The sequence below is a fragment of the Strix aluco genome, chromosome 26 (assembly GCF_031877795.1).
Source record: "Strix aluco isolate bStrAlu1 chromosome 26, bStrAlu1.hap1, whole genome shotgun sequence".
NCBI lineage: Eukaryota > Metazoa > Chordata > Aves > Strigiformes > Strigidae > Strix > Strix aluco.
Genome location: NC_133956.1, coordinates 8,457,685 through 8,597,851, shown reverse-complemented (window position 1 = coordinate 8,597,851; position 140,167 = coordinate 8,457,685). Strand labels below are relative to the sequence as shown.

The 140,167-nt window shown below is 53.3% G+C and overlaps 5 protein-coding genes across 5 annotated transcripts; 4 read left to right on the top strand and 1 right to left on the bottom strand.

Moving 5' to 3' along the window:
- Positions 1-76,870: 76,870 nt before the first annotated feature.
- Positions 76,871-81,256, top strand: LOC141935001 (uncharacterized). Its single transcript, XM_074850875.1, is given in 5 exon segments — positions 76,871-77,225; positions 77,228-77,606; positions 77,846-78,527; positions 78,724-78,900; positions 79,945-81,256. Coding segments are annotated over 5 exon segments (2,706 nt in total). The 3' UTR covers positions 81,058-81,256.
- A 6,444-nt stretch (positions 81,257-87,700) lies between these two features.
- On the bottom strand, positions 87,701-95,213 carry LOC141934899 (uncharacterized). Its single transcript, XM_074850722.1, has 13 exons — positions 95,100-95,213; positions 93,950-94,052; positions 93,332-93,745; positions 92,744-92,805; positions 92,139-92,292; positions 91,629-91,885; positions 91,147-91,232; positions 90,440-90,736; positions 89,931-90,054; positions 89,373-89,501; positions 88,921-89,060; positions 88,508-88,633; positions 87,701-87,967 (listed from the first exon to the last, which is right to left on the bottom strand). Coding segments are annotated over exons 3-13 (1,455 nt in total). The 5' UTR covers positions 93,411-93,745; positions 93,950-94,052; positions 95,100-95,213; the 3' UTR covers positions 87,701-87,966.
- A 5,228-nt stretch (positions 95,214-100,441) lies between these two features.
- Positions 100,442-103,766, top strand: LOC141935000 (uncharacterized). Its single transcript, XM_074850874.1, has 5 exons — positions 100,442-100,503; positions 100,604-100,662; positions 101,637-101,953; positions 102,615-103,156; positions 103,757-103,766. Exons 1-5 carry the CDS (start codon positions 100,442-100,444, stop codon positions 103,764-103,766), a joined length of 990 nt encoding a protein of 329 aa, XP_074706975.1.
- Positions 103,767-106,338: 2,572 nt separating this feature from the next.
- Positions 106,339-112,735, top strand: LOC141934894 (uncharacterized). Its single transcript, XM_074850716.1, has 12 exons — positions 106,339-106,597; positions 106,802-107,215; positions 107,742-107,803; positions 108,255-108,408; positions 108,662-108,918; positions 109,315-109,400; positions 109,811-110,107; positions 110,493-110,616; positions 111,046-111,174; positions 111,487-111,626; positions 111,914-112,039; positions 112,580-112,735. Coding segments are annotated over exons 2-12 (1,455 nt in total). The 5' UTR covers positions 106,339-106,597; positions 106,802-107,136; the 3' UTR covers positions 112,581-112,735.
- Positions 112,736-128,519: 15,784 nt separating this feature from the next.
- On the top strand, positions 128,520-135,995 carry LOC141934885 (uncharacterized). The gene is made up of 13 exons (XM_074850696.1): positions 128,520-128,673; positions 129,755-129,857; positions 130,062-130,475; positions 131,002-131,063; positions 131,515-131,668; positions 131,922-132,178; positions 132,575-132,660; positions 133,071-133,367; positions 133,753-133,876; positions 134,306-134,434; positions 134,747-134,886; positions 135,174-135,299; positions 135,840-135,995. Coding segments are annotated over exons 3-13 (1,455 nt in total). The 5' UTR covers positions 128,520-128,673; positions 129,755-129,857; positions 130,062-130,396; the 3' UTR covers positions 135,841-135,995.
- Positions 135,996-140,167: the final 4,172 nt, after the last annotated feature.

Genomic DNA, 140,167 nt, shown 5'->3' with positions numbered 1-140,167 from the left:
GCCAGGGGAAGAGATTCTCTCGGTTTTTGAGAGTTTCAGCTACCCCTGGAGCACCCAGGCCACTGTGCTTGCGGCACAGTGCTTTCTGAATGTCTGCCAGATGTTGTTTTGGGCCATGCGGTATTTCTCCAACAATAGCACCACACGGAAACCTGCCCCGAGGGCAGATAGTTATAAATGGCAAGGTGTGCAGGAAAAGATGGGCAAGTGCCTGAGTCAGTGGTCATCCCCAATGCTTTGGGATTTCACTCCCGAACAAGTGCAGAGTCCTGATAAACTGGTGGAGCATTTGGAAAAGGTGTGCTGCCAATCTGACAAACCCCAGGAGACATAACTCGCTGCAATGTGCTGGGGGCTTGCCCGTGCTTACCGCATCGCCCTTAACACTGATCACTGCCCTCAAGGGGGAGAAAGGCTGCAGGATCTGAGAATGAACTTACTGGTACAGCAGCTGGGCCAGAGGGACAGGCAGTGCCAGTACCAGTCTCCTCCACCAGCACAGCAACTGGGCCAGAGGGACAAGCAGTGCCAGTATCAGTCGCCCCGATATGGAAAACCAAATATACCAAAAAATCCCCTCACAGTGTACAGGGTGATAATGAACGAGGCCCATCACGAGAGCAGGAGGAAGAGCCGGAGGTAACCATCTGATCTCTATCCCTGAGTGAATTGTGAGATATGCGGAAGGATTTCAGTCGCCTTCCAGGCGAGCAAATTTGCACCTGGCTGCTCCGATGCTGGGATAGTGGAGCTGGTGGTTTTGAATTGGAGGGGAGAGAGGGCAAGCAGCTTGGACCTTTAGACAAGCAGGCTGGTATTGACAAGGCAATAGGGAAACAGGCTCAAACCCTCAGCCTTTGGAGGCGACTCCTGCTTGGTGTGAGGGAGAGGTACCCCTACAAGGATGATGCTCTGTGTTGGTTAGGCAAGTGGACCGATGTCGCGGGAGGATATTGGACCTGCACAACTCTATGAGAGTTATAACAAGCAAAGCCGTTTATTCTTCCAATAGTACATACTTATGCTCTCGTCAAAGCTCTTACTTCATAATTAGCAAATCAGCAATTAGACAGTGTTATAGACTATCTTTGCCAAAATGATGCAAGTTAGGACAAATTAAATTTCAATTATTTATTTTAGCAAGCGGCAATAAGCAAAACAGCGCTGGGCGGCCGGGGAGTCCCTGCTCCACCAACGGCACGCGCTCTCTTCCCGAGGGTCCGTCTTTTTTATATCCTCCGCCTTCCGGTATCGGGTCTCTCTGAGAGGTGTACCCTGCGTCTGCGCACTTTGCAGTTAGGGGGTCGCTCCATCCGGGTCTTCCTCACGTCACCAGCTCCTCGTATTTCCTGCTTTCCTGAGAGTGGCTCACAAAGCTTTTGTTTATATCTTACAGAATATAGACACTACCCCCTTTTTTTTTTTTTTTCTTCTTCTTCTCCCCTTTGTCTTTCTCCCCTTTGTCCTTCTCCCCTTTGTCCTTCTTCCCTTTCTCCCTCTTTTCAGTCTTTTGCATAGTAGGAGTCCTTGCTTCAGCATTTCAACTTAGATAAGCACTTACAGTCAGTTAGTCGTTACACAGTGTAATAGTTAAGATTAAGCTTAGGCCTACATAGTTTATGGAATAACATGTCACGAGCTCCCAGTATCTTCAATGGAATTTGATGAACAAACAGTTTACTGTCTATCACAATCCCCCCTTTTTCTTTTTATCATTTTGTTCATCAGATCGTTGCAATTCTTGTTGACTTAACAGGAGAGTTTTTTTCAATTTAAAGTCATCATCTAATTGGTTGTTTTTGGCTTTAATGAGTATTGGACGGGTGACGGATATCAGATATGTTACCCGTTGCATCATTCTCCAAGTTATGACATAATATTATTGACAAAGTCAAACTGATTAAGATTAATATCAAGAGAACCACAATGGGGTGACACAACTTGTTCAAGATGCCTGTAGCAGTAGGTGACCATCCAAAAAGGGTGTCCCACGAATTATGTTCTGCATTCTTTTTTGCTCTTTCCAAGACTCGGTGTATTTCTTCCACATTGTGATGAACAGTTATTAGAGTTTTCTGTCCGTTTTCTCTAACTTTCTCTAAAATTCTAACTAAGTCTTTGTGTTGAAGTAACTGCCTAACCAAAGTGAGATTCATTCCAATGGGTGTAGGTTGTAGATTATGTATTAATGTATAATTGGATTGCAGGAGTTGGTAAGACATGACCGGGGCTAAATAGGAAAAGTCACATCCGATTATCTTTGTGAAATTACAAACACAGAGATTTGAATAATTTTTAGTCTCTACTATGACCTTGTCTACGGTTAAGAATTCACAAACTGTCCTCAAACATACACAACCTTTGCCAATATATATAAGTACTGTTTTAGGATTTTCATTGGGATGGACCTCAAAGTGACAAATATTTTGTTCGGTATCTAAACAAATATCTTGTGCCTCAATTGCATTGCCTTCACAAATGAATCCTTGTTGTTCCCGTACAATGCAAGAGTCTAGATTGACAGTTTGCCATTTTTCGTTTACCTTTCGGGCCCATACTCTATGCTCAGAAGGATAGAGTATGGTCCCGTTGTGATTCAGCCCTAATGCAATGACAGGATAAATTTGGTATATGGTGGCATTGTAAATAGTGAGTATAAAGGTAGTAGCTGTGTTTGTGATGGGGTCATAGGTAAAGTTTACCAGGTTCCACCAGGATTGGAGTTTCTTTTCAAAATTAGTAGCACTGTCCCAAATTATTCTCCGAATTTCAGTAGGAAGAATACCTTCTTCACCTTCTCTTATAATTGAGGCAGCTATCGACTGCATCCATATTTGAGCCTGGATGCAGCTGAGAGCTAAAGAGAGGTTATTTTGGAGCACACTGAGTGCATCTGTAATCAATTCATGATCCTTTATATTTACCTTTTCCCCTTTTGGTAATATATTCGACAACAGCCACTGGTTAGCCCCCAAAGCCAATAAGGAAGATCGCAAAGGCCTTTGTATATTAGTTAAATCACTAATTGAGGTAGCCAATTTGTTCATTATCACCTCCGAATCAATACTATTTAAAACTCCCAATCCTGTTCCCAAAGCACCGGTTAAGTCTCTCTGCGTTCTTTTTGTGTGAGGAGTTTGTTTTTGCAGCCAGGTTGTCCATCCCTCGTAAGAAGTCTTTAGGAAAGGTGAACAGGCTGGTTGAATATTTGAAACATTATTTTGCATCAGCAATTCAACTTGTTTGAGAGACCACGCCGGGTTAAACAGCATTTGTTGTTGACCTGTATTTCTAATTGCATATGGTCCAATTTCAAAAATTCTTGGGCTAAGCACGACTGTTGGTTGTGTTGGAACAGTATGAGTAGTCTGAGTAGTCTCTTTGGGAGCGTGGGTTGTGGTTGTTGTAGTTTCCTCCTGTATGTTCAATGGAAATCGGAAAGATATAGCTTGATCTCCTGACCTGGTCCCTCCCAAACAAACTATGGACACTGGTTGGGTTGCAGTAAATGCATACCAACAGGCCTCTGACTCACAACGGGTTTGAGCTATTTTAGATTCCGTTTTGTCTCTGATAACGATTTGAGTAAAAGGGGGCTGACAGACGGTTTGAATTAAAGGGTGCTGACTTATTATCACATTTACATTGAATACTCTGCAGCCTATCTGTATCTCATCTCCTTTTTTAGCTGTCCAGGTATGGGATGAATTCTCCCATTTATATGTTTGGAGTGTTAGGTTATTGCTTAGTATGGCGGTTGCTAACTCTGTCCCATACAAATCTGCATCCATACTTCCTGTATGTCCATAATAAGCATCTGTCCAAGGCCATATAATTTGGTTTGTTAGGGTATGTTCAAAAGGTTGGTGGGATTGGTTAGTTGTTCTAGCCCATCTTGGTAGTGTATTCATTGTAGCTAGTACACCTAGCCAGACTATCCAATAGCTCCAACAGAAGGCTGGCGGGATTCTATAGATTTGCATATTTTTTCTTAGTCTCTTTTGTATCAGGGTGTTTGGCACTCTCGTCTGGCCCTTCTCCCTCAGAGGCCCTTTTTTCTTCAGAGTAGGGCAGTAAAGTTTTCCCCACTTTGGTACGTCTCTGCCTCCTCTGCCTACTCTGTTGCTTAGAGCAGCAGGGTGTTCCATCTTCTCGGCAGCAGCCGTATTCTTCAGGGGTACGTTTGCCTCTACTCTGGGACACATAGGTCTCCCAGTTTTTTATCTTTGACCTCGGGTTCACGACAGGGGACCCAGGGGATCTGCTTTCTACAGATCACCCTTAGGATCTGAGGGTGTTATTCAGTAGGCCAATTAGAGTGAGTGCACTCTCTTTCAGGATTTATCCCTTTAGTAAGTATTTTCCATCAAGTTTTAGAATCTTCAATTATTTTCCTGTTTTTACTCCAATTTTTAAGGCCTGATTAGTTAATCTCCGTTCTCGTTAATAACACTGATTACAACTAGACCGGAGATTTATTCCATGTGCATTATGAATCCCCCAGCCTTCTTTACATACATTATACTTCATGCATATAAAAGGAAAACAAATACAAGTTTCAATTGGACAAAATATCAGGGTCTCACTCATCGAGTCCTTTGTAGGTTCTTATCTCACAATGTGTAGAGAGCTCTTTCAGGTTTTCCGAAGGGTGACTCGTAGATCCCCAGGAGGGCTGGTCACTTTCCAGGCCGAATCCTGTATAGGTCCCTTTACTCGGCTTGCGCGTGTCCACCCCTTCTCAGCAGTCCGAACAGCAGTTTCTGTAGTGATAAGAGCAACATAGGGTCCTTCCCAACGGGGGGTCAAAGAAGATTCTTTCCATGATTTGATTAGTACTTTATCTCCTGGTTGGATTTGATGCATGGCCACATCCAATGGAGGCCTTTGTACTACCATCCCCTGGGCCTGTAGTTGCTTTCTCCTTGCCATTAGCTGTATCAGGTAGGATTTTATCTTTAATTCTTCAAGTTGGGGGTGATCCGGTGGCATTTCTAAATCATAAGGCATCCCATATAGCATTTCAAAGGGAGAAATGCCTACATCAGTTCGGGGCTGAGTTCTGATATTTAACAAGGCTAAAGGGAGACACTTTACCCATGACATTTTAGTTTCTAACATTAGTTTGGTAAGTTGTTTTTTTATTTCTCCGTTCATACATTCAACTTTCCCTGAGCTCTGCGGGTGCCACGGAGTGTGGTATTGCCACTGTGTACCCAGGGCAGCCAAAGTCTCTTTGGCTACTTTGGATACAAAGTGTGGACCCCTATCTGAGTCTATTGCTTCTATTGCTCCATACCGAGGTATAATTTCTTCAAGTAATATCCTTGTTACTGTGTGAGCTGTGGCTCGGGCTGTGGGAAAGGCTTCTACGAATTGAGTTAAATGATCTATAATTACTAATAAGTATTTATACCTCCCCACCTTTGGTAATTCAGTAAAGTCTATTTGTATTCTTGCAAAAGGTCTATGAGCCAATTCTCACCCCCCATATACTCGTTTTCTTATTTGATGTTTATTTACTTTTTGACAAACGAGACATTCTCCTATCACTCGTTTGGCTATATCATATATCCCAATGCACATGTATTTAGTTGCAAATTGATCCACTAATGCCTGAGTTCCCCAATGAGTGTTTTTATGGAATTGCTGCATTATTTTGGTAGCTATGGGTTTTGGGAGAACTTCTCGGCCGTCCGGGATTTCCCATTTTCCATTAGCTTTCTGTTTAATCCCCATTTGATTTAATTTTGCTTGTTCTTGAACAGTAAACTTCTTGATATGGTGGAGATGCTGTTGGGTGTTCATATATATCAGTATATAGATGATATATTGGTGGGTGGAAATATTAAAGAACAGGTAGGACAAATGGCTGAGATTATTTGGGACCTGTTAACTAAAAATGGGTTAGATATTCCATCTTTTAAGTGTCAAGGTCCTGGACAAGAAATTAAATTTTTAGGAGCTTGGTGGGTGGCTGGAGCAATTGTAGTACCTGATGATATTTTATCAGTTACTGAGAAGGGACAGATACCAGGTAATAAGGTAGAACTGCAGCAACTGTTGGGTTATTGGAGGAAGCATATACCAGGGTCTTCAGTAATTGCCTGCCCTTTATATGATTTGCTGTGGAAAAATAAGAGCATGGGACTGGACGTTACAGTATACAGAGGCCCTGAATGTTTTAAAGGATGAACTTAAAACTTATCAGAAGTTGGGGCCCTTACATCTACAGGATTCATTGAGAGTGGAGTGGGGATTTGCAGAACACGCCTCTTATTGTGGTGTGTTCCAGAAGGGACCACAAGGACCGGTTAGACCTTTGTTATCTTCTCTCACTTCATTTAAGGAGGCTGAACGGCGGTATACAGAGTGGGTAAAGGGCCATGTAAGAGATGGAACCCCTGCTGCAAAACGGAATCAACAAGTAGATCATTTGGCCCAAATTAGGGTAGTTAATAGTGACAAAGGAGATTGGGATCGGCTGGTTGTGTGGCTACATATTAAGCGAGGTCACTCAGGGAAAATAGATCTCTGTTATGGGTGTCGGTCCTGGGGATGGCCTGTGCCAATGAAGATGTGTGAAGCAATTCTTATTGGCTTGTCCACAATGTCAAGTGAGGTTTAAGATTAACCATCCAAATCAAGCACCAGCCCAACATATTAAAGAATGTAAGGCACTTTGGAGCACCTGGCAAGTTGATTATGTTGGTCCTTTAAAGCCATCTCATGGAATAAGGTACATCTTGGTGGGAGTAGAGGTGGTATTGGGACTAACTATGGCTACAGCTGTTAATGTAGCTACTGGAGGCCAAACAGTCCAAGTTTTAAAAGGATGGTTTGGCATTTTGCCCATTTCTGAATGTATTCAGAGTGATAATGGGTCACATTTTACAGCTGCAGTGGTGCAAGACTGGGCACGAGGGGAAGGTATTGAGTGGGTGTTTTATACACCATATTACCCTCAAGCCAATGGCATGGTTGAGCGATATGTATGCCAGCCTGTCATGGTGAAGTTGCTCTTAGTTGGCATTGTGCCTATGGTCCTGGTAAAATCTAGGGGTTTATATGCCTGGGAGGCTTTAGATAAAGGTGAGGAAACCCACCGAATTAGTGTCCAATGGATAATCCCTGATTTTTAACTCGATGCCCGGGTTTTGATCCGAGGCCTAGTTTTGTTTTTTTTTATTAGGACCTCGGAGGAATGGATGATGTTGACATCTTGCCTGGCTGTGGGGATCCATATGGACAATCAAGATCCTGATGACAACGGGGTGGTGAAGGAGTCTTGTGAAATTGACAGCCCTCAGAAGAATATGATTGGACTTGGTGTTGTTATATTGGGCATTGATTGTTTGTTTTGTTAGAATGGTTAATCAGCCTTTTCAATTTTGACTGTATAATTACCTAGGGATGACAATCCATAATGAGCATGGAGACTCACCGGACCGCACTCCCTTTTAACCTTGGAGGCAAGAGGTGACTGCGCCACCACTCCAAGGAAACCAGCCGAATCATGACTGTAGTCACGGGGTGGATTGTGGCAGGTGCATCCGCCCAGTGAAAACAGAGCTTCCTGGTTGTTGAAACGTGGCAGCTTTTGGCTGTCTTTGTTTTCAAGGTCTCGCGGTAGTTGAGACCTTTGACCAATGGGAGCCACTATTGACTACAGGTCAGATTCGGTCTGGGTATAAACGGAGTCCCTTGGGGGAGCCATTTTGAGCTCGTCCCCTGGAGCTGTATGCTGCGGTCAGGACTCTCCCCTTGGGTCAGGACACTGCCCAAGGAAACTCCTCGAGGTACTTTGGGTCGGGACGCTGCCCTGAGCAGGTCCTCGAGGTTGAGAGCCCTCACTTTCTAGGTGAGTGATAGAGTGTTTTGGGTTGTCGTTAAACCCTAGGTAGTGAAGTTTTGTTTTCGTTTGGGGCTGTCGTTAAACCCCTAGGCTGTGAAGCTTTGTTTTATGTTTTGGGTTCTCGTTAAACCCCAGGAAGTGAAGTTTTCGTTTGGGGTTGTCGTTAAACCCCTGGGGTGTGAGGCTTTGTTTTACATTTCGGGTTCCCGTTAAACCCCAGGAAGTGAAGTTTTCGTCTGGGGTTGTCGTTAAACCCCCGGGGAGTGAGGCTTTGTAAAGTATTTCAGGTTATTGTTAAACCCCAGAAAGTTATTCTGTTCTCCTCTTGTGGACATCCAGATCTGTAATCTACGGAGAGCTGACTTTTGGTTTTATGAAAAAAATAAATCTATTTATTTTTTTAAATTGGTGGTGGGTTGCTTATTTGGAAGCCTCCGTAACAGGCTGACTTCTAGAAGTGGTATTAGGAAACTGGAAAAAGGGCTTTTGGGTGTTTCTTGGGATAACTGCTGGGAGAGGAAAACATCCTGTCAAGTGACGGGTTAGTAGAAGCTGTTAGTAGAAGCTGTAAGACAGCTTCTAGCCTACTGCAGCAATAGTTTAATAAACATTAAACAATCTAATTGTGAAATATTAATTTTTAAACTCCAGTTTTCCACCTCAGCCATTTAGATCTGAGCAGTGAAGCAAACTGAGATATGGACTCAAAAGTGAGCCTGTCTCTAAACCTCCAGCCCCTCCGGTAACACCTCCGCTGCCTGTTCTCTCTCACTGCTCCAGACAGCGCTGCCAAACTGAGGGCAAACCTCTCACGGAGGTCGCTTTCTTTAGTGCCAAAGGCATCTATAACCTCACAGTCTGGCCTAGGAAGCCTGGTTTGCAGCATCATCACGCTCTCCTCATTAGTTCAAAACATAAACAGAAAACACGACGCATACTGCCATGCCTCCCAGACTTTGCTTTGGCATCTCGTGCATCGCTGCTGTTTCTCCATCCATGAATTGTCGAGCGTATTTTCCCACCACATAGCAATACAGCAAAGATTAGGGAGATAAGATCACACCTGAAGTAAAAATAAAGGGCTAAAATTCACTTTCCCTGGGGTAACCTGACAGATAAACCCCGCAGACACAACAGACCCTTACAGACAGCAAAAACCCTACCAAGTTCAAGGTAAAAGGACAAGCACAGTCACACATCAGAGCGTCTGAACAGCCTGAACTGTGACAACAAACCTTCTTTTGAAAAAAAATTCAGAACCATGAAACAGTTTGGGTTTTTAGACCAAAGCTTTCCCCCTCCCCGGCGATCCCACCACCCCCTTCAGGGAAATCGGCCCCAGCCCCTGCGCTCACCCACTGCTAGGCCGGGGCCACCACCACTAGTGCTGGGGCTGGGTCTGGGGCTGGTGCCACCTTTGCAGGAGAAAAATTCATTCAGCCATCCAGAACAAAGCGAGTGTTTGAAAAGGAGGAATTCCCACTTGCTGGGTGAACCAAATCTCTGCCTGGAACATCCCTCAGTGCAGACCACAGAGAGCTGGAGGACCTGCTGCCTAGGCCGCCTCACTGCAGACCATAGAGCCCTGGCAGACTGTCGGCAGGAAGTAGGCCCTGTGGGGGCCAGGGGTACCCCCACAGGGGCTCCAGCACGTTGTCCCCCCCCAGCACCTGCCCACACTCCTGCCTGTGCCGTGAGGGGGGATTGGGGACCTGGGGGGATTCTTGGGGGGGTCTTACTGGGGTTCTGTGGGAGTTGTGGGGGTTATTGGGGTCCGGGGGGGGGGGGGTGTATTTGGGTCCTAGAGGGAGTGTAATGGAGTCAGGGGGGGTGGGGGGGTCCTGGAGGGGTTTGGGAGGTTTATTGGGGTCCTTGAGGGGGGTCTTGAGGGAGATATTGGTGTCTGAGGTGGGGTTATTGGGGACATCCTGGAGAGGGTTCTGGGGGAGATATTGGGGTCTGGGGGAGGGTCTTGGTGCTGGGGGGTGTTACTGGAGTCATGGGGGAGTTGAGGGGGTTATTTGTGTCCGGGGGAGGGTCTAATGGTCTCCTGGGGGAGGTTTCTGGGGGAGATATACTGGTATCCTGGGGGATAGTAATGGGGTGCAAGAAGGGTCTGGTGGGGGCTAGTGGGGTCCTGGGGGGGATCTTGTGGGGAAAAATGAAGTTCTGGGTGTCTCCTGTGGGGGCTAAGGGGCTTAGGGGAGTCCTGGGGGTGGGCTGGTAGGGTCCCGGGGAGATATTTGGGCTCTTGAGAGGTAAAATGGAGAACTGGGGGGCAAGTAGGATCTGGGGGGGCACTAATGAGGTTGGGGGATAGAGGGGTGCTGAGGGTGTTTTGGAGGGACCTGAGGGTGGCAAATGCTGTTTGGGTGGGTTGCCGGGGGGAGTTAGGATTCCTGGGGGTCCCAGGGGTACCTGTCCCCCACCCCCCAGCGGGTGCTGCTGCCTCAGGTGTAGCCTGAGAACATCAGCCCCGACTATCTCCGGTACCAGTGCTGGGACGCCCTGCAGGTGCTACTGGGAGCACTGGGAGGGACTGGGACAGGGCTGGGGGTCACCAGGAAGGGTACTGTGTGGGGGCTTGGGGGGATTTGGAGGTGTTGGGAGGGAGTGGGGGGGTCTGGGAGGTAACTGGGAGGGAGGCATGGGGTACTGGGAGGTAACGGGATGGCAACTGGGAATACTGGGATGGGTTGGGGGTTACTAGGAGGTAATTGGGAGGCAGCTGAGGGCTACTGGGAGGGAACTCAGGGGCACTGGGATGACCTGGGAGCACCAGCAGAGGACTGCAGACACTGGAAGGTGGTTGGGGGCCACTGGGAAGAGCCATGGCAGTGCTGGGAGAGACTGGGAGGTAACTGGGAGGGAGGTGGTGTAGGTGGGGGTAACTGGGTGGTAACTGGGAGCACTGGGATGGGCTGGGGGTCACTGGTAATTGAATGTGGTGGGGGACTACTGGGAGGTGTCTGGGGCTTAAGGAGAAGGACTGGGAAGTAGCTGGGAAGGAGGTGGAGCAGGTGGGGGTAACTGGGAGGTAACTGGGGGTGACTGGGAGCACTGGGCAGGCGCTGTGCAGACCCTGATGGGCGCCCTGGCCACCCAGGTGGTCCTCCAGGCCGTGGGGGTGGGGGACGGCTCGGCCACTGTCACCGGGGCCACCCTCACCTGGGTGCTGTGGGGTGAGACTCCCAAACCCCCTTTTCACCCCAAAATCATCCATGGCCCCAGGATCCATGTTTCACCATCAAATCCCCCAATTTTGCCACAAAATTTCCACGTTTGACCCCCAAATCTCCCTTTTTTGACTCCCAAATCTCCCACTTTTGATCCCAGCATTTCCCAGCTTGACACCAAATCAGCCTCAGCATCCCCAAAAATCCTATTTTTCATCCCAAAGTCTATCTTGAATCTCAAAATTCCACAGTTTTACCCCAAAATGTGCACCAGCACCCCCAAAAGCCCCCCACTTTTACCCCAAAATTCTCTTTGGACCCCAGAATCCCCCAGCTGGACCCCAGAATGTTCTAGCAACTAACCAGTGCCCAGTCAGAACCAGCCCAGCTCCCCAGTACAAGAGAGGATTTTGGTGCTGGGACAAATGGGGACGTGCCAGCTTGGCGCACGGGTGCCTTTTTGTGCCCTGAGGTGTCTCGGGAGGGGCAGGATGGGCTAAAGCTTCCCTCCTCCTCCTCCTCTCCGGGCTGGGACCGGGTGTGCGGTCCTGGGGGCAGCGACAGAGGCCGGGGGGGACCCTGCTCAGCACACTCAGGGTGGTCCCCGTGGGAAGGACACTATGGAGTCCCAGTGGCTTGTGGCTCCAGCTTTATTTAAAAAAAAAAATTATTCAAGTACAGCCTTTTTCCAGAGAATTTCATCTCTGGGAGGCTCAGAAGGGCCAGCAGCACAGCGACCGCAGGCTCCATCTTGATATCAGCCTCTGCTCTGTTGTCAGGATGGAGACAGTCTCGTCTGCCAGGGACCTGACGGACAGTTCAGTGTCTTTCCTCAAGGGCAGGAGCGCTGCGAGAGAAGGGAGCAGAGCAGACGTGAACCCCCACTGCCCGCAGGGACCCCCAGGACCCCCCTCCAGCCCATGCCAGCCCCATCCATCTCCTTTCCTGGCCAGGAGGAGCCGGTGAGACAACCAGAGAGGCTGAAGCGGCTGCTCGGGAATGACCCATGTGCCCCCGACACACAAAGGAGCTCAGGACTGGGCCAGGCCACAGAGTCATTTTTTCGTTTGCCGTATGAGCTACTCTAGAGTTGTGTGTGCCCTCAACGAGCCCGTGTATTGATCTGAGCATCACAATGTGGAGTCTGGACATCATCAGCCTCCTGGCAAGGGGCAGGACAGAGACGGATGTTCTTTCCCCACAAATTCCCTTCCTTTTTTGGTGAGAAAACAAAATTCCTCCCATTTCAAGACCTTACTAAAGAGATATGCTAACCTATGTGTTAGGACACAAACAACTTGTGAAACTGCTCTTGAAAAAAACCTTCTGAAACTGCTCGTCTGCCCCCAGAGTGTTTTCCTGGAGCGGGGCCGGGCAAGGCAGCACCTGCCCGGGCTCTGTCCCCTACTCACCGTTGCAGATCTGCCACAGCCTCTCCTGGCTGAGGATCCTCCGGCGCCTCACAGCAAGCCCTGGGGCACAGAGCTAATGTCAGAGCTCTGCTCGCCCTCAGCAGGGCTGTCCCCCAGCAAGGACAGCTCCCGAGGGTGCTGGGAACCACCAAGACCCCCAGCGAGCCCCACCAGTGGGGACTGGGGCTGGGTGGCCAGAAATGGGTCCCCGGAGACTCACCGATGAACCTGACGGCTGCTTCTCGCACGGTGGCCTGAGGGTTCTCCAGGTAGGGCAGGCTCTGGAGCAGATATTCATCCACCCTGCTCCTGTTGTGCGTTATCTGAGGGAGCACAAGGGCACAGGGCTGGTACGGACCCTCCGCAGCCGTCCGGACCAGTCCTTCCTGCCAGCACCCCCGCTCCCTCCCAGTGACTCCCACCTCCCAGCCAGGAGCCCCGTGGGGCTGAAGGCCAGAGAGAGCTTCAGGCAGAGGGGGCTGGGGGTGCTGAGACCCCTCCGTCCCGCTGCCAGGGCCCAAATGGGCCGGGGTCTCCTGGAGAAGAGCCCTTGGGGCTGCGTGCTGGAGGGCAGGGAAGGGGGATGCAGCTGGAGCAGTGGGGTTGGAGCAGGGCAGCGATGCAGAGCGGCACAGCCCCCTCCACGGCACGGCTGCAGCCCCCGTCCAGCCCGGCCCTGGGGTTTGGGGGTTGTCCTCACCAAGCACTCTCCAATCAGGTGTGTCTGCCATGTCTTGGCCACGGAGCTGAGCCTCCTCCAGCCCAGGAACTCTGCACAGGCGCTGAGGGTGTCCTGGGAAGCCTGTGGAGAAGCAGAGGCTGGGAGATGGCACCAGAACCGAGGGAAGGACACCTGGCGTCCTCCTCCTCTGGGCCTGGCTTTGAGCTGGAGGGATGGGGTGATCCCAGGATTGGATCCCCCTTCATTCCTGGGGCCATCCCGCATTCTGAGAGCTGGCCCTGACTGAGCAGGGAAGTGTCTGTGCCAGGTTCTCTGGCCCTGCTCATGCTGGGGCTGCAGGGACCCTTCCTGTGGGCTGAGTGGGACCCCACCTCCCCATTCAGCTCTGCAGCTGGTGGGACCAGTGCAGCGGGACCCTGCGGTGACACGCAATCCCATTGTCCCTCACACCCAGCCCACCCCCGTGGTGTCAGCACGCCCTTCCCCGCGACACCAATCGCTGGTCACTGCACCTTGGCCACGCTCTCGATCTGGTCGCTCATATGGAAGAACAGTGGGAGCAGGACACTCTGCACTGTTTTCACCATTTTTTTCTTGTTTCTCCCCACCGCAGTCTTCATCACATCTTTGAAGAGGCGGATGGAGACCTCCCGCAGCTGTCTGGACTCCTGGCAGGGAGGAGGACAGAGGGAGCTCAGCACCCTGCCCACGGGGAGCAGGGGGGTTAGCGTGGCTGATGGGAGAGGAGCTGCTCCGGGGTTGGATCCTGAACACAGGAGCTGCCAGCCAGACCTTCAGCTCCGGCTCAACGGCCCCAGAGACCTGAAAGACCCCGGAAGAGGAGCGGGGACGGGAAGAGCCCCAAAAGGCTATGCAAGAGGAGCAAGGGGGGGACCCCTGCCCAAATGCTTCCCGCATGGCCACACTGAAGGGCAGCCATCTTGCACCCATCGCCTCGGCTCAGGCTCCCATGGCAGCCTTACATCATCAAAGAGGGGCAGGATCTTCTCCGCCAGCCTCAGGGAGAAGAGGTTGGCCTCTTCCCTCTTCATGTGACCCATCACGTTGATGAACAACACCAAAGCCTTCGTCTTGACATCAGCATTGGCATCTGTCAGGGTCTCCAGTATGTCAGGCAGCAGCACCGGCATTTTTCTGGCCTGTACGAAACACACCGTTGCCTTTTTGTGAAGCGGTGAAAGAACCCCCACCGCCCCAGCCCCCGGCTGCCGATGTGGCTCCCCTTGCCAACCCCCCGCTCACCGTTTCAGGTGTTTTCGAGAGCGTGATGAGGCCCGTGAGCACCATCGAGAGCATCACTGGGCTGGGACGCCTCAGGTATCTCTGGGCTTTGTACAGGGAAGCAAACTCCTCCGTGTCAATGTCGGCGCAGACCAGGAGCTAAAATGGAGACAGTGGTGAGAGACGAGCAGAGCTGCGGGGCTCCCTCCCCACCACCAGCACGGTCCATGGCAAGTGTCTCCTCTCCCCCTGAAGTCAACTCAGAGTCCCCACATCTCTGACCCAGGACCAGCAACTGCCTTGACTCTGGTTTCTTCCCCTTCCCGGGGTCTCCAGGTTGCAGAGCTGGGCAGGGGGATGCAGGCAGGGGGGAGGGCAAAGTGCTGCCTGTGCTGGGACAGGCTTGGTGGGGCCATACCAGCATGGGGTGGGCCCAAGCATGTGGCACAGGGGTCTGGCTGGTGCTGAGCAGGGGAAGGAGGAGGAAGAGGAGGAAGGCAGAGCGCTGGGGCTGAGCGTGTGTCACTCACAGCCAAGGGGTAGATGCAGGCGTCCTCCGTGGCAGAGCTGAACACCCTGCGCAGCCGCCAGTCCTGCAGCACGCTGAGCAGCTCTGACAAGACGCTCCACAAATCCCAGGGCGTGGAGATCATCACCTCCCACATGGCCATGGCAGCGCTGCGGAGCCAGAGCAAACTCGGTCAGTCGGGCTGCCTCGGCTCCTCCGCACCCCGGCCCTGCCCACCCCCCTCATTTCGGGGTGCCCGGGGAGGCAGAGGGGGGGTGAGGTTCTGTTCCCATGGGCAGGGGCTCCACTTTGGCCAGCTCTGGCTGATGGGGGAAGCATGGTGGGATGGAGAGCCCTGCTCCTTGGGGATATCCCGCAGTTTTCCGTGGGTCTGGCAGCCAGAGAGTCTTTGGGCCACTCTCCCCGTGGGGAACGAGCCCTCAAGGCTGTCAGCGACGGTACCTGTCACACGTTGGAGAGATCCTCAGAAGGCTCCTGACCACCTCCCTGGGGCTCCACCTGGTCAGCAGCAGCAGCAGTGAGTCCAGGCTGCGCCGGGCTGGCTCCGTGCAGATGTGCTCCACATTGTTGTGGATGTGTCTCATAATTTTTGGCACCTGGAGGGGACATGGGTAAAGATGGTGCTGCTGTTCCCACCCTTCCCTGCTGCCTTGAAGTGGTTTCGGGTGCCTGAGAGAGCCGGGTTAGGGCAGGAGGGAAGAACAAGACTTGACACGTCTTGGCGCAGGAGGACAATCCAGCCACGGGGCACTTACATCCATCAGCCAGGACGCTGGCTCTCTCACGGCCATGTCCACGACATCGCTGCCCATCTGCCTGTCGAGGACATCGTCTGCCGTCAAGGCCTCGATGGCCACAAGGAGAATGTCCATCCTCTGAGAAGGCCGCAGGTATTCGCCAAACACCTACGGGAGGAGACATGGCGGGGGAAGGCGTGTCACTCCGAGCATGCCGACGGTGCTGCACGGCTGAGCAGCTCCACCCTCCCTGGGACCCTTTGCTCGCACAAGCTGATGCCAACGGACAAGGGGTCCCTGCGAGGGGGGAGCTCATTACCATTGTCATGTTGCTGCTGTCAAGCGAAGAAAGCAACCAGGTGCTCTCAGAATCCTGTCTTGGTTGGAGCTCTGGGTGCTCGGGATTCTCCTCCAGCAGTGTCTCACCTACATGGAAACATGGAAGAGTCGGTAGGACACACCATCTTCGCCAGCAAGCCTCCCGGACAGCAGAAGGAGCTTTAAATGGCACCATGCTGAGGAAACGGGGTCCCGGCATCGAGCCAGCCCCGGGGAGCCCTCTACTCACTGATCTGCAGCAGCTGGACCGTGGACACCTCACAGGGCTCTGGTGGAGAGCTGCTCTCCTGGGGAGCATCCACCTCCTCCCAAACCATCCTGGGGCAGCTGGGGGGTCTCTCTGCCATCCTCAAAAACGGAGGAAAGTGGTTGAGGGACAGTGGGTGGGTTCAGCTTAAGGGAAATGACGGGGGCGGTGGGAAAGACGGGGGCTGTGCTCAGGAATCTCCTCGCTGCGCTCCTGCCCTGTCCCTTCCCCGTCTTGTCAGACACTGCGGGGCTGCGCTGCTTAGATACGGTGCCATGGGGTGACACGGAGGCGTGTCACAAAGGGGGGTCACATTGTGACCCGTCACCCAGGCCGGGTGGGGCAGGGGTTCCGCTGTGGGGGGTAGGGACCCAGATCGCCATTGGGCCATGGCTCCTCTCGGGGTGCCCCCAGGCCCCCATCATGTCCCCTCAGGACCTTCCTGTACCCCCCGGCTTGTCCCAGAGGGTTCACACACCCCAGCACGGCCCCCGGACCTTCTGCTTTGATCCCAACAGAAACACTCCAGACTGCCCCGTCTCTACTTTGCGGTCACCTGAAGCGTTTGCTCGCCTGTGTCCAGTTCTTTCCCACACTCACAGAGTATGTTTAATCTGCTACAACAGTGTCCTGGTTTCAGCTGGGATAGAGTTAATTTTCTTGAGCTGGGAGGGGGTACAGCCGGAGTGCCAGGCCCAGACTGACCACTGGAGTGTTCCATATCCCGTGACGTTATGCTCAGGATATAAAGCAGGTGCGTTCTCTCTTGCTTCCAGTTTTGCAATGGCGGGATTTCCGTTCTGTCGGGATCGCTGGCCGGGAGCGGGCTGGGTATCGGTCGGTGGGTGGTGAACAGTCGCCTTGTGCATTACCCGTTTGTACTTTCTATTGTTGTTATTGCTTTATTTTATTACAATCACTAAACTGGTGGTTTTTTATCTCAACCTACGAGTTTTCCTGGTGTCCCTCCACTCTCTTCCCCCATTCCCCCGACGGGGGGAGGGTGAGCGACCGGTTGCGTGCTGTTTGGCTCCGACCAAGTTCAAACCATGACAGTCCTTTTTGGCGCCCAGCGTGGGGTGCGAAGGGTTGAGATAACGGCAGATCTGGTCAGTGTGTCATAACAATTTGTTAGCAGCATTCATTATATTGGGTTATCAATTGCTGGTCATAATGTCAATCACTTGGCTCCTTAAAATTTCATCATCTCATTTGCTGTATATAGTCCCCGTGCTGCTGCTCACCACCCGTGGGAGCTGGATTATGTTGTTTGTTTTGCCGTACTATGTAACACTGATTTATGGCACGATGAAGTTGTTGGTCCTGAGGCTACTTACAACTGCGTTTGAGAATTTGGGGAATTTTGAATATCCTCGGAGTGCTGAGACTAACATTGTCGTCTTACCACTGGGAGCCAGCATGTTCCTGCATGGGTTCAGGCTTTGTTCAGGGTTAAGCAACTATTTAAGAGTATCACCCAGATATCTACCCCAGGGTTGGAGAATTATGAGTGGCTGGGGGCGTGGGACAGCATGGGCAAGTACCCAGGACAGTGGGCACCTCTGGTGTATTGGAACTTCACTCCCAAACAGGTGCAGAATCCCGAAAAACTAGTAAAATATTTGGAAAACATATGGTGTCACCCGGGTAATTCCAGAGAGACACAGCTCACTGCAACGTGCTGGGGCCTGGCCTGTGCCTACCGAGTCAGTGTGCAGAGGTGAAAGCCATCCAGCTGGCCTCGGCTATCGCCGAGCGAGAAAGGTGGCCAGTGCTCTGTCTCTGCACTGACTCATGGGTGGTGGCAAATGCGCCATGGGGGTGGTTACAGCAGTGAAACGGAGCCACTGGCAGCGCAGAGGCAAACCCGTCTGGGCTGCTGAATGATGGTGAGAGATTGCTGCTGGGGTAGGGAACCTGGCTGTGAAAGTACGTCCTGTAGATGCTCACGTACCCAGAGAGTTGGGCCACTGACAAACATCAGAACAACCAACAGGTGGATTAAGACTAAGGTGGCTCGAGTGGATCTGGACTGGCAGCATAAGGGTGAACAATTTATGGCTCGTTGGGCCCTTGACTCCTCGGGCCATCAGGGAAGAGATGGAACATATAGATGGGCTCATGACCGAGGGGTGGCCTTAACCATGGCTGCTATTGCACAGGTGATCCATGAATGTGAGACATGTGCTGCAATCAAGCAACCAAACGGTTAAAGCCCATTTGGTATGGAGGATGATGGTCAAAGTATAAATATGGGGAGGCCTGGCAGATTGATTATATCATGCTCCCACGAACTCGGCATGGCAAACACTGTGTGCTTACAGTGGTGGAAGCAGCCACTGGGTGGTTGGAAACTCATGCCGTGTCCCATGCCACTGCCCAGAACACCATTTTAGGCCTTGAGGAGAAAGTCCTGTGGCGGCATGGCACGCCAGAAAGGATTGAGTCAGATAATGGGACACATTTCCGAAACAACCTCATAGATGCCTGGGCCAAAGAGCATGGCACTGAGGGGGTGTATCACAGCCCCGATCCCACACCAGCCTCTGGGAAAATTGAGCGATACAATGGGTTGCTAAAAACTACACTGAGAGCAATGGGGGGTGGAACTTTCAAACACTGGGACGTGCATTTAGCAAAAGCCACCTGGTTAGTCAGTACCAGAGGATCTGCCAGAGCAGAAAAACCTGGACATACACACATGCACGAGTACAGCCCACGCTCTTGCCCAGACTTTGCTGACAGGAGTCATTTACTCACTAGTAAATTTTGCCCTAAGCATTCTTTTCAGATGAGGTGTTTGGGCTTTTTTGTTATTATTTTCTCAAGGTTGCGAATCTCCCTGCCTTGACTATCCAGACAGTTTGTTTAGTAGAACCAGTAACCCAAAGACCTGGCAGAGTGAACAATTACATGAAGCATAAATTAGAAGGTAAACAGAGTAATATGAATCCAGGCACCAGCAAAAGGAAAAGATGGGAAGCAAAAAGTTTGACTAGGGAGATATTTTCAAACTCTAAGCACAGGTAAGAAATCAAGAAAGAAATTCAGGGCGCCATGCCTGTGCAGCGCAACAAAAGCCCCGGTGATAACCCTTTTCAAACAAAACTTCATAGAAATGCACAGCTGGACCTTGATGTTCAAGGGAGGAGCCTGTGGAGAGGCAAGCCTGCTTGGCAATACAACGCTGCGAAACAACCGTTCCCCTGTCTTGTTCAGGGGGATGCTTTTTTTATAATTATTATCTTTTAAGACTGCATCCACTTTAGGGATTCTCTCTTCTGCCTACAGCTGAGACAGCCCACCCCTGCCCCCACCCCCTAAGAATTAAAAGCACAAGATCTTTGCTCTGTTTGTCACTGTATATAAAGCTCATCGACTATAAAATTACCATGCCACAGCTTCAAGAAATCACCCAGCAATAATCAGGCCTTACAAAATTGATGTAGAGACAGATGTTTAATAGTTACAATTGCCTGACTCCTCATGGTTTTACACAGACCACCGCTGTCAGGGTTAAAAATAAATTCTATGCAAACATCTTAATGATTATTCAAAAATTTGCTCCACTGCAATAAAAAAAATAAATAAATCTGCCAACACTAATATAAGATTTGAAGCAATGTTATTGCCCAATGGGATTTTTTGACACTATATCCAAGTCATTTCATAAATTGCTTTCTGGAAGAAAAAGCTAATGCACACAGTGCCTCAAAGATCAACTTTTTGAAAGTGGGAAAGGAATTCTGATGACCAACTACCAGCAACCTCTTTGCCCCATGAAAAACTGCAGCCAAACTGGAAGTAAGCCAGAAAGCTGTCTTGCTGCACATCCCAACTGTGTGCTAAAAGAACTGGGAGAGCAACAGATACAGTTTAAGTACTCTAAATATTTAATTTTAAATAACTAAGATAGCTATTTCCAAGGAAGCAAGTGTGTGTCAGGGCAGGCCAGTGGTTTCTTCATGAAAGGAGAAACAACCGAAGGGCAAATAGAACTCAAACACTGAAATTCCATGTACAAGACACCGGTGCAGCTAAAGCTACCTGATAAATGCAAAATCCAACAGCTTGCTTCTTATTTACTGCTTGTTGAGCACACAGGCCACATACAGCAAGCTAAGGTGGTACCCACGGCCAACAGCCGTATCCCAGGATAAAATACTACCTGAAGTAATCTAAATGTGCACAGCCGACCTTAACGAAAGGTCAAAAAACACAGCTCAACTCTACAGACTAAGAATTCCTTTCGAGAGTAAAAGCTCTAGGATTTTATTGTGGCTTAAGGCCACAAAATGCACCTATACACTCAGCATAATTACCTGAGTCTTTCATCATTTTGACTAGAATTAGGTAAATCACTAGAAATTGGCCACAAACGGGCCCCCAGACAACCCCTTAATCCACACAGCTCCCCCTTCTCCAAGAGCACAGCTAAAAAGAGGCAGGTGAAGCTTGGGAGTAAACAGCAAAGCATCTCGAAGTGTTAAATAATCCTATCAATCTACCAGAGCTGGAAGTACACAGCCACAATCCATCAGCTGTTTGCATTTTAGGAATATTTCCGTATTTGTCACCAGCTCTCATACAGAATGCGTTATTTGTCACTAGTGCTGCCAGCACAGACCAAACAGGAGGTTCTACACATCCTGGCAAACCAGGATGTGACCCGAGTTATTCAAACTCTGCTGCTTTCCAACCTGAGCCACAGCAACGTCATGAACTGGCACATTGTCTGCTGGGCTTAAGGGGTCCCAGCACTGGGGGCTCCTGCACGAGGCCTCTTCACGGAAGGCAACGGCACATGCCAACGTTAGCCTGGAATAGAAACTTAGGGGAAATTTAAAGCAAATTAGGGTTTTTTTTCTGAAGTAACTGAATAAAAGGTTAATATAATTCTGAATGTGCAAAGATTAAAAGGGTTTATATAGATTTTCCCACAGTTAGAGAAAATTACACTTAAGACTTATTTTTCATTTTCTACTTCAGTTTTTAAGTGATGAATACCACCACGGTATCTGAGCTCCTTTTTTTAACCACCTCAAGGATCAAGGAGAAGAGTAGTAAGGAGTTAAGAGTATCTGAAAGAAAATACGCTTTTTTTGTTGGAGGGTTTTCATGCTTTTGAGTTCTGTTCAGCAGTTTGTATCTTCTGTTCACGCAGAAGCTGCTTAAGTCACCCCATAAATTTATTGTTACCAAGACGACAAGAAGCAGTTTTAAGCAAAGCAATAAATGGTTTTCCACAGCTTCTCTTGATAGTGTTTCTTCTGCAGGGGAATTAATCAACAATTCAGTATGAAGGCTACGCAGGTTTGATCCCAGAAGGAGAGCAAAGTGGAGCAGTCAATGATAATGCAGACAACCTGGTCTCAAAAAAACACATAAATCAGCTTTCAGGAACATCAAAATCTCAGACTGATTCTCCAGTAGTAGGCCCAAAGCTATTGGTGGTCAAACTACTGGCAAAATCTCTACTAAACATAAATTCCCAAATTTCAGCAGAAACAGGCTCCATGTCCAGCAGCACAGCCTTATGCTGCCAGAGAGGAAACACTCCTCCAGCCCCAGTTACCAAGCGATTCAAAGAAACTTAAAAACACCCAAAACATCATTATAGACATGTTTCATCAGACCCCCAAGAAAGAAAGTTGCAAGGCTTGCTTTTTAAAAAAACAAACAAAAAACCCCCAAGATGTCAAAGCCTCTTGAACGAACTAGTTTTGTAACAACCTTAAAGTACTGAGTGAAGAAACTGGATCTGATGTCAGAGGTTGGTTTTCAAGACAGAGTCTAACCAGGGCAATAGCTGGAACTTGAGCCTTGTTTACAGTAAACCATGTGGATACCCAACCTTAATGATTCACTGCGTCAGAGCTCTGGCCCTTTAACAATCAAGGAAGACCAGAATAACGCAGCACTGCACAGAAACCTCACAAACCATTCAAGCTATTAGTCAACCCTGCATTTTTATAGTGTTTGCTGCCTACTTGAATAAGCAAATTATTTAAGAAAAGTTACACTCGCTTTGGTCAAGTCAAAAGCTTTGCAGTTCTGTGTAAGGCTGACTTACTTACCACTAGAAGTGGTATTAGGAAACTGGAAAAAGGGCTTTTGGGTGTTTCTTGGGATAACTGCTGGGAGAGGAAAACATCCTGTCAAGTGACGGGTTAGTAGAAGCTGTTAGTAGAAGCTGTAAGACAGCTTCTAGCCTACTGCAGCAATAGTTTAATAAACATTAAACAATCTAATTGTGAAATATTAATTTTTAAACTCCAGTTTTCCACCTCAGCCATTTAGATCTGAGCAGTGAAGCAAACTGAGATATGGACTCAAAAGTGAGCCTGTCTCTAAACCTCCAGCCCCTCCGGTAACACCTCCGCTGCCTGTTCTCTCTCATTGCTCCAGACAGCGCTGCCAAACTGAGGGCAAACCTCTCACGGAGGTCGCTTTCTTTAGTGCCAAAGGCATCTATAACCTCACAGTCTGGCCTAGGAAGCCTGGTTTGCAGCATCATCACGCTCTCCTCATTAGTTCAAAACATAAACAGAAAACACGACGCATACTGCCATGCCTCCCAGACTTTGCTTTGGCATCTCGTGCATCGCTGCTGTTTCTCCATCCATGAATTGTCGAGCGTATTTTCCCACCACATAGCAATACAGCAAAGATTAGGGAGATAAGATCACACCTGAAGTAAAAATAAAGGGCTAAAATTCACTTTCCCTGGGGTAACCTGACAGATAAACCCCGCAGACACAACAGACCCTTACAGACAGCAAAAACCCTACCAAGTTCAAGGTAAAAGGACAAGCACAGTCACACATCAGAGCGTCTGAACAGCCTGAACTGTGACAACAAACCTTCTTTTGAAAAAAAATTCAGAACCATGAAACAGTTTGGGTTTTTAGACCAAAGCTTTCCCCCTCCCCGGCGATCCCACCACCCCCTTCAGGGAAATCGGCCCCAGCCCCTGCGCTCACCCACTGCTAGGCCGGGGCCACCACCACTAGTGCTGGGGCTGGGTCTGGGGCTGGTGCCACCTTTGCAGGAGAAAAATTCATTCAGCCATCCAGAACAAAGCGAGTGTTTGAAAAGGAGGAATTCCCACTTGCTGGGTGAACCAAATCTCTGCCTGGAACATCCCTCAGTGCAGACCACAGAGAGCTGGAGGACCTGCTGCCTAGGCCGCCTCACTGCAGACCATAGAGCCCTGGCAGACTGTCGGCAGGAAGTAGGCCCTGTGGGGGCCAGGGGTACCCCCACAGGGGCTCCAGCACGTTGTCCCCCCCCAGCACCTGCCCACACTCCTGCCTGTGCCGTGAGGGGGGATTGGGGACCTGGGGGGATTCTTGGGGGGGTCTTACTGGGGTTCTGTGGGAGTTGTGGGGGTTATTGGGGTCCGGGGGGGGGGGGTGTATTTGGGTCCTAGAGGGAGTGTAATGGAGTCAGGGGGGGTGGGGGGGTCCTGGAGGGGTTTGGGAGGTTTATTGGGGTCCTTGAGGGGGGTCTTGAGGGAGATATTGGTGTCTGAGGTGGGGTTATTGGGGACATCCTGGAGAGGGTTCTGGGGGAGATATTGGGGTCTGGGGGAGGGTCTTGGTGCTGGGGGGTGTTACTGGGGTCATGGGGGAGTTGAGGGGGTTATTTGTGTCCGGGGGAGGGTCTAATGGTCTCCTGGGGGAGGTTTCTGGGGGAGATATACTGGTATCCTGGGGGATAGTAATGGGGTGCAAGAAGGGTCTGGTGGGGGCTAGTGGGGTCCTGGGGGGGATCTTGTGGGGAAAAATGAAGTTCTGGGTGTCTCCTGTGGGGGCTAAGGGGCTTAGGGGAGTCCTGGGGGTGGGCTGGTAGGGTCCCGGGGAGATATTTGGGCTCTTGAGAGGTAAAATGGAGAACTGGGGGGCAAGTAGGATCTGGGGGGGCACTAATGAGGTTGGGGGATAGAGGGGTGCTGAGGGTGTTTTGGAGGGACCTGAGGGTGGCAAATGCTGTTTGGGTGGGTTGCCGGGGGGAGTTAGGATTCCTGGGGGTCCCAGGGGTACCTGTCCCCCACCCCCCAGCGGGTGCTGCTGCCTCAGGTGTAGCCTGAGAACATCAGCCCCGACTATCTCCGGTACCAGTGCTGGGACGCCCTGCAGGTGCTACTGGGAGCACTGGGAGGGACTGGGACAGGGCTGGGGGTCACCAGGAAGGGTACTGTGTGGGGGCTTGGGGGGATTTGGAGGTGTTGGGAGGGAGTGGGGGGGTCTGGGAGGTAACTGGGAGGGAGGCATGGGGTACTGGGAGGTAACGGGATGGCAACTGGGAATACTGGGATGGGTTGGGGGTTACTAGGAGGTAATTGGGAGGCAGCTGAGGGCTACTGGGAGGGAACTCAGGGGCACTGGGATGACCTGGGAGCACCAGCAGAGGACTGCAGACACTGGAAGGTGGTTGGGGGCCACTGGGAAGAGCCATGGCAGTGCTGGGAGAGACTGGGAGGTAACTGGGAGGGAGGTGGTGTAGGTGGGGGTAACTGGGTGGTAACTGGGAGCACTGGGATGGGCTGGGGGTCACTGGCAATTGAATGTGGTGGGGGACTACTGGGAGGTGTCTGGGGCTTAAGGAGAAGGACTGGGAAGTAGCTGGGAAGGAGGTGGAGCAGGTGGGGGTAACTGGGAGGTAACTGGGGGTGACTGGGAGCACTGGGCAGGCGCTGTGCAGACCCTGATGGGCGCCCTGGCCACCCAGGTGGTCCTCCAGGCCGTGGGGGTGGGGGACGGCTCGGCCACTGTCACCGGGGCCACCCTCACCTGGGTGCTGTGGGGTGAGACTCCCAAACCCCCTTTTCACCCCAAAATCATCCATGGCCCCAGGATCCATGTTTCACCATCAAATCCCCCAATTTTGCCACAAAATTTCCACGTTTGACCCCCAAATCTCCCTTTTTTGACTCCCAAATCTCCCACTTTTGATCCCAGCATTTCCCAGCTTGACACCAAATCAGCCTCAGCATCCCCAAAAATCCTATTTTTCATCCCAAAGTCTATCTTGAATCTCAAAATTCCACAGTTTTACCCCAAAATGTGCACCAGCACCCCCAAAAGCCCCCCACTTTTACCCCAAAATTCTCTTTGGACCCCAGAATCCCCCAGCTGGACCCCAGAATGTTCTAGCAACTAACCAGTGCCCAGTCAGAACCAGCCCAGCTCCCCAGTACAAGAGAGGATTTTGGTGCTGGGACAAATGGGGACGTGCCAGCTTGGCGCACGGGTGCCTTTTTGTGCCCTGAGGTGTCTCGGGAGGGGCAGGATGGGCTAAAGCTTCCCTCCTCCTCCTCCTCTCCGGGCTGGGACCGGGTGTGCGGTCCTGGGGGCAGCGACAGAGGCCGGGGGGGACCCTGCTCAGCACACTCAGGGTGGTCCCCGTGGGAAGGACACTATGGAGTCCCAGTGGCTTGTGGCTCCAGCTTTATTTAAAAAAAAAAATTATTCAAGTACAGCCTTTTTCCAGAGAATTTCATCTCTGGGAGGCTCAGAAGGGCCAGCAGCACAGCGACCGCAGGCTCCATCTTGATATCAGCCTCTGCTCTGTTGTCAGGATGGAGACAGTCTCGGCTGCCAGGGACCTGACGGACAGTTCAGTGTCTTTCCTCAAGGGCAGGAGCGCTGCGAGAGAAGGGAGCAGAGCAGACGTGAACCCCCACTGCCCGCAGGGACCCCCAGGACCCCCCTCCAGCCCATGCCAGCCCCATCCATCTCCTTTCCTGGCCAGGAGGAGCCGGTGAGACAACCAGAGAGGCTGAAGCGGCTGCTCGGGAATGACCCATGTGCCCCCGACACACAAAGGAGCTCAGGACTGGGCCAGGCCACAGAGTCATTTTTTCGTTTGCCGTATGAGCTACTCTAGAGTTGTGTGTGCCCTCAACGAGCCTGTGTATTGATCTGAGCATCACAATGTGGAGTCTGGACATCATCAGCCTCCTGGCAAGGGGCAGGACAGAGACGGATGTTCTTTCCCCACAAATTCCCTTCCTTTTTTGGTGAGAAAACAAAATTCCTCCCATTTCAAGACCTTACTAAAGAGATATGCTAACCTATGTGTTAGGACACAAACAACTTGTGAAACTGCTCTTGAAAAAAACCTTCTGAAACTGCTCGTCTGCCCCCAGAGTGTTTTCCTGGAGCGGGGCCGGGCAAGGCAGCACCTGCCCGGGCTCTGTCCCCTACTCACCGTTGCAGATCTGCCACAGCCTCTCCTGGCTGAGGATCCTCCGGCGCCTCACAGCAAGCCCTGGGGCACAGAGCTAATGTCAGAGCTCTGCTCGCCCTCAGCAGGGCTGTCCCCCAGCAAGGACAGCTCCCGAGGGTGCTGGGAACCACCAAGACCCCCAGCGAGCCCCACCAGTGGGGACTGGGGCTGGGTGGCCAGAAATGGGTCCCCGGAGACTCACCGATGAACCTGACGGCTGCTTCTCGCACGGTGGCCTGAGGGTTCTCCAGGTAGGGCAGGCTCTGGAGCAGATATTCATCCACCCTGCTCCTGTTGTGCGTTATCTGAGGGAGCACAAGGGCACAGGGCTGGTACGGACCCTCCGCAGCCGTCCGGACCAGTCCTTCCTGCCAGCACCCCCGCTCCCTCCCAGTGACTCCCACCTCCCAGCCAGGAGCCCCGTGGGGCTGAAGGCCAGAGAGAGCTTCAGGCAGAGGGGGCTGGGGGTGCTGAGACCCCTCCGTCCCGCTGCCAGGGCCCAAATGGGCCGGGGTCTCCTGGAGAAGAGCCCTTGGGGCTGCGTGCTGGAGGGCAGGGAAGGGGGATGCAGCTGGAGCAGTGGGGTTGGAGCAGGGCAGCGATGCAGAGCGGCACAGCCCCCTCCACGGCACGGCTGCAGCCCCCGTCCAGCCCGGCCCTGGGGTTTGGGGGTTGTCCTCACCAAGCACTCTCCAATCAGGTGTGTCTGCCATGTCTTGGCCACGGAGCTGAGCCTCCTCCAGCCCAGGAACTCTGCACAGGCGCTGAGGGTGTCCTGGGAAGCCTGTGGAGAAGCAGAGGCTGGGAGATGGCACCAGAACCGAGGGAAGGACACCTGGCGTCCTCCTCCTCTGGGCCTGGCTTTGAGCTGGAGGGATGGGGTGATCCCAGGATTGGATCCCCCTTCATTCCTGGGGCCATCCCGCATTCTGAGAGCTGGCCCTGACTGAGCAGGGAAGTGTCTGTGCCAGGTTCTCTGGCCCTGCTCATGCTGGGGCTGCAGGGACCCTTCCTGTGGGCTGAGTGGGACCCCACCTCCCCATTCAGCTCTGCAGCTGGTGGGACCAGTGCAGCGGGACCCTGCGGTGACACGCAATCCCATTGTCCCTCACACCCAGCCCACCCCCGTGGTGTCAGCACGCCCTTCCCCGCGACACCAATCGCTGGTCACTGCACCTTGGCCACGCTCTCGATCTGGTCGCTCATATGGAAGAACAGTGGGAGCAGGACACTCTGCACTGTTTTCACCATTTTTTTCTTGTTTCTCCCCACCGCAGTCTTCATCACATCTTTGAAGAGGCGGATGGAGACCTCCCGCAGCTGTCTGGACTCCTGGCAGGGAGGAGGACAGAGGGAGCTCAGCACCCTGCCCACGGGGAGCAGGGGGGTTAGCGTGGCTGATGGGAGAGGAGCTGCTCCGGGGTTGGATCCTGAACACAGGAGCTGCCAGCCAGACCTTCAGCTCCGGCTCAACGGCCCCAGAGACCTGAAAGACCCCGGAAGAGGAGTGGGGACGGGAAGAGCCCCAAAAGGCTATGCAAGAGGAGCAAGGGGGGGACCCCTGCCCAAATGCTTCCCGCATGGCCACACTGAAGGGCAGCCATCTTGCACCCATCGCCTCGGCTCAGGCTCCCATGGCAGCCTTACATCATCAAAGAGGGGCAGGATCTTCTCCGCCAGCCTCAGGGAGAAGAGGTTGGCCTCTTCCCTCTTCATGTGACCCATCACGTTGATGAACAACACCAAAGCCTTCGTCTTGACATCAGCATTGGCATCTGTCAGGGTCTCCAGTATGTCAGGCAGCAGCACCGGCATTTTTCTGGCCTGTACGAAACACACCGTTGCCTTTTTGTGAAGCGGTGAAAGAACCCCCACCGCCCCAGCCCCCGGCTGCCGATGTGGCTCCCCTTGCCAACCCCCCGCTCACCGTTTCAGGTGTTTTCGAGAGCGTGATGAGGCCCGTGAGCACCATCGAGAGCATCACTGGGCTGGGACGCCTCAGGTATCTCTGGGCTTTGTACAGGGAAGCAAACTCCTCCGTGTCAATGTCGGCGCAGACCAGGAGCTAAAATGGAGACAGTGGTGAGAGACGAGCAGAGCTGCGGGGCTCCCTCCCCACCACCAGCACGGTCCATGGCAAGTGTCTCCTCTCCCCCTGAAGTCAACTCAGAGTCCCCACATCTCTGACCCAGGACCAGCAACTGCCTTGACTCTGGTTTCTTCCCCTTCCCGGGGTCTCCAGGTTGCAGAGCTGGGCAGGGGGATGCAGGCAGGGGGGAGGGCAAAGTGCTGCCTGTGCTGGGACAGGCTTGGTGGGGCCATACCAGCATGGGGTGGGCCCAAGCATGTGGCACAGGGGTCTGGCTGGTGCTGAGCAGGGGAAGGAGGAGGAAGAGGAGGAAGGCAGAGCGCTGGGGCTGAGCGTGTGTCACTCACAGCCAAGGGGTAGATGCAGGCGTCCTCCGTGGCAGAGCTGAACACCCTGCGCAGCCGCCAGTCCTGCAGCACGCTGAGCAGCTCTGACAAGACGCTCCACAAATCCCAGGGCGTGGAGATCATCACCTCCCACATGGCCATGGCAGCGCTGCGGAGCCAGAGCAAACTCGGTCAGTCGGGCTGCCTCGGCTCCTCCGCACCCCGGCCCTGCCCACCCCCCTCATTTCGGGGTGCCCGGGGAGGCAGAGGGGGGGTGAGGTTCTGTTCCCATGGGCAGGGGCTCCACTTTGGCCAGCTCTGGCTGATGGGGGAAGCATGGTGGGATGGAGAGCCCTGCTCCTTGGGGATATCCCGCAGTTTTCCGTGGGTCTGGCAGCCAGAGAGTCTTTGGGCCACTCTCCCCGTGGGGAACGAGCCCTCAAGGCTGTCAGAGAGTCTTTGGGCCACTCTCCCCGTGGGGAACGAGCCCTCAAGGCTGTCAGCGACGGTACCTGTCACACATTGGAGAGATCCTCAGAAGGCTCCTGACCACCTCCCTGGGGCTCCACCTGGTCAGCAGCAGCAGCAGTGAGTCCAGGCTGCGCCGGGCTGGCTCCGTGCAGATGTGCTCCACATTGTTGTGGATGTGTCTCATAATTTTTGGCACCTGGAGGGGACATGGGTAAAGATGGTGCTGCTGTTCCCACCCTTCCCTGCTGCCTTGAAGTGGTTTCGGGTGCCTGAGAGAGCCGGGTTAGGGCAGGAGGGAAGAACAAGACTTGACACGTCTTGGCGCAGGAGGACAATCCAGCCACGGGGCACTTACATCCATCAGCCAGGACGCTGGCTCTCTCACGGCCATGTCCACGACATCGCTGCCCATCTGCCTGTCGAGGACATCGTCTGCCGTCAAGGCCTCGATGGCCACAAGGAGAATGTCCATCCTCTGAGAAGGCCGCAGGTATTCGCCAAACACCTACGGGAGGAGACATGGCGGGGGAAGGCGTGTCACTCCGAGCATGCCGACGGTGCTGCACGGCTGAGCAGCTCCACCCTCCCTGGGACCCTTTGCTCGCACAAGCTGATGCCAACGGACAAGGGGTCCCTGCGAGGGGGGAGCTCATTACCATTGTCATGTTGCTGCTGTCAAGCGAAGAAAGCAACCAGGTGCTCTCAGAATCCTGTCTTGGTTGGAGCTCTGGGTGCTCGGGATTCTCCTCCAGCAGTGTCTCACCTACATGGAAACATGGAAGAGTCGGTAGGACACACCATCTTCGCCAGCAAGCCTCCCGGACAGCAGAAGGAGCTTTAAATGGCACCATGCTGAGGAAACGGGGTCCCGGCATCGAGCCAGCCCCGGGGAGCCCTCTACTCACTGATCTGCAGCAGCTGGACCGTGGACACCTCACAGGGCTCTGGTGGAGAGCTGCTCTCCTGGGGAGCATCCACCTCCTCCCAAACCATCCTGGGGCAGCTGGGGGGTCTCTCTGCCATCCTCAAAAACGGAGGAAAGTGGTTGAGGGACAGTGGGTGGGTTCAGCTTAAGGGAAATGACGGGGGCGGTGGGAAAGACGGGGGCTGTGCTCAGGAATCTCCTCGCTGCGCTCCTGCCCTGTCCCTTCCCCGTCTTGTCAGACACTGCGGGGCTGCGCTGCTTAGATACGGTGCCATGGGGTGACACGGAGGCGTGTCACAAAGGGGGGTCACATTGTGACCCGTCACCCAGGCCGGGTGGGGCAGGGGTTCCGCTGTGGGGGGTAGGGACCCAGATCGCCATTGGGCCATGGCTCCTCTCGGGGTGCCCCCAGGCCCCCATCATGTCCCCTCAGGACCTTCCTGTACCCCCCGGCTTGTCCCAGAGGGTTCACACACCCCAGCACGGCCCCCGGACCTTCTGCTTTGATCCCAACAGAAACACTCCAGACTGCCCCGTCTCTACTTTGCGGTCACCTGAAGCGTTTGCTCGCCTGTGTCCAGTTCTTTCCCACACTCACAGAGTATGTTTAATCTGCTACAACAGTGTCCTGGTTTCAGCTGGGATAGAGTTAATTTTCTTGAGCTGGGAGGGGGTACAGCCGGAGTGCCAGGCCCAGACTGACCACTGGAGTGTTCCATATCCCGTGACGTTATGCTCAGGATATAAAGCAGGTGCGTTCTCTCTTGCTTCCAGTTTTGCAATGGCGGGATTTCCGTTCTGTCGGGATCACTGGCCGGGAGCGGGCTGGGTATCGGTCGGTGGGTGGTGAACAGTCGCCTTGTGCATTACCCGTTTGTACTTTCTATTGTTGTTATTGCTTTATTTTATTACAATCACTAAACTGGTGGTTTTTTATCTCAACCTACGAGTTTTCCTGGTGTCCCTCCACTCTCTTCCCCCATTCCCCCGACGGGGGGAGGGTGAGCGACCGGTTGCGTGCTGTTTGGCTCCGACCAAGTTCAAACCATGACAGTCCTTTTTGGCGCCCAGCGTGGGGTGCGAAGGGTTGAGATAACGGCAGATCTGGTCAGTGTGTCATAACAATTTGTTAGCAGCATTCATTATATTGGGTTATCAATTGCTGGTCATAATGTCAATCACTTGGCTCCTTAAAATTTCATCATCTCATTTGCTGTATATAGTCCCCATGCTGCTGCTCACCACCCGTGGGAGCTGGATTATGTTGTTTGTTTTGCCGTACTATGTAACACTGATTTATGGCACGATGAAGTTGTTGGTCCTGAGGCTACTTACAACTGCGTTTGAGAATTTGGGGAATTTTGAATATCCTCGGAGTGCTGAGACTAACATTGTCGTCTTACCACTGGGAGCCAGCATGTTCCTGCATGGGTTCAGGCTTTGTTCAGGGTTAAGCAACTATTTAAGAGTATCACCCAGATATCTACCCCAGGGTTGGAGAATTATGAGTGGCTGGGGGCGTGGGACAGCATGGGCAAGTACCCAGGACAGTGGGCACCTCTGGTGTATTGGAACTTCACTCCCAAACAGGTGCAGAATCCCGAAAAACTAGTAAAATATTTGGAAAACATATGGTGTCACCCGGGTAATTCCAGAGAGACACAGCTCACTGCAACGTGCTGGGGCCTGGCCTGTGCCTACCGAGTCAGTGTGCAGAGGTGAAAGCCATCCAGCTGGCCTCGGCTATCGCCGAGCGAGAAAGGTGGCCAGTGCTCTGTCTCTGCACTGACTCATGGGTGGTGGCAAATGAGCCATGGGGGTGGTTACAGCAGTGAAACGGAGCCACTGGCAGCGCAGAGGCAAACCCGTCTGGGCTGCTGAATGATGGTGAGAGATTGCTGCTGGGGTAGGGAACCTGGCTGTGAAAGTACGTCCTGTAGATGCTCACGTACCCAGAGAGTTGGGCCACTGACAAACATCAGAACAACCAACAGGTGGATTAAGACTAAGGTGGCTCGAGTGGATCTGGACTGGCAGCATAAGGGTGAACAATTTATGGCTCGTTGGGCCCTTGACTCCTCGGGCCATCAGGGAAGAGATGGAACATATAGATGGGCTCATGACCGAGGGGTGGCCTTAACCATGGCTGCTATTGCACAGGTGATCCATGAATGTGAGACATGTGCTGCAATCAAGCAACCAAACGGTTAAAGCCCATTTGGTATGGAGGATGATGGTCAAAGTATAAATATGGGGAGGCCTGGCAGATTGATTATATCATGCTCCCACGAACTCGGCATGGCAAACACTGTGTGCTTACAGTGGTGGAAGCAGCCACTGGGTGGTTGGAAACTCATGCCGTGTCCCATGCCACTGCCCAGAACACCATTTTAGGCCTTGAGGAGAAAGTCCTGTGGCGGCATGGCACGCCAGAAAGGATTGAGTCAGATAATGGGACACATTTCCGAAACAACCTCATAGATGCCTGGGCCAAAGAGCATGGCACTGAGGGGGTGTATCACAGCCCCGATCCCACACCAGCCTCTGGGAAAATTGAGCGATACAATGGGTTGCTAAAAACTACACTGAGAGCAATGGGGGGTGGAACTTTCAAACACTGGGACGTGCATTTAGCAAAAGCCACCTGGTTAGTCAGTACCAGAGGATCTGCCAGAGCAGAAAAACCTGGACATACACACATGCACGAGTACAGCCCACGCTCTTGCCCAGACTTTGCTGACAGGAGTCATTTACTCACTAGTAAATTTTGCCCTAAGCATTCTTTTCAGATGAGGTGTTTGGGCTTTTTTGTTATTATTTTCTCAAGGTTGCGAATCTCCCTGCCTTGACTATCCAGACAGTTTGTTTAGTAGAACCAGTAACCCAAAGACCTGGCAGAGTGAACAATTACATGAAGCATAAATTAGAAGGTAAACAGAGTAATATGAATCCAGGCACCAGCAAAAGGAAAAGATGGGAAGCAAAAAGTTTGACTAGGGAGATATTTTCAAACTCTAAGCACAGGTAAGAAATCAAGAAAGAAATTCAGGGCGCCATGCCTGTGCAGCGCAACAAAAGCCCCGGTGATAACCCTTTTCAAACAAAACTTCATAGAAATGCACAGCTGGACCTTGATGTTCAAGGGAGGAGCCTGTGGAGAGGCAAGCCTGCTTGGCAATACAACGCTGCGAAACAACCGTTCCCCTGTCTTGTTCAGGGGGATGCTTTTTTTATAATTATTATCTTTTAAGACTGCATCCACTTTAGGGATTCTCTCTTCTGCCTACAGCTGAGACAGCCCACCCCTGCCCCCACCCCCTAAGAATTAAAAGCACAAGATCTTTGCTCTGTTTGTCACTGTATATAAAGCTCATCGACTATAAAATTACCATGCCACAGCTTCAAGAAATCACCCAGCAATAATCAGGCCTTACAAAATTGATGTAGAGACAGATGTTTAATAGTTACAATTGCCTGACTCCTCATGGTTTTACACAGACCACCGCTGTCAGGGTTAAAAATAAATTCTATGCAAACATCTTAATGATTATTCAAAAATTTGCTCCACTGCAATAAAAAAAATAAATAAATCTGCCAACACTAATATAAGATTTGAAGCAATGTTATTGCCCAATGGGATTTTTTGACACTATATCCAAGTCATTTCATAAATTGCTTTCTGGAAGAAAAAGCTAATGCACACAGTGCCTCAAAGATCAACTTTTTGAAAGTGGGAAAGGAATTCTGATGACCAACTACCAGCAACCTCTTTGCCCCATGAAAAACTGCAGCCAAACTGGAAGTAAGCCAGAAAGCTGTCTTGCTGCACATCCCAACTGTGTGCTAAAAGAACTGGGAGAGCAACAGATACAGTTTAAGTACTCTAAATATTTAATTTTAAATAACTAAGATAGCTATTTCCAAGGAAGCAAGTGTGTGTCAGGGCAGGCCAGTGGTTTCTTCATGAAAGGAGAAACAACCGAAGGGCAAATAGAACTCAAACACTGAAATTCCATGTACAAGACACCGGTGCAGCTAAAGCTACCTGATAAATGCAAAATCCAACAGCTTGCTTCTTATTTACTGCTTGTTGAGCACACAGGCCACATACAGCAAGCTAAGGTGGTACCCACGGCCAACAGCCGTATCCCAGGATAAAATACTACCTGAAGTAATCTAAATGTGCACAGCCGACCTTAACGAAAGGTCAAAAAACACAGCTCAACTCTACAGACTAAGAATTCCTTTCGAGAGTAAAAGCTCTAGGATTTTATTGTGGCTTAAGGCCACAAAATGCACCTATACACTCAGCATAATTACCTGAGTCTTTCATCATTTTGACTAGAATTAGGTAAATCACTAGAAATTGGCCACAAACGGGCCCCCAGACAACCCCTTAATCCACACAGCTCCCCCTTCTCCAAGAGCACAGCTAAAAAGAGGCAGGTGAAGCTTGGGAGTAAACAGCAAAGCATCTCGAAGTGTTAAATAATCCTATCAATCTACCAGAGCTGGAAGTACACAGCCACAATCCATCAGCTGTTTGCATTTTAGGAATATTTCCGTATTTGTCACCAGCTCTCATACAGAATGCGTTATTTGTCACTAGTGCTGCCAGCACAGACCAAACAGGAGGTTCTACACATCCTGGCAAACCAGGATGTGACCCGAGTTATTCAAACTCTGCTGCTTTCCAACCTGAGCCACAGCAACGTCATGAACTGGCACATTGTCTGCTGGGCTTAAGGGGTCCCAGCACTGGGGGCTCCTGCACGAGGCCTCTTCACGGAAGGCAACGGCACATGCCAACGTTAGCCTGGAATAGAAACTTAGGGGAAATTTAAAGCAAATTAGGGTTTTTTTTCTGAAGTAACTGAATAAAAGGTTAATATAATTCTGAATGTGCAAAGATTAAAAGGGTTTATATAGATTTTCCCACAGTTAGAGAAAATTACACTTAAGACTTATTTTTCATTTTCTACTTCAGTTTTTAAGTGATGAATACCACCACGGTATCTGAGCTCCTTTTTTTAACCACCTCAAGGATCAAGGAGAAGAGTAGTAAGGAGTTAAGAGTATCTGAAAGAAAATACGCTTTTTTTGTTGGAGGGTTTTCATGCTTTTGAGTTCTGTTCAGCAGTTTGTATCTTCTGTTCACGCAGAAGCTGCTTAAGTCACCCCATAAATTTATTGTTACCAAGACGACAAGAAGCAGTTTTAAGCAAAGCAATAAATGGTTTTCCACAGCTTCTCTTGATAGTGTTTCTTCTGCAGGGGAATTAATCAACAATTCAGTATGAAGGCTACGCAGGTTTGATCCCAGAAGGAGAGCAAAGTGGAGCAGTCAATGATAATGCAGACAACCTGGTCTCAAAAAAACACATAAATCAGCTTTCAGGAACATCAAAATCTCAGACTGATTCTCCAGTAGTAGGCCCAAAGCTATTGGTGGTCAAACTACTGGCAAAATCTCTACTAAACATAAATTCCCAAATTTCAGCAGAAACAGGCTCCATGTCCAGCAGCACAGCCTTATGCTGCCAGAGAGGAAACACTCCTCCAGCCCCAGTTACCAAGCGATTCAAAGAAACTTAAAAACACCCAAAACATCATTATAGACATGTTTCATCAGACCCCCAAGAAAGAAAGTTGCAAGGCTTGCTTTTTAAAAAAACAAACAAAAAACCCCCAAGATGTCAAAGCCTCTTGAACGAACTAGTTTTGTAACAACCTTAAAGTACTGAGTGAAGAAACTGGATCTGATGTCAGAGGTTGGTTTTCAAGACAGAGTCTAACCAGGGCAATAGCTGGAACTTGAGCCTTGTTTACAGTAAACCATGTGGATACCCAACCTTAATGATTCACTGCGTCAGAGCTCTGGCCCTTTAACAATCAAGGAAGACCAGAATAACGCAGCACTGCACAGAAACCTCACAAACCATTCAAGCTATTAGTCAACCCTGCATTTTTATAGTGTTTGCTGCCTACTTGAATTAGCAAATTATTTAAGAAAAGTTACACTCGCTTTGGTCAAGTCAAAAGCTTTGCAGTTCTGTGTAAGGCTGACTTACTTACCACTAGAAGTGGTATTAGGAAACTGGAAAAAGGGCTTTTGGGTGTTTCTTGGGATAACTGCTGGGAGAGGAAAACATCCTGTCAAGTGACGGGTTAGTAGAAGCTGTTAGTAGAAGCTGTAAGACAGCTTCTAGCCTACTGCAGCAATAGTTTAATAAACATTAAACAATCTAATTGTGAAATATTAATTTTTAAACTCCAGTTTTCCACCTCAGCCATTTAGATCTGAGCAGTGAAGCAAACTGAGATATGGACTCAAAAGTGAGCCTGTCTCTAAACCTCCAGCCCCTCCGGTAACACCTCCGCTGCCTGTTCTCTCTCACTGCTCCAGACAGCGCTGCCAAACTGAGGGCAAACCTCTCACGGAGGTCGCTTTCTTTAGTGCCAAAGGCATCTATAACCTCACAGTCTGGCCTAGGAAGCCTGGTTTGCAGCATCATCACGCTCTCCTCATTAGTTCAAAACATAAACAGAAAACACGACGCATACTGCCATGCCTCCCAGACTTTGCTTTGGCATCTCGTGCATCGCTGCTGTTTCTCCATCCATGAATTGTCGAGCGTATTTTCCCACCACATAGCAATACAGCAAAGATTAGGGAGATAAGATCACACCTGAAGTAAAAATAAAGGGCTAAAATTCACTTTCCCTGGGGTAACCTGACAGATAAACCCCGCAGACACAACAGACCCTTACAGACAGCAAAAACCCTACCAAGTTCAAGGTAAAAGGACAAGCACAGTCACACATCAGAGCGTCTGAACAGCCTGAACTGTGACAACAAACCTTCTTTTGAAAAAAAATTCAGAACCATGAAACAGTTTGGGTTTTTAGACCAAAGCTTTCCCCCTCCCCGGCGATCCCACCACCCCCTTCAGGGAAATCGGCCCCAGCCCCTGCGCTCACCCACTGCTAGGCCGGGGCCACCACCACTAGTGCTGGGGCTGGGTCTGGGGCTGGTGCCACCTTTGCAGGAGAAAAATTCATTCAGCCATCCAGAACAAAGCGAGTGTTTGAAAAGGAGGAATTCCCACTTGCTGGGTGAACCAAATCTCTGCCTGGAACATCCCTCAGTGCAGACCACAGAGAGCTGGAGGACCTGCTGCCTAGGCCGCCTCACTGCAGACCATAGAGCCCTGGCAGACTGTCGGCAGGAAGTAGGCCCTGTGGGGGCCAGGGGTACCCCCACAGGGGCTCCAGCACGTTGTCCCCCCCCAGCACCTGCCCACACTCCTGCCTGTGCCGTGAGGGGGGATTGGGGACCTGGGGGGATTCTTGGGGGGGTCTTACTGGGGTTCTGTGGGAGTTGTGGGGGTTATTGGGGTCCGGGGGGGGGGGGGTGTATTTGGGTCCTAGAGGGAGTGTAATGGAGTCAGGGGGGGTGGGGGGGTCCTGGAGGGGTTTGGGAGGTTTATTGGGGTCCTTGAGGGGGGTCTTGAGGGAGATATTGGTGTCTGAGGTGGGGTTATTGGGGACATCCTGGAGAGGGTTCTGGGGGAGATATTGGGGTCTGGGGGAGGGTCTTGGTGCTGGGGGGTGTTACTGGAGTCATGGGGGAGTTGAGGGGGTTATTTGTGTCCGGGGGAGGGTCTAATGGTCTCCTGGGGGAGGTTTCTGGGGGAGATATACTGGTATCCTGGGGGATAGTAATGGGGTGCAAGAAGGGTCTGGTGGGGGCTAGTGGGGTCCTGGGGGGGATCTTGTGGGGAAAAATGAAGTTCTGGGTGTCTCCTGTGGGGGCTAAGGGGCTTAGGGGAGTCCTGGGGGTGGGCTGGTAGGGTCCCGGGGAGATATTTGGGCTCTTGAGAGGTAAAATGGAGAACTGGGGGGCAAGTAGGATCTGGGGGGGCACTAATGAGGTTGGGGGATAGAGGGGTGCTGAGGGTGTTTTGGAGGGACCTGAGGGTGGCAAATGCTGTTTGGGTGGGTTGCCGGGGGGAGTTAGGATTCCTGGGGGTCCCAGGGGTACCTGTCCCCCACCCCCCAGCGGGTGCTGCTGCCTCAGGTGTAGCCTGAGAACATCAGCCCCGACTATCTCCGGTACCAGTGCTGGGACGCCCTGCAGGTGCTACTGGGAGCACTGGGAGGGACTGGGACAGGGCTGGGGGTCACCAGGAAGGGTACTGTGTGGGGGCTTGGGGGGATTTGGAGGTGTTGGGAGGGAGTGGGGGGGTCTGGGAGGTAACTGGGAGGGAGGCATGGGGTACTGGGAGGTAACGGGATGGCAACTGGGAATACTGGGATGGGTTGGGGGTTACTAGGAGGTAATTGGGAGGCAGCTGAGGGCTACTGGGAGGGAACTCAGGGGCACTGGGATGACCTGGGAGCACCAGCAGAGGACTGCAGACACTGGAAGGTGGTTGGGGGCCACTGGGAAGAGCCATGGCAGTGCTGGGAGAGACTGGGAGGTAACTGGGAGGGAGGTGGTGTAGGTGGGGGTAACTGGGTGGTAACTGGGAGCACTGGGATGGGCTGGGGGTCACTGGTAATTGAATGTGGTGGGGGACTACTGGGAGGTGTCTGGGGCTTAAGGAGAAGGACTGGGAAGTAGCTGGGAAGGAGGTGGAGCAGGTGGGGGTAACTGGGAGGTAACTGGGGGTGACTGGGAGCACTGGGCAGGCGCTGTGCAGACCCTGATGGGCGCCCTGGCCACCCAGGTGGTCCTCCAGGCCGTGGGGGTGGGGGACGGCTCGGCCACTGTCACCGGGGCCACCCTCACCTGGGTGCTGTGGGGTGAGACTCCCAAACCCCCTTTTCACCCCAAAATCATCCATGGCCCCAGGATCCATGTTTCACCATCAAATCCCCCAATTTTGCCACAAAATTTCCACGTTTGACCCCCAAATCTCCCTTTTTTGACTCCCAAATCTCCCACTTTTGATCCCAGCATTTCCCAGCTTGACACCAAATCAGCCTCAGCATCCCCAAAAATCCTATTTTTCATCCCAAAGTCTATCTTGAATCTCAAAATTCCACAGTTTTACCCCAAAATGTGCACCAGCACCCCCAAAAGCCCCCCACTTTTACCCCAAAATTCTCTTTGGACCCCAGAATCCCCCAGCTGGACCCCAGAATGTTCTAGCAACTAACCAGTGCCCAGTCAGAACCAGCCCAGCTCCCCAGTACAAGAGAGGATTTTGGTGCTGGGACAAATGGGGACGTGCCAGCTTGGCGCACGGGTGCCTTTTTGTGCCCTGAGGTGTCTCGGGAGGGGCAGGATGGGCTAAAGCTTCCCTCCTCCTCCTCCTCTCCGGGCTGGGACCGGGTGTGCGGTCCTGGGGGCAGCGGCAGAGGCCGGGGGGGACCCTGCTCAGCACACTCAGGGTGGTCCCCGTGGGAAGGACACTATGGAGTCCCAGTGGCTTGTGGCTCCAGCTTTATTTAAAAAAAAAAATTATTCAAGTACAGCCTTTTTCCAGAGAATTTCATCTCTGGGAGGCTCAGAAGGGCCAGCAGCACAGCGACCGCAGGCTCCATCTTGATATCAGCCTCTGCTCTGTTGTCAGGATGGAGACAGTCTCGGCTGCCAGGGACCTGACGGACAGTTCAGTGTCTTTCCTCAAGGGCAGGAGCGCTGCGAGAGAAGGGAGCAGAGCAGACGTGAACCCCCACTGCCCGCAGGGACCCCCAGGACCCCCCTCCAGCCCATGCCAGCCCCATCCATCTCCTTTCCTGGCCAGGAGGAGCCGGTGAGACAACCAGAGAGGCTGAAGCGGCTGCTCGGGAATGACCCATGTGCCCCCGACACACAAAGGAGCTCAGGACTGGGCCAGGCCACAGAGTCATTTTTTCGTTTGCCGTATGAGCTACTCTAGAGTTGTGTGTGCCCTCAACGAGCCCGTGTATTGATCTGAGCATCACAATGTGGAGTCTGGACATCATCAGCCTCCTGGCAAGGGGCAGGACAGAGACGGATGTTCTTTCCCCACAAATTCCCTTCCTTTTTTGGTGAGAAAACAAAATTCCTCCCATTTCAAGACCTTACTAAAGAGATATGCTAACCTATGTGTTAGGACACAAACAACTTGTGAAACTGCTCTTGAAAAAAACCTTCTGAAACTGCTCGTCTGCCCCCAGAGTGTTTTCCTGGAGCGGGGCCGGGCAAGGCAGCACCTGCCCGGGCTCTGTCCCCTACTCACCGTTGCAGATCTGCCACAGCCTCTCCTGGCTGAGGATCCTCCGGCGCCTCACAGCAAGCCCTGGGGCACAGAGCTAATGTCAGAGCTCTGCTCGCCCTCAGCAGGGCTGTCCCCCAGCAAGGACAGCTCCCGAGGGTGCTGGGAACCACCAAGACCCCCAGCGAGCCCCACCAGTGGGGACTGGGGCTGGGTGGCCAGAAATGGGTCCCCGGAGACTCACCGATGAACCTGACGGCTGCTTCTCGCACGGTGGCCTGAGGGTTCTCCAGGTAGGGCAGGCTCTGGAGCAGATATTCATCCACCCTGCTCCTGTTGTGCGTTATCTGAGGGAGCACAAGGGCACAGGGCTGGTACGGACCCTCCGCAGCCGTCCGGACCAGTCCTTCCTGCCAGCACCCCCGCTCCCTCCCAGTGACTCCCACCTCCCAGCCAGGAGCCCCGTGGGGCTGAAGGCCAGAGAGAGCTGCAGGCAGAGGGGGCTGGGGGTGCTGAGACCCCTCCGTCCCGCTGCCAGGGCCCAAATGGGCCGGGGTCTCCTGGAGAAGAGCCCTTGGGGCTGCGTGCTGGAGGGCAGGGAAGGGGGATGCAGCTGGAGCAGTGGGGTTGGAGCAGGGCAGCGATGCAGAGCGGCACAGCCCCCTCCACGGCACGGCTGCAGCCCCCGTCCAGCCCGGCCCTGGGGTTTGGGGGTTGTCCTCACCAAGCACTCTCCAATCAGGTGTGTCTGCCATGTCTTGGCCACGGAGCTGAGCCTCCTCCAGCCCAGGAACTCTGCACAGGCGCTGAGGGTGTCCTGGGAAGCCTGTGGAGAAGCAGAGGCTGGGAGATGGCACCAGAACCGAGGGAAGGACACCTGGCGTCCTCCTCCTCTGGGCCTGGCTTTGAGCTGGAGGGATGGGGTGATCCCAGGATTGGATCCCCCTTCATTCCTGGGGCCATCCCGCATTCTGAGAGCTGGCCCTGACTGAGCAGGGAAGTGTCTGTGCCAGGTTCTCTGGCCCTGCTCATGCTGGGGCTGCAGGGACCCTTCCTGTGGGCTGAGTGGGACCCCACCTCCCCATTCAGCTCTGCAGCTGGTGGGACCAGTGCAGCGGGACCCTGCGGTGACACGCAATCCCATTGTCCCTCACACCCAGCCCACCCCCGTGGTGTCAGCACGCCCTTCCCCGCGACACCAATCGCTGGTCACTGCACCTTGGCCACGCTCTCGATCTGGTCGCTCATATGGAAGAACAGTGGGAGCAGGACACTCTGCACTGTTTTCACCATTTTTTTCTTGTTTCTCCCCACCGCAGTCTTCATCACATCTTTGAAGAGGCGGATGGAGACCTCCCGCAGCTGTCTGGACTCCTGGCAGGGAGGAGGACAGAGGGAGCTCAGCACCCTGCCCACGGGGAGCAGGGGGGTTAGCGTGGCTGATGGGAGAGGAGCTGCTCCGGGGTTGGATCCTGAACACAGGAGCTGCCAGCCAGACCTTCAGCTCCGGCTCAACGGCCCCAGAGACCTGAAAGACCCCGGAAGAGGAGCGGGGACGGGAAGAGCCCCAAAAGGCTATGCAAGAGGAGCAAGGGGGGGACCCCTGCCCAAATGCTTCCCGCATGGCCACACTGAAGGGCAGCCATCTTGCACCCATCGCCTCGGCTCAGGCTCCCATGGCAGCCTTACATCATCAAAGAGGGGCAGGATCTTCTCCGCCAGCCTCAGGGAGAAGAGGTTGGCCTCTTCCCTCTTCATGTGACCCATCACGTTGATGAACAACACCAAAGCCTTCGTCTTGACATCAGCATTGGCATCTGTCAGGGTCTCCAGTATGTCAGGCAGCAGCACCGGCATTTTTCTGGCCTGTACGAAACACACCGTTGCCTTTTTGTGAAGCGGTGAAAGAACCCCCACCGCCCCAGCCCCCGGCTGCCGATGTGGCTCCCCTTGCCAACCCCCCGCTCACCGTTTCAGGTGTTTTCGAGAGCGTGATGAGGCCCGTGAGCACCATCGAGAGCATCACTGGGCTGGGACGCCTCAGGTATCTCTGGGCTTTGTACAGGGAAGCAAACTCCTCCGTGTCAATGTCGGCACAGACCAGGAGCTAAAATGGAGACAGTGGTGAGAGACGAGCAGAGCTGCGGGGCTCCCTCCCCACCACCAGCACGGTCCATGGCAAGTGTCTCCTCTCCCCCTGAAGTCAACTCAGAGTCCCCACATCTCTGACCCAGGACCAGCAACTGCCTTGACTCTGGTTTCTTCCCCTTCCCGGGGTCTCCAGGTTGCAGAGCTGGGCAGGGGGATGCAGGCAGGGGGGAGGGCAAAGTGCTGCCTGTGCTGGGACAGGCTTGGTGGGGCCATACCAGCATGGGGTGGGCCCAAGCATGTGGCACAGGGGTCTGGCTGGTGCTGAGCAGGGGAAGGAGGAGGAAGAGGAGGAAGGCAGAGCGCTGGGGCTGAGCGTGTGTCACTCACAGCCAAGGGGTAGATGCAGGCGTCCTCCGTGGCAGAGCTGAACACCCTGCGCAGCCGCCAGTCCTGCAGCACACTGAGCAGCTCTGACAAGACGCTCCACAAATCCCAGGGCGTGGAGATCATCACCTCCCACATGGCCATGGCAGCGCTGCGGAGCCAGAGCAAACTCGGTCAGTCGGGCTGCCTCGGCTCCTCCGCACCCCGGCCCTGCCCACCCCCCTCATTTCGGGGTGCCCGGGGAGGCAGAGGGGGGGTGAGGTTCTGTTCCCATGGGCAGGGGCTCCACTTTGGCCAGCTCTGGCTGATGGGGGAAGCATGGTGGGATGGAGAGCCCTGCTCCTTGGGGATATCCCGCAGTTTTCCGTGGGTCTGGCAGCCAGAGAGTCTTTGGGCCACTCTCCCCGTGGGGAACGAGCCCTCAAGGCTGTCAGAGAGTCTTTGGGCCACTCTCCCCGTGGGGAACGAGCCCTCAAGGCTGTCAGCGACGGTACCTGTCACACGTTGGAGAGATCCTCAGAAGGCTCCTGACCACCTCCCTGGGGCTCCACCTGGTCAGCAGCAGCAGCAGTGAGTCCAGGCTGCGCCGGGCTGGCTCCGTGCAGATGTGCTCCACATTGTTGTGGATGTGTCTCATAATTTTTGGCACCTGGAGGGGACATGGGTAAAGATGGTGCTGCTGTTCCCACCCTTCCCTGCTGCCTTGAATTGGTTTCGGGTGCCTGAGAGAGCCGGGTTAGGGCAGGAGGGAAGAACAAGACTTGACACATCTTGGCGCAGGAGGACAATCCAGCCACGGGGCACTTACATCCATCAGCCAGGACGCTGGCTCTCTCACGGCCATGTCCACGACATCGCTGCCCATCTGCCTGTCGAGGACATCGTCTGCCGTCAAGGCCTCGATGGCCACAAGGAGAATGTCCATCCTCTGAGAAGGCCGCAGGTATTCGCCAAACACCTACGGGAGGAGACATGGCGGGGGAAGGCGTGTCACTCCGAGCATGCCGACGGTGCTGCACGGCTGAGCAGCTCCACCCTCCCTGGGACCCTTTGCTCGCACAAGCTGATGCCAACGGACAAGGGGTCCCTGCGAGGGGGGAGCTCATTACCATTGTCATGTTGCTGCTGTCAAGCGAAGAAAGCAACCAGGTGCTCTCAGAATCCTGTCTTGGTTGGAGCTCTGGGTGCTCGGGATTCTCCTCCAGCAGTGTCTCACCTACATGGAAACATGGAAGAGTCGGTAGGACACACCATCTTCGCCAGCAAGCCTCCCGGACAGCAGAAGGAGCTTTAAATGGCACCATGCTGAGGAAACGGGGTCCCGGCATCGAGCCAGCCCCGGGGAGCCCTCTACTCACTGATCTGCAGCAGCTGGACCGTGGACACCTCACAGGGCTCTGGTGGAGAGCTGCTCTCCTGGGGAGCATCCACCTCCTCCCAAACCATCCTGGGGCAGCTGGGGGGTCTCTCTGCCATCCTCAAAAACGGAGGAAAGTGGTTGAGGGACAGTGGGTGGGTTCAGCTTAAGGGAAATGACGGGGGCAGTGGGAAAGACGGGGGCTGTGCTCAGGAGTCTCCTCGCTGCGCTCCTGCCCTGTCCCTTCCCCGTCTTGTCAGACACTGCGGGGCTGCGCTGCTTAGATACGGTGCCATGGGGTGACACGGAGGCGTGTCACAAAGGGGGGTCACATTGTGACCCGTCACCCAGGCCGGGTGGGGCAGGGGTTCCGCTGTGGGGGGTAGGGACCCAGATCGCCATTGGGCCATGGCTCCTCTCGGGGTGCCCCCAGGCCCCCATCATGTCCCCTCAGGACCTTCCTGTACCCCCCGGCTTGTCCCAGAGGGTTCACACACCCCAGCACGGCCCCCGGACCTTCTGCTTTGATCCCAACAGAAACACTCCAGACTGCCCCGTCTCTACTTTGCGGTCACCTGAAGCGTTTGCTCGCCTGTGTCCAGTTCTTTCCCACACTCACAGAGTATGTTTAATCTGCTACAACAGTGTCCTGGTTTCAGCTGGGATAGAGTTAATTTTCTTGAGCTGGGAGGGGGTACAGCCGGAGTGCCAGGCCCAGACTGACCACTGGAGTGTTCCATATCCCGTGACGTTATGCTCAGGATATAAAGCAGGTGCGTTCTCTCTTGCTTCCAGTTTTGCAATGGCGGGATTTCCGTTCTGTCGGGATCGCTGGCCGGGAGCGGGCTGGGTATCGGTCGGTGGGTGGTGAACAGTCGCCTTGTGCATTACCCGTTTGTACTTTCTATTGTTGTTATTGCTTTATTTTATTACAATCACTAAACTGGTGGTTTTTTATCTCAACCTACGAGTTTTCCTGGTGTCCCTCCACTCTCTTCCCCCATTCCCCCGACGGGGGGAGGGTGAGCGACCGGTTGCGTGCTGTTTGGCTCCGACCAAGTTCAAACCATGACAGTCCTTTTTGGCGCCCAGCGTGGGGTGCGAAGGGTTGAGATAACGGCAGATCTGGTCAGTGTGTCATAACAATTTGTTAGCAGCATTCATTATATTGGGTTATCAATTGCTGGTCATAATGTCAATCACTTGGCTCCTTAAAATTTCATCATCTCATTTGCTGTATATAGTCCCCGTGCTGCTGCTCACCACCCGTGGGAGCTGGATTATGTTGTTTGTTTTGCCGTACTATGTAACACTGATTTATGGCACGATGAAGTTGTTGGTCCTGAGGCTACTTACAACTGCGTTTGAGAATTTGGGGAATTTTGAATATCCTCGGAGTGCTGAGACTAACATTGTCGTCTTACCACTGGGAGCCAGCATGTTCCTGCATGGGTTCAGGCTTTGTTCAGGGTTAAGCAACTATTTAAGAGTATCACCCAGATATCTACCCCAGGGTTGGAGAATTATGAGTGGCTGGGGGCGTGGGACAGCATGGGCAAGTACCCAGGACAGTGGGCACCTCTGGTGTATTGGAACTTCACTCCCAAACAGGTGCAGAATCCCGAAAAACTAGTAAAATATTTGGAAAACATATGGTGTCACCCGGGTAATTCCAGAGAGACACAGCTCACTGCAACGTGCTGGGGCCTGGCCTGTGCCTACCGAGTCAGTGTGCAGAGGTGAAAGCCATCCAGCTGGCCTCGGCTATCGCCGAGCGAGAAAGGTGGCCAGTGCTCTGTCTCTGCACTGACTCATGGGTGGTGGCAAATGCGCCATGGGGGTGGTTACAGCAGTGAAACGGAGCCACTGGCAGCGCAGAGGCAAACCCGTCTGGGCTGCTGAATGATGGTGAGAGATTGCTGCTGGGGTAGGGAACCTGGCTGTGAAAGTACGTCCTGTAGATGCTCACGTACCCAGAGAGTTGGGCCACTGACAAACATCAGAACAACCAACAGGTGGATTAAGACTAAGGTGGCTCGAGTGGATCTGGACTGGCAGCATAAGGGTGAACAATTTATGGCTCGTTGGGCCCTTGACTCCTCGGGCCATCAGGGAAGAGATGGAACATATAGATGGGCTCATGACCGAGGGGTGGCCTTAACCATGGCTGCTATTGCACAGGTGATCCATGAATGTGAGACATGTGCTGCAATCAAGCAACCAAACGGTTAAAGCCCATTTGGTATGGAGGATGATGGTCAAAGTATAAATATGGGGAGGCCTGGCAGATTGATTATATCATGCTCCCACGAACTCGGCATGGCAAACACTGTGTGCTTACAGTGGTGGAAGCAGCCACTGGGTGGTTGGAAACTCATGCCGTGTCCCATGCCACTGCCCAGAACACCATTTTAGGCCTTGAGGAGAAAGTCCTGTGGCGGCATGGCACGCCAGAAAGGATTGAGTCAGATAATGGGACACATTTCCGAAACAACCTCATAGATGCCTGGGCCAAAGAGCATGGCACTGAGGGGGTGTATCACAGCCCCGATCCCACACCAGCCTCTGGGAAAATTGAGCGATACAATGGGTTGCTAAAAACTACACTGAGAGCAATGGGGGGTGGAACTTTCAAACACTGGGACGTGCATTTAGCAAAAGCCACCTGGTTAGTCAGTACCAGAGGATCTGCCAGAGCAGAAAAACCTGGACATACACACATGCACGAGTACAGCCCACGCTCTTGCCCAGACTTTGCTGACAGGAGTCATTTACTCACTAGTAAATTTTGCCCTAAGCATTCTTTTCAGATGAGGTGTTTGGGCTTTTTTGTTATTATTTTCTCAAGGTTGCGAATCTCCCTGCCTTGACTATCCAGACAGTTTGTTTAGTAGAACCAGTAACCCAAAGACCTGGCAGAGTGAACAATTACATGAAGCATAAATTAGAAGGTAAACAGAGTAATATGAATCCAGGCACCAGCAAAAGGAAAAGATGGGAAGCAAAAAGTTTGACTAGGGAGATATTTTCAAACTCTAAGCACAGGTAAGAAATCAAGAAAGAAATTCAGGGCGCCATGCCTGTGCAGCGCAACAAAAGCCCCGGTGATAACCCTTTTCAAACAAAACTTCATAGAAATGCACAGCTGGACCTTGATGTTCAAGGGAGGAGCCTGTGGAGAGGCAAGCCTGCTTGGCAATACAACGCTGCGAAACAACCGTTCCCCTGTCTTGTTCAGGGGGATGCTTTTTTTATAATTATTATCTTTTAAGACTGCATCCACTTTAGGGATTCTCTCTTCTGCCTACAGCTGAGACAGCCCACCCCTGCCCCCACCCCCTAAGAATTAAAAGCACAAGATCTTTGCTCTGTTTGTCACTGTATATAAAGCTCATCGACTATAAAATTACCATGCCACAGCTTCAAGAAATCACCCAGCAATAATCAGGCCTTACAAAATTGATGTAGAGACAGATGTTTAATAGTTACAATTGCCTGACTCCTCATGGTTTTACACAGACCACCGCTGTCAGGGTTAAAAATAAATTCTATGCAAACATCTTAATGATTATTCAAAAATTTGCTCCACTGCAATAAAAAAAATAAATAAATCTGCCAACACTAATATAAGATTTGAAGCAATGTTATTGCCCAATGGGATTTTTTGACACTATATCCAAGTCATTTCATAAATTGCTTTCTGGAAGAAAAAGCTAATGCACACAGTGCCTCAAAGATCAACTTTTTGAAAGTGGGAAAGGAATTCTGATGACCAACTACCAGCAACCTCTTTGCCCCATGAAAAACTGCAGCCAAACTGGAAGTAAGCCAGAAAGCTGTCTTGCTGCACATCCCAACTGTGTGCTAAAAGAACTGGGAGAGCAACAGATACAGTTTAAGTACTCTAAATATTTAATTTTAAATAACTAAGATAGCTATTTCCAAGGAAGCAAGTGTGTGTCAGGGCAGGCCAGTGGTTTCTTCATGAAAGGAGAAACAACCGAAGGGCAAATAGAACTCAAACACTGAAATTCCATGTACAAGACACCGGTGCAGCTAAAGCTACCTGATAAATGCAAAATCCAACAGCTTGCTTCTTATTTACTGCTTGTTGAGCACACAGGCCACATACAGCAAGCTAAGGTGGTACCCACGGCCAACAGCCGTATCCCAGGATAAAACACTACCTGAAGTAATCTAAATGTGCACAGCCGACCTTAACGAAAGGTCAAAAAACACAGCTCAACTCTACAGACTAAGAATTCCTTTCGAGAGTAAAAGCTCTAGGATTTTATTGTGGCTTAAGGCCACAAAATGCACCTATACACTCAGCATAATTACCTGAGTCTTTCATCATTTTGACTAGAATTAGGTAAATCACTAGAAATTGGCCACAAACGGGCCCCCAGACAACCCCTTAATCCACACAGCTCCCCCTTCTCCAAGAGCACAGCTAAAAAGAGGCAGGTGAAGCTTGGGAGTAAACAGCAAAGCATCTCGAAGTGTTAAATAATCCTATCAATCTACCAGAGCTGGAAGTACACAGCCACAATCCATCAGCTGTTTGCATTTTAGGAATATTTCCGTATTTGTCACCAGCTCTCATACAGAATGCGTTATTTGTCACTAGTGCTGCCAGCACAGACCAAACAGGAGGTTCTACACATCCTGGCAAACCAGGATGTGACCCGAGTTATTCAAACTCTGCTGCTTTCCAACCTGAGCCACAGCAACGTCATGAACTGGCACATTGTCTGCTGGGCTTAAGGGGTCCCAGCACTGGGGGCTCCTGCACGAGGCCTCTTCACGGAAGGCAACGGCACATGCCAACGTTAGCCTGGAATAGAAACTTAGGGGAAATTTAAAGCAAATTAGGGTTTTTTTTCTGAAGTAACTGAATAAAAGGTTAATATAATTCTGAATGTGCAAAGATTAAAAGGGTTTATATAGATTTTCCCACAGTTAGAGAAAATTACACTTAAGACTTATTTTTCATTTTCTACTTCAGTTTTTAAGTGATGAATACCACCACGGTATCTGAGCTCCTTTTTTTAACCACCTCAAGGATCAAGGAGAAGAGTAGTAAGGAGTTAAGAGTATCTGAAAGAAAATACGCTTTTTTTGTTGGAGGGTTTTCATGCTTTTGAGTTCTGTTCAGCAGTTTGTATCTTCTGTTCACGCAGAAGCTGCTTAAGTCACCCCATAAATTTATTGTTACCAAGACGACAAGAAGCAGTTTTAAGCAAAGCAATAAATGGTTTTCCACAGCTTCTCTTGATAGTGTTTCTTCTGCAGGGGAATTAATCAACAATTCAGTATGAAGGCTACGCAGGTTTGATCCCAGAAGGAGAGCAAAGTGGAGCAGTCAATGATAATGCAGACAACCTGGTCTCAAAAAAACACATAAATCAGCTTTCAGGAACATCAAAATCTCAGACTGATTCTCCAGTAGTAGGCCCAAAGCTATTGGTGGTCAAACTACTGGCAAAATCTCTACTAAACATAAATTCCCAAATTTCAGCAGAAACAGGCTCCATGTCCAGCAGCACAGCCTTATGCTGCCAGAGAGGAAACACTCCTCCAGCCCCAGTTACCAAGCGATTCAAAGAAACTTAAAAACACCCAAAACATCATTATAGACATGTTTCATCAGACCCCCAAGAAAGAAAGTTGCAAGGCTTGCTTTTTAAAAAAACAAACAAAAAACCCCCAAGATGTCAAAGCCTCTTGAACGAACTAGTTTTGTAACAACCTTAAAGTACTGAGTGAAGAAACTGGATCTGATGTCAGAGGTTGGTTTTCAAGACAGAGTCTAACCAGGGCAATAGCTGGAACTTGAGCCTTGTTTACAGTAAACCATGTGGATACCCAACCTTAATGATTCACTGCGTCAGAGCTCTGGCCCTTTAACAATCAAGGAAGACCAGAATAACGCAGCACTGCACAGAAACCTCACAAACCATTCAAGCTATTAGTCAACCCTGCATTTTTATAGTGTTTGCTGCCTACTTGAATAAGCAAATTATTTAAGAAAAGTTACACTCGCTTTGGTCAAGTCAAAAGCTTTGCAGTTCTGTGTAAGGCTGACTTACTTACCACTAGAAGTGGTATTAGGAAACTGGAAAAAGGGCTTTTGGGTGTTTCTTGGGATAACTGCTGGGAGAGGAAAACATCCTGTCAAGTGACGGGTTAGTAGAAGCTGTTAGTAGAAGCTGTAAGACAGCTTCTAGCCTACTGCAGCAATAGTTTAATAAACATTAAACAATCTAATTGTGAAATATTAATTTTTAAACTCCAGTTTTCCACCTCAGCCATTTAGATCTGAGCAGTGAAGCAAACTGAGATATGGACTCAAAAGTGAGCCTGTCTCTAAACCTCCAGCCCCTCCGGTAACACCTCCGCTGCCTGTTCTCTCTCACTGCTCCAGACAGCGCTGCCAAACTGAGGGCAAACCTCTCACGGAGGTCGCTTTCTTTAGTGCCAAAGGCATCTATAACCTCACAGTCTGGCCTAGGAAGCCTGGTTTGCAGCATCATCACGCTCTCCTCATTAGTTCAAAACATAAACAGAAAACACGACGCATACTGCCATGCCTCCAGACTTTGCTTTGGCATCACGTGCATCGCTGCTGTTTCTCCATCCATGAATTGTCGAGCGTATTTTCCCACCACATAGCAATACAGCAAAGATTAGGGAGATAAGATCACACCTGAAGTAAAAATAAAGGGCTAAAATTCACTTTCCCTGGGGTAACCTGACAGATAAACCCCGCAGACACAACAGACCCTTACAGACAGCAAAAACCCTACCAAGTTCAAGGTAAAAGGACAAGCACAGTCACACATCAGAGCGTCTGAACAGCCTGAACTGTGACAACAAACCTTCTTTTGAAAAAAAATTCAGAACCATGAAACAGTTTGGGTTTTTAGACCAAAGCTTTCCCCCTCCCCGGCGATCCCACCACCCCCTTCAGGGAAATCGGCCCCAGCCCCTGCGCTCACCCACTGCTAGGCCGGGGCCACCACCACTAGTGCTGGGGCTGGGTCTGGGGCTGGTGCCACCTTTGCAGGAGAAAAATTCATTCAGCCATCCAGAACAAAGCGAGTGTTTGAAAAGGAGGAATTCCCACTTGCTGGGTGAACCAAATCTCTGCCTGGAACATCCCTCAGTGCAGACCACAGAGAGCTGGAGGACCTGCTGCCTAGGCCGCCTCACTGCAGACCATAGAGCCCTGGCAGACTGTCGGCAGGAAGTAGGCCCTGTGGGGGCCAGGGGTACCCCCACAGGGGCTCCAGCACGTTGTCCCCCCCCAGCACCTGCCCACACTCCTGCCTGTGCCGTGAGGGGGGATTGGGGACCTGGGGGGATTCTTGGGGGGGTCTTACTGGGGTTCTGTGGGAGTTGTGGGGGTTATTGGGGTCCGGGGGGGGGGGGGTGTATTTGGGTCCTAGAGGGAGTGTAATGGAGTCAGGGGGGGTGGGGGGGTCCTGGAGGGGTTTGGGAGGTTTATTGGGGTCCTTGAGGGGGGTCTTGAGGGAGATATTGGTGTCTGAGGTGGGGTTATTGGGGACATCCTGGAGAGGGTTCTGGGGGAGATATTGGGGTCTGGGGGAGGGTCTTGGTGCTGGGGGGTGTTACTGGAGTCATGGGGGAGTTGAGGGGGTTATTTGTGTCCGGGGGAGGGTCTAATGGTCTCCTGGGGGAGGTTTCTGGGGGAGATATACTGGTATCCTGGGGGATAGTAATGGGGTGCAAGAAGGGTCTGGTGGGGGCTAGTGGGGTCCTGGGGGGGATCTTGTGGGGAAAAATGAAGTTCTGGGTGTCTCCTGTGGGGGCTAAGGGGCTTAGGGGAGTCCTGGGGGTGGGCTGGTAGGGTCCCGGGGAGATATTTGGGCTCTTGAGAGGTAAAATGGAGAACTGGGGGGCAAGTAGGATCTGGGGGGGCACTAATGAGGTTGGGGGATAGAGGGGTGCTGAGGGTGTTTTGGAGGGACCTGAGGGTGGCAAATGCTGTTTGGGTGGGTTGCCGGGGGGAGTTAGGATTCCTGGGGGTCCCAGGGGTACCTGTCCCCCACCCCCCAGCGGGTGCTGCTGCCTCAGGTGTAGCCTGAGAACATCAGCCCCGACTATCTCCGGTACCAGTGCTGGGACGCCCTGCAGGTGCTACTGGGAGCACTGGGAGGGACTGGGACAGGGCTGGGGGTCACCAGGAAGGGTACTGTGTGGGGGCTTGGGGGGATTTGGAGGTGTTGGGAGGGAGTGGGGGGGTCTGGGAGGTAACTGGGAGGGAGGCATGGGGTACTGGGAGGTAACGGGATGGCAACTGGGAATACTGGGATGGGTTGGGGGTTACTAGGAGGTAATTGGGAGGCAGCTGAGGGCTACTGGGAGGGAACTCAGGGGCACTGGGATGACCTGGGAGCACCAGCAGAGGACTGCAGACACTGGAAGGTGGTTGGGGGCCACTGGGAAGAGCCATGGCAGTGCTGGGAGAGACTGGGAGGTAACTGGGAGGGAGGTGGTGTAGGTGGGGGTAACTGGGTGGTAACTGGGAGCACTGGGATGGGCTGGGGGTCACTGGTAATTGAATGTGGTGGGGGACTACTGGGAGGTGTCTGGGGCTTAAGGAGAAGGACTGGGAAGTAGCTGGGAAGGAGGTGGAGCAGGTGGGGGTAACTGGGAGGTAACTGGGGGTGACTGGGAGCACTGGGCAGGCGCTGTGCAGACCCTGATGGGCGCCCTGGCCACCCAGGTGGTCCTCCAGGCCGTGGGGGTGGGGGACGGCTCGGCCACTGTCACCGGGGCCACCCTCACCTGGGTGCTGTGGGGTGAGACTCCCAAACCCCCTTTTCACCCCAAAATCATCCATGGCCCCAGGATCCATGTTTCACCATCAAATCCCCCAATTTTGCCACAAAATTTCCACGTTTGACCCCCAAATCTCCCTTTTTTGACTCCCAAATCTCCCACTTTTGATCCCAGCATTTCCCAGCTTGACACCAAATCAGCCTCAGCATCCCCAAAAATCCTATTTTTCATCCCAAAGTCTATCTTGAATCTCAAAATTCCACAGTTTTACCCCAAAATGTGCACCAGCACCCCCAAAAGCCCCCCACTTTTACCCCAAAATTCTCTTTGGACCCCAGAATCCCCCAGCTGGACCCCAGAATGTTCTAGCAACTAACCAGTGCCCAGTCAGAACCAGCCCAGCTCCCCAGTACAAGAGAGGATTTTGGTGCTGGGACAAATGGGGATGTGCCAGCTTGGCGCACGGGTGCCTTTTTGTGCCCTGAGGTGTCTCGGGAGGGGCAGGATGGGCTAAAGCTTCCCTCCTCCTCCTCCTCTCCGGGCTGGGACCGGGTGTGCGGTCCTGGGGGCAGCGGCAGAGGCCGGGGGGGACCCTGCTCAGCACACTCAGGGTGGTCCCCGTGGGAAGGACACTATGGAGTCCCAGTGGCTTGTGGCTCCAGCTTTATTTAAAAAAAAAAATTATTCAAGTACAGCCTTTTTCCAGAGAATTTCATCTCTGGGAGGCTCAGAAGGGCCAGCAGCACAGCGACCGCAGGCTCCATCTTGATATCAGCCTCTGCTCTGTTGTCAGGATGGAGACAGTCTCGGCTGCCAGGGACCTGACGGACAGTTCAGTGTCTTTCCTCAAGGGCAGGAGCGCTGCGAGAGAAGGGAGCAGAGCAGACGTGAACCCCCACTGCCCGCAGGGACCCCCAGGACCCCCCTCCAGCCCATGCCAGCCCCATCCATCTCCTTTCCTGGCCAGGAGGAGCCGGTGAGACAACCAGAGAGGCTGAAGCGGCTGCTCGGGAATGACCCATGTGCCCCCGACACACAAAGGAGCTCAGGACTGGGCCAGGCCACAGAGTCATTTTTTCGTTTGCCGTATGAGCTACTCTAGAGTTGTGTGTGCCCTCAACGAGCCCGTGTATTGATCTGAGCATCACAATGTGGAGTCTGGACATCATCAGCCTCCTGGCAAGGGGCAGGACAGAGACGGATGTTCTTTCCCCACAAATTCCCTTCCTTTTTTGGTGAGAAAACAAAATTCCTCCCATTTCAAGACCTTACTAAAGAGATATGCTAACCTATGTGTTAGGACACAAACAACTTGTGAAACTGCTCTTGAAAAAAACCTTCTGAAACTGCTCGTCTGCCCCCAGAGTGTTTTCCTGGAGCGGGGCCGGGCAAGGCAGCACCTGCCCGGGCTCTGTCCCCTACTCACCGTTGCAGATCTGCCACAGCCTCTCCTGGCTGAGGATCCTCCGGCGCCTCACAGCAAGCCCTGGGGCACAGAGCTAATGTCAGAGCTCTGCTCGCCCTCAGCAGGGCTGTCCCCCAGCAAGGACAGCTCCCGAGGGTGCTGGGAACCACCAAGACCCCCAGCGAGCCCCACCAGTGGGGACTGGGGCTGGGTGGCCAGAAATGGGTCCCCGGAGACTCACCGATGAACCTGACGGCTGCTTCTCGCACGGTGGCCTGAGGGTTCTCCAGGTAGGGCAGGCTCTGGAGCAGATATTCATCCACCCTGCTCCTGTTGTGCGTTATCTGAGGGAGCACAAGGGCACAGGGCTGGTACGGACCCTCCGCAGCCGTCCGGACCAGTCCTTCCTGCCAGCACCCCCGCTCCCTCCCAGTGACTCCCACCTCCCAGCCAGGAGCCCCGTGGGGCTGAAGGCCAGAGAGAGCTGCAGGCAGAGGGGGCTGGGGGTGCTGAGACCCCTCCGTCCCGCTGCCAGGGCCCAAATGGGCCGGGGTCTCCTGGAGAAGAGCCCTTGGGGCTGCGTGCTGGAGGGCAGGGAAGGGGGATGCAGCTGGAGCAGTGGGGTTGGAGCAGGGCAGCGATGCAGAGCGGCACAGCCCCCTCCACGGCACGGCTGCAGCCCCCGTCCAGCCCGGCCCTGGGGTTTGGGGGTTGTCCTCACCAAGCACTCTCCAATCAGGTGTGTCTGCCATGTCTTGGCCACGGAGCTGAGCCTCCTCCAGCCCAGGAACTCTGCACAGGCGCTGAGGGTGTCCTGGGAAGCCTGTGGAGAAGCAGAGGCTGGGAGATGGCACCAGAACCGAGGGAAGGACACCTGGCGTCCTCCTCCTCTGGGCCTGGCTTTGAGCTGGAGGGATGGGGTGATCCCAGGATTGGATCCCCCTTCATTCCTGGGGCCATCCCGCATTCTGAGAGCTGGCCCTGACTGAGCAGGGAAGTGTCTGTGCCAGGTTCTCTGGCCCTGCTCATGCTGGGGCTGCAGGGACCCTTCCTGTGGGCTGAGTGGGACCCCACCTCCCCATTCAGCTCTGCAGCTGGTGGGACCAGTGCAGCGGGACCCTGCGGTGACACGCAATCCCATTGTCCCTCACACCCAGCCCACCCCCGTGGTGTCAGCACGCCCTTCCCCGCGACACCAATCGCTGGTCACTGCACCTTGGCCACGCTCTCGATCTGGTCGCTCATATGGAAGAACAGTGGGAGCAGGACACTCTGCACTGTTTTCACCATTTTTTTCTTGTTTCTCCCCACCGCAGTCTTCATCACATCTTTGAAGAGGCGGATGGAGACCTCCCGCAGCTGTCTGGACTCCTGGCAGGGAGGAGGACAGAGGGAGCTCAGCACCCTGCCCACGGGGAGCAGGGGGGTTAGCGTGGCTGATGGGAGAGGAGCTGCTCCGGGGTTGGATCCTGAACACAGGAGCTGCCAGCCAGACCTTCAGCTCCGGCTCAACGGCCCCAGAGACCTGAAAGACCCCGGAAGAGGAGCGGGGACGGGAAGAGCCCCAAAAGGCTATGCAAGAGGAGCAAGGGGGGGACCCCTGCCCAAATGCTTCCCGCATGGCCACACTGAAGGGCAGCCATCTTGCACCCATCGCCTCGGCTCAGGCTCCCATGGCAGCCTTACATCATCAAAGAGGGGCAGGATCTTCTCCGCCAGCCTCAGGGAGAAGAGGTTGGCCTCTTCCCTCTTCATGTGACCCATCACGTTGATGAACAACACCAAAGCCTTCGTCTTGACATCAGCATTGGCATCTGTCAGGGTCTCCAGTATGTCAGGCAGCAGCACCGGCATTTTTCTGGCCTGTACGAAACACACCGTTGCCTTTTTGTGAAGCGGTGAAAGAACCCCCACCGCCCCAGCCCCCGGCTGCCGATGTGGCTCCCCTTGCCAACCCCCCGCTCACCGTTTCAGGTGTTTTCGAGAGCGTGATGAGGCCCGTGAGCACCATCGAGAGCATCACTGGGCTGGGACGCCTCAGGTATCTCTGGGCTTTGTACAGGGAAGCAAACTCCTCCGTGTCAATGTCGGCGCAGACCAGGAGCTAAAATGGAGACAGTGGTGAGAGACGAGCAGAGCTGCGGGGCTCCCTCCCCACCACCAGCACGGTCCATGGCAAGTGTCTCCTCTCCCCCTGAAGTCAACTCAGAGTCCCCACATCTCTGACCCAGGACCAGCAACTGCCTTGACTCTGGTTTCTTCCCCTTCCCGGGGTCTCCAGGTTGCAGAGCTGGGCAGGGGGATGCAGGCAGGGGGGAGGGCAAAGTGCTGCCTGTGCTGGGACAGGCTTGGTGGGGCCATACCAGCATGGGGTGGGCCCAAGCATGTGGCACAGGGGTCTGGCTGGTGCTGAGCAGGGGAAGGAGGAGGAAGAGGAGGAAGGCAGAGCGCTGGGGCTGAGCGTGTGTCACTCACAGCCAAGGGGTAGATGCAGGCGTCCTCCGTGGCAGAGCTGAACACCCTGCGCAGCCGCCAGTCCTGCAGCACGCTGAGCAGCTCTGACAAGACGCTCCACAAATCCCAGGGCGTGGAGATCATCACCTCCCACATGGCCATGGCAGCGCTGCGGAGCCAGAGCAAACTCGGTCAGTCGGGCTGCCTCGGCTCCTCCGCACCCCGGCCCTGCCCACCCCCCTCATTTCGGGGTGCCCGGGGAGGCAGAGGGGGGGTGAGGTTCTGTTCCCATGGGCAGGGGCTCCACTTTGGCCAGCTCTGGCTGATGGGGGAAGCATGGTGGGATGGAGAGCCCTGCTCCTTGGGGATATCCCGCAGTTTTCCGTGGGTCTGGCAGCCAGAGAGTCTTTGGGCCACTCTCCCCGTGGGGAACGAGCCCTCAAGGCTGTCAGCGACGGTACCTGTCACACGTTGGAGAGATCCTCAGAAGGCTCCTGACCACCTCCCTGGGGCTCCACCTGGTCAGCAGCAGCAGCAGTGAGTCCAGGCTGCGCCGGGCTGGCTCCGTGCAGATGTGCTCCACATTGTTGTGGATGTGTCTCATAATTTTTGGCACCTGGAGGGGACATGGGTAAAGATGGTGCTGCTGTTCCCACCCTTCCCTGCTGCCTTGAAGTGGTTTCGGGTGCCTGAGAGAGCCGGGTTAGGGCAGGAGGGAAGAACAAGACTTGACACGTCTTGGCGCAGGAGGACAATCCAGCCACGGGGCACTTACATCCATCAGCCAGGACGCTGGCTCTCTCACGGCCATGTCCACGACATCGCTGCCCATCTGCCTGTCGAGGACATCGTCTGCCGTCAAGGCCTCGATGGCCACAAGGAGAATGTCCATCCTCTGAGAAGGCCGCAGGTATTCGCCAAACACCTACGGGAGGAGACATGGCGGGGGAAGGCGTGTCACTCCGAGCATGCCGACGGTGCTGCACGGCTGAGCAGCTCCACCCTCCCTGGGACCCTTTGCTCGCACAAGCTGATGCCAACGGACAAGGGGTCCCTGCGAGGGGGGAGCTCATTACCATTGTCATGTTGCTGCTGTCAAGCGAAGAAAGCAACCAGGTGCTCTCAGAATCCTGTCTTGGTTGGAGCTCTGGGTGCTCGGGATTCTCCTCCAGCAGTGTCTCACCTACATGGAAACATGGAAGAGTCGGTAGGACACACCATCTTCGCCAGCAAGCCTCCCGGACAGCAGAAGGAGCTTTAAATGGCACCATGCTGAGGAAACGGGGTCCCGGCATCGAGCCAGCCCCGGGGAGCCCTCTACTCACTGATCTGCAGCAGCTGGACCGTGGACACCTCACAGGGCTCTGGTGGAGAGCTGCTCTCCTGGGGAGCATCCACCTCCTCCCAAACCATCCTGGGGCAGCTGGGGGGTCTCTCTGCCATCCTCAAAAACGGAGGAAAGTGGTTGAGGGACAGTGGGTGGGTTCAGCTTAAGGGAAATGACGGGGGCAGTGGGAAAGACGGGGGCTGTGCTCAGGAGTCTCCTCGCTGCGCTCCTGCCCTGTCCCTTCCCCGTCTTGTCAGACACTGCGGGGCTGCGCTGCTTAGATACGGTGCCATGGGGTGACACGGAGGCGTGTCACAAAGGGGGGTCACATTGTGACCCGTCACCCAGGCCGGGTGGGGCAGGGGTTCCGCTGTGGGGGGTAGGGACCCAGATCGCCATTGGGCCATGGCTCCTCTCGGGGTGCCCCCAGGCCCCCATCATGTCCCCTCAGGACCTTCCTGTACCCCCCGGCTTGTCCCAGAGGGTTCACACACCCCAGCACGGCCCCCGGACCTTCTGCTTTGATCCCAACAGAAACACTCCAGACTGCCCCGTCTCTACTTTGCGGTCACCTGAAGCGTTTGCTCGCCTGTGTCCAGTTCTTTCCCACACTCACAGAGTATGTTTAATCTGCTACAACAGTGTCCTGGTTTCAGCTGGGATAGAGTTAATTTTCTTGAGCTGGGAGGGGGTACAGCCGGAGTGCCAGGCCCAGACTGACCACTGGAGTGTTCCATATCCCGTGACGTTATGCTCAGGATATAAAGCAGGTGCGTTCTCTCTTGCTTCCAGTTTTGCAATGGCGGGATTTCCGTTCTGTCGGGATCGCTGGTCGGGAGCGGGCTGGGTATCGGTTGGTGGGTGGTGAACAGTCGCCTTGTGCATTACCCGTTTGTACTTTCTATTGTTGTTATTGCTTTATTTTATTACAATCACTAAACTGGTGGTTTTTTATCTCAACCTACGAGTTTTCCTGGTGTCCCTCCACTCTCTTCCCCCATTCCCCCGACGGGGGGAGGGTGAGCGACCGGTTGCGTGCTGTTTGGCTCCGACCAAGTTCAAACCATGACAGTCCTTTTTGGCGCCCAGCGTGGGGTGCGAAGGGTTGAGATAACGGCAGATCTGGTCAGTGTGTCATAACAATTTGTTAGCAGCATTCATTATATTGGGTTATCAATTGCTGGTCATAATGTCAATCACTTGGCTCCTTAAAATTTCATCATCTCATTTGCTGTATATAGTCCCCGTGCTGCTGCTCACCACCCGTGGGAGCTGGATTATGTTGTTTGTTTTGCCGTACTATGTAACACTGATTTATGGCACGATGAAGTTGTTGGTCCTGAGGCTACTTACAACTGCGTTTGAGAATTTGGGGAATTTTGAATATCCTCGGAGTGCTGAGACTAACATTGTCGTCTTACCACTGGGAGCCAGCATGTTCCTGCATGGGTTCAGGCTTTGTTCAGGGTTAAGCAACTATTTAAGAGTATCACCCAGATATCTACCCCAGGGTTGGAGAATTATGAGTGGCTGGGGGCGTGGGACAGCATGGGCAAGTACCCAGGACAGTGGGCACCTCTGGTGTATTGGAACTTCACTCCCAAACAGGTGCAGAATCCCGAAAAACTAGTAAAATATTTGGAAAACATATGGTGTCACCCGGGTAATTCCAGAGAGACACAGCTCACTGCAACGTGCTGGGGCCTGGCCTGTGCCTACCGAGTCAGTGTGCAGAGGTGAAAGCCATCCAGCTGGCCTCGGCTATCGCCGAGCGAGAAAGGTGGCCAGTGCTCTGTCTCTGCACTGACTCATGGGTGGTGGCAAATGCGCCATGGGGGTGGTTACAGCAGTGAAACGGAGCCACTGGCAGCGCAGAGGCAAACCCGTCTGGGCTGCTGAATGATGGTGAGAGATTGCTGCTGGGGTAGGGAACCTGGCTGTGAAAGTACGTCCTGTAGATGCTCACGTACCCAGAGAGTTGGGCCACTGACAAACATCAGAACAACCAACAGGTGGATTAAGACTAAGGTGGCTCGAGTGGATCTGGACTGGCAGCATAAGGGTGAACAATTTATGGCTCGTTGGGCCCTTGACTCCTCGGGCCATCAGGGAAGAGATGGAACATATAGATGGGCTCATGACCGAGGGGTGGCCTTAACCATGGCTGCTATTGCACAGGTGATCCATGAATGTGAGACATGTGCTGCAATCAAGCAACCAAACGGTTAAAGCCCATTTGGTATGGAGGATGATGGTCAAAGTATAAATATGGGGAGGCCTGGCAGATTGATTATATCATGCTCCCACGAACTCGGCATGGCAAACACTGTGTGCTTACAGTGGTGGAAGCAGCCACTGGGTGGTTGGAAACTCATGCCGTGTCCCATGCCACTGCCCAGAACACCATTTTAGGCCTTGAGGAGAAAGTCCTGTGGCGGCATGGCACGCCAGAAAGGATTGAGTCAGATAATGGGACACATTTCCGAAACAACCTCATAGATGCCTGGGCCAAAGAGCATGGCACTGAGGGGGTGTATCACAGCCCCGATCCCACACCAGCCTCTGGGAAAATTGAGCGATACAATGGGTTGCTAAAAACTACACTGAGAGCAATGGGGGGTGGAACTTTCAAACACTGGGACGTGCATTTAGCAAAAGCCACCTGGTTAGTCAGTACCAGAGGATCTGCCAGAGCAGAAAAACCTGGACATACACACATGCACGAGTACAGCCCACGCTCTTGCCCAGACTTTGCTGACAGGAGTCATTTACTCACTAGTAAATTTTGCCCTAAGCATTCTTTTCAGATGAGGTGTTTGGGCTTTTTTGTTATTATTTTCTCAAGGTTGCGAATCTCCCTGCCTTGACTATCCAGACAGTTTGTTTAGTAGAACCAGTAACCCAAAGACCTGGCAGAGTGAACAATTACATGAAGCATAAATTAGAAGGTAAACAGAGTAATATGAATCCAGGCACCAGCAAAAGGAAAAGATGGGAAGCAAAAAGTTTGACTAGGGAGATATTTTCAAACTCTAAGCACAGGTAAGAAATCAAGAAAGAAATTCAGGGCGCCATGCCTGTGCAGCGCAACAAAAGCCCCGGTGATAACCCTTTTCAAACAAAACTTCATAGAAATGCACAGCTGGACCTTGATGTTCAAGGGAGGAGCCTGTGGAGAGGCAAGCCTGCTTGGCAATACAACGCTGCGAAACAACCGTTCCCCTGTCTTGTTCAGGGGGATGCTTTTTTTATAATTATTATCTTTTAAGACTGCATCCACTTTAGGGATTCTCTCTTCTGCCTACAGCTGAGACAGCCCACCCCTGCCCCCACCCCCTAAGAATTAAAAGCACAAGATCTTTGCTCTGTTTGTCACTGTATATAAAGCTCATCGACTATAAAATTACCATGCCACAGCTTCAAGAAATCACCCAGCAATAATCAGGCCTTACAAAATTGATGTAGAGACAGATGTTTAATAGTTACAATTGCCTGACTCCTCATGGTTTTACACAGACCACCGCTGTCAGGGTTAAAAATAAATTCTATGCAAACATCTTAATGATTATTCAAAAATTTGCTCCACTGCAATAAAAAAAATAAATAAATCTGCCAACACTAATATAAGATTTGAAGCAATGTTATTGCCCAATGGGATTTTTTGACACTATATCCAAGTCATTTCATAAATTGCTTTCTGGAAGAAAAAGCTAATGCACACAGTGCCTCAAAGATCAACTTTTTGAAAGTGGGAAAGGAATTCTGATGACCAACTACCAGCAACCTCTTTGCCCCATGAAAAACTGCAGCCAAACTGGAAGTAAGCCAGAAAGCTGTCTTGCTGCACATCCCAACTGTGTGCTAAAAGAACTGGGAGAGCAACAGATACAGTTTAAGTACTCTAAATATTTAATTTTAAATAACTAAGATAGCTATTTCCAAGGAAGCAAGTGTGTGTCAGGGCAGGCCAGTGGTTTCTTCATGAAAGGAGAAACAACCGAAGGGCAAATAGAACTCAAACACTGAAATTCCATGTACAAGACACCGGTGCAGCTAAAGCTACCTGATAAATGCAAAATCCAACAGCTTGCTTCTTATTTACTGCTTGTTGAGCACACAGGCCACATACAGCAAGCTAAGGTGGTACCCACGGCCAACAGCCGTATCCCAGGATAAAACACTACCTGAAGTAATCTAAATGTGCACAGCCGACCTTAACGAAAGGTCAAAAAACACAGCTCAACTCTACAGACTAAGAATTCCTTTCGAGAGTAAAAGCTCTAGGATTTTATTGTGGCTTAAGGCCACAAAATGCACCTATACACTCAGCATAATTACCTGAGTCTTTCATCATTTTGACTAGAATTAGGTAAATCACTAGAAATTGGCCACAAACGGGCCCCCAGACAACCCCTTAATCCACACAGCTCCCCCTTCTCCAAGAGCACAGCTAAAAAGAGGCAGGTGAAGCTTGGGAGTAAACAGCAAAGCATCTCGAAGTGTTAAATAATCCTATCAATCTACCAGAGCTGGAAGTACACAGCCACAATCCATCAGCTGTTTGCATTTTAGGAATATTTCCGTATTTGTCACCAGCTCTCATACAGAATGCGTTATTTGTCACTAGTGCTGCCAGCACAGACCAAACAGGAGGTTCTACACATCCTGGCAAACCAGGATGTGACCCGAGTTATTCAAACTCTGCTGCTTTCCAACCTGAGCCACAGCAACGTCATGAACTGGCACATTGTCTGCTGGGCTTAAGGGGTCCCAGCACTGGGGGCTCCTGCACGAGGCCTCTTCACGGAAGGCAACGGCACATGCCAACGTTAGCCTGGAATAGAAACTTAGGGGAAATTTAAAGCAAATTAGGGTTTTTTTTCTGAAGTAACTGAATAAAAGGTTAATATAATTCTGAATGTGCAAAGATTAAAAGGGTTTATATAGATTTTCCCACAGTTAGAGAAAATTACACTTAAGACTTATTTTTCATTTTCTACTTCAGTTTTTAAGTGATGAATACCACCACGGTATCTGAGCTCCTTTTTTTAACCACCTCAAGGATCAAGGAGAAGAGTAGTAAGGAGTTAAGAGTATCTGAAAGAAAATACGCTTTTTTTGTTGGAGGGTTTTCATGCTTTTGAGTTCTGTTCAGCAGTTTGTATCTTCTGTTCACGCAGAAGCTGCTTAAGTCACCCCATAAATTTATTGTTACCAAGACGACAAGAAGCAGTTTTAAGCAAAGCAATAAATGGTTTTCCACAGCTTCTCTTGATAGTGTTTCTTCTGCAGGGGAATTAATCAACAATTCAGTATGAAGGCTACGCAGGTTTGATCCCAGAAGGAGAGCAAAGTGGAGCAGTCAATGATAATGCAGACAACCTGGTCTCAAAAAAACACATAAATCAGCTTTCAGGAACATCAAAATCTCAGACTGATTCTCCAGTAGTAGGCCCAAAGCTATTGGTGGTCAAACTACTGGCAAAATCTCTACTAAACATAAATTCCCAAATTTCAGCAGAAACAGGCTCCATGTCCAGCAGCACAGCCTTATGCTGCCAGAGAGGAAACACTCCTCCAGCCCCAGTTACCAAGCGATTCAAAGAAACTTAAAAACACCCAAAACATCATTATAGACATGTTTCATCAGACCCCCAAGAAAGAAAGTTGCAAGGCTTGCTTTTTAAAAAAACAAACAAAAAACCCCCAAGATGTCAAAGCCTCTTGAACGAACTAGTTTTGTAACAACCTTAAAGTACTGAGTGAAGAAACTGGATCTGATGTCAGAGGTTGGTTTTCAAGACAGAGTCTAACCAGGGCAATAGCTGGAACTTGAGCCTTGTTTACAGTAAACCATGTGGATACCCAACCTTAATGATTCACTGCGTCAGAGCTCTGGCCCTTTAACAATCAAGGAAGACCAGAATAACGCAGCACTGCACAGAAACCTCACAAACCATTCAAGCTATTAGTCAACCCTGCATTTTTATAGTGTTTGCTGCCTACTTGAATAAGCAAATTATTTAAGAAAAGTTACACTCGCTTTGGTCAAGTCAAAAGCTTTGCAGTTCTGTGTAAGGCTGACTTACTTACCACTAGAAGTGGTATTAGGAAACTGGAAAAAGGGCTTTTGGGTGTTTCTTGGGATAACTGCTGGGAGAGGAAAACATCCTGTCAAGTGACGGGTTAGTAGAAGCTGTTAGTAGAAGCTGTAAGACAGCTTCTAGCCTACTGCAGCAATAGTTTAATAAACATTAAACAATCTAATTGTGAAATATTAATTTTTAAACTCCAGTTTTCCACCTCAGCCATTTAGATCTGAGCAGTGAAGCAAACTGAGATATGGACTCAAAAGTGAGCCTGTCTCTAAACCTCCAGCCCCTCCGGTAACACCTCCGCTGCCTGTTCTCTCTCACTGCTCCAGACAGCGCTGCCAAACTGAGGGCAAACCTCTCACGGAGGTCGCTTTCTTTAGTGCCAAAGGCATCTATAACCTCACAGTCTGGCCTAGGAAGCCTGGTTTGCAGCATCATCACGCTCTCCTCATTAGTTCAAAACATAAACAGAAAACACGACGCATACTGCCATGCCTCCCAGACTTTGCTTTGGCATCTCGTGCATCGCTGCTGTTTCTCCATCCATGAATTGTCGAGCGTATTTTCCCACCACATAGCAATACAGCAAAGATTAGGGAGATAAGATCACACCTGAAGTAAAAATAAAGGGCTAAAATTCACTTTCCCTGGGGTAACCTGACAGATAAACCCCGCAGACACAACAGACCCTTACAGACAGCAAAAACCCTACCAAGTTCAAGGTAAAAGGACAAGCACAGTCACACATCAGAGCGTCTGAACAGCCTGAACTGTGACAACAAACCTTCTTTTGAAAAAAAATTCAGAACCATGAAACAGTTTGGGTTTTTAGACCAAAGCTTTCCCCCTCCCCGGCGATCCCACCACCCCCTTCAGGGAAATCGGCCCCAGCCCCTGCGCTCACCCACTGCTAGGCCGGGGCCACCACCACTAGTGCTGGGGCTGGGTCTGGGGCTGGTGCCACCTTTGCAGGAGAAAAATTCATTCAGCCATCCAGAACAAAGCGAGTGTTTGAAAAGGAGGAATTCCCACTTGCTGGGTGAACCAAATCTCTGCCTGGAACATCCCTCAGTGCAGACCACAGAGAGCTGGAGGACCTGCTGCCTAGGCCGCCTCACTGCAGACCATAGAGCCCTGGCAGACTGTCGGCAGGAAGTAGGCCCTGTGGGGGCCAGGGGTACCCCCACAGGGGCTCCAGCACGTTGTCCCCCCCCAGCACCTGCCCACACTCCTGCCTGTGCCGTGAGGGGGGATTGGGGACCTGGGGGGATTCTTGGGGGGGTCTTACTGGGGTTCTGTGGGAGTTGTGGGGGTTATTGGGGTCCGGGGGGGGGGGGTGTATTTGGGTCCTAGAGGGAGTGTAATGGAGTCAGGGGGGGTGGGGGGGTCCTGGAGGGGTTTGGGAGGTTTATTGGGGTCCTTGAGGGGGGTCTTGAGGGAGATATTGGTGTCTGAGGTGGGGTTATTGGGGACATCCTGGAGAGGGTTCTGGGGGAGATATTGGGGTCTGGGGGAGGGTCTTGGTGCTGGGGGGTGTTATTGGAGTCATGGGGGAGTTGAGGGGGTTATTTGTGTCCGGGGGAGGGTCTAATGGTCTCCTGGGGGAGGTTTCTGGGGGAGATATATTGGTGTCCTGGGGGATAGTAATGGGGTGCAAGAAGGGTCTGGTGGGGGCTAGTGGGGTCCTGGGGGGGATCTTGTGGGGAAAAATGAAGTCCTGGGTGTCTCCTGTGGGGGCTAAGGGGCTTAGGGGAGTCCTGGGGGTGGGCTGGTAGGGTCCCGGGGAGATATTTGGGCTCTTGAGAGGTAAAATGGAGAACTGGGGGGCAAGTAGGATCTGGGGGGGCACTAATGAGATTGGGGGGTAGAGGGTGGCTGAGGGTGTTTTGGAGGGACCTGAGGGTGGCAAATGCTGTTTGGGTGGGTTGCAGGGGGGAGTTGGGATTCCTGGGGGTCCCAGGGGTACCTGTCCCCCACCCCCCAGCGGGTGCTGCTGCCCCAGGCGTAGCCTGAGAGCATCAGCCCCGACTATCTCCGGTACCAGTGCTGGGACGCCCTGCAGGTGCTACTGGGAGCACTGGGAGGGACTGGGACAGGGCTGGGGGTCACCAGGAAGGGTACTGTGTGGGGGCTTGGGGGGATTTGGAGGTGTTGGGAGGGAGTGGGGGGGTCTGGGAGGTAACTGGGAGGGAGGCATGGGGTACTGGGAGGTAACAGGATGGCAACTGAGAATACTGGGATGGGTTGGGGGCTACTGGGAGATAATTGAGAGGCAGCTGAGAGCTACTGGGAGGGTACTGAGAGGCACTGGGATAGACTGGGGGGCACCAGGAGGGGACTGGAGACACTGGGAGGTAGTTGGGGGCTACTGGATAGGGCTGGTGTTTTACTGGGAGAGACTGGGACGTAGCTGGGAGGGAGTCCGGGTGGGCGGCGTTAACTGGGTGGTAACTGGGAGGTAACTGGGGGTGACTGGGAGCACTGGGCAGACATGGTGCAAACCCTGACAGGCGCCCTGTCCACCCACGGACTGCTGCGGGGTGAGTCCCCTGACCCCAATCCCCCCCTTTTCACCCCAAAATTGCCCTTGGTCCCCAGATCAATGTTTGACCACCAAATCACCCAGTTTTATCCCAAAAAATTCCCCATTTCACCCCCAAATCAGCCTCAGCACACCCCAAAACTCCTATGTTTCACTCCAAAAATCTATCTTGAAACTCAAAATCCCACCGTTTTACTCCAAAATCTGCTCCAGCAACCCCAAAAGCCTCCCAGTTTGACTCCAAAATCCTCCTTGGACTCGAGAATCCCCCTGTTTTACCCCAAAATGTTCTAGTTTGGCTGCCAAATCTCCCGTGCTCACCCCAAAATCTCTCTTGGATCCATAAGAATCCCCCAGTTTGACCCCAGAAATTGCTCCAGTACCCCCAAAACCCTCCAGTTTCATCCCAAATTCCCCCATTTCACCCCAAATCCCCCCATAGCCACAATAATAGGCCCTGAAACAAAGTTGACCTCTAGATGAGCCTCACAACCAAACATTATCCATTATTATTATCTGCTAATTAGTAAAATCTGCATTACCATTAGCATTAATTATTAGTATCTGATCATTAATGAAATATGAATGCTCACTAGTGACAGATGCAGCTTGGACAGAATATAATCAGCAGTGAGGATGAAATGTCGTGAGAATGTACCCAGCTTCCCTCGTTCAGCTTGTTCAAGGCTGAGAACCCAAGTGTTTGCTTTGTTAGAAACTCCCTTGGTTCTCTCCCGAGCCCTGGCCAGGCTTTGGGTGGAATCCAACAGGAGCATGAAACCAGATGTTTCTGCTCAAAGAAAAGTGCAAGTCTTTCTGACTTGCTGATTTTTGGTCCCTAAGGCCAGACCCACTCACAGCGACTCTGGGTGCCTCAGCTACGGGTGGACGCCCCGCGTAGGATTTCCCACTCGCTGGGAAAGGCTCAACAAATCCTCGCTGCACCTGGGGCTGCCCAGCGCCTGCGGGGGTGGATGGTGGGAACGGGTGCGAGTGGGGATGGATCTTAATCACTATTCTCCCCGTCGTGTAGTAATGATTAGGTGCATTACCTTGCTTATTCTTATTTTTCTATAATTAACTGTATGGAGTAATTATTAAGTGTACTACTCTGTATTTTTCTTATTGCTTATTTTCTGTATTCCTTGCTTACCTCTTTTAATTATTAACAGTAAAATAAGCCTACTCTTTTTCCTCTGGTGTCTGAATTTAATTGGCATCCTCAATCAGCAGAGAAATTCTTAGCTAGCAATTTATAATAGCATGCAAATATTGTATTGCAAATTGCTAAAAAATATAAAGGAAGCATAAATGAGTAACTTCTGAAGTAAGTAACTTGGGTTTCTATAGCTTTTTGTGTTATCAGTTGTCCTTGGACTATTGAGGGAAAAAAAAGAATATCCCTTTGCTGTAGTAAAAATCTCTGCTATGTGAAAAAGACATGTCTTATTCATGAGGGTATTTAAAAGTTCAGGCTTTATTTTTTTTTATTTTAGCCTTCAGTGAATGTGGCTCTTTATAGGGATTGCTTTTTGCTTTGGTGGTGATCGTGGGTTTTTTCTTCAAATAAGGAAGTGATACAGAGTGAAAAATGGAAAGACAAAGATTTCTGCTGTGTTATTTTTATACTTCCTGTTTAGGATGATGAAGGGAGTTTTGTCAAAATTAAAGGAATTGCATAACAACAATCATCTTATGCCTTTTTTCAGGATTTACAGACTTGACAAATCAGCAGGTGGTAACTGACCTCATTTCTTGGGGTGCACAAGTGGTCACCTGGTTCTGTGGACCCAGTCTCCTTCCAGAGGGTGTAGGTGAGCCTGAACTGTGACCCGTTTGTGACCAGAAGACTCTCCAGTGAGTGATTCCGATGAACACGTGCTCAGCCCTGTTTCTGTACATGTTTCATCGATAACAAGTCGTGTTGGTTCAGCTGCAGCGTGTGTTGAAATTCTGTTCGTGAAACTGAGACTAGTCTGTTTGTTCAAACAGTGTAGAATAATGCAAGCAGTTTCTTTCCTGGATGTTTTTTAGAAAGAACAGTATGCCTCTGACTTCAGGGAGTTGCTTGTGTCCACAGCTTGAAAGACTTGTAATTTCAAACATATTACTATTAAACAAGAAATACTGTAATGCTTGTTTTTACAGTAAAAGCATTACCTACATGTTTTGAACTTTTTATTTATTGCTTGAGGAAGAAATACACCTTGGACAAACTTCTTTATTTGGATAGATTAGAAATTCAATTGCCAGCCTTAATTGTCTTACAAATGCTGATGTGACATGTTTAAAAACCATTCCCTTTGAGAATTGTTGGGATTTTTTTATAGCGACCTTCAGTTTACACTACATATTCTGAGTGCTACATCAACTTGACATGGCACTTGAGACAAGAAGGAATTGAGTCTTGTGTCTTACATCTCTTTTAGCAAAGGCAGAAACAGGACTGGCTTCTTTCAAAGTTGGAGTCTTGCCTGTGCTTGAGGCTCAGCTTGTACGATCTTCTGTCTTTTTAGTCCACAATTTCAGTTTAAAACTGTGATGTTACTTCTTTACCTTGCTTTTACTTTATTGCCGGTAGATGATGACATGCATTTGTCTAGACCTTTCTACAATTATCCTCTGATTCAGAGCTGCTATACTGGTCATCGACAGAAGCTTGAGCATTTATCAAGGTAAGCTAGAACACTTCCACTGCAAATTCAGGAGCCCTCACTTTGTTTCACTGAGCCTTGTTCAGAAATAAAACATACCAAAAGTTTAGTGTCAATGAGTCAAAGAAAACCATCCCTCTCCTCAAAAGCCCGCCCAAGCAGCAAATGATGCTGAATTGCGTTGCTCTTGTTGTTGCCCCCAGGACTGTTCACAGCTGGGGTATGAACAGAGGTTGCCAGGAAAGGACAGGTTAGTGCTGCTGGGTGAGCACAGCACACGGGGCGCTGCCAGCCTCCGTTACAGAGGTGTCCTAGAAGAAAGAAACAAAGTGTATGAGTTTTATTTTTGTTGTAAAATCCCTCATTTTCTTTGCATGGTGAAAACCTCTCAATGGGGATTTCTTAATGTCACTTCCCTAGAACCCTGCAGATAAATAATAGCATCTGCCAGTAGAAACAACGAATAATTTCAACAAAACAAGACTTCTCTTATCCTTTGAAGTTTCTGAAGAAGCACCTCTCCCTCCTTTCCTATCCCTTGCAGCCGAGCTGTGGCCTTTTCTTTCTTTTATCTCCCCGTAGTGGCCCCTGTGCTCAGCTCAGGACCGGAGGAGTCAAACCTGGTCTCCATGACCGTGGTGCCCACGTCATTGAGGTGCCTACAGACAGCTCTCAGATCACAGGGAGGGGGATGTGGCAGAGAGAAGCTCCTGGTTTCTGGACCAAGGTGGCTTTGGAAGTCCTCTCAGAACCGCCGAGGTGAGCCTGTGCTTGTTCTGCAGCGTGGCAATGGACTTCACAGCTAGAGCGCAGCAGGGCGTTAGCCAGCTGGGTTACAAGGTGCCCCATTTCTCACTGCTGGGGCAGCTCACCAGGGTGTGTGAGCAATGCAGAGTTAAGATTTTTGACCCCAAATCCTACTATAAACACTCGAGCCCTTTTTAAACCTGGAAAGCATTTCCTATCGGGAGACTTGAGAATCAGAATCTCCTTTTCCTTTTTTAACGGAAACTGAAAGCTGTAGACTGCATGGTCTGCATTAGGCAGGCTGAAAAATAAACCTCTGGGCACTTATGTCAAGCAGCTGGGTGTACAGAAGCTTGATGTATATGTCAACTGTGAAATAACACATGAAAAGGTGACAGTGAGTGAGCCTGTCATTCATTCTGTCTGATCTTGGCATAGAAATAAACATAAATTGTAGAAGACCCTTGCTGTATGAGACCAACACACTATTTTTTTTTTTATTTAAGAGGGACCGAGCGTGGGAGGAGAGGCCACAGCTCAGACATGACCTGGGGAAAAAAAATTGGTTTAGGGAACCTGGAGGTTTTTCTTCAGTCAACCACTTTCTCCCTCTTGTTGCTTGACAACAGGACTCCTGAGCCCCTGATGTTGCTTCCCTGTCAAACAGCAGATGATTCCAGAGTTCCTGGGTAAATTCATTCCTTGCTCTTGCAGACCTGCTCGGGGCTGCACATTGAGCAGGACTTTGCACATTTGACTTCTCCCTTGTGCTGCCCTGAGGTTGGGGGCATGTGTTGGATCTCCAGACTCTTTCTGGCCCCTGGAGAGAGGTGGTGGGTGCAGGCACTCACAGGGCCCTCAGCCTGCCGCGGGGGTCTGCCTGCTGTGGCACTAGTTGGCAGAGGTGGGAGAAGAGCTCTGAGACCGACTACCCAGCCTGACTTGCCGGTGGTTAACATCATGGCTCAAGTCACCAGCTGTAGTTGTCTGATTGCAGGGCAGCCTTCAGCGCTGTTTTATGCATTAGAAGATGTGAGTCAGTTTTGGCCAGTGTGTATCTGCTAGGCTATGCCTAGTTTTAAATTGAATGAAAGTGCCTCTGCTCTTTTTCTTGAGAGGTTTTTTTTTCCTCCCCATTGATCTTTGCTGCACTCTCTCTCCTCTATCACTCATAACAGTGCTGAGTGATAAAATGCCTCTTGCCTTTGAAGTCAGGTCTAATAACACCAATTTTTAAAGCAGTTTGAACTCTTTAGTGGAAGAAGATAGGACAATGATATGGCAATCATTAGTTTCTTGTTTGCCCCTAATCTGGTAGAATGTGTCTTGTGGCCTTTGATAACTGTAAGCACAGCAGCAAATAGTGATGGGTGTATTGCACTAGGATCTGCCATCTCAGTGATCATATTCTGCTTCCAGACGCCTTACAGGTCACAAAGTAATTTAACATCCAACGGCGATACATCAGGATGGTGCAGAAAATTCCCTCCTCCCTTTCAGAGAGATGATCCAGGCTGTTTGGAACCTTGGAGCAGGAGCTGACTTTTCCAAAGTCCAGCAGTATCCCAACCTGACCGTTACTGAGCAGGCTGCTGTGTAAAGGTCAATGAACTTGTCTGCCTGGATTAGTTGGAGGGGCCGTACAGGGACCAGCAGGGGGAATGAAATTCAATCTATACCAGCAGAAGAGTGGGAAAGTGACTGAAGGGGACGGGGTGTATTGGAGCTTTGGTAATAGGGCACTCCCTGTTGTGGGGTGGAGGTTTTCTTAATCCAAAAGCCTTTTAAATTTAAATATGTTTCTATTAGTTATATTTGTTTGCTGCTGGTTTGCATTCCACACTCTGGCATAGGAGCTAAACAGCACGGGGTGGCTTTTGGAGAGTAGTTAGGGGGCGGGCAGAGACATGAGTGTAACACTAATGTGCCCTGGAATCAGAGGGAGGCGTGCTGGTGCAAGAGGTCTGGGGTGAGTGTAAAGCAGGTGTGATTACGGAGGAAGTTAAAATGTCCAGCTCTTGTTCCCAAAACCTTGTAGGAAAGACTGAAAACAGCAGCAGAAGTGGTGCACTGGATGTGGTGGAGAACAGCTGTACCTTATACGAAGAACAATCGATCCTTCTTTGGAGGGTTGCTTAAATTACTTTTGGCCTCTCTGAAATGAGGAAGGTAAATGTGTCCAGTTGAATTTCCCCTTTGCTGTGTGCATAAACAAATTTAGAAAAGTGAATTTTTGCCCAGCCACAGGATGTCCTGAGATGAGTATGAGAGCAAGTGGGATAGATCGCTTCTGAGGAGCGCCTGCTATTTCCTACAGAAGTTAAAAAGACATGTCAACTTTTACATGTCTAAAGTCAGAAGAGATCTCAGTCTTTGGGGAGAGTTTGTAAAGCATTTAAGAGGATGAAACAGAGGAGTGGTTAAACTGATCGGTTGAGTTACCTCCTTAAATTGCATGTGGGTGTGTTGTTACATCTCTCGGGCACTTCAGAAAATAACCCCCTTTTCAAGAGGTCCTAAGCTGGTACCCTTCTAGACTGTGATTGCACGTAAGGATGTAATACTTCCAAGGAGAAATAGAATTTTGTTTTACATTATTTAACAAATTTGCCTGTGGCCTATCTACTACTCCCTGTTTTTTTGAACAGTTCACAAATGTGCCAGTTCTGTAGTTACGGGAATATATATAAAAAGTAAACTGTGCACACAGATACATTAGAAGAAACCAAAAACATTACACTTGAATATGAAAAGCTGCATCTTGGGATGTAGCATCTGAGCACACAACAACACAGATATGACTGAAGAGAAATACCCATGAGATCGGTTATTTACTGGAGTGTAGAGTCTGGGCCACGCTGGAGGGAAGTTAGTGCAGGCAGAAGAATGCAAGGACGAAGACAAGGCCAGCAAAATAAGGCTGGCAAAAACACACAAGATAGCAGATAAGTGAGAAACACCTGTGGTCAGCAAAAGCACACAAGTCTGAGCAAAACAGGGTATGAGATAAGGGAGTTTTTGCAAGTTTTGGGCTTTACGTGCTAATTGCTATTAACCAATGCAAATGCTTGTAGAGGCGCATGAACAGCGCGTGCAGATAACCTGTAGCCTATTAGAAGATAGATGAGCGCATGTACGGAACTTAGTAGAGTATAAATGTAACCAGGATTGGGAAATAAAGGTGGACGATCTGATCATCACATTGATGTTGTGTCGTTCCTGTTCCCGCACAGAGAAATAAGGACCCGGGCTAATGGTGACCCCGACAAATGGTGACCCCAACGTGCCAACGTGCTGATGTGCCAACGTGCCAACATGCCGACGTGACCTGCTATCAACATGAGTGATCTGCTACCGACGTGATCAGGAGAACTGTCCTTTTGGAGCCGATGTGATTTACTATCGACGTGATTTATGACGTGATAGAATCGTCGCTGATTCGGATAGAATCGTCTGAACAGAAGCCGGAGGAAGGCGGGGCTGTCGGCTGGCATTACTGGAGGTAAGCCAGGCTGCCCAAGAGAGGCAGGAGCGGATCCGCGCTAAGCCGGGAAAGTAGGGGCTTAGATACCGACAGCATGGGGCTCGCTGCATCAGCGACAGAAAAGGCTGCAGTTCGAAGTTTGATGCAGCTCGCAGAGGAGAGAGGTGGATCTCAAGGAAGGGGATTTAGCCACGCTGCTTCTCTAGTGTAAACGTAGGACATTAATCACTAATACTGATCAGTTGTATGATGAAGAAGTTTGGAAATCTGTTGGGACTGATTTGTGGGAATCGATTCAAGCAGGGAACAAGGAAGCGAGAAAATTAGCACCTACTTATCGAAGCGTGCGAGTGATATTGGAAGCAATGAAAGGTCGGGCTTGTGTTGCTGCTGCCGCTGCTCACGCAATTGCTGCCGCTGAGTGGAAGGAGAGTGACAAGGAGGAGAAAGAGAAGGAGGAAAAGAACTTGTTATTTGATGGTGTGCCTGCGTCCTCTAAAGTTGTGTGTCCTGTGTCAGAAAGGGAATTTTGGGCAAGTCCTAGGATTGAGATAGAACCCTGGGTGCCGCCAACAATGCCCTCTGCCCCACCTTTGCCTGGTTCATCTCCTCCTGATACTTTGTCGAATTCCATAGACCCAGTTAAAGTGCCGCTCCCTACGGATGTGGATGATGAGTCGTCTCGGGCAATCTATCCTAAACCTCATTCTGAACGCCTTGCTAGTCTGTTAAAAGAACAAGAGAAAGCAATGTCTGACCTTTTGGATGAAATGCAACGGCTAGATCGTGGGTCAGCCAAACAAGCTATTCGTGAGGCGTATAGAAAGGCTCATGAAGCCATAAGGGATGGTTTGAAAGCAGTCGAAGAGAGCATCTGTGGGCTAGAAGCTAGGGGTGTGCCCGGTGGGCAAAATAATTCTGAGAGACCCCCACAAGAGACTCAGATTACTGAGGAGAAATTGAGAGAGAAGGAAAAAAGAGCCAGAGCTTGGGTAATGCAGTTGTTAGAGGATGGAGAGATGACTCCAGAAGAGGCGGATAATTATCTGAGAGGTAAATTTGGAAATGGGCTTACATCAAAGGAACGGCGAGCATACGCAAAGTATAAAGAGTTAGAGAAGGGAGGAGGGGAAGTTAGTTCAAGGACTCCATTAAAATGGGTTGCTGGATGGCTGCAGGGTAAAGACGAAAGAAAAGGACATGAAAACAATGCCGCTTCTTCGGCATCCAGTCCTCCTGTGCCTGATCCGCCCTCCCCCCAGCACCCTAATTATACTGTCGGGCAGAGATGGAAGGGGGTGATTGAACATGCAGTCATAGAAGGGCAGATGCTGCCACCTAGTGTCACTGCAATGCCAGTTGTCGTGCAAGGGAACCAGCGGGTGTGGCATCCATTTGACTGCAAGACTGTGAATCAGTTACAAAGAAGAGTCATGGACTTTGGGTATGATAATAAACAAGTTATGACCGTGATACAATCTTTTTTTCGCAATCAAGATTTAGTGCCAACTGATATCAGAGCACTTTTGGAGATTATTCTTCCCCCTACTGCTTTTATGATGTTTAAAGATAGATGGCAGGAAAAATGTGAGATTTCAATGGTAAACAACCTCCATCAGTTGGATGGACATGATCCTTTAAGATTTGTTACACTTGATCAACTTATGGGGACAGGACAGTATTGTAATGGAGCAGCACAGGCAGCCTTGCACCCTCGTATAACACAACACTCTCAGGCACTGGCCTTAGAGGCGCTTCAAGAGCTGCCTCAAATTGGAAAACCGAGACTGCCTTATCATCAAGTGAAGCAAAAGCCAGATGAGCCATATATGTAATTTATTGATCGATTGAAAGAGGCACTGGATACTGCACCTAATCTTACACCTGATGCTAAAACAGCAGTGGGGAAAGATCTGGCATATCAAAGTGCAAATCAAAGATGCCAACAAGTGATTGCCAGTCTCCCACGAGGTGCTAGCCTGACACAGATGGTTGAGGCATATTCACGATTGCCACCGTTATTGGAGGAGCAAGAAAAGGCTACTATCCACGCAAGAGCCCTTGCTGCAGCTTTAAGACCTGTTACAAGTCAGGGAAAAGGAGATCCTGGACATAAAAATGCTAGCAAAAAGGAAGGATGTTTTTCATGTGGTAAACCTGATCATTTTAAGCGACAATGTCCTCACGCAAAGAAAGCTACCATAACAGCGCCATGTGCCGGTACCTGTAACTGATGTGATAAATTTGGGCATAAGGCCAGCGAGTGTCAATCAAAATGCAAGAAAGACGGGAGCCCCTTGCTGGGAAACTCCTCGCAGAGCGCCTTTCCGGGGGGCGCCAAGACACTCAAATTCCCCCAAGTGGCGGCTGCCTTGACGAGCTCTCAGCAGCCACCCGAGGAAGTGCAGGCCTCGATTTGGCTGTGGGAGTTGACATCACAATAGTAGATGATTCAGTGCATGTAGTTCCTTCCGCAGTTACAGGACCGTTAGGACATGGACTTAGTGCATTATTGATAGGGCGATCCTCGGCATCGAAGCAAGGAATTATGATTATTCCTGGATTAATTGATTCTGATTATACTGGACAAATTGGGATAATGGTGAGAACTCTAAACCCTCCAGCCACATTGCATAAAGGTGATCGTATTGCTCAATTTATTCCGTTTCGAGCACATGTTATTAAGAGTCAAGATCGTGAAAGAGGCGATCAAGGATTTGGGTCTACTGGACCAGTGACTGTTGCCTTTTCACAATTGATCACCAACAATAAGCCTATGAGAACAGTCACAATACTTGGGAATGATGGAGTTAAGATCTGCTCTGAACAAGTCATGCTTGACACCGGAGCTGATGTCACCATTACACCATATGCTGCATGGACACCTTCTTGGCCTTTGACTATGGCATCCAACATGGTTGTAGGAATTGGAGGAGCATCCCCTACACAGCAAAGTGCACATTTTGTTACCATTATAGATGACAAAGAAGGTCTCAGAGCACAAGTGAAACCATGTGTACTGCATACGACACTCTGGTTATTAGGGCGAGATGTCTTGTCTCAGTGGGGATGGGTATTACAAACGCCTTTCTAGGGGCGGCCATTGTAGTGAGCGACTCCCATCCTGTTTTAAAACTGAGCTGGTTAACTGATACTCCTGTATGGGTGGAGCAATGGCCGCTACCAACTGAGAAGCTCGCTCATTTAAGGGATCTCGTGCAAGAACAATTGAATGCTGGACACCTTGTCCCTTCTACCAGTCCGTGGAATACACCTGTGTTTACCATCAAAAAGAAGTCTGGAAAATGGAGACTGTTACAAGATCTGCGAGCGGTTAATGCAGTTCTGCAGGACATGGGAGCACTTCAGCCAGGATTACCCAATCCATCCATGCTCCCTCAGGGCTGGGACATTATGGTTATTGATTTGATTGTTTTTTTACAATACCTTTACATCCGGAGGATTATGAAAAATTTGACCTCTCTGTCTCTTCTACAAATAGAGCAAAACCTTCTGAGAGATATCATTGGGTAGTGTTACCACAGGGCATGAAAAATTCTCCCACAATATGTCAATGGTATGTGGATTTAGATCTACGACCCCTTCGAGAACATCATATCAACTGTATTTTGTATCACTACATGGATGATTTGTTGCTTTGCCAAAAAACACCCATTTCTGAAGAATTGATTCAAGAACTGATAGAAGGTCTAAATATAATGGGACTCGTTGTGGCCCCTGAAAAGGTGCAACGGACTGAGCCATGGAAATACCTAGGGATGACTTTATCTGAATCTACTGTTAGGTCACAGAAGCTATCAATAGTACAGAAAGTAAAAACATTAAATGATCTACAGAAATTGGTGGGAGATATTCAGTGGATCAGCAGTATTTGTGGCATTACTAACACAGCTGTGTAGAAAATCAGGGCTCCAAAACAGAGCCAATTAACTTCCAGAACTGCTTCTTTTCAGCTCATCAGTGAAAATCCCCCTGCAAAGAGCCTGGGGCACCTTATTCCATCTTCCCATTCCGGTGATTCAGGGAGTTCCAGAGATGGACTCTCCCGGTGGATCCCACCTCGCCTAAGAGCCAACACACGCACACGGCAGTGAGGAAGTTCACCAAGCTGGGACGGTTCTGGATCAGATCCCGTCTATCGTGCCAGCCGTGGGAGTGGGTTAGGGTCTGGGTGCCAGCAAAGGGCACAGGTGACAGTGAGGGTCTCAGCTCCAGCCGCTGGGACAGGACCAGTAGGTGTGTCCCGGGTGCAGCTACTGGAGGAACTGGGGTGAGTAAAGCGAGCAAGTTGCGGCAGCAGCAGGCGAAGCAGGACTGCAGGTCACAGCCCGTGGGCCTGGTGCTGCCTCTGGGGAGCCAAAGCGATCGCATCTCCCCCAGACGCCAGGAGAAGTGCGGGGATGTCACGTTTAACCGACTCCAAGGGGGGCGGCTGGTGAGCAGGAGGCCCCAGGAAAGCAGCACCGCGGCGGCAGCACCGGCGGGACAGAACACGGCGCGCTGGCGGCGGCAGCCCCGGGACCCGCCCCGGTACCCGCCAGGTCCCGGTGTCCGCTGCCGCCGCCCAGAGGGACGCCCGGCCCCGCTCCCCGCCTGCCCGCGGGCGGGAAACCCGCCCTCCAGGCCGGGCGGCCTCAGGCCCGCCGCCCCCCCGCCCCGGGCGGCGCGCTCGGACCTGCCCCCGCCGCGGCTCCCGCCGGCCCCGGCACGCCCCGGGCGGCAGAACGGGCGCGGCTCCCGCCGCCCCGGCAGAGCCGCGCCGCGCCGCGCCGCGCCGCGCCGGGCACGGCCCCTCCGCGGCCTCCTCCGCTCGGCAGCGCCCGCGGCCCCCGGCCAGGCCCAGCCGCCGCCGCCGCCGGAAGTGACGCTGCAACGGGGCGCCCGCGCGCCGCTCCCGGCAGGCAGCGGGGGGCAGCGGCTGCCATGGCAACGGCTCCCGCGGCGTCGGTCCCGCGGCAACGCCGCCGCCGCCGCCGCCCGCTCGGGAGGAGCCGCAGGACACTCCCGGCTCCGGACGCTGCCGGGCGCGCCGCGGGCTGGAGGCGGCCGCGGCCCCGGCCCCGGCCCGGACGGGAGCGGTGAGCTGGGGGCGGGGAGCGGCGCCGGAGCCCTCCGGGTGGGCCGGCGGCCCGGGACGGGGCGGGCGGGAGGCGCGGGGGAGGGCGCTGGGCGGGGCGGCGTCCCGCGGCGGGCGGGCGCTGTCGCCCCGGGGAGGCGGGAGCCCCTTTCCCCCCCTCCCCGTGTCCGTGCGGGTGTGCCCCGGGGTGTGCGCGACCGTCCCTGTCCGTGTGTCTCGCTGCCCCGCACGGCAGACTCGGTGCCCGGTGTCCGGCGGGCGGGTACGACGCGCTCCCGAGCTGGCTGCGGGTCTGGGAGCAGCGCGGGGACTGATCTCCGCTGCGGAATGCCTTAAGGGAATGGGGATCCCCGAAATAACTGCAAAATAGGCGGATTTCTGGCCAATCGTGCTCGACAGCCTGACTAGATCCACAGGTGGCGTGTACCCGAGGCTGGGGGTGGGAAGGACCCCCGGCTGCTTCTGCTTCACTCCTGAAAACAAAGACTCGTTTGGGCTGGAAAACATCCCTGGGGGTGGCTCAGCCCAAGGAGCCGTATGTGGTCCAGCACGAGTGCCCGGCAGAGGCTCGTGCGGCTGCTCGTGGGCAGGGGGCAGGAGCAGGACAGGGCCAGCACAGCTTGGAGAGTTTAGTTCCAGCGCAATTACTTGGTTTGACTTTTGTCAAAATATGCTCTCGTCTTTTTCCTATCTAAACCCTGGTCTCCCTTGGAAGTGTGTTTCAAAGGACACCGTGTTAATCATAAACTCACTGCATCCAAGCAGTTGTTTATGAGTGGGGTGGCAGACAGAGCCCTGCCTGTGCCCTTCACACACACCGGCATTAGTCACGCTCTGTTCAAAACTTGAACCCTGAAGAGCCAGATCTCACCGTGAGGAGAAGCCAAGCCGAGCGGTCAGGTCGTGCTGCGTCTCTGTTCGGTTCTCTCGGTGCCCACACAGGGTTCTGCAGCCTTGAAGGTGACTGTTAGAGGTTCCTGTGTCTAAACTGTAACATTTTTGTCTCTCTGAGATAGCGATGATCTTTGGTGTCTTTCTCTCGTAGAACATGGCTTCAGCAGATAAGGAGTTTTCAGAAGATGGCAATTTTTCGCCAAAAGGTGGCACCAGCAAGCTGCCAGCAGATGCATCTCCCGACTCGAGATGCCCCATCTGCTTGGACAGATGTGACAATGTCGCCTATCTAGATCGCTGCTTGCACAGGTTCTGTTTCAGCTGTGTGCAGGAGTGGTCAGACAGCAAAGCAGAATGCCCCCTCTGCAAGCGACCCTTTCTTTCCATTTTCCATACGATTCGTGCTGACGATGCCTTTGAAGAGTATATACCCAGCCCGTCAGAAAACAGCTCTGCCTTAGCGGGGGAACGCCGCGCTGGCAGTTCACCTTCCCCAAGGACGCTGTCACCAGATAACGGGGTACTGTTTGACGGGCTGTCTGACCAACCCGTGCGGGAGAGGGTCGGAGAGATCCAGCTTATGCTAAGGACTCTGGCCTGGATGAGGCAGGCGAGCGCAGAGGGCACCTCTCTGCCGCGGATTCCGGAGGAGGACATGATCAGCTTCCGCAGAGCTCTGTACCGCAGCGCTGGGCGGATTCGTAGCATTCAGGGCGGTGGCCGCTATCGAGACGTTTCAGCAGAGTTTTTCCACCGCAACCCTGCTTGCCTTCACAGGTTGGCTCCTTGGTTGAAGCGAGAACTTACAGTCCAGCTCGGTGCCCGAGGATCGTTGGCAAACGTTGTGCAGCGCGTTATCGTGAGTAACGTGACCAGGTATGATCTGGACAGTCAGGCCTTTGCTGACGAGCTAAAGCCGTTGTTGCTGAATCGCACTGAACGCTTCTTACATGAATTCATCGCGTTTGCCCGGTGTCCTTTTAACTTAGAAGCATACGATCTACACGCCAATTATGACTGTCCTGCACCATCATACGCTGAAGGAAACCACTCAGACTTACCAATTCTTACATCCCCAGATATGGCGTATGGGCTCCACACAGAGACTTGGATAGATTGGATCGGTGGCCAACGTCAACGGGATGGGCTTCAACAAGGGCAAGTGCCAGGTCCTGCACTTGGGCCACAACAACCCCCTGCATGGCTACAGGCTCGGGGAGGTGTGGCTGGAGCTGTCTGGAAGAGAAGGATCTGGGGGTTCTAATTGACAAGTGTAGGGAATGGCACTCGGAAGATCTTGCAATGTACGGAAAGAGTAGTTACAACCTCCCCTCCTTTCCTTTGTTACTAAATAAGGTAATGGGTAGGCCTGTAATGCCGAGGGCACACCCACGGAGGAGGTGCTTGGCGAGCGTATATATGCAAGTTGGGCAGTTCAATAAACGGACATTTTGTATCCACCACGTTGGTGTCTGTACTGATGTCCCTGAGAAGGTCTTAACCCCCTGCGGTATCTGGCCCTGCGACCTGAGCGCCACCAACAGGTGGATAGGCAGGCTTAAAGATGCAGAGCCGGCTACAATAAGTGGTGACCCCGACGTGATCTACAGTTACCGTCGTCGGTGCCCAGCAGGGGGTGAAGGAGCTCCACGCAGCACGGGAGACCCCCCCGGCGCGCCATGGGTGCCATAATTCAGGTACTGAAAAGATGGGGCGAGCAACATAAGACTTCTATGAAGTCAAAGACACTGAAAGCTATGCTACAAAAACTGATAGGGCTCGGCGTGTTGCCGGAGCCAATAGACTGCATGAAGCCGGAGCTCTGGCCACAGATAGAGGCGGTGCTGACGGAGCAGGCGAAGCTGGGAAGGCCAGAGCACTTAGTGGCTTGGGGGAAGGCAAACGCGATGATGATAGCTACCCAGGAGGAGCAACAGGCGTGGCGGGATGCGAAGAAGGGTCTGCGGGGTCTCGCGGAGGAGACCACCCAAACGGAGGAGCTCACGGCGAGCTCCGACGATGAGGAGGGGGAAGACATAGTAGGGAACTAGAGGCGTGGCCCATAGAAGGCAAGCCATCGGGGGGAGAGGGGGGCGGAGAACAGGGGAAGAAGGGTGCGATCCCGTCTGCGCCCCCGGCACCCCCCCGTGTACCCTTGGGAGGAGATGCGGAGGGTGGAAACCGAGTGTGTAAACAAGAATCAGCAGAAAAGGGGCGCGCGAACATGCAGCGTTCGGGGGTGGATATGGGGGCGGTCCGGCAGCCACAAGAGCAGGGGCAAGTCGCCCAAGGGCCGGGCCAAGGAGGGCAACCTGGGCAGGACCCGCTCCTTGATTGGTTGCCGGGCGCTCCTCAAACCCCCGTGCGTGCCCGCCATGGAGTGCAGTGGGGCCGGCAGAGCCTCGCCATATAAGGGAACTGAGCGACCCGTTCGCTCATTGGCGGGAGCCAAGGACCCGGATAGGGTCGGATGGCGAATCGGAGAGCGACGAAGCAGAACATGACCAAAAATGGAAGCATGAGAGAGGTTGGGGGGCGCGGCCCAACCAGCGGGAGGTCCACCCACCGTTAGAGCCGCCCGCGGAGGGAATGAAAGGGCTGACAACGAACTCGCTAGGGCGGTGCAGGAACTATCCGCTGCAGTTAGAGAGAACAGGCGGCTGGTGGGGGGGGGCTTGGCGCCATCCCCTGTGCCGAGGACACCCACAGATTGGCAACTCATAGCCAAGGAGTGCATTATGTCGGCGGTGAAGCTTGAGCCTGCAGCAATACATGCCTACCCAGTCAGGGTTACCCCCACAGGGCAGCAGGAGTGGTATCCGCTTGACATGAAGGCAGTGCAAACCCTATTTAAGGCAGTTGCTGAACACGGCTTAGGACACCCAGGAACAACTTTGCTATTAGAAACCGTTTTGGCATTGCCACTGACCCCCTCTGACATGCGACAGCTGGCGAAAGCGGTGTTAAAACCGGCAATGTATTTGCTGTGGAAGGAGGCATGGGGAAGCCGAGTTACTGCTGTAGTCCATGCGGCCACCGATCAACAGCACCCCTTACATGGGCCTACCCATGACCGCCTATTAGGGCGGGGCGCTTTTGCAACGATGCCGGCTCAGTTACAACTGCGGCCCAGAGAATTCACGGCCGCTACGGAAGCTGGCAAACAGACCTCACAGGACGTTTACGCAACATGGCTCTGTTACACTTTGGAAAGGAACCTGATATGATCCTCATCCCCTGGAAGCAGCAGATGTGGGAAAATATGGTTGCTCGTTCTGAAGACTTACAATGTGCCATCTTTGACTTTCCGGGCTCCATAACAACAGGAAAAGGCCTACAGTGGATTACTCACCTGAAAACGCTCCAGTTACAACTTACCCTACCTCTATCAATGCGCCCGCTTCAGGGCACAACATATTTTACAGACACCTCGTCGCCATCTCAGACAGCCGCAGTTGTGTGGAAGACTGAGGGACGCTGGGAAAAGAGGATGTGAACCCAGACCGACAAATCTGTACAGTGGCTGGAGGCCAAAGCGGTACAAATGGCACTCCAACAGCAGCCAGAAAATCCTATTAATGTTGTTACGGACTCTTTGTATGTCTATAAGCTCGTGCACAAAATGACAACAGTAGGGTTCGTGCAAACGGAAGCCTCGACTCTACTTTATGAGGCTCTACAACAACGCACAGGACAGGCCTTTATTACCCAGTCACCAATCCCTACCGGGTCCAATTATAGAAGGCAACCATCAGGCGGATCAGGCGGCACAGGGTGTGTGGTCAAGAGACGCCGCAAAGAACCTACACGCCTTCCTACACCTTGGAGCGAAAGCCCTAGCAAAAACATGCCAGACTCCCCTGTCACAAGCAAAGAATATAGTGGCACTTTGCCCCTATTGCCAAAAAGGCCCACTGTGGGAGGCAGGCGTCAACCCGCGAGGCCTCTCCTCTAACCAGATTTGGCAAACCGACATAACGGAATGTGACTTGTTAAAGCCAAATAAATACCTTATAGTAACTATCGACACCTTTAGTTCCACAATACTAGCCACGATGAGTCGTAAACAGACAGCCAGACACGTCATTGTTCATTGGGAGGGCGTTATTGCATTATTAGGAAAACCACAGGAAATCAAGACAGACAATGGCCCTTGCTTCATTGCTAAGCGCACACAAAAGAATGGTGCGCGTTATGGGACATCAAGTTAGTGCACGGCCTCCCTTACAATAGTCAAGGTCAAGCCATAGTGGAGCGTGCACATCGCACCCTAAAAACGAAACTCCAACAGCTTGGGGAGGGGGAAGGCCACGCAGGAACAATACCTGTAGACCGCCAACAAGCTCTCCTGTCACGCGCCCTGTATACTCTAAATCATTTCGTTAGGGGTGAGGAATCCACACCTCCCCTGTGGAAACACTTTGTGCCAACGCAGGAGACGAAAAACTATCCCTTAGTCCAAATCAGGGAACCAGGCTCGATAACTTGGGAGACGGGGTGGTCGCTGAGAGTACTTGGGCGTGGGTACGCGGCAGTGGAAAAGGATGGTATAATTAAGTGGGTACCTGCACGGTGTGTAAAACCTGATCTAACATGAGATGGAGCTTTGTTTTACAGCATTGGTGGTGAATCACCCTCCTTGGCTGTGCATTGCTGAGTCACGCAGGACACTGGAGGGAGTGGGCGCGAGCACGTCACCGCAAAGACGTCTGCATTCCCTTAGATACGGGAGCGGAATCCTGCTATGTCTTCATCACAGCCGCCTTTCATAACGGGTCTAGAGAGCCAGTGCCCATATCTGAATCTAAGTATGGAACCGAACTCATGCATAAGGATGTACGAGAGCGCTTCCAAAAAACGCAGTATGTCTTAGAGACCATTAACATGCTGGTTGACATAACTGCGCAGGGAGGCTGTAAAAGTGTGATGTTTAGAAACGTAACCTTTTGTTGCATACAAGACAAAGACTATGATAAAATTGGGAGAGAAAATGTACTAATTACGCAGCTGTTGGAGAACATCAAGAAAACAGCTACCTTTACGAAACCGGAATGGTTTGGGCAGCTTGACAAGGTGTGGGCTTGGTTCACTGGTTGGTTTACTTGGGATTGGCTCATTTGGGGAGTCATTGGGGTATGTAGCGTACTCCTTGTTATTTGCATTGCTTTTACCTGTATTAGCGCTATGGTTCGTAAGTTGTTTAAGAAGGTTAACGTTTTATTAACAAGATAATGTTATAAAGCTTGGGGGGGGGAAGTGTAGGGAATGGCACTCGGAAGATCTCGCGATGTACGGAAAGAGTAGTTACAACCTCCCCTCCTTTCCTTTGTTACTAAATAAGGTAATGGGTAGGCCTGTAATGCCGAGGGCACACCCACGGAGGAGGTGCTTGGCGAGCATATATATGCAAGTTGCGCAGTTCAATAAACGGACATTTTGTATCCACCACGTTGGTGTCTGTACTGATGTCCCCGAGAAGGTCTTAACCCCCTGTGGTATCTGGCCCTGCGACCTGAGCGCCACCAACAGGTGGATAGGCAGGCTTAAAGATGCAGAGCCGGCTACAATAGACAAGCAGCTGACCATGAGCCAGCAGTGTGCCCAGGGGGCCAAGAAAGCCAACGGCATCCTGGCTTGTGTTAGAAATAGTGTGACCAGCAGAAGCAGGGAGGTGATAGTCCCCCTGTGCTCTGCACTGGTGAGGCCACACCTGGAGCGTTGTGTCCAGTTTTGGGCACCTCAATACGAGAGAGATCTCGAGGTGCTGGAGCGAGGGCAGAGGAGGGCAACGAGGCTGGGGAAGGGCCTGGAGAATAAATCCTGTGAGGAGAGATTGAAGGAGCTGGGGCTGTTCAGTGTGAGGAGTAGAAGAATGTGTCAAAGTTATATGAAGTAAGCAAGCAAATTTATCAGGGCCTGCTTGCTGTGCTCACTGGGTGCTTTGGGCGCTGAGCATCCCTGTCCCCTCTGTCCCCGGGGTCCCAGAGCTGCCCCCACCGCGTCCCTGGGAGCAGGGCGGAGCAGGGACCGGGGCTGCAGGGGAGCTCGGGGGGGGGGGGGGGGGGGCGGTGACACCCCCTGCCCCACGCCTCGGGGCTGGGGACATCCCTTGTGTGAGAGGGGATGCCTGGGGCAGGGGGGTGCCTGGGGCAGGGGGTTGCACTCGTCCTCCTGCAGGATCTGTGTCCCTGCACAGAAGCTGCTTTTTTGGGGAGGATCTGGGGAGGGGGTTACTGATGGAGCTCAGTGTGTGGGGGCTCTTGTGCTGGGCGAGAGGCACCTGGAGGCTGCAGCACTTTCCATGTCGGGGGCTGGGAGCTGGAGCCCCTTCTCCCCGCCAGCGGAGCCGGGCAGGGAGCAAGCTTTGCTCCCGGAGAGAGAAAGTGCCGGCCTGTCTCCCTTTCTTCCCCGGGGCTGCGCTGTGAGTGCACGCGGGCTGTGGGTGAAACGTGGAGGGGACGGGGGCTGCCTGCCTCGTGCCGCTGGCCTTGCCCGCCTTGGTTTGCACAGGGCCTTTGGGCTGTTTTGGCCTGGAATCTCTTTTGCACGGTGTGTACCTGAGGGCTTAGCTTCTTCTTGCTCTGTCTATACAATGCTGTGGAGGCTGAGGATGAAAAGTGCAGCAGGTGGCCTAGCTGGGAGGGACTGCAAAGCCAACTCCCCCTCCCTGTCCTTTCCCTGCATTTGAACTCCGTAGGTGATTTTCTGAGCAGCAGTTCCTGCGTACATCCAGGGAAAGCAGTGGTGGGCTTGGCAGGGCTAGGTCTACAGCTGCACTCGATGATCTTAAAGGTCTTTTCCAACCTAAATGGTTCTATGAAATGTGGTCCAGATGCCAGAAAAAGAGTAAATAAGGAGTTGCAAAGTTGCCGAGCCAGGATGAGAGAGGTCAGATGCTGGGAAAGGGAAAATAGTACTGTAAATACTTAAGGCAGGAGCCACAGCTGTAAATGAGAGTATGTGGAGCTGGGGACTCTCCAGCAGACCCTTGGAAGGGACCCTTGGTTCCTCTCAGTGTCAGCTGACAGCTGAAGTTCATTAAATAACAGGAAGGTGTAACACTGGGCTCCTATTCATTCTCTCAGCTATGGTAGAGCTTCTGTCATTAATTGCAGGATGACAGTACCAAAGTGATAAAATCCAGAGGGACTGGAATATAAAGGTGACGGGTGAGGCTTCCTGGGTAGCGAGACTTGATTTAGAAAGCACTCAGCCACTTAGCAGTGGGCTGGAGGGGCAAGAGATTAGTCCTGGAAATTCTCCTCCTCCTTTCCTGGCTCCCTTGAGATGCAACATCTAGAAGATCTTGAGGGGTCTTCATCTAGATGAGAAAATAGAGTGAAATAACCATCTCACAATGTCCACCTGGTGTAATGGTGGCGAGTAAGCTGACCTTACGTTGGTAATGACGCCGTTTATGTGATAATTATAGCTAAGCAGGTGGGTGATTCCTGGGCAAGAAATGTGACCTTTCTACTTAAGCCTGAACAGGGCAAGATGATATAACTGAACAAAATGGTTCAATAGAACCCTGAGTCTCATCCCAGCCCAACACCAGCAGCCGTCCCTCGCCCCTGGACAGCCAGACCGTCCACCCCGGCACCCCGAGAGCTGGGCCCGACACCAGCAGCCATCGCCTGTGCTGGAAACCTGTCCCGCCTGCCACAGAGCCCCAGGGGCCTGGCCCTCGCCAGCCCGGACAAGCGCCCGGCCCGCCCGCCTCCAGCCCGGCCTCCACGCCCAGCCAGCACAGGCAGCCAGCTGCTGTGGCACCAGCCCAGCACCCTCCAGCCCCCCGAATAATGGAATCCACAGCCCCGGCCCCGAGCCCATTGCCCCAGCCCTCCTGCAAGGGCCGGAGGCAGCCCCGCCAGGGCTCGGGTTGGGAGAGACGACACACTCCCGACTGACAGCTCCATGGGCCGACCGTTTATTTCAGAAGAACTGCACAGCAATAAACACAGCTGAGAGGCACAAAAGAGTCTGAAGGCAAGCAGAGAGAGGTCCCCGTGGAGTGGAGTCCTTGGAGACTGATGCCTTTGGGGGACGATTCTCGCTCAGGACAGGCCAGGAAACCAGATGAAACTCTGGAGTGGGAAGACTCCAGCAGCCCCTCTGCTAACAGCCACGCCTGGAGCCTGCTGACACTTCCCTGTCCGCTGCCGTACCAGCATCTAGTGCGGGGAGGAAGAAAGAGAAGTGTGAGATGTTACGGGCAGGGAGAAGGCAGAGAAGTCCCGCAGGCTGAGCTCCAGCCACCCGGGATGGGATCTGCGTGCGATGGAGCCTCAAGGCGTCTGTGAGCTGGGAGAGGCCCCTTGTGCCCAAGCCCCTGAGCAGGTCCCAGGGGCAGCTGCTCAGCCAAGGGCAGCCAAGACCTTGGGTGTCCCGTGCAGGTGTCCCGCCTCGGGGCAAGGTGTCTTGGGGCAGGACTGTGCCAGGGAAGGACACGCTCTCTGGTTTGGAAAGGGGAGAGCCAGCCATCAGAGGGATCCCTCTGTCTGCAGCCAGGACTTTTACATGCCACATGGAAAGCCTCTTCTGGGTGCCCAGGCAGTCCCCCTTGGGTTGGTCCAGCCCAAAGCCAGCCTCCAGATGCTGCTGCTGCCTCATGAGGGGTGTCAGAGAAATCCCCTCTTTCCCCCAGGGCTGCCCTCAGTGGAGGGATGGGCCTTGCAGCCAGGGGAAGCACAGCCCTTTTTGGAGACAGTTACCAGGGGAGCTGCCTCTGCTGCTCTTGACGCCGCCTGTTGTTCTCAGTGACCTGCTTGAATATGTCCCTCCGTTGGTGATACGGCTCCAGCCTTCTGAGGACCTGGACCGCTCGTGGGGAAAGGTGGCTGCAACAACAGGGAACAACAGCCCTCAGCCTCTGCCAGAGACCCCCTCTGCCTCTCCCCTCGTCCAGCCCCTGCACCCCCCAGTCCCGCGTGTACCCACCCTTTCACCCTGGGGTGAGTTTTGGGCCTTGGCCCGGAGGGGGGTAAGCCAGGTCACGGCCATGTCAGGAGACATCAGAGGGTCTCCTGTGGAACCCCAGGACGCAGGGATGGAGGACCTGGCCGTCTCTGCGGGGTCACGGCTGCTCGACTGCCCCAGGCTGTGTCCAGAGCTGGTGCACACTTACTCAGTCTGGAGTCTTCCCAGCTGGGCGGCTGCTGCTGTCATCTGCTCTGCTGGGAGAGGGTTTTCAGCCTGTCTCCACCTCTTGTTGGCCTCCTTTCTCCTGGGCTGGGCTGGAGGGTGAGGAGTCCAAGAGCCAAGTGCCTGCCAAGGAGGAGACAGTCTCAGCAAACAGATGGGAAACAGAGGTGCTGCTTCCCAGAAGACTCTTGAAAGGGGCCTGCAGCAGGACCTGGAGTCAGGAGACTCAGCACCGCGTGCCTGCCATCATGGCTGACGGCTGCTCCTGCCCCTTGGATCCTGCTGCCAATCTCTCCCACACAGGGATGAGCAGGCAGAGCCCTGCCCTGCAGCTGGGTGTTAGTTCCTGCTCCCATCCCCTGGAGACCTGCTGCCCTGGGTGCCCCGACAGAGAGAGTCACTGCTGCTCTCCGCAGTGCCCACCACTGCCCATACCTGGGGTGGCTGTCGGTGCTCCCCTGCAGACCAGGCTTCCCTTGCCTCCCATTCTGCCTTTGCTTGCTCTCGCCACTCCTTCCACCAGTTCTGCCCTTTCTCCCACTCTGCAGACAGCTGCCGGACCTCCTGGAGGGGACAGAAATGCAGCAGCAGGCAGGATTAGTCTCAGCTCCTGGAGGGGCTTCCGTCGGGTCTGACCCGTGTTGCTGCCCCTTGCCTCAGCTTTGCCCTTGACATGCCAGGGGCCGTGGAGTCACGCCAGGCTCCTCAGCTCATGACAAACACAGCTGCGTGACCAAAGATCTCCGCTGCCAACACCCTAGAAAGGACTTGTACATTTTCCATAGCCCCTGGCCAGAGCAAAGTGTTTCATGACAACCCAGGGGGCAATAACAGGCGGGGAGGGTGTGCAGCACCTTCCTTTTTGTGAAGAAGACCTGAAGGAGGTGACAGACAGGTTCCAAGGAACGCAAGGGATCCTTTCAGGAGGACTCTCTGCACAAAGAGGCTTCTGCCAAGTCTCAAACAGCACGGTAGTCACGGCAAGGCACGTACCTGCAGTGCTCTCCTGCAGCCTTCGGATGCCGGGAGCGCAGCGGTGGACCTGTCTGGAGAAGCTGGCCCCTGCCGGCCTGTCTCCTTTGTCCTGGGGGAGCTGCCTGGGCATGGGGGGAGCACACTGCAAAGAGACACCGGGAGGAGTAGGCATGAGCGTGGGGAGGTTGGTCTCCCATTTTCACTGGGCATCAAAGCTCCCCAGGCTGGCAGAAGCAGCGGGAGAGGTGGGGCCATTTCCCAGGGCAGGGGGGAGCCTTTCCTGAGCCCCATTAGATGGGTGGGAGAGGAGTGCCCCTCCGCTCTGTTGTAAGGACAAGGGAGCTAGAGTGCACAAACATCCCCTGCCTTCCTCACTGAGGGGCCTGCGATGGGGCAGACAAGCTCTGAAAAACCGTGGGACATGTGCCAGGGACCCTCCCGAGTCCCTGGAGCCAGAGTGTCCCAAGGGGATGTCTCTCCTGCGTGAGTGCAGGGATCCCTTTCATCCCTTCCCACAAGGGTCTCACCTGGCAGAAGGCTTCTTGCCTGTGTCTTGCTGCCTGGTGCCTGGCCCCTGCGTTGGCAGCACAGGCAGGGGAAGTGCCACCCGTCTCTGCAGCAGCTTCCCAGGACACGCCTCTGCAGCTGGGAGGAAGCTCTCTGGAGCAGCCCCATGGGGAGGGCATTTCAACTGGGCTGTGGTCAGCCCTGGACAGCACGGACCCGTTCCCGTACTTCTTCTGGGCCTGTGCTTTTCTCCAGCCTTCTTGTGCCAGGTGGAGAAATCCTTGGCCGCTGCTCCGCCTGTAACAATGAACCGAAACCTGGAAAGCAAATGATGACACAGGCCTGAAGAAGGGTGACCGTTACCCCCTGCAGCTTCCCAGCACTAATGCTGACTGTCGTGCCAGGCATGGCATCCCTTTCCCGTGGTGGCCATGCACAGGTTCTGTTGGCAACCTCCCCCCAGCACCAGAAAGTGGAGCTTTAACCCTGTGCAGTTGGTTCTGTCTGATGTGGACGACGTCAGGCTGGGCATGAGAAACACTCGCCGTGCCCGATCACTCCGGGAGAACACAGGCCTCGCCCCAGCTCAGCACCAGCTAACCAGAAACCAGTCACTGCAGGGCTGATCCCTGACTTGGTGCTGAGCGTCGAGCCCCGACAACTCCGGAGCAGGAGCTGGGAAGCCGCGGGCTCAGTCTGCCGAGGGCTGCAGAGGAAACGCACTCACCTGGGGAACGCGTGGGCAGGAGCAGCCTCCATCCCCTGAGCAGTGGGTGCTCCCCTGGAGAGAGCCCCGCTCGGCATCCACAGCCTCTGCAAAGCCACACGGAGCTGTCAGAAGGTTTCCAAGGCAGTTTTTCTCTCGGCTCCCAGAGAAAGCAGAGCTGTCTCCCGCTCCAAAAGAGAGCCACTTTTCCAAACCTCTCTCCCAAATCCTCCCCCATGAACTTTAGCCCTTGCTCTGCTCTGGAGGAGCTGCACAGCAAACACTGACACTGCGCAATAACCCTGCGGGGCTCTTTGTTGGGCAAGGACCCAGAAACTCGGGAGAAACTTTCTGTGCTCATGGAGAGCTCAGTGGGGGTGAGCACAGGGACAGGCATTGGACTGGCCTGCCACGTCCAGGCTGGCCAGTGACAACTGGGTGGCTCACCCTTCACCAGGCTTCCCGAAGACGCTGAAGCAGCCCTCAAAACCTGAGCGACTTACAGTGTGAAGCAGCGCGATCTGGCTGGCCTCGCTCTCCAGCCCCGTGACGCAGTCGTAATAAAACCGCATGCACAGGACGTCATCTCTGCAGGACAGCACGCCAATGTCCTTGAAGGCGAAGGCCAGGCGCTGCCTGTTCCTCAGCTGGAAAGAGTACAGGAAGATGGTCTCTTGCACACAGTCCTGCACCACGTGCGGCGGGAAGGAGGTGGCTTGCGATAGCCACCCGTAGTTCAGCGTCTTGATCTCAATGTTGCCTGCGAGGAGGAGGAACATCGTCAGTGCCACAGCAGGCCAAATTTCCATGTCAGGTTCCTGACAAACTGCCAGAGCAAAGGTCATTTACAGAAACAGCTCGTGGGGAGTGCTTTGTTTTGGGGGAGCTCAAGGCACCCCCTGACCCTTGGAGGCAATTCTCGACTTCTCCCCTCCCTTTACAAAGAGCAGAGAGCACGCACCCCGCCCCCAGACATGGAGGGGGCAAGTGGAGGTTGGCCACTGCCTTCTCACCAGGGATAGCCACTGTGGGGAATGCGAGCTCCTGCAGACATATCGCGTCAATGTCCAGCTGGAAGACTGGTCTTCGAACCACATACACCTCTTCTTCGCCGCTGAATCGCTCTTGGACCACAGCGAAGGTCCCGAGTCCTGTGACCAGGACACCCTGCCCAGGAAAAAGACAAAAAGGCTGATGAGTGCAGACTTCAGAGATGGGAAAAGTGAAAGCTTTGGGAAGAGCCCACGTTCTCCATTTCTTGTCTTCCCCTCCTCAAGATATTTGCTAACATCCTTCGGCTAGAGAAGATCCCCGGCATTTCCAGCACAGGGAATAGCCCTTGGACTGATTCCCAGGGATTATCCTTGGCATGGACCCAGCATAATCCCATCTCTCTCTGCTTGGTCTCGTCGCTCTGATCACAGGAAAAGGGAAGCCCGCATCCTGTGTGCCAAATGCTTTCTCAGACTAGATCTGGACTTGCTTTCTCTCCTGGCTGACCAAGAAGCAGCTGTGGGCACACGGGGTTGTCTTGGTGTGCTGCCATGATGCTCAGGGAGGGATTGCTCGCCGGGGCCTGGGATCGGGAGAGAAAAGGGGGACCAAGACGCCAGCCCACCTTGTCCAGTTTCAGCTGTCCCAGGATGTATGCAGACACGGCATCCCAGATAGCCACAACCTCTGCAAAGCAAGGGAAGGAAAGAGGTGTCAGGCTCCAGGCCAGCCATCTCACAGCCTCTTGGCAAGGTCCTCGCCCAGGGGGTGCCAGATGCAGGTGTCCAAAACCAGCCCAGACAAACGCTGCCGTGGCTGCGGAGCTGGGCTGTGCCCCAATTTATGACTGCCAGCCTTACGCTGCTCCTGGGGCAGGGCTGAAGCAGAAATGGGGATGTGAGAAGGGCTGAGGAACCAGGGCTGTGGCCATCTAACGCAGCTGGAATGCAGGACCCCTTTTCATCCCAGAGCCAGAACCCCAAGAGGTACCAGCTCCCAGGGGAAGCTGGCCCTGGATGGCCCCCTTCACAAGGGGAACATGCCAACCGTGGGTCCTGGTTGCCACATGGTCCCCTGAGCCCGGTGGGACCCTCAGGCAGGGCTCTCGCAGCAGCCCCCAGCCCTGTCCAGCCACTCCCACAACCCAGCAGCCCCAGCTTTTGACAGTGGACAGCCCCACTGTCCTTTGGGAAGGAGCTCCTGAAAACCTTACCCTCGGGGGAGAGCTGCAGGAGCGTGGGGAACAAGCTGCACAGCTCAAAGCTGACAGCCACGGTGCAGCAACCCTCCATTGCACTTGTTGCTCGTCTGCAGCTCCGGTAAAAAGATGCTCTTCAGAGAGTGTCTCCTCTCTTCTCCGATGTGCCCCTGCTCCTCTTGCCTGTCAGTGAGGGTCCGCCAGTGCAGCCCTGCTGCCTCCCGACCCTGGTGCTGGCTCTGGAGCAGCTCCGAAGGGCAGCGCTGGGGAGCCCTTGAGCAGTGTCCAGCAGCGCCCAGGCCTTGCTGGGAAGTGCTGGCACGGCTGCGGCACCGGGGAGACATCCCCTGTGATGTGGGGCATCCCCCTGTGACATCAGTCCGCATCACTGGAAGGTGCATTTATGACATCAGCAGGGAGGCGGCACAGCTGGTGAGAGAGGAGAGAGATTTTACCTCTTGTCCTGGGAAAGCCATCCCCTTTCTCACCAGTCTTTTTCCAAAAATCCCGTCTGTCTCTGCTGCTGGAGCCAGTCCAGGCAGGGGGGTTTGGGGGTTGGCTGCGGTTGGGCAGTTACAAGAGATGGCATCGAAGGCCTGTGGGGAGCAAAAAAGGAAAAATTGCTTTGCTTACCTGCGAGAAAAAGAAGATCTTTTGCTTCCAACAGCGGACACGTGGACTTCAGGGGCTAAAATACTGCACATGCTTCTTGAAGAGCTGAAATCGGCTTCACTCCCTGGAAAGAAGGGAAGAGTAAAAACATGATGGAAATTAGAACTCAAAGACTGTTTGCAAAATCACAATGAATCATAAGCGTCCTTCCTTTGTCTGTCCCCCCGCTACAGAAGCCACGTTAGGACTCGGCTGGGAACATTTGTTGTGACGACCTGTTTTCTTTCTCACAGCCTCCTTTTCCAGAGGCAGGAACACTTCCCCAAAATTCAGTGACTGCCTCAAAAATGAAGATAGCCTTTCAGGCAATGGAGCAAGCAGCGAGACAAAGTGTAAGAAAAAGAAAAAAAAGGTGAGGAGTGCGAGTGTGGAGATCTACTGACACAACAGAGCCATTTAACTTCCAGAACTGCTTCTTTTCAGCTCATCAGTGAAAATCCCCCTGCAAAGAGCCTGGGGCACCTTCTTCCATCTTCCCATTCCGGTGATTCAGGGAGTTCCAGAGATGGACTCTCCCGGTGGATCCCACCTCGCCTAAGAGCCAACACACGCACACGGCAGTGAGGAAGTTCACCAAGCTGGGACGGTTCTGGATCAGATCCCGTCTATCGTGCCAGCCGTGGGAGTGGGTTAGGGTCTGGGTGCCAGCAAAGGGCACAGGTGACAGTGAGGGTCTCAGCTCCAGCCGCTGGGACAGGACCAGTAGGTGTGTCCCGGGTGCAGCTACTGGAGGAACTGGGGTGAGTAAAGCGAGCAAGTTGCGGCAGCAGCAGGCGAAGCAGGACTGCAGGTCACAGCCCGTGGGCCTGGTGCTGCCTCTGGGGAGCCAAAGCGATCGCATCTCCCCCAGACGCCAGGAGAAGTGCGGGGATGTCACGTTTAACCGACTCCAAGGGGGGCGGCTGGTGAGCAGGAGGCCCCAGGAAAGCAGCACCGCGGCGGCAGCACCGGCGGGACAGAACACGGCGCGCTGGCGGCGGCAGCCCCGGGACCCGCCCCGGTACCCGCCAGGTCCCGGTGTCCGCTGCCGCCGCCCAGAGGGACGCCCGGCCCCGCTCCCCGCCTGCCCGCGGGCGGGAAACCCGCCCTCCAGGCCGGGCGGCCTCAGGACCTGCCCCCGCCGCGGCTCCCGCCGGCCCCGGCACGCCCCGGGCGGCAGAACGGGCGCGGCTCCCGCCGCCCCGGCAGAGCCGCGCCGCGCCGCGCCGCGCCGCGCCGGGCACGGCCCCTCCGCGGCCTCCTCCGCTCGGCAGCGCCCGCGGCCCCCGGCCAGGCCCAGCCGCCGCCGCCGCCGCCGCCGGAAGTGACGCTGCAACGGGGCGCCCGCGCGCCGCTCCCGGCAGGCAGCGGGGGGCAGCGGCTGCCATGGCAACGGCTCCCGCGGCGTCGGTCCCGCGGCAACGCCGCCGCCGCCGCCGCCCGCTCGGGAGGAGCCGCAGGACACTCCCGGCTCCGGACGCTGCCGGGCGCGCCGCGGGCTGGAGGCGGCCGCGGCCCCGGCCCCGGCCCGGACGGGAGCGGTGAGCTGGGGGCGGGGAGCGGCGCCGGAGCCCTCCGGGTGGGCCGGCGGCCCGGGACGGGGCGGGCGGGAGGCGCGGGGGAGGGCGCTGGGCGGGGCGGCGTCCCGCGGCGGGCGGGCGCTGTCGCCCCGGGGAGGCGGGAGCCCCTTTCCCCCCCTCCCCGTGTCCGTGCGGGTGTGCCCCGGGGTGTGCGCGACCGTCCCTGTCCGTGTGTCTCGCTGCCCCGCACGGCAGACTCGGTGCCCGGTGTCCGGCGGGCGGGTACGACGCGCTCCCGAGCTGGCTGCGGGTCTGGGAGCAGCGCGGGGACTGATCTCCGCTGCGGAATGCCTTAAGGGAATGGGGATCCCCGAAATAACTGCAAAATAGGCGGATTTCTGGCCAATCGTGCTCGACAGCCTGACTAGATCCACAGGTGGCGTGTACCCGAGGCTGGGGGTGGGAAGGACCCCCGGCTGCTTCTGCTTCACTCCTGAAAACAAAGACTCGTTTGGGCTGGAAAACATCCCTGGGGGTGGCTCAGCCCAAGGAGCCGTATGTGGTCCAGCACGAGTGCCCGGCAGAGGCTCGTGCGGCTGCTCGTGGGCAGGGGGCAGGAGCAGGACAGGGCCAGCACAGCTTGGAGAGTTTAGTTCCAGCGCAATTACTTGGTTTGACTTTTGTCAAAATATGCTCTCGTCTTTTTCCTATCTAAACCCTGGTCTCCCTTGGAAGTGTGTTTCAAAGGACACCGTGTTAATCATAAACTCACTGCATCCAAGCAGTTGTTTATGAGTGGGGTGGCAGACAGAGCCCTGCCTGTGCCCTTCACACACACCGGCATTAGTCACGCTCTGTTCAAAACTTGAACCCTGAAGAGCCAGATCTCACCGTGAGGAGAAGCCAAGCCGAGCGGTCAGGTCGTGCTGCGTCTCTGTTCGGTTCTCTCGGTGCCCACACAGGGTTCTGCAGCCTTGAAGGTGACTGTTAGAGGTTCCTGTGTCTAAACTGTAACATTTTTGTCTCTCTGAGATAGCGATGATCTTTGGTGTCTTTCTCTCGTAGAACATGGCTTCAGCAGATAAGGAGTTTTCAGAAGATGGCAATTTTTCGCCAAAAGGTGGCACCAGCAAGCTGCCAGCAGATGCATCTCCCGACTCGAGATGCCCCATCTGCTTGGACAGATGTGACAATGTCGCCTATCTAGATCGCTGCTTGCACAGGTTCTGTTTCAGCTGTGTGCAGGAGTGGTCAGACAGCAAAGCAGAATGCCCCCTCTGCAAGCGACCCTTTCTTTCCATTTTCCATACGATTCGTGCTGACGATGCCTTTGAAGAGTATATACCCAGCCCGTCAGAAAACAGCTCTGCCTTAGCGGGGGAACGCCGCGCTGGCAGTTCACCTTCCCCAAGGACGCTGTCACCAGATAACGGGGTACTGTTTGACGGGCTGTCTGACCAACCCGTGCGGGAGAGGGTCGGAGAGATCCAGCTTATGCTAAGGACTCTGGCCTGGATGAGGCAGGCGAGCGCAGAGGGCACCTCTCTGCCGCGGATTCCGGAGGAGGACATGATCAGCTTCCGCAGAGCTCTGTACCGCAGCGCTGGGCGGATTCGTAGCATTCAGGGCGGTGGCCGCTATCGAGACGTTTCAGCAGAGTTTTTCCACCGCAACCCTGCTTGCCTTCACAGGTTGGCTCCTTGGTTGAAGCGAGAACTTACAGTCCAGCTCGGTGCCCGAGGATCGTTGGCAAACGTTGTGCAGCGTGTTATCGTGAGTAACGTGACCAGGTATGATCTGGACAGTCAGGCCTTTGCTGACGAGCTAAAGCCGTTGTTGCTGAATCGCACTGAACGCTTCTTACATGAATTCATCGCGTTTGCCCGGTGTCCTTTTAACTTAGAAGCATACGATCTACACGCCAATTATGACTGTCCTGCACCATCATACGCTGAAGGAAACCACTCAGACTTACCAATTCTTACATCCCCAGATATGGCGTATGGGCTCCACACAGAGACTTGGATAGATTGGATCGGTGGCCAACGTCAACGGGATGGGCTTCAACAAGGGCAAGTGCCAGGTCCTGCACTTGGGCCACAACAACCCCCTGCATGGCTACAGGCTCGGGGAGGTGTGGCTGGAGCTGTCTGGAAGAGAAGGATCTGGGGGTTCTAATTGACAAGTGTGTCAGGGTCACCATTAGCCGGCGTCCTTATTTCTCCATGCGGGAACAGAAACGACGCAACACCAGTGTGATGATCAGGTCGTCCATCTTTTTTTTTTTTCCTTTTCTGGTTACATTTATATTCTACTAAGGTCCGTACACGCACTCATCTATCTTCTAATATGCTACAGGTCATCTACACGCGCTGTTCACGCGCCTCTACAAGCATTTGCGTTGGTTAATTTCAATTAGCACATAAAGCCCAAAACTTGCCAAAACTCCCTTATCTCATACCCTGTTTTGCTCAGACTTGTGTGCTTTTGCTGACCACAGGTGTTTCTCACTTATCTGCTATCTTGTGTGTTTTTGCCAGCCTTATTTTGCTGGCCTTGTCTTCGTCCTTGCATTCTTCTGTCTGCACTAACTTTCTCCCAGCGCGGCCCAGACTCCTACACAAGTGTAGGGAATGGCACTCGGAAGATCTCGCAATGTACGGAAAGAGTAGTTACAACCTCCCCTCCTTTCCTTTGTTACTAAATAAGGTAATGGGTAGGCCTGTAATGCCGAGGGCACACCCACGGAGGAGGTGCTTGGCGAGCATATATATGCAAGTTGCGCAGTTCAGTAAACGGACATTTTGTATCCACCACGTTGGTGTCTGTACTGATGTCCCCGAGAAGGTCTTAACCCCCTGCGGTATCTGGCCCTGCGACCTGAGCGCCACCAACAGGTGGATAGGCAGGCTTAAAGATGCAGAGCCGGCTACAATAGACAAGCAGCTGACCATGAGCCAGCAGTGTGCCCAGGGGGCCAAGAAAGCCAACGGCATCCTGGCTTGTGTTAGAAATAGTGTGACCAGCAGAAGCAGGGAGGTGATAGTCCCCCTGTGCTCTGCACTGGTGAGGCCACACCTGGAGCGTTGTGTCCAGTTTTGGGCACCTCAATACGAGAGAGATCTCGAGGTGCTGGAGCGAGGGCAGAGGAGGGCAATGAGGCTGGGGAAGGGCCTGGAGAATAAATCCTGTGAGGAGAGATTGAAGGAGCTGGGGCTGTTCAGTGTGAGGAGTAGAAGAATGTGTCAAAGTTATATGAAGTAAGCAAGCAAATTTATCAGGGCCTGCTTGCTGTGCTCACTGGGTGCTTTGGGTGCTGAGCATCCCTGTCCCCTCTGTCCCCGGGGTCCCAGAGCTGCCCCCACCGCGTCCCTGGGAGCAGGGCGGAGCAGGGACCGGGGCTGCAGGGGAGCTCGGGGGGGGGGGGGGGGGGCGGTGACACCCCCTGCCCCACACCTCGGGGCTGGGGACATCCCTTGTGCGAGAGGGGATGCCTGGGGCAGGGGGGTGCCTGGGGCAGGGGGTTGCACTCGTCCTCCTGCAGGATCTGTGTCCCTGCACAGAAGCTGCTTTTTTGGGGAGGATCTAGGGAGGGGGTTACTGATGGAGCTCAGTGTGTGGGGGCTCTTGTGCTGGGCGAGAGGCACCTGGAGGCTTCCATGTCGGGGGCTGGGAGCTGGAGCCCCTTCTCCCCGCCAGCGGAGCCGGGCAGGGAGCAAGCTTTGCTCCCGGAGAGAGAAAGTGCCGGCCTGTCTCCCTTTCTTCCCCGGGGCTGCGCTGTGAGTGCACGCGGGCTGTGGGTGAAACGTGGAGGGGACGGGGGCTGCCTGCCTCGTGCCGCTGGCCTTGCCCGCCTTGGTTTGCACAGGGCCTTTGGGCTGTTTTGGCCTGGAATCTCTTTTGCACGGTGTGTACCTGAGGGCTTAGCTTCTTCTTGCTCTGTCTATACAATGCTGTGGAGGCTGAGGATGAAAAGTGCAGCAGGTGGCCTAGCTGGGAGGGACTGCAAAGCCAACTCCCCCTCCCTGTCCTTTCCCTGCATTTGAACTCCGTAGGTGATTTTCTGAGCAGCAGTTCCTGCGTACATCCAGGGAAAGCAGTGGTGGGCTTGGCAGGGCTAGGTCTACAGCTGCACTCGATGATCTTAAGGGTCTTTTCCAACCTAAATGGTTCTATGAAATGTGGTCCAGATGCCAGAAAAAGAGTAAATAAGGAGTTGCAAAGTTGCCGAGCCAGGATGAGAGAGGTCAGATGCTGGGAAAGGGAAAATAGTACTGTAAATACTTAAGGCAGGAGCCACAGCTGTAAATGAGAGTATGTGGAGCTGGGGACTCTCCAGCAGACCCTTGGAAGGGACCCTTGGTTCCTCTCAGTGTCAGCTGACAGCTGAAGTTCATTAAATAACAGGAAGGTGTAACACTGGGCTCCTATTCATTCTCTCAGCTATGGTAGAGCAGAGAGCTATGACAGAGCACCACTTTACTGCAATCGCAAAAGAGATTTCAGTGTTGTTTCACTTCCAGCTCATTCTCGGGAGCAGCACGCACAGCCTGCTGAAAGCTCAGAGCATCCTCTGGGGACACGCACACCACGACAGAAGCAGCGCTACTGAAATCACACGGCAGGGGTTATTCCAGACAAGAGGGGACGGGCAGTTCTGCACGGGGCGGGGGAGGTGCCCGAGGGAAAAACTTCAGCTCCGGGACACTTGGAGGCCCAGCACTGCAGCCTTCCCCATCCCTCCCTGGGTACCAGCTCCCAGGGCCAACAGGACGCAGCACTGGTCTAGCAGGACACGCCAAAAGCAAAGACAGCTGCGCTCACTCCTTGGCTCCAAACAGCTCTCTCCAGGAGAAGGGAACAGGGCTGTCTAGCAATTCCTTCTGTTTTCCCCTTCCTGTTGCCAGGAGACGGGCGCCAGGCTGTCATGTCACTGGGATGCAGCACTGTCGTCATGGCGACGTTGGCACCTGGCACCAGGGCCCTTCATTCTGCTGACCGGCACGACCCAGACCGGTCAGAGAAAGGGCCATGGATGGACGCGTGAGCCAAGATATGAAAAAACAAATTAAAATGGAGCCGCCTTCGCCGGAGACATCCCAGGCTTCCGACCCAGAGGGGTCAGCTTGGTGGCCGGCTTCACCCTCTCCCAGCCATCCAGGAGGGGATACGGGAGTATCTTGGGACGCTGCCACCGGGCGTCTCCTGCAAGAAAATGCCCTCCAAGCTTTTGCGGATGACTCCCGGGCCCCCATGACATGCCATCTCCTCCTAGATGACATCTGTGCAAACATGTTTTGCTGATCAGGGATATCAATTAAACTCAGACACCAGAGTGAAAAGAGCAGGCGTATTTACGAGAAATAACTAAATAATATAACAGAATAATATAGAAAACATACAGTAAGAAAAGACAAAGTAGCGCGCTTAAACAAATAGGAAAACACAGGGTAATGCATCAAATCATTACTACAAGAGAGAGAGAATAGTGATTAAGAAAAATACATCACCACTTGCATACTTTACCATCATCCAGATCCGCAGTCGCTGGGCAGCCCCGGTTACAGCGAGGATTTGGAGAGCCTGTCCCTGCAAGTGGGAAATCCTACGCGGTGCGTCCACCCGTAGGTGAGGCTTCCAAAGTCGCTGTGAGCGGGCCCAGCCTTTTATACCTGAAATCAGTAAGCCAGAAGAGCTGGCACCTTTTGTTTTAAGTGAAAATATCTGAAGTCAGTCTCACGTTAGATTTTCCCAGAGCCTGGCCAGGGCTCAGGGAAAAAACTAAGGGAGTTTTCCCAGCTTATCTAGGTGATTTATGAGCAAGGTCACACACCAGGTCACAGGGTCAGACAATTGTCTTTGTGGCCCTGTTATTGTGGTCTTGTTACCTTGTTTACACACACAAAGAAGGATACATGTTTTATGATGTTTAAGTTACATTTTCTATACATATCTCACTAATGACTACATACGGAGTTAGCAATTTCGGTTCAAGACCTGTTGTTCAGGTTTCAATATTCCCACCTTTTACATCCAGACAGATGGTTTGTTATAATTCTAGTACAATACCTATTGATACAATGCTTGTCAGTTATAAAACATACAGGATTCATCTATAGGTCAACTCTGGCTTGGGCTTATTGTCCAAGCCTTAGCACTTCAAAACACGAGCCCGGCTTCAGTCCAGCTGTTCTTCCAGAAGCTCTGGGAGGTTGTCAACAGCCAGCACTTCCAGTCCATCTGGTGGGCCGACGATGGCAACTGCGTCGTCATTGCCAAAAAACTCTTCCGAACGGAAGTGCTGGGCAGGAGGGGACACCGCAAGATCTTTGAAACCGAGTCCATGGGAAGCTTCATTCTCCAACTCTACCTCCATGGATTCTGCACAATGGAGAGGGATTCCATCATCTCCATCTCCATCGAGGAGCTGCAGGCAGTAGCAGCAGCAGGGCCTGCTCTGGGCAAGGTACGTCAGGTCCTCCGCACATGAGCGAACCCTCGGGACAGCTGGGGAGGGGGAGAGGTTCACCTTCAGATAAAATAAACCTTCTCAAGGTAGGGAGCAAGGATGGGGCTGGGAGAAAATCGCCTGATTTTGGCTCACGGGTCATTTTCAGCAATTCTCAGTGCAGGATTTCGGAGGAACAGAAATGCTGACAAAATGGATTTGGGTTATTTCTGCTTGCTTTGAACCCAGAAAACGCAGAGACCATCCCATCGATTGTGCTTGCTCCGTACCCGGCTGCACCAAACATTTCAATCTTCTCGCGGCATCAGCTGAATGCTGACAAGATACACGCCAGCCTCACATTATTCCCAACGTGTCCATTCCACGCTGAGGAGCCTGAAAACTAGTGGTGGATGGCTTTCTCCATCGCTTTTTAGGCCTTTGAAAACCCTACGCTTCTCTGCTCCCAAGAGCCCAAAACACAAGGCTGGTTATTGCTTAACAAAACCCGATACTAACATTTGATTCAGCCAAAACTTGGCTGTTAAAATGCCCCGGAGAGCCCTTTTTCATACGCACCCATGTTTGTCTTTTCTGATGCAGATGCTTAGTTATGGGACCTCTGTCTTTCTCCTTCCTGCAGTGATGGCAACTAACTCCTCTCCTTTGCATTCTGTAGCTGCTCTTCTACTACAACCCCCTCTTCAACAGAGATGACCCCAGCCTCCTCACGATGTTCACGCAGTGTGCCGGTGGCAGAAAGAGAGCCCCAGCTGCACGCCCACTGGGCCCTGACATGGAGGAAGACCACCCGAGAAGAAGAAGACGCCCTGAGGCTCAGCCGCCGGTGGGAGCTGCGCAGGAGGACAACGACACTCAGCCATCGGCAACCACCAGTCAACGTGGTGCAGAAAAACCTGGTGCTGCTCATCTACCTCATGGGGATGGCGAAGGCTCTGATGGACAACCCCACCCTCTCTCTGGAGAAATACGTGACTCTGGGGGATACCACCCCCCAGACTGTCCCCTCCCCTGGGACCCCCTGGGGGATGTCACCAGCCTGTCCTGGTCACCCAGGGTTGCTGTAAACCCCCCTGTGTCCCCCTCCATGTCCCACCATGTCCGCAGTCTCCACCAGCTCATCCCCATCATCACGACACGTGTCAGGAGCCACCAGCTCTTCCAGTGTCCCAATGTGGGGCCATCCCCGTGCCCCCCCATGTAAGCACAGTGTCCCCATGTGTTGTGACAGCATCATGTTTGTCTTTGGGCTTCCTGGGGAGGGACTGCAGCCAGGCAAGACCTGTTGGGGAGCTCAGTCTTCTTTGGGGATGCTCTGTGGGACAGGAGGACAATTGCTTTGAGCTGCCAATATTTCTGGAAGGATTTCCCACATTTGCCTGCCATCTGGAATACTGTTCAGTGGCACTTGTTTTAAAAATAAAAATAGGGTGTGCATGAATAGCTGTGTGCTAGATACAGTGAATAATCTCCTCCTGCATGGAGTGAATGGCTTTATAATTAAAAATCTCCATTCAGTGTTACAAAAAGGGGTTCCCTTAAAGATCCAAGTGCTTGCTGATGGATTCCTGGCTGACAAAATCCCCTCCCAGCTTGCTTAAATATTAAACCCTCTTTCAAGTGGCATTCAGATTATCTAGTGTGATTTCGTCCACTTAATCATAGTAGTCTAAAGTGAGTATTGTTCTTAAAAACTAGGGTCAGAAGTTTGTAGAAGCATCTTCTGCGTCTGGTTTAAATGAGTTAAAGCTGTTGTTGTGTCAGGTGGAGGGTTTCTAATGTCGTTTTTTCCTCTCTCAGCGGGAGATGACCGTGCACATCTCACCTCCAGGAGCCAGGACGCTGTGTCCGGGTTCTAGCCCGTGCTGTCCCCAGAGCTCACATCCTCGAGGTGAGCAGGGAGGGCGTCACCCCACGAGGGGTTGGTGTGTTGCAGCAGTCGGTGCTGTGAGGGCTGGCAGGTGACCAGCGCTGTGAGGGCTGGGGATGGCAGGGGGTGGCAGTGGCTGTTGGGGTCCCTCATTTGCACAGCCCTGCCCCTGCCCGCTGGGGAATCTCTGGGTCCCTGGGGCAGTTTTTGAAGGGTCCCTCCCAGTTGGGTCAACGGACCCAGCGCAGCCAGGAGATGTGGTGGGAGCTGCTCAACCTGGCAGAAATCCCTTGGTACTTGTGATTCAGAAGAGGTAGAATTTGGACCCACAGGTCTCCTTAGATGACCTTAGGAGCTGGGGGCTGTGGGGGGACGGGCTCTCTTTCTCTGGTCCAGTGACTGGTCCCATTGCTCGCAGGAAGGGGAAGAGCTTTAACAGATGAATCTGCCATTTCCCTTCTTCTGGGGGTTACAGGAGCTGTTCTGGGGGTGAGGGAGGTGTAAATTCACCAGACTGGGTAGAGCAGAGATGGGCTGTCATTTCTCTGACCTCAGCGGTGTGTCTGTGCTGTAGCTGTAATCGTCTCTGCCTGCACAAGTGGCCTGGGGGCCTATTTTGTTTTAAAGGAGATATAATGAATAAACGCAGTGAATCCAGTGTGCGGCCTCTCTGACCAAACATATAAGCATTTACTTTAGGGTAAGATAAACAGTTCCTTGAACTCACTGGTTATACTGACTAACTCCCCGTTGCCTGAAATGGGACCAGGGTTGGCTGGGACGTGGGCGCCTCCATTAGAGACATCCACGTTGAGGCAGATGAATTCCACCGCAGGCTCCTGTGTTCCTCACCAGGTCTCTGACCACTCTGCTCTTGGCCCTCACTGAAGCTGGGTACAGGCCCTGTCTCATTTATTTGTATCTTTTTTTCTATTTTTTTTTTTTTTAACAGAATGGAGATTCTTAGACATTCAGTTGCAGAAGCTTCTGTTTGAAGATCACGCTTGGATCTCCAGGTAGGTCTAATTAGATGCCTTTTCCTCTTCTGTTCATCCCTGATAAGCTCAGGCCCTCTCTGTCCTGTTTCTGAGCACCGCTGTCCGAGGCGCCTGGCACTGCCCGGGGAGATTCTGCATCTCATTGTGCACCATGAATTTTGTTGATCAGCAGGAATTAAGTCTTTTTAGGACATAAACTACCTAAATTGCACTGAAGTGAAAAAGGTGCTCTGTAACTTCTGAGAGATAACACTGGAATATAATTAGAATATAAACATTTTGAGCACAAGATGCTTAAAAAGTTAGGTAAAAGTTATAAGCACAGCACTATTTTTTTAGTTGGGATTTTTATCTATTTTACATTTAAAGTTTGAATTTAAACAAACTTAGTTGAATTGATGTGGAAAACATGTTCAAATCACCAAGTATTTCTTTCAAACAAGAATAAGCAAAGTAGCAGTTACAAAGAGTGTTTTGGCTTTAAAGCGTTTTGTATTTTTGAAACCAAATCTACAAGTTCCTGTTAAATCAAAGTGGCTTAGAAAAACGATCTTTTAATTCTGTGCCACAAATGTTATGACCCGCCGTCTTCTAAAACATTATTGTTGAAGTTGTGTGGTAGAGACACAGGCGATCAGTGGCTGGGCTGTGGCCTCTCAGGCCATGGATCTCCTTTTGCTCAGAAGACTCTCAGGCTGCAGCAAGCGCCCAGACGTCACAGCGAACACGGAGGGTCTGAAAGAGAAGTCAGCAAGATACAAAGGAGGAATGGGCAAGAAAAAGGTGAAAGCCTGAATCCCATCTGTCCTAAATAATGAACTGCTCAGCTCCGGGCTGGCCGCACAGGCCACCTGCAGTTCAGGGTCTCGGGCACAAATCTTCTGCAGGTCGGTACTTACCTCCTTCCTCACAAACTAAAAATAAACCAATAAAAGGAGATGCCTGTTCCTTAGTTCACTGAAGGGAAAAGCAACTTCTCTTGAGGTCTGTTTGCCTCTTTTGGAGGACGGGCCGGAGCCTGAAGGAGAAGAGTGCCCCAACAGCAGCTGCTGGGCAGGCTGAGGGGGTGCGGGGAGTCTGCTCCCGGGGGAGCTGCGCCACTGTGTGTAGCTCAGTCGCTGTTATTGGGGGTCGGAAGCCAGTTCCCAGCAGGCACACCGTAACTCCTTGCTCTCTCTCTCTGCCCGCTGATGGTCATGGTACCACTCCAGATGTGCAGCCAGTGGGATGCCCACCGCTAACGGGAGATTCTCGCCTCAGGACGCCGCAGCCCCGAGCTTCGCCCTGCGCTTGGCCCGTGAGGAGCCGCAGCTCCGGCTGCAAACTCCAGTGAGGGGGGGATGCGGGTGTGGGGCTTGTGCAGGGAGTGCCTGAGCCACCGGGTGCTGGGCAGGGGCAGACCCATGCCAGCCAATTCGCCTTTTAGCCCGAAACGCCTGTTGGTAGAGGTGCTGGTCTCCTGGGGGCGGTGGGGACGTGCTCCTGCCTCTGGAAAAGGAGGCTGTGAGAAAGAAAACAGGTCGTCACAACAAATGTTCCCAGCCGAGTCCTAACGTGGCTTCTGTAGCGGGGGGACGGACAAAGGAAGGACGCTTATGATTCATTGTGATTTTGCAAACAGTCTTTGAGTTCTAATTTCCATCATGTTTTTACTCTTCCCTTCTTTCCAGGGAGTGAAGCCGATTTCAGCTCTTCAAGAAGCATGTGCAGTATTTTAGCCCCTGAAGTCCACGTGTCCGCTGTTGGAAGCAAAAGATCTTCTTTTTCTCGCAGGTAAGCAAAGCAATTTTTCCTTTTTTGCTCCCCACAGGCCTTCGATGCCATCTCTTGTAACTGCCCAACCGCAGCCAACCCCCAAACCCCCCTGCCTGGACTGGCTCCAGCAGCAGAGACAGACGGGATTTTTGGAAAAAGACTGGTGAGAAAGGGGATGGCTTTCCCAGGACAAGAGGTAAAATCTCTCTCCTCTCTCACCAGCTGTGCCGCCTCCCTGCTGATGTCATAAATGCACCTTCCAGTGATGCGGACTGATGTCACAGGGGGATGCCCCACATCACAGGGGATGTCTCCCCGGTGCCGCAGCCGTGCCAGCACTTCCCAGCAAGGCCTGGGCGCTGCTGGACACTGCTCAAGGGCTCCCCAGCGCTGCCCTTCGGAGCTGCTCCAGAGCCAGCACCAGGGTCGGGAGGCAGCAGGGCTGCACTGGCGGACCCTCACTGACAGGCAAGAGGAGCAGGGGCACATCGGAGAAGAGAGGAGACACTCTCTGAAGAGCATCTTTTTACCGGAGCTGCAGACGAGCAACAAGTGCAATGGAGGGTTGCTGCACCGTGGCTGTCAGCTTTGAGCTGTGCAGCTTGTTCCCCACGCTCCTGCAGCTCTCCCCCGAGGGTAAGGTTTTCAGGAGCTCCTTCCCAAAGGACAGTGGGGCTGTCCACTGTCAAAAGCTGGGGCTGCTGGGTTGTGGGAGTGGCTGGACAGGGCTGGGGGCTGCTGCGAGAGCCCTGCCTGAGGGTCCCACCGGGCTCAGGGGACCATGTGGCAACCAGGACCCACGGTTGGCATGTTCCCCTTGTGAAGGGGGCCATCCAGGGCCAGCTTCCCCTGGGAGCTGGTACCTCTTGGGGTTCTGGCTCTGGGATGAAAAGGGGTCCTGCATTCCAGCTGCGTTAGATGGCCACAGCCCTGGTTCCTCAGCCCTTCTCACATCCCCATTTCTGCTTCAGCCCTGCCCCAGGAGCAGCGTAAGGCTGGCAGTCATAAATTGGGGCACAGCCCAGCTCCGCAGCCACGGCAGCGTTTGTCTGGGCTGGTTTTGGACACCTGCATCTGGCACCCCCTGGGCGAGGACCTTGCCAAGAGGCTGTGAGATGGCTGGCCTGGAGCCTGACACCTCTTTCCTTCCCTTGCTTTGCAGAGGTTGTGGCTATCTGGGATGCCGTGTCTGCATACATCCTGGGACAGCTGAAACTGGACAAGGTGGGCTGGCGTCTTGGTCCCCCTTTTCTCTCCCGATCCCAGGCCCCGGCGAGCAATCCCTCCCTGAGCATCATGGCAGCACACCAAGACAACCCCGTGTGCCCACAGCTGCTTCTTGGTCAGCCAGGAGAGAAAGCAAGTCCAGATCTAGTCTGAGAAAGCATTTGGCACACAGGATGCGGGCTTCCCTTTTCCTGTGATCAGAGCGACGAGACCAAGCAGAGAGAGATGGGATTATGCTGGGTCCATGCCAAGGATAATCCCTGGGAATCAGTCCAAGGGCTATTCCCTGTGCTGGAAATGCCGGGGATCTTCTCTAGCCGAAGGATGTTAGCAAATATCTTGAGGAGGGGAAGACAAGAAATGGAGAACGTGGGCTCTTCCCAAAGCTTTCACTTTTCCCATCTCTGAAGTCTGCACTCATCAGCCTTTTTGTCTTTTTCCTGGGCAGGGTGTCCTGGTCACAGGACTCGGGACCTTCGCTGTGGTCCAAGAGCGATTCAGCGGCGAAGAAGAGGTGTATGTGGTTCGAAGACCAGTCTTCCAGCTGGACATTGACGCGATATGTCTGCAGGAGCTCGCATTCCCCACAGTGGCTATCCCTGGTGAGAAGGCAGTGGCCAACCTCCACTTGCCCCCTCCATGTCTGGGGGCGGGGTGCGTGCTCTCTGCTCTTTGTAAAGGGAGGGGAGAAGTCGAGAATTGCCTCCAAGGGTCAGGGGGTGGCTTGAGCTCCCCCAAAACAAAGCACTCCCCACGAGCTGTTTCTGTAAATGGCCTTTGCTCTGGCAGTTTGTCAGGAACCTGACATGGAAATTTGGCCTGCTGTGGCACTGACGATGTTCCTCCTCCTCGCAGGCAACATTGAGATCAAGACGCTGAACTACGGGTGGCTATCGCAAGCCACCTCCTTCCCGCCGCACGTGGTGCAGGACTGTGTGCAAGAGACCATCTTCCTGTACTCTTTCCAGCTGAGGAACAGGCAGCGCCTGGCCTTCGCCTTCAAGGACATTGGCGTGCTGTCCTGCAGAGATGACGTCCTGTGCATGCGGTTTTATTACGACTGCGTCACGGGGCTGGAGAGCGAGGCCAGCCAGATCGCGCTGCTTCACACTGTAAGTCGCTCAGGTTTTGAGGGCTGCTTCAGCGTCTTCGGGAAGCCTGGTGAAGGGTGAGCCACCCAGTTGTCACTGGCCAGCCTGGACGTGGCAGGCCAGTCCAATGCCTGTCCCTGTGCTCACCCCCACTGAGCTCTCCATGAGCACAGAAAGTTTCTCCCGAGTTTCTGGGTCCTTGCCCAACAAAGAGCCCCGCAGGGTTATTGCGCAGTGTCAGTGTTTGCTGTGCAGCTCCTCCAGAGCAGAGCAAGGGCTAAAGTTCATGGGGGAGGATTTGGGAGAGAGGTTTGGAAAAGTGGCTCTCTTTTGGAGCGGGAGACAGCTCTGCTTTCTCTGGGAGCCGAGAGAAAAACTGCCTTGGAAACCTTCTGACAGCTCCGTGTGGCTTTGCAGAGGCTGTGGATGCCGAGCGGGGCTCTCTCCAGGGGAGCACCCACTGCTCAGGGGATGGAGGCTGCTCCTGCCCACGCGTTCCCCAGGTGAGTGCGTTTCCTCTGCAGCCCTCGGCAGACTGAGCCCGCGGCTTCCCAGCTCCTGCTCCGGAGTTGTCGGGGCTCGACGCTCAGCACCAAGTCAGGGATCAGCCCTGCAGTGACTGGTTTCTGGTTAGCTGGTGCTGAGCTGGGGCGAGGCCTGTGTTCTCCCGGAGTGATCGGGCACGGCGAGTGTTTCTCATGCCCAGCCTGACGTCGTCCACATCAGACAGAACCAACTGCACAGGGTTAAAGCTCCACTTTCTGGTGCTGGGGGGAGGTTGCCAACAGAACCTGTGCATGGCCACCACGGGAAAGGGATGCCATGCCTGGCACGACAGTCAGCATTAGTGCTGGGAAGCTGCAGGGGGTAACGGTCACCCTTCTTCAGGCCTGTGTCATCATTTGCTTTCCAGGTTTCGGTTCATTGTTACAGGCGGAGCAGCGGCCAAGGATTTCTCCACCTGGCACAAGAAGGCTGGAGAAAAGCACAGGCCCAGAAGAAGTACGGGAACGGGTCCGTGCTGTCCAGGGCTGACCACAGCCCAGTTGAAATGCCCTCCCCATGGGGCTGCTCCAGAGAGCTTCCTCCCAGCTGCAGAGGCGTGTCCTGGGAAGCTGCTGCAGAGACGGGTGGCACTTCCCCTGCCTGTGCTGCCAACGCAGGGGCCAGGCACCAGGCAGCAAGACACAGGCAAGAAGCCTTCTGCCAGGTGAGACCCTTGTGGGAAGGGATGAAAGGGATCCCTGCACTCACGCAGGAGAGACATCCCCTTGGGACACTCTGGCTCCAGGGACTCGGGAGGGTCCCTGGCACATGTCCCACGGTTTTTCAGAGCTTGTCTGCCCCATCGCAGGCCCCTCAGTGAGGAAGGCAGGGGATGTTTGTGCACTCTAGCTCCCTTGTCCTTACAACAGAGCGGAGGGGCACTCCTCTCCCACCCATCTAATGGGGCTCAGGAAAGGCTCCCCCCTGCCCTGGGAAATGGCCCCACCTCTCCCGCTGCTTCTGCCAGCCTGGGGAGCTTTGATGCCCAGTGAAAATGGGAGACCAACCTCCCCACGCTCATGCCTACTCCTCCCGGTGTCTCTTTGCAGTGTGCTCCCCCCATGCCCAGGCAGCTCCCCCAGGACAAAGGAGACAGGCCGGCAGGGGCCAGCTTCTCCAGACAGGTCCACCGCTGCGCTCCCGGCATCCGAAGGCTGCAGGAGAGCACTGCAGGTACGTGCCTTGCCGTGACTACCGTGCTGTTTGAGACTTGGCAGAAGCCTCTTTGTGCAGAGAGTCCTCCTGAAAGGATCCCTTGCGTTCCTTGGAACCTGTCTGTCACCTCCTTCAGGTCTTCTTCACAAAAAGGAAGGTGCTGCACACCCTCCCCGCCTGTTATTGCCCCCTGGGTTGTCATGAAACACTTTGCTCTGGCCAGGGGCTATGGAAAATGTACAAGTCCTTTCTAGGGTGTTGGCAGCGGAGATCTTTGGTCACGCAGCTGTGTTTGTCATGAGCTGAGGAGCCTGGCGTGACTCCACGGCCCCTGGCATGTCAAGGGCAAAGCTGAGGCAAGGGGCAGCAACACGGGTCAGACCCGACGGAAGCCCCTCCAGGAGCTGAGACTAATCCTGCCTGCTGCTGCATTTCTGTCCCCTCCAGGAGGTCCGGCAGCTGTCTGCAGAGTGGGAGAAAGGGCAGAACTGGTGGAAGGAGTGGCGAGAGCAAGCAAAGGCAGAATGGGAGGCAAGGGAAGCCTGGTCTGCAGGGGAGCACCGACAGCCACCCCAGGTATGGGCAGTGGTGGGCACTGCGGAGAGCAGCAGTGACTCTCTCTGTCGGGGCACCCAGGGCAGCAGGTCTCCAGGGGATGGGAGCAGGAACTAACACCCAGCTGCAGGGCAGGGCTCTGCCTGCTCATCCCTGTGTGGGAGAGATTGGCAGCAGGATCCAAGGGGCAGGAGCAGCCGTCAGCCATGATGGCAGGCACGCGGTGCTGAGTCTCCTGACTCCAGGTCCTGCTGCAGGCCCCTTTCAAGAGTCTTCTGGGAAGCAGCACCTCTGTTTCCCATCTGTTTGCTGAGACTGTCTCCTCCTTGGCAGGCACTTGGCTCTTGGACTCCTCACCCTCCAGCCCAGCCCAGGAGAAAGGAGGCCAACAAGAGGTGGAGACAGGCTGAAAACCCTCTCCCAGCAGAGCAGATGACAGCAGCAGCCGCCCAGCTGGGAAGACTCCAGACTGAGTAAGTGTGCACCAGCTCTGGACACAGCCTGGGGCAGTCGAGCAGCCGTGACCCCGCAGAGACGGCCAGGTCCTCCATCCCTGCGTCCTGGGGTTCCACAGGAGACCCTCTGATGTCTCCTGACATGGCCGTGACCTGGCTTACCCCCCTCCGGGCCAAGGCCCAAAACTCACCCCAGGGTGAAAGGGTGGGTACACGCGGGACTGGGGGGTGCAGGGGCTGGACGAGGGGAGAGGCAGAGGGGGTCTCTGGCAGAGGCTGAGGGCTGTTGTTCCCTGTTGTTGCAGCCACCTTTCCCCACGAGCGGTCCAGGTCCTCAGAAGGCTGGAGCCGTATCACCAACGGAGGGACATATTCAAGCAGGTCACTGAGAACAACAGGCGGCGTCAAGAGCAGCAGAGGCAGCTCCCCTGGTAACTGTCTCCAAAAAGGGCTGTGCTTCCCCTGGCTGCAAGGCCCATCCCTCCACTGAGGGCAGCCCTGGGGGAAAGAGGGGATTTCTCTGACACCCCTCATGAGGCAGCAGCAGCATCTGGAGGCTGGCTTTGGGCTGGACCAACCCAAGGGGGACTGCCTGGGCACCCAGAAGAGGCTTTCCATGTGGCATGTAAAAGTCCTGGCTGCAGACAGAGGGATCCCTCTGATGGCTGGCTCTCCCCTTTCCAAACCAGAGAGCGTGTCCTTCCCTGGCACAGTCCTGCCCCAAGACACCTTGCCCCGAGGCGGGACACCTGCACGGGACACCCAAGGTCTTGGCTGCCCTTGGCTGAGCAGCTGCCCCTGGGACCTGCTCAGGGGCTTGGGCACAAGGGGCCTCTCCCAGCTCACAGACGCCTTGAGGCTCCATCGCACGCAGATCCCATCCCGGGTGGCTGGAGCTCAGCCTGCGGGACTTCTCTGCCTTCTCCCTGCCCGTAACATCTCACACTTCTCTTTCTTCCTCCCCGCACTAGATGCTGGTACGGCAGCGGACAGGGAAGTGTCAGCAGGCTCCAGGCGTGGCTGTTAGCAGAGGGGCTGCCGACGCGGAAGTCTCGGACACAACTTAGACGACCAATGTGATCAAGTTGATGCCACTTTATTAAAGGCTACACAGCAATTTATCTCAAGCTTCACGCGCCACTATCTTATTGCTAATACGCTAAAGCTACTTGTTCACGCGCCCTTCTGCCCTCGATGATTGGTCCCAGTGTGGTGTCCACGCGCTGCTCTCCCCCCCGGTAGACCCCCTGTTTTCGACATTCCAACATCTTTATCTCTGGGGCAGGAATGTAGTTTCTCAGGCCGTCTCGGCCTTGTTTTTGTCCTTGAACACAGCTGCAGCTTGCTGTTACAGTGAGGCCCCTTGGTCTGGATCGCTCACAACATGTCCGTTGTTCTCCAGCGATGCCACAAATCCCCCTTTTTGTTTTTGAGCGATCCAGACCCCCCTGTGGTCCTGTGCTAAAAACATTGCACCGACAGTCCTCTGCAGGGCCCTTTGCAGAAGGCCTGTAAGGCAAGGCAACGTGGAGAGTACAGTCACTACAATCAAAAGGACTACTCCGACAGTTTTGACTAATGTTATCAACGAACCAGATAATCCCCAACCTTTAAACATCCTTGTCAGCCAGTCCAAGCCATCATCTTCTGTTAAGCGTTTGACTCCATCCTTCAATTGCTGAATGCTTTTAAAAATAGATTCTGAATGATCGGATAGATTCATACAATACATTCCTCCAAATTCAGTACAACCATGTCCTTGCGCTAGAAGCAAAAGTCAATCGCAGCTCTATTTTATAACGTAGCATGTCTGACACTATCAGCATCAGTTAAAAGACCACTTAAAGCCAAAGAAGTAGCATTAGTTTGTTTGCTAAGCCAAAACTGCAGTGGGTTCGGCCATGTATCCACAGGTATTTCTACCAAGCACGTAGAGAACAGATTTTCAGGGCTTGCGGTGGTATTTGGTTGTGAGACCACCCATCCTTCACTTTGAGGCAGGTTCCAATACAGGCCGAATACACCGAGCAGGAACCCAGCGAGAGCCGGCATCTGTGAAAACACAGACATAACCCCTGCTCCAAGTTAATATCTCATTTGGTTTCTGTTTCGTCTTTCTTAACTTCCTTTTTCCAGGGTCGCACCCATCGACTCGGAACCCATCTAGTGCCGGTATCGGTAATAACGCAGGCATAGCCTTGACCCGTCATTGTTAGTTCCACAGGTCCTTTCCACTCTCCTATAGCAACATCTTTGTACTGAGCAAAAGCACCATCTCCACACCGGCTTATATCGGATTTCAGACCCAGACTATGTATTACTACTGGTGGTTCCTCCCTGTCACCTGTGAGCCGTAAGTACTTTAACACATACACCGCTTTTGCAAGTGGTTCTGCAGCAGCCAAGACCTCTCCCCCTTTTTGTTTTTGCAAAAGCGCTTTTAAAGTTTTGATGTGCTCTCTCCACTATAGCTTGCCCCGTGGGGGAATGTGGTATAGCTGTGATATGACGTATACCCCAGAGTTGACAAAAGAGAGCAAATTTTTGAGAGGTATAGGCTGGTCCATTATCAGTTTCACGGGTCAATTGAACTAATTTCCCATATTGCCTGGCATATTCCGCCCTACCGCGATGGTAACTTCTCACAGCTTCGTACTTTTTCACAGCTCAGTGTTGCAGCTGTGCACTGTTTTTCCCTGCCACCTTGGCACAACTCAGCAGTTTCTTATCTATCTTCCAAGGCCTGTTCTTCATCAACCCCTGCAATTGCTTAGAGGCTGTGTAAGGCTGACAGGCCAATGCCTCCCACATCTCCCCTTTCTTTGTTTTGCAGCAGCACCTGCAACACTTATTTCGAGACTTTATGAATTAAGGGTTAGGCAAACTTCAAAAAATGCAGCATACTTAAAACAGTTTCACAGAATGCTAGAAACAATACAGCAGTTACAGTTATTAGGTAAAAAAGAGTAGGCTAATTTCAGTACCCATAACTAAGGGATATGACTAAATACTACAAAAATAAACAGTAAGGAAAATACAGAATAGCACACTTACTTAATGGGGCACTAACATTCAGATCCGCAGTTGCTGGAGAACCCTGGATGCAGCGAGAATTTAGAGTACCCTTCCTCGCAAACCGGAAATCCTACGCGTCCATCCGTAGGTGAGGCATCCAACATCGCTGCAAGCAGGTCCAGCCTCATTTATCTAATTCAGCAGGTCAAAATAACTGGCAATTTTCTTTGAGCGGAAACATCTGATCTCATCCTCCTCTTGGGTTCCACCCAGAGCCTGGCCACCACTCAAGGGGGAAAACCAAGGGAGTTTCTAATAAGGTTAAACACTTGGGGTCCTAATTCTTAATATGGCTAAAGAAAGAAAGTTGAATACACACATTCTTATAGCATTTCATCCTTATTAATAAGTACATTTTGTCTAAGCTACATATTTCACTAGTGACTAGTAAGCCTATATGTTTCATCAAGGAGTTGCAAGTACTGTTAGCATTTTCTCTTAAAAGAGTTGGGAACTGTAGTGTGATTAAGGACAGATATAGTGTATTTTGTCCTATTGCAGTAGCAAGCATTACCCATCCATTCTGCTTAAACGATCAGTTGAAGAGATGGCGAACTGTTGGCACAGGGGTATGTATAGCACCCACTGCTGGCTCCTGAGTGTCCACCAAAAGCTGCCTCTCACGCCTCAGGTGTGATTGCACACAGCTTGCTGGTAACCACCGGGACTGTAACCTGTGAAAACACAAGCATAACCTCTTCCCCAGGTTATTAAAGGATATGGTCCTTCCCAGTTACACTTTCCAGGACTTGAGTCTTGCCCTGGACTTCTTGTTGATCTGGTGTCTGTGATGAGAAGTGCTGCAATATTGACGGCACCTATTTTAACGATCCAAATGCAGCAAAGGGAGTGACGTCGGAGTGACGTCAGATTGCCATAATTCTGAGGAGTGAGTCCCCGAGGGTTGACACCACTGGCTGTTGAAGAGAGAGAGTCCTTCTGGCATTCAGGGCAAGTCACAATGATGTCTTCAGCCTGAGGCCTTGATAAAGAAAACTGGTTTTGTATTGCCTGGGCATTTTGGTGGAAAAATTGCATGTGAAAGCTGTGCTTACTGTGTTTCTGAGATGGCATTAGTTGCACGGTGGAGATCTTGTTTTTGCTTTCTCTGTAAGTACTCTGGGTGATGTGAGTGAAGGATCTCTTCGCAAAATATAAAGCAAGCTATGGAGATCATCATTAGTTAGGCCCAACAACAGCTGTATCCAATTTATGGTTCATAACAGTTTCTGTAAATCATTTAAAGTCTTAACATCAGTTCTAAGTTTAAGGTGTTGGGGGACAATGGTCTGTTCACAAATTCTCCACTCCAGGTACTGCCACGGTGATGATCTCTGTACCTTTTCAGGTGCTATTTGTCACCCCATTTGAGATACTGAGTCTTTGGGTAAAGCAAGAGGCTTTTCCATGATCTCCTGTGTTTCTGCTGCTATAAGGATGTCATCCATATAATGATATATAACAGTCTGGGAGACCTGCATTGTGGGAGTATTCTTTATGCCTTATGGTAAAACAACCCAGTGGTACCGTGTTGCAGGTTCACTAACATTAATACTGGGAACAAAAAAGGGAAATTTAGATGCATCATCCAGATGCAAGGGAATGGAGAAAAAATAAATCTTTCAGATCAATTATTAGAAAATGCCAGTTTAGGGGAATCAATGTGTTGGAGATCATGTAAAAGTCACCATTTACCACTTTTATTTGATATAACAAACACCAGGGGGTTCCAAGGACTGGTAGGTATGATATGTCCTGCACTTAACTGTTCATGAATTAAATCATTCAGGTGGAACAACTTTTCCACTGGCGAGGGCCACTGACCCACCCACACAGGTGATTCTGTTTTCCAAGTTAGTTTCAGGGTGGGTTTCAGGGTGGGTTGTGCTGCAGTGGCAATTAAGACAAATTTGATCTGATTTGAGTTCCCCATTGAGCCATACAGTCACAACCCCATGATGTAGCAGGGGTTTCCAATATAAATGGATGAATATTTGCTACCCAGTTTTCTGGGCCCCTTACCTGAATGAGTTATTTGGTTTGAAACATTACAGCATGACCACCAACCCCGAAAAGCACTCGCGTTACCCGAGCTAACAGCAAATCTGGTCGCAGACATTACAGTCACATCTGCACCAGTATGTAAAATGCCTGTTAGTTCAACGGATTCTTCTGCTTTAGTGAGGTTACATTTTATCAGAGGTCGACTTTGTCTCCCTGTCTGAGCTCAAAATGTTTGAGGAGTAAGTGCTGATCCAAATCCTGAGTCACCCCAGCTGTAGTAAAATAAACAAGCTGAGTAAGTTTGACCTCTGGTAAAACGAACAACCCCTGTAAGGTTGTAGATGATTTTTATGACAATACCCTTCTCAGCTAGATGGTACAAAGGTGCACTCTCCCCACAAAGTATGCACCTAAATTCAAGACAACAATTAATACAGAATTACTGCCTCCTGCTAGAGGAGATATTTCACCTATGACACTTCAAACACTGAGCCTGAACAAACAGGCAACACCGACGACCCAGCGGGTACTATGGCACTCTGGCAAAGAAGTCTGCAGTCCGCAGCTGCCGCTGGGCTGCTTCTGGCACACGCAAAACAACCACACAAAGAGGCCTCTTACACTTACTGCTCACACAACATAAAATGATAAACGGTGCAAACATCAAAACACTGTTAAGAATATATAAAACTATTAAACTATTGCTTATTGATTATGTGGTGTGTCAGCAGCTTCTGTAAAAAGTGCCGCTTTTGGTGGGGGGGGGGCGGGGTGTGCCGAGAGCGCGGCGCCGGTCTCGGCCGCAGGCAGTTAAGAGACTGAAGTCTTTCTCAGCCCACCCATCAGCACTATCATAAGTAATGTTAATGAGAAAACTAAGAAAGTCCCAAGCCCCCCAAGCCTCAGGATTAACATCAATAGCGGCATGTAGTCTAGCAATAATTTTTGGATAGGGCTCCGGGGGCCCCTGTCTTACTCCTGTAAATGCTGGTGCTGCTTTTTCCTCATGTACGGCTAAAATCGTTTTTAAGGCCAATTCTTGGGTTAACTGTAACACTTCTGGTTGAAATCTAACTTGGCAGTCGGGGCTAGCAAAAGGGCCTGCGCCCATCAGCATTTGAGCTTGCACCCTATATAGAGGATCTCCTTGCTGACGGGGTGTGGCTGCTGGGAAGTTGAATTACTGAACCAGTACATGGTGATTTTAACTCATGTTCCCCATATACTAATTCCGTAACCCAGCACATCCCCATCATTTTCCAGTCTCAGGCTTCCCACTCATTGCCTTGGGAGGTTACTGTTACCGGAAACGTCATTGGTCTAAGCTCGTTAAACTGCCCCTCAATTATAGCACCCGAATAACTCCCCGCCATCGGCTTGCCGGATTAGCATTACCACTCGTGCGTCCCAGTGCCCCCCCTCCCATTTGGGCCGACGATGGTAGCGACCCGATAGCCACCGTTTCCCTCTGACCACCCCCCCCCCCTCCCCGTGTCGCGGAGGAAGGGGTTAAAAGGAAGAGGGGGAGGTGGCGGTGCTGTGGGGGTGGGTTGAGCCGCTTGCTGCATTCGGATTTCAAGTTGCTCTAATTTTCTCGTTAGTTCTTGCAAGTGTTGATCTTGTAAATCATAACGAGATTGTTCCTGCACCGACCGGGGTGTCGGGGGCGAGGATGGGGGCAGGGCTGGGTCGGTGCCGTCCTCTGGCGAGGCGGCGGCGGCGGCGGCGGGGGGGTCGGCGGGAGCGGGGCAGGGCCGTGCGCTCCGGTGATTGATCTTTTGGGCTTGAGGGGGGGTGGGGGTGTCGAGGTGTAGTAAACCTGTTGACTTTTGCTCTTGATTTTCCTGCCGCACGGGTTCTGCGCGTGCAGCGTCCCCATCCTTCCTTTTAGGAGCCGCCTTGGGGAACAGGGATCCCGCGAGCGTCCCAGCAGTGACAGAATCCTGAGCGCCAGCGCGTTCTGCCTCTGCTGACCAGGCAGCGAAAGCGGAGGCGGGGGTCTGCCGTTCCGCTTTCAGTTCTGTCAGAGTGTCTAGGACCAATCTCCACACAGTGGAGAGTTTCCTACTGTCTTTAGAACCTGAACTAATGTTGTTCCACAGTGCCGCGCCGATCTTTTCCCAAGTAGCAGGTTCAAAGGCTGCGGTCACTGAGGGGATTAGTCAGTGCTGCCGAGCCCACAACAGCACCCTCCTCAGGTTCCCCTGATAAGATAATCCTCCCTTAGAGAGTATATGTTGGAGGAGCTTAACCACTGCTGCTTAACCACCTTGCCCCGAGGCGGGACACCTGCACGGGACACCCAAGGTCTTGGCTGCCCTTGGCTGAGCAGCTGCCCCTGGGACCTGCTCAGGGGCTTGGGCACAAGGGGCCTCTCCCAGCTCACAGACGCCTTGAGGCTCCATCGCACGCAGATCCCATCCCGGGTGGCTGGAGCTCAGCCTGCGGGACTTCTCTGCCTTCTCCCTGCCCGTAACATCTCACACTTCTCTTTCTTCCTCCCCGCACTAGATGCTGGTACGGCAGCGGACAGGGAAGTGTCAGCAGGCTCCAGGCGTGGCTGTTAGCAGAGGGGCTGCTGGAGTCTTCCCACTCCAGAGTTTCATCTGGTTTCCTGGCCTGTCCTGAGCGAGAATCGTCCCCCAAAGGCATCAGTCTCCAAGGACTCCACTCCACGGGGACCTCTCTCTGCTTGCCTTCAGACTCTTTTGTGCCTCTCAGCTGTGTTTATTGCTGTGCAGTTCTTCTGAAATAAACGGTCGGCCCATGGAGCTGTCAGTCGGGAGTGTGTCGTCTCTCCCAACCCGAGCCCTGGCGGGGCTGCCTCCGGCCCTTGCAGGAGGGCTGGGGCAATGGGCTCGGGGCCGGGGCTGTGGATTCCATTATTCGGGGGGCTGGAGGGTGCTGGGCTGGTGCCACAGCAGCTGGCTGCCTGTGCTGGCTGGGCGTGGAGGCCGGGCTGGAGGCGGGCGGGCCGGGCGCTTGTCCGGGCTGGCGAGGGCCAGGCCCCTGGGGCTCTGTGGCAGGCGGGACAGGTTTCCAGCACAGGCGATGGCTGCTGGTGTCGGGCCCAGCTCTCGGGGTGCCGGGGTGGACGGTCTGGCTGTCCAGGGGCGAGGGACGGCTGCTGGTGTTGGGCTGGGATGAGACTCAGGGTTCTATTGAACCATTTTGTTCAGTTATATCATCTTGCCCTGTTCAGGCTTAAGTAGAAAGGTCACATTTCTTGCCCAGGAATCACCCACCTGCTTAGCTATAATTATCACATAAACGGCGTCATTACCAACGTAAGGTCAGCTTACTCGCCACCATTACACCAGGTGGACATTGTGAGATGGTTATTTCACTCTATTTTCTCATCTAGATGAAGACCCCTCAAGATCTTCTAGATGTTGCATCTCAAGGGAGCCAGGAAAGGAGGAGGAGAATTTCCAGGACTAATCTCTTGCCCCTCCAGCCCACTGCTAAGTGGCTGAGTGCTTTCTAAATCAAGTCTCGCTACCCAGGAAGCCTCACCCGTCACCTTTATATTCCAGTCCCTCTGGATTTTATCACTTTGGTACTGTCATCCTGCAATTAATGACAGAAGCTCTACCATAGCTGAGAGAATGAATAGGAGCCCAGTGTTACACCTTCCTGTTATTTAATGAACTTCAGCTGTCAGCTGACACTGAGAGGAACCAAGGGTCCCTTCCAAGGGTCTGCTGGAGAGTCCCCAGCTCCACATACTCTCATTTACAGCTGTGGCTCCTGCCTTAAGTATTTACAGTACTATTTTCCCTTTCCCAGCATCTGACCTCTCTCATCCTGGCTCGGCAACTTTGCAACTCCTTATTTACTCTTTTTCTGGCATCTGGACCACATTTCATAGAACCATTTAGGTTGGAAAAGACCTTTAAGATCATCGAGTGCAGCTGTAGACCTAGCCCTGCCAAGCCCACCACTGCTTTCCCTGGATGTACGCAGGAACTGCTGCTCAGAAAATCACCTACGGAGTTCAAATGCAGGGAAAGGACAGGGAGGGGGAGTTGGCTTTGCAGTCCCTCCCAGCTAGGCCACCTGCTGCACTTTTCATCCTCAGCCTCCACAGCATTGTATAGACAGAGCAAGAAGAAGCTAAGCCCTCAGGTACACACCGTGCAAAAGAGATTCCAGGCCAAAACAGCCCAAAGGCCCTGTGCAAACCAAGGCGGGCAAGGCCAGCGGCACGAGGCAGGCAGCCCCCGTCCCCTCCACGTTTCACCCACAGCCCGCGTGCACTCACAGCGCAGCCCCGGGGAAGAAAGGGAGACAGGCCGGCACTTTCTCTCTCCGGGAGCAAAGCTTGCTCCCTGCCCGGCTCCGCTGGCGGGGAGAAGGGGCTCCAGCTCCCAGCCCCCGACATGGAAAGTGCTGCAGCCTCCAGGTGCCTCTCGCCCAGCACAAGAGCCCCCACACACTGAGCTCCATCAGTAACCCCCTCCCCAGATCCTCCCCAAAAAAGCAGCTTCTGTGCAGGGACACAGATCCTGCAGGAGGACGAGTGCAACCCCCTGCCCCAGGCACCCCCCTGCCCCAGGCATCCCCTCTCACACAAGGGATGTCCCCAGCCCCGAGGCGTGGGGCAGGGGGTGTCACCGCCCCCCCCCCCCCCCCCCCGAGCTCCCCTGCAGCCCCGGTCCCTGCTCCGCCCTGCTCCCAGGGACGCGGTGGGGGCAGCTCTGGGACCCCGGGGACAGAGGGGACAGGGATGCTCAGCGCCCAAAGCACCCAGTGAGCACAGCAAGCAGGCCCTGATAAATTTGCTTGCTTACTTCATATAACTTTGACACATTCTTCTACTCCTCACACTGAACAGCCCCAGCTCCTTCAATCTCTCCTCACAGGATTTATTCTCCAGGCCCTTCCCCAGCCTCGTTGCCCTCCTCTGCCCTCGCTCCAGCACCTCGAGATCTCTCTCGTATTGAGGTGCCCAAAACTGGACACAACGCTCCAGGTGTGGCCTCACCAGTGCAGAGCACAGGGGGACTATCACCTCCCTGCTTCTGCTGGTCACACTATTTCTAACACAAGCCAGGATGCCGTTGGCTTTCTTGGCCCCCTGGGCACACTGCTGGCTCATGGTCAGCTGCTTGTCTATTGTAGCCGGCTCTGCATCTTTAAGCCTGCCTATCCACCTGTTGGTGGCGCTCAGGTCGCAGGGCCAGATACCACAGGGGGTTAAGACCTTCTCGGGGACATCAGTACAGACACCAACGTGGTGGATACAAAATGTCCGTTTATTGAACTGCGCAACTTGCATATATATGCTCGCCAAGCACCTCCTCCGTGGGTGTGCCCTCGGCATTACAGGCCTACCCATTACCTTATTTAGTAACAAAGGAAAGGAGGGGAGGTTGTAACTACTCTTTCCGTACATCGCGAGATCTTCCGAGTGCCATTCCCTACACTTCCCCCCCCCAAGCTTTATAACATTATCTTGTTAATAAAACGTTAACCTTCTTAAACAACTTACGAACCATAGCGCTAATACAGGTAAAAGCAATGCAAATAACAAGGAGTACGCTACATACCCCAATGACTCCCCAAATGAGCCAATCCCAAGTAAACCAACCAGTGAACCAAGCCCACACCTTGTCAAGCTGCCCAAACCATTCCGGTTTCGTAAAGGTAGCTGTTTTCTTGATGTTCTCCAACAGCTGCGTAATTAGTACATTTTCTCTCCCAATTTTATCATAGTCTTTGTCTTGTATGCAACAAAAGGTTACGTTTCTAAACATCACACTTTTACAGCCTCCCTGCGCAGTTATGTCAACCAGCATGTTAATGGTCTCTAAGACATACTGCGTTTTTTGGAAGCGCTCTCGTACATCCTTATGCATGAGTTCGGTTCCATACTTAGATTCAGATATGGGCACTGGCTCTCTAGACCCGTTATGAAAGGCGGCTGTGATGAAGACATAGCAGGATTCCGCTCCCGTATCTAAGGGAATGCAGACGTCTTTGCGGTGACGTGCTCGCGCCCACTCCCTCCAGTGTCCTGCGTGACTCAGCAATGCACAGCCAAGGAGGGTGATTCACCACCAATGCTGTAAAACAAAGCTCCATCTCATGTTAGATCAGGTTTTACACACCGTGCAGGTACCCACTTAATTATACCATCCTTTTCCACTGCCGCGTACCCACGCCCAAGTACTCTCAGCGACCACCCCGTCTCCCAAGTTATCGAGCCTGGTTCCCTGATTTGGACTAAGGGATAGTTTTTCGTCTCCTGCGTTGGCACAAAGTGTTTCCACAGGGGAGGTGTGGATTCCTCACCCCTAACGAAATGATTTAGAGTATACAGGGCGCGTGACAGGAGAGCTTGTTGGCGGTCTACAGGTATTGTTCCTGCGTGGCCTTCCCCCTCCCCAAGCTGTTGGAGTTTCGTTTTTAGGGTGCGATGTGCACGCTCCACTATGGCTTGACCTTGACTATTGTAAGGGAGGCCGTGCACTAACTTGATGTCCCATAACGCGCACCATTCTTTTGTGTGCGCTTAGCAATGAAGCAAGGGCCATTGTCTGTCTTGATTTCCTGTGGTTTTCCTAATAATGCAATAACGCCCTCCCAATGAACAATGACGTGTCTGGCTGTCTGTTTACGACTCATCGTGGCTAGTATTGTGGAACTAAAGGTGTCGATAGTTACTATAAGGTATTTATTTGGCTTTAACAAGTCACATTCCGTTATGTCGGTTTGCCAAATCTGGTTAGAGGAGAGGCCTCGCGGGTTGACGCCTGCCTCCCACAGTGGGCCTTTTTGGCAATAGGGGCAAAGTGCCACTATATTCTTTGCTTGTGACAGGGGAGTCTGGCATGTTTTTGCTAGGGCTTTCGCTCCAAGGTGTAGGAAGGCGTGTAGGTTCTTTGCGGCGTCTCTTGACCACACACCCTGTGCCGCCTGATCCGCCTGATGGTTGCCTTCTATAATTGGACCCGGTAGGGATTGGTGACTGGGTAATAAAGGCCTGTCCTGTGCGTTGTTGTAGAGCCTCATAAAGTAGAGTCGAGGCTTCCGTTTGCACGAACCCTACTGTTGTCATTTTGTGCACGAGCTTATAGACATACAAAGAGTCCGTAACAACATTAATAGGATTTTCTGGCTGCTGTTGGAGTGCCATTTGTACCGCTTTGGCCTCCAGCCACTGTACAGATTTGTCGGTCTGGGTTCACATCCTCTTTTCCCAGCGTCCCTCAGTCTTCCACACAACTGCGGCTGTCTGAGATGGCGACGAGGTGTCTGTAAAATATGTTGTGCCCTGAAGCGGGCGCATTGATAGAGGTAGGGTAAGTTGTAACTGGAGCGTTTTCAGGTGAGTAATCCACTGTAGGCCTTTTCCTGTTGTTATGGAGCCCGGAAAGTCAAAGATGGCACATTGTAAGTCTTCAGAACGAGCAACCATATTTTCCCACATCTGCTGCTTCCAGGGGATGAGGATCATATCAGGTTCCTTTCCAAAGTGTAACAGAGCCATGTTGCGTAAACGTCCTGTGAGGTCTGTTTGCCAGCTTCCGTAGCGGCCGTGAATTCTCTGGGCCGCAGTTGTAACTGAGCCGGCATCGTTGCAAAAGCGCCCCGCCCTAATAGGCGGTCATGGGTAGGCCCATGTAAGGGGTGCTGTTGATCGGTGGCCGCATGGACTACAGCAGTAACTCGGCTTCCCCATGCCTCCTTCCACAGCAAATACATTGCCGGTTTTAACACCGCTTTCGCCAGCTGTCGCATGTCAGAGGGGGTCAGTGGCAATGCCAAAACGGTTTCTAATAGCAAAGTTGTTCCTGGGTGTCCTAAGCCGTGTTCAGCAACTGCCTTAAATAGGGTTTGCACTGCCTTCATGTCAAGCGGATACCACTCCTGCTGCCCTGTGGGGGTAACCCTGACTGGGTAGGCATGTATTGCTGCAGGCTCAAGCTTCACCGCCGACATAATGCACTCCTTGGCTATGAGTTGCCAATCTGTGGGTGTCCTCGGCACAGGGGATGGCGCCAAGCCCCCCCCCACCAGCCGCCTGTTCTCTCTAACTGCAGCGGATAGTTCCTGCACCGCCCTAGCGAGTTCGTTGTCAGCCCTTTCATTCCCTCCGCGGGCGGCTCTAACGGTGGGTGGACCTCCCGCTGGTTGGGCCGCGCCCCCCAACCTCTCTCATGCTTCCATTTTTGGTCATGTTCTGCTTCGTCGCTCTCCGATTCGCCATCCGACCCTATCCGGGTCCTTGGCTCCCGCCAATGAGCGAACGGGTCGCTCAGTTCCCTTATATGGCGAGGCTCTGCCGGCCCCACTGCACTCCATGGCGGGCACGCACGGGGGTTTGAGGAGCGCCCGGCAACCAATCAAGGAGCGGGTCCTGCCCAGGTTGCCCTCCTTGGCCCGGCCCTTGGGCGACTTGCCCCTGCTCTTGTGGCTGCCGGACCGCCCCCATATCCACCCCCGAACGCTGCATGTTCGCGCGCCCCTTTTCTGCTGATTCTTGTTTACACACTCGGTTTCCACCCTCCGCATCTCCTCCCAAGGGTACACGGGGGGTGCCGGGGGCGCAGACGGGATCGCACCCTTCTTCCCCTGTTCTCCGCCCCCCTCTCCCCCCGATGGCTTGCCTTCTATGGGCCACGCCTCTAGTTCCCTACTATGTCTTCCCCCTCCTCATCGTCGGAGCTCGCCGTGAGCTCCTCCGTTTGGGTGGTCTCCTCCGCGAGACCCCGCAGACCCTTCTTCGCATCCCGCCACGCCTGTTGCTCCTCCTGGGTAGCTATCATCATCGCGTTTGCCTTCCCCCAAGCCACTAAGTGCTCTGGCCTTCCCAGCTTCGCCTGCTCCGTCAGCACCGCCTCTATCTGTGGCCAGAGCTCCGGCTTCATGCAGTCTATTGGCTCCGGCAACACGCCGAGCCCTATCAGTTTTTGTAGCATAGCTTTCAGTGTCTTTGACTTCATAGAAGTCTTATGTTGCTCGCCCCATCTTTTCAGTACCTGAATTATGGCACCCATGGCGCGCCGGGGGGGTCTCCCGTGCTGCGTGGAGCTCCTTCACCCCCTGCTGGGCACCGACGACGGTAACTGTAGATCACGTCGGGGTCACCACTTATTGTAGCCGGCTCTGCATCTTTAAGCCTGCCTATCCACCTGTTGGTGGCGCTCAGGTCGCAGGGCCAGATACCGCAGGGGGTTAAGACCTTCTCGGGGACATCAGTACAGACACCAACGTGGTGGATACAAAATGTCCGTTTATTGAACTGCCCAACTTGCATATATACGCTCGCCAAGCACCTCCTCCGTGGGTGTGCCCTCGGCATTACAGGCCTACCCATTACCTTATTTAGTAACAAAGGAAAGGAGGGGAGGTTGTAACTACTCTTTCCGTACATTGCAAGATCTTCCGAGTGCCATTCCCTACACTTGTCAATTAGAACCCCCAGATCCTTCTCTTCCAGACAGCTCCAGCCACACCTCCCCGAGCCTGTAGCCATGCAGGGGGTTGTTGTGGCCCAAGTGCAGGACCTGGCACTTGCCCTTGTTGAAGCCCATCCCGTTGACGTTGGCCACCGATCCAATCTATCCAAGTCTCTGTGTGGAGCCCATACGCCATATCTGGGGATGTAAGAATTGGTAAGTCTGAGTGGTTTCCTTCAGCGTATGATGGTGCAGGACAGTCATAATTGGCGTGTAGATCGTATGCTTCTAAGTTAAAAGGACACCGGGCAAACGCGATGAATTCATGTAAGAAGCGTTCAGTGCGATTCAGCAACAACGGCTTTAGCTCGTCAGCAAAGGCCTGACTGTCCAGATCATACCTGGTCACGTTACTCACGATAACACGCTGCACAACGTTTGCCAACGATCCTCGGGCACCGAGCTGGACTGTAAGTTCTCGCTTCAACCAAGGAGCCAACCTGTGAAGGCAAGCAGGGTTGCGGTGGAAAAACTCTGCTGAAACGTCTCGATAGCGGCCACCGCCCTGAATGCTACGAATCCGCCCAGCGCTGCGGTACAGAGCTCTGCGGAAGCTGATCATGTCCTCCTCCGGAATCCGCGGCAGAGAGGTGCCCTCTGCGCTCGCCTGCCTCATCCAGGCCAGAGTCCTTAGCATAAGCTGGATCTCTCCGACCCTCTCCCGCACGGGTTGGTCAGACAGCCCGTCAAACAGTACCCCGTTATCTGGTGACAGCGTCCTTGGGGAAGGTGAACTGCCAGCGCGGCGTTCCCCCGCTAAGGCAGAGCTGTTTTCTGACGGGCTGGGTATATACTCTTCAAAGGCATCGTCAGCACGAATCGTATGGAAAATGGAAAGAAAGGGTCGCTTGCAGAGGGGGCATTCTGCTTTGCTGTCTGACCACTCCTGCACACAGCTGAAACAGAACCTGTGCAAGCAGCGATCTAGATAGGCGACATTGTCACATCTGTCCAAGCAGATGGGGCATCTCGAGTCGGGAGATGCATCTGCTGGCAGCTTGCTGGTGCCACCTTTTGGCGAAAAATTGCCCTCTTCTGAAAACTCCTTATCTGCTGAAGCCATGTTCTACGAGAGAAAGACACCAAAGATCATCGCTATCTCAGAGAGACAAAAATGTTACAGTTTAGACACAGGAACCTCTAACAGTCACCTTCAAGGCTGCAGAACCCTGTGTGGGCACCGAGAGAACCGAACAGAGACGCAGCACGACCTGACCGCTCGGCTTGGCTTCTCCTCACGGTGAGATCTGGCTCTTCAGGGTTCAAGTTTTGAACAGAGCGTGACTAATGCCGGTGTGTGTGAAGGGCACAGGCAGGGCTCTGTCTGCCACCCCACTCATAAACAACTGCTTGGATGCAGTGAGTTTATGATTAACACGGTGTCCTTTGAAACACACTTCCAAGGGAGACCAGGGTTTAGATAGGAAAAAGACGAGAGCATATTTTGACAAAAGTCAAACCAAGTAATTGCGCTGGAACTAAACTCTCCAAGCTGTGCTGGCCCTGTCCTGCTCCTGCCCCCTGCCCACGAGCAGCCGCACGAGCCTCTGCCGGGCACTCGTGCTGGACCACATACGGCTCCTTGGGCTGAGCCACCCCCAGGGATGTTTTCCAGCCCAAACGAGTCTTTGTTTTCAGGAGTGAAGCAGAAGCAGCCGGGGGTCCTTCCCACCCCCAGCCTCGGGTACACGCCACCTGTGGATCTAGTCAGGCTGTCGAGCACGATTGGCCAGAAATCCGCCTATTTTGCAGTTATTTCGGGGATCCCCATTCCCTTAAGGCATTCCGCAGCGGAGATCAGTCCCCGCGCTGCTCCCAGACCCGCAGCCAGCTCGGGAGCGCGTCGTACCCGCCCGCCGGACACCGGGCACCGAGTCTGCCGTGCGGGGCAGCGAGACACACGGACAGGGACGGTCGCGCACACCCCGGGGCACACCCGCACGGACACGGGGAGGGGGGGAAAGGGGCTCCCGCCTCCCCGGGGCGACAGCGCCCGCCCGCCGCGGGACGCCGCCCCGCCCAGCGCCCTCCCCCGCGCCTCCCGCCCGCCCCGTCCCGGGCCGCCGGCCCACCCGGAGGGCTCCGGCGCCGCTCCCCGCCCCCAGCTCACCGCTCCCGTCCGGGCCGGGGCCGGGGCCGCGGCCGCCTCCAGCCCGCGGCGCGCCCGGCAGCGTCCGGAGCCGGGAGTGTCCTGCGGCTCCTCCCGAGCGGGCGGCGGCGGCGGCGGCGTTGCCGCGGGACCGACGCCGCGGGAGCCGTTGCCATGGCAGCCGCTGCCCCCCGCTGCCTGCCGGGAGCGGCGCGCGGGCGCCCCGTTGCAGCGTCACTTCCGGCGGCGGCGGCGGCGGCGGCTGGGCCTGGCCGGGGGCCGCGGGCGCTGCCGAGCGGAGGAGGCCGCGGAGGGGCCGTGCCCGGCGCGGCGCGGCGCGGCGCGGCGCGGCTCTGCCGGGGCGGCGGGAGCCGCGCCCGTTCTGCCGCCCGGGGCGTGCCGGGGCCGGCGGGAGCCGCGGCGGGGGCAGGTCCGAGCGCGCCGCCCGGGGCGGGGGGGCGGCGGGCCTGAGGCCGCCCGGCCTGGAGGGCGGGTTTCCCGCCCGCGGGCAGGCGGGGAGCGGGGCCGGGCGTCCCTCTGGGCGGCGGCAGCGGACACCGGGACCTGGCGGGTACCGGGGCGGGTCCCGGGGCTGCCGCCGCCAGCGCGCCGTGTTCTGTCCCGCCGGTGCTGCCGCCGCGGTGCTGCTTTCCTGGGGCCTCCTGCTCACCAGCCGCCCCCCTTGGAGTCGGTTAAACGTGACATCCCCGCACTTCTCCTGGCGTCTGGGGGAGATGCGATCGCTTTGGCTCCCCAGAGGCAGCACCAGGCCCACGGGCTGTGACCTGCAGTCCTGCTTCGCCTGCTGCTGCCGCAACTTGCTCGCTTTACTCACCCCAGTTCCTCCAGTAGCTGCACCCGGGACACACCTACTGGTCCTGTCCCAGCGGCTGGAGCTGAGACCCTCACTGTCACCTGTGCCCTTTGCTGGCACCCAGACCCTAACCCACTCCCACGGCTGGCACGATAGACGGGATCTGATCCAGAACCGTCCCAGCTTGGTGAACTTCCTCACTGCCGTGTGCGTGTGTTGGCTCTTAGGCGAGGTGGGATCCACCGGGAGAGTCCATCTCTGGAACTCCCTGAATCACCGGAATGGGAAGATGGAAGAAGGTGCCCCAGGCTCTTTGCAGGGGGATTTTCACTGATGAGCTGAAAAGAAGCAGTTCTGGAAGTTAAATGGCTCTGTTGTGTCAGTAGATCTCCACACTCGCACTCCTCACCTTTTTTTTCTTTTTCTTACACTTTGTCTCGCTGCTTGCTCCATTGCCTGAAAGGCTATCTTCATTTTTGAGGCAGTCACTGAATTTTGGGGAAGTGTTCCTGCCTCTGGAAAAGGAGGCTGTGAGAAAGAAAACAGGTCGTCACAACAAATGTTCCCAGCCGAGTCCTAACGTGGCTTCTGTAGCGGGGGGACAGACAAAGGAAGGACGCTTATGATTCATTGTGATTTTGCAAACAGTCTTTGAGTTCTAATTTCCATCATGTTTTTACTCTTCCCTTCTTTCCAGGGAGTGAAGCCGATTTCAGCTCTTCAAGAAGCATGTGCAGTATTTTAGCCCCTGAAGTCCACGTGTCCGCTGTTGGAAGCAAAAGATCTTCTTTTTCTCGCAGGTAAGCAAAGCAATTTTTCCTTTTTTGCTCCCCACAGGCCTTCGATGCCATCTCTTGTAACTGCCCAACCGCAGCCAACCCCCAAACCCCCCTGCCTGGACTGGCTCCAGCAGCAGAGACAGACGGGATTTTTGGAAAAAGACTGGTGAGAAAGGGGATGGCTTTCCCAGGACAAGAGGTAAAATCTCTCTCCTCTCTCACCAGCTGTGCCGCCTCCCTGCTGATGTCATAAATGCACCTTCCAGTGATGCGGACTGATGTCACAGGGGGATGCCCCACATCACAGGGGATGTCTCCCCGGTGCCGCAGCCGTGCCAGCACTTCCCAGCAAGGCCTGGGCGCTGCTGGACACTGCTCAAGGGCTCCCCAGCGCTGCCCTTCGGAGCTGCTCCAGAGCCAGCACCAGGGTCGGGAGGCAGCAGGGCTGCACTGGCGGACCCTCACTGACAGGCAAGAGGAGCAGGGGCACATCGGAGAAGAGAGGAGACACTCTCTGAAGAGCATCTTTTTACCGGAGCTGCAGACGAGCAACAAGTGCAATGGAGGGTTGCTGCACCGTGGCTGTCAGCTTTGAGCTGTGCAGCTTGTTCCCCACGCTCCTGCAGCTCTCCCCCGAGGGTAAGGTTTTCAGGAGCTCCTTCCCAAAGGACAGTGGGGCTGTCCACTGTCAAAAGCTGGGGCTGCTGGGTTGTGGGAGTGGCTGGACAGGGCTGGGGGCTGCTGCGAGAGCCCTGCCTGAGGGTCCCACCGGGCTCAGGGGACCATGTGGCAACCAGGACCCACGGTTGGCATGTTCCCCTTGTGAAGGGGGCCATCCAGGGCCAGCTTCCCCTGGGAGCTGGTACCTCTTGGGGTTCTGGCTCTGGGATGAAAAGGGGTCCTGCATTCCAGCTGCGTTAGATGGCCACAGCCCTGGTTCCTCAGCCCTTCTCACATCCCCATTTCTGCTTCAGCCCTGCCCCAGGAGCAGCGTAAGGCTGGCAGTCATAAATTGGGGCACAGCCCAGCTCCGCAGCCACGGCAGCGTTTGTCTGGGCTGGTTTTGGACACCTGCATCTGGCACCCCCTGGGCGAGGACCTTGCCAAGAGGCTGTGAGATGGCTGGCCTGGAGCCTGACACCTCTTTCCTTCCCTTGCTTTGCAGAGGTTGTGGCTATCTGGGATGCCGTGTCTGCATACATCCTGGGACAGCTGAAACTGGACAAGGTGGGCTGGCGTCTTGGTCCCCCTTTTCTCTCCCGATCCCAGGCCCCGGCGAGCAATCCCTCCCTGAGCATCATGGCAGCACACCAAGACAACCCCGTGTGCCCACAGCTGCTTCTTGGTCAGCCAGGAGAGAAAGCAAGTCCAGATCTAGTCTGAGAAAGCATTTGGCACACAGGATGCGGGCTTCCCTTTTCCTGTGATCAGAGCGACGAGACCAAGCAGAGAGAGATGGGATTATGCTGGGTCCATGCCAAGGATAATCCCTGGGAATCAGTCCAAGGGCTATTCCCTGTGCTGGAAATGCCGGGGATCTTCTCTAGCCGAAGGATGTTAGCAAATATCTTGAGGAGGGGAAGACAAGAAATGGAGAACGTGGGCTCTTCCCAAAGCTTTCACTTTTCCCATCTCTGAAGTCTGCACTCATCAGCCTTTTTGTCTTTTTCCTGGGCAGGGTGTCCTGGTCACAGGACTCGGGACCTTCGCTGTGGTCCAAGAGCGATTCAGCGGCGAAGAAGAGGTGTATGTGGTTCGAAGACCAGTCTTCCAGCTGGACATTGACGCGATATGTCTGCAGGAGCTCGCATTCCCCACAGTGGCTATCCCTGGTGAGAAGGCAGTGGCCAACCTCCACTTGCCCCCTCCATGTCTGGGGGCGGGGTGCGTGCTCTCTGCTCTTTGTAAAGGGAGGGGAGAAGTCGAGAATTGCCTCCAAGGGTCAGGGGGTGGCTTGAGCTCCCCCAAAACAAAGCACTCCCCACGAGCTGTTTCTGTAAATGGCCTTTGCTCTGGCAGTTTGTCAGGAACCTGACATGGAAATTTGGCCTGCTGTGGCACTGACGATGTTCCTCCTCCTCGCAGGCAACATTGAGATCAAGACGCTGAACTACGGGTGGCTATCGCAAGCCACCTCCTTCCCGCCGCACGTGGTGCAGGACTGTGTGCAAGAGACCATCTTCCTGTACTCTTTCCAGCTGAGGAACAGGCAGCGCCTGGCCTTCGCCTTCAAGGACATTGGCGTGCTGTCCTGCAGAGATGACGTCCTGTGCATGCGGTTTTATTACGACTGCGTCACGGGGCTGGAGAGCGAGGCCAGCCAGATCGCGCTGCTTCACACTGTAAGTCGCTCAGGTTTTGAGGGCTGCTTCAGCGTCTTCGGGAAGCCTGGTGAAGGGTGAGCCACCCAGTTGTCACTGGCCAGCCTGGACGTGGCAGGCCAGTCCAATGCCTGTCCCTGTGCTCACCCCCACTGAGCTCTCCATGAGCACAGAAAGTTTCTCCCGAGTTTCTGGGTCCTTGCCCAACAAAGAGCCCCGCAGGGTTATTGCGCAGTGTCAGTGTTTGCTGTGCAGCTCCTCCAGAGCAGAGCAAGGGCTAAAGTTCATGGGGGAGGATTTGGGAGAGAGGTTTGGAAAAGTGGCTCTCTTTTGGAGCGGGAGACAGCTCTGCTTTCTCTGGGAGCCGAGAGAAAAACTGCCTTGGAAACCTTCTGACAGCTCCGTGTGGCTTTGCAGAGGCTGTGGATGCCGAGCGGGGCTCTCTCCAGGGGAGCACCCACTGCTCAGGGGATGGAGGCTGCTCCTGCCCACGCGTTCCCCAGGTGAGTGCGTTTCCTCTGCAGCCCTCGGCAGACTGAGCCCGCGGCTTCCCAGCTCCTGCTCCGGAGTTGTCGGGGCTCGACGCTCAGCACCAAGTCAGGGATCAGCCCTGCAGTGACTGGTTTCTGGTTAGCTGGTGCTGAGCTGGGGCGAGGCCTGTGTTCTCCCGGAGTGATCGGGCACGGCGAGTGTTTCTCATGCCCAGCCTGACGTCGTCCACATCAGACAGAACCAACTGCACAGGGTTAAAGCTCCACTTTCTGGTGCTGGGGGGAGGTTGCCAACAGAACCTGTGCATGGCCACCACGGGAAAGGGATGCCATGCCTGGCACGACAGTCAGCATTAGTGCTGGGAAGCTGCAGGGGGTAACGGTCACCCTTCTTCAGGCCTGTGTCATCATTTGCTTTCCAGGTTTCGGTTCATTGTTACAGGCGGAGCAGCGGCCAAGGATTTCTCCACCTGGCACAAGAAGGCTGGAGAAAAGCACAGGCCCAGAAGAAGTACGGGAACGGGTCCGTGCTGTCCAGGGCTGACCACAGCCCAGTTGAAATGCCCTCCCCATGGGGCTGCTCCAGAGAGCTTCCTCCCAGCTGCAGAGGCGTGTCCTGGGAAGCTGCTGCAGAGACGGGTGGCACTTCCCCTGCCTGTGCTGCCAACGCAGGGGCCAGGCACCAGGCAGCAAGACACAGGCAAGAAGCCTTCTGCCAGGTGAGACCCTTGTGGGAAGGGATGAAAGGGATCCCTGCACTCACGCAGGAGAGACATCCCCTTGGGACACTCTGGCTCCAGGGACTCGGGAGGGTCCCTGGCACATGTCCCACGGTTTTTCAGAGCTTGTCTGCCCCATCGCAGGCCCCTCAGTGAGGAAGGCAGGGGATGTTTGTGCACTCTAGCTCCCTTGTCCTTACAACAGAGCGGAGGGGCACTCCTCTCCCACCCATCTAATGGGGCTCAGGAAAGGCTCCCCCCTGCCCTGGGAAATGGCCCCACCTCTCCCGCTGCTTCTGCCAGCCTGGGGAGCTTTGATGCCCAGTGAAAATGGGAGACCAACCTCCCCACGCTCATGCCTACTCCTCCCGGTGTCTCTTTGCAGTGTGCTCCCCCCATGCCCAGGCAGCTCCCCCAGGACAAAGGAGACAGGCCGGCAGGGGCCAGCTTCTCCAGACAGGTCCACCGCTGCGCTCCCGGCATCCGAAGGCTGCAGGAGAGCACTGCAGGTACGTGCCTTGCCGTGACTACCGTGCTGTTTGAGACTTGGCAGAAGCCTCTTTGTGCAGAGAGTCCTCCTGAAAGGATCCCTTGCGTTCCTTGGAACCTGTCTGTCACCTCCTTCAGGTCTTCTTCACAAAAAGGAAGGTGCTGCACACCCTCCCCGCCTGTTATTGCCCCCTGGGTTGTCATGAAACACTTTGCTCTGGCCAGGGGCTATGGAAAATGTACAAGTCCTTTCTAGGGTGTTGGCAGCGGAGATCTTTGGTCACGCAGCTGTGTTTGTCATGAGCTGAGGAGCCTGGCGTGACTCCACGGCCCCTGGCATGTCAAGGGCAAAGCTGAGGCAAGGGGCAGCAACACGGGTCAGACCCGACGGAAGCCCCTCCAGGAGCTGAGACTAATCCTGCCTGCTGCTGCATTTCTGTCCCCTCCAGGAGGTCCGGCAGCTGTCTGCAGAGTGGGAGAAAGGGCAGAACTGGTGGAAGGAGTGGCGAGAGCAAGCAAAGGCAGAATGGGAGGCAAGGGAAGCCTGGTCTGCAGGGGAGCACCGACAGCCACCCCAGGTATGGGCAGTGGTGGGCACTGCGGAGAGCAGCAGTGACTCTCTCTGTCGGGGCACCCAGGGCAGCAGGTCTCCAGGGGATGGGAGCAGGAACTAACACCCAGCTGCAGGGCAGGGCTCTGCCTGCTCATCCCTGTGTGGGAGAGATTGGCAGCAGGATCCAAGGGGCAGGAGCAGCCGTCAGCCATGATGGCAGGCACGCGGTGCTGAGTCTCCTGACTCCAGGTCCTGCTGCAGGCCCCTTTCAAGAGTCTTCTGGGAAGCAGCACCTCTGTTTCCCATCTGTTTGCTGAGACTGTCTCCTCCTTGGCAGGCACTTGGCTCTTGGACTCCTCACCCTCCAGCCCAGCCCAGGAGAAAGGAGGCCAACAAGAGGTGGAGACAGGCTGAAAACCCTCTCCCAGCAGAGCAGATGACAGCAGCAGCCGCCCAGCTGGGAAGACTCCAGACTGAGTAAGTGTGCACCAGCTCTGGACACAGCCTGGGGCAGTCGAGCAGCCGTGACCCCGCAGAGACGGCCAGGTCCTCCATCCCTGCGTCCTGGGGTTCCACAGGAGACCCTCTGATGTCTCCTGACATGGCCGTGACCTGGCTTACCCCCCTCCGGGCCAAGGCCCAAAACTCACCCCAGGGTGAAAGGGTGGGTACACGCGGGACTGGGGGGTGCAGGGGCTGGACGAGGGGAGAGGCAGAGGGGGTCTCTGGCAGAGGCTGAGGGCTGTTGTTCCCTGTTGTTGCAGCCACCTTTCCCCACGAGCGGTCCAGGTCCTCAGAAGGCTGGAGCCGTATCACCAACGGAGGGACATATTCAAGCAGGTCACTGAGAACAACAGGCGGCGTCAAGAGCAGCAGAGGCAGCTCCCCTGGTAACTGTCTCCAAAAAGGGCTGTGCTTCCCCTGGCTGCAAGGCCCATCCCTCCACTGAGGGCAGCCCTGGGGGAAAGAGGGGATTTCTCTGACACCCCTCATGAGGCAGCAGCAGCATCTGGAGGCTGGCTTTGGGCTGGACCAACCCAAGGGGGACTGCCTGGGCACCCAGAAGAGGCTTTCCATGTGGCATGTAAAAGTCCTGGCTGCAGACAGAGGGATCCCTCTGATGGCTGGCTCTCCCCTTTCCAAACCAGAGAGCGTGTCCTTCCCTGGCACAGTCCTGCCCCAAGACACCTTGCCCCGAGGCGGGACACCTGCACGGGACACCCAAGGTCTTGGCTGCCCTTGGCTGAGCAGCTGCCCCTGGGACCTGCTCAGGGGCTTGGGCACAAGGGGCCTCTCCCAGCTCACAGACGCCTTGAGGCTCCATCGCACGCAGATCCCATCCCGGGTGGCTGGAGCTCAGCCTGCGGGACTTCTCTGCCTTCTCCCTGCCCGTAACATCTCACACTTCTCTTTCTTCCTCCCCGCACTAGATGCTGGTACGGCAGCGGACAGGGAAGTGTCAGCAGGCTCCAGGCGTGGCTGTTAGCAGAGGGGCTGCCGACGCGGAAGTCTCGGACACAACTTAGACGACCAATGTGATCAAGTTGATGCCACTTTATTAAAGGCTACACAGCAATTTATCTCAAGCTTCACGCGCCACTATCTTATTGCTAATACGCTAAAGCTACTTGTTCACGCGCCCTTCTGCCCTCGATGATTGGTCCCAGTGTGGTGTCCACGCGCTGCTCTCCCCCCCGGTAGACCCCCTGTTTTCGACATTCCAACATCTTTATCTCTGGGGCAGGAATGTAGTTTCTCAGGCCGTCTCGGCCTTGTTTTTGTCCTTGAACACAGCTGCAGCTTGCTGTTACAGTGAGGCCCCTTGGTCTGGATCGCTCACAACATGTCCGTTGTTCTCCAGCGATGCCACAAATCCCCCTTTTTGTTTTTGAGCGATCCAGACCCCCCTGTGGTCCTGTGCTAAAAACATTGCACCGACAGTCCTCTGCAGGGCCCTTTGCAGAAGGCCTGTAAGGCAAGGCAACGTGGAGAGTACAGTCACTACAATCAAAAGGACTACTCCGACAGTTTTGACTAATGTTATCAACGAACCAGATAATCCCCAACCTTTAAACATCCTTGTCAGCCAGTCCAAGCCATCATCTTCTGTTAAGCGTTTGACTCCATCCTTCAATTGCTGAATGCTTTTAAAAATAGATTCTGAATGATCGGATAGATTCATACAATACATTCCTCCAAATTCAGTACAACCATGTCCTTGCGCTAGAAGCAAAAGTCAATCGCAGCTCTATTTTATAACGTAGCATGTCTGACACTATCAGCATCAGTTAAAAGACCACTTAAAGCCAAAGAAGTAGCATTAGTTTGTTTGCTAAGCCAAAACTGCAGTGGGTTCGGCCATGTATCCACAGGTATTTCTACCAAGCACGTAGAGAACAGATTTTCAGGGCTTGCGGTGGTATTTGGTTGTGAGACCACCCATCCTTCACTTTGAGGCAGGTTCCAATACAGGCCGAATACACCGAGCAGGAACCCAGCGAGAGCCGGCATCTGTGAAAACACAGACATAACCCCTGCTCCAAGTTAATATCTCATTTGGTTTCTGTTTCGTCTTTCTTAACTTCCTTTTTCCAGGGTCGCACCCATCGACTCGGAACCCATCTAGTGCCGGTATCGGTAATAACGCAGGCATAGCCTTGACCCGTCATTGTTAGTTCCACAGGTCCTTTCCACTCTCCTATAGCAACATCTTTGTACTGAGCAAAAGCACCATCTCCACACCGGCTTATATCGGATTTCAGACCCAGACTATGTATTACTACTGGTGGTTCCTCCCTGTCACCTGTGAGCCGTAAGTACTTTAACACATACACCGCTTTTGCAAGTGGTTCTGCAGCAGCCAAGACCTCTCCCCCTTTTTGTTTTTGCAAAAGCGCTTTTAAAGTTTTGATGTGCTCTCTCCACTATAGCTTGCCCCGTGGGGGAATGTGGTATAGCTGTGATATGACGTATACCCCAGAGTTGACAAAAGAGAGCAAATTTTTGAGAGGTATAGGCTGGTCCATTATCAGTTTCACGGGTCAATTGAACTAATTTCCCATATTGCCTGGCATATTCCGCCCTACCGCGATGGTAACTTCTCACAGCTTCGTACTTTTTCACAGCTCAGTGTTGCAGCTGTGCACTGTTTTTCCCTGCCACCTTGGCACAACTCAGCAGTTTCTTATCTATCTTCCAAGGCCTGTTCTTCATCAACCCCTGCAATTGCTTAGAGGCTGTGTAAGGCTGACAGGCCAATGCCTCCCACATCTCCCCTTTCTTTGTTTTGCAGCAGCACCTGCAACACTTATTTCGAGACTTTATGAATTAAGGGTTAGGCAAACTTCAAAAAATGCAGCATACTTAAAACAGTTTCACAGAATGCTAGAAACAATACAGCAGTTACAGTTATTAGGTAAAAAAGAGTAGGCTAATTTCAGTACCCATAACTAAGGGATATGACTAAATACTACAAAAATAAACAGTAAGGAAAATACAGAATAGCACACTTACTTAATGGGGCACTAACATTCAGATCCGCAGTTGCTGGAGAACCCTGGATGCAGCGAGAATTTAGAGTACCCTTCCTCGCAAACCGGAAATCCTACGCGTCCATCCGTAGGTGAGGCATCCAACATCGCTGCAAGCAGGTCCAGCCTCATTTATCTAATTCAGCAGGTCAAAATAACTGGCAATTTTCTTTGAGCGGAAACATCTGATCTCATCCTCCTCTTGGGTTCCACCCAGAGCCTGGCCACCACTCAAGGGGGAAAACCAAGGGAGTTTCTAATAAGGTTAAACACTTGGGGTCCTAATTCTTAATATGGCTAAAGAAAGAAAGTTGAATACACACATTCTTATAGCATTTCATCCTTATTAATAAGTACATTTTGTCTAAGCTACATATTTCACTAGTGACTAGTAAGCCTATATGTTTCATCAAGGAGTTGCAAGTACTGTTAGCATTTTCTCTTAAAAGAGTTGGGAACTGTAGTGTGATTAAGGACAGATATAGTGTATTTTGTCCTATTGCAGTAGCAAGCATTACCCATCCATTCTGCTTAAACGATCAGTTGAAGAGATGGCGAACTGTTGGCACAGGGGTATGTATAGCACCCACTGCTGGCTCCTGAGTGTCCACCAAAAGCTGCCTCTCACGCCTCAGGTGTGATTGCACACAGCTTGCTGGTAACCACCGGGACTGTAACCTGTGAAAACACAAGCATAACCTCTTCCCCAGGTTATTAAAGGATATGGTCCTTCCCAGTTACACTTTCCAGGACTTGAGTCTTGCCCTGGACTTCTTGTTGATCTGGTGTCTGTGATGAGAAGTGCTGCAATATTGACGGCACCTATTTTAACGATCCAAATGCAGCAAAGGGAGTGACGTCGGAGTGACGTCAGATTGCCATAATTCTGAGGAGTGAGTCCCCGAGGGTTGACACCACTGGCTGTTGAAGAGAGAGAGTCCTTCTGGCATTCAGGGCAAGTCACAATGATGTCTTCAGCCTGAGGCCTTGATAAAGAAAACTGGTTTTGTATTGCCTGGGCATTTTGGTGGAAAAATTGCATGTGAAAGCTGTGCTTACTGTGTTTCTGAGATGGCATTAGTTGCACGGTGGAGATCTTGTTTTTGCTTTCTCTGTAAGTACTCTGGGTGATGTGAGTGAAGGATCTCTTCGCAAAATATAAAGCAAGCTATGGAGATCATCATTAGTTAGGCCCAACAACAGCTGTATCCAATTTATGGTTCATAACAGTTTCTGTAAATCATTTAAAGTCTTAACATCAGTTCTAAGTTTAAGGTGTTGGGGGACAATGGTCTGTTCACAAATTCTCCACTCCAGGTACTGCCACGGTGATGATCTCTGTACCTTTTCAGGTGCTATTTGTCACCCCATTTGAGATACTGAGTCTTTGGGTAAAGCAAGAGGCTTTTCCATGATCTCCTGTGTTTCTGCTGCTATAAGGATGTCATCCATATAATGATATATAACAGTCTGGGAGACCTGCATTGTGGGAGTATTCTTTATGCCTTATGGTAAAACAACCCAGTGGTACCGTGTTGCAGGTTCACTAACATTAATACTGGGAACAAAAAAGGGAAATTTAGATGCATCATCCAGATGCAAGGGAATGGAGAAAAAATAAATCTTTCAGATCAATTATTAGAAAATGCCAGTTTAGGGGAATCAATGTGTTGGAGATCATGTAAAAGTCACCATTTACCACTTTTATTTGATATAACAAACACCAGGGGGTTCCAAGGACTGGTAGGTATGATATGTCCTGCACTTAACTGTTCATGAATTAAATCATTCAGGTGGAACAACTTTTCCACTGGCGAGGGCCACTGACCCACCCACACAGGTGATTCTGTTTTCCAAGTTAGTTTCAGGGTGGGTTTCAGGGTGGGTTGTGCTGCAGTGGCAATTAAGACAAATTTGATCTGATTTGAGTTCCCCATTGAGCCATACAGTCACAACCCCATGATGTAGCAGGGGTTTCCAATATAAATGGATGAATATTTGCTACCCAGTTTTCTGGGCCCCTTACCTGAATGAGTTATTTGGTTTGAAACATTACAGCATGACCACCAACCCCGAAAAGCACTCGCGTTACCCGAGCTAACAGCAAATCTGGTCGCAGACATTACAGTCACATCTGCACCAGTATGTAAAATGCCTGTTAGTTCAACGGATTCTTCTGCTTTAGTGAGGTTACATTTTATCAGAGGTCGACTTTGTCTCCCTGTCTG

Excerpts from the sequence above, each read along its gene's own strand:
- LOC141934885 (XM_074850696.1), top strand. The coding sequence starts at position 130,397 with ATGGAGGGTTGCTGCACCGTGGCTGTCAGCTTTGAGCTGTGCAGCTTG. Across the intron at positions 130,476-131,001 it reads CCTGCAGCTCTCCCCCGAGG|AGGTTGTGGCTATCTGGGAT; the intron begins GTAAGGTTTTCA and ends CTTGCTTTGCAG. Across the intron at positions 131,064-131,514 it reads GACAGCTGAAACTGGACAAG|GGTGTCCTGGTCACAGGACT; the intron begins GTGGGCTGGCGT and ends TTTCCTGGGCAG.
- LOC141934894 (XM_074850716.1), top strand. The coding sequence starts at position 107,137 with ATGGAGGGTTGCTGCACCGTGGCTGTCAGCTTTGAGCTGTGCAGCTTG. Across the intron at positions 109,401-109,810 it reads CCTGCCCACGCGTTCCCCAG|GTTTCGGTTCATTGTTACAG; the intron begins GTGAGTGCGTTT and ends TTTGCTTTCCAG. Across the intron at positions 111,175-111,486 it reads AGCACCGACAGCCACCCCAG|GCACTTGGCTCTTGGACTCC; the intron begins GTATGGGCAGTG and ends CCTCCTTGGCAG.
- LOC141935000 (XM_074850874.1), top strand. The coding sequence starts at position 100,442 with ATGGCGACGTTGGCACCTGGCACCAGGGCCCTTCATTCTGCTGACCGG. Across the intron at positions 100,504-100,603 it reads GACCGGCACGACCCAGACCG|AGGGGTCAGCTTGGTGGCCG; the intron begins GTCAGAGAAAGG and ends CTTCCGACCCAG. Across the intron at positions 101,954-102,614 it reads CAGGGCCTGCTCTGGGCAAG|CTGCTCTTCTACTACAACCC; the intron begins GTACGTCAGGTC and ends TGCATTCTGTAG.
- LOC141934899 (XM_074850722.1), bottom strand. The coding sequence starts at position 93,410 with ATGGAGGGTTGCTGCACCGTGGCTGTCAGCTTTGAGCTGTGCAGCTTG. Across the intron at positions 91,233-91,628 it reads AGATCGCGCTGCTTCACACT|AGGCTGTGGATGCCGAGCGG; the intron begins GTAAGTCGCTCA and ends GTGGCTTTGCAG. Across the intron at positions 88,634-88,920 it reads CTGGGAAGACTCCAGACTGA|CCACCTTTCCCCACGAGCGG; the intron begins GTAAGTGTGCAC and ends CTGTTGTTGCAG.